The sequence below is a fragment of the Lytechinus variegatus genome, chromosome 2 (genome assembly GCF_018143015.1).
Source record: "Lytechinus variegatus isolate NC3 chromosome 2, Lvar_3.0, whole genome shotgun sequence".
NCBI lineage: Eukaryota > Metazoa > Echinodermata > Echinoidea > Temnopleuroida > Toxopneustidae > Lytechinus > Lytechinus variegatus.
The window spans coordinates 61,271,935-61,400,140 of NC_054741.1; the positions used below are offsets into that span (position 1 = coordinate 61,271,935).

Consider the following 128,206-nt stretch of genomic DNA (forward strand, 5'->3'; position numbering starts at 1 on the left):
AATTTCTTTTCACTTGTCGGAGCTCCTTGAAGTTGAAACCCTACAAACTCTAGGATGTCAGACTTAGCATATTTTCTCATGATTATATAATCTTTTACTGATTATTTTGCTCAAGTAAGCAGGACCAGGGAATGTTCAACATTTCATTTTGGAATTTGATTCATTTGTTTCACTTGGTAATTGGTAGCATTATTGTGGTGGAAGTGCCTTGTAGCATCGACTTGGTTATGAGCCATTGAATGTCAGAAGGTGCTTTAAGAGAGTCACAAACAGGACATTGATAATCTTCCTGCACTGTTAGAAAATTTATCCTTAAAATAAAAGAAGTTCCTGCAGCAGAGTCTCGAGAACACCTGTAATCTTACCAGATTGCGTAATCCTACATGAAATTGGTATTTGGTGGATGGAATCTTACAAATTTCCTTGAATAGAACATCATTTTCACCTTTTTAAACAGACCTGTTCTGTTAAATTGCAGAAAAAAAATCATGTTTTATGAATTTACAGAATGATTCTGTTACTGCTTTCTGCAAAATCTGTAAAATTTTTCTGTAAAATCACAGGATTTTTAACAGTGTGCGAGTCGCACCTTGAAAGTTTCCTGTGATTTTTCAGATGAATGTGAACATCGAGCGCATTTAGCAGCAGCATTTATGTGTATTAACTATTCAATTTGATGTGAAACCTATCAACATTTCAAATGATCAGTGGTGATGAAATTATCTCTGCATTAATTTTTGATGGCAAATAATGATGGATTTTCCAATTTGCAGTTTCATCAAGCATTTATGATTTGAAGCTTAGTCTGGATTCTGACCTTTAAAAACGACCTCTACAAACATTGAAGCAGAAATAAAAATAACTTTGATTTTTTTTCTTCTTGGGGGCTTTCATCCCACACTTCATTGGGAATCTTTTATCAGGACAAGGACAAGATCCTATGACATTTGCCACCACGTGTGGTTGTATTGAAGCTTTCCTTTTTTGACACTCCTGAACTTACTGTAGGAAAACCACTATTTGTGCAAACTCTTTGAAGAATTTATTTTTGAAAGAATTCAAGATGGTCATAGAGTATCGAAAGAAACCAGGGCCTCCTCGTCCTCATAAACGCTCTCGGGATCTGCCCAAAGTTAGGCAAGTCAAAAGACCTCTCAGTCGAGTAAGTATTTGTTTTCCTCTTTAGAAGTTAAAAGATGTTGAAGCTTAATTAACTTAATAAACTTAACTTCCAGTTATGATAATGATCATAACTTGGATTTGAACAAAGTCTTATGAAATACATTGTGATTTGTAGATACAGTGGTATTAAATGGACACAACATTTTTTTTTCAATGTATATCATTTGAGCTTCTTAGACAATTAAAAAAAACACATTTTAGGTGTTTTAAATATTCTTATAAGAAATAAAGTGAAGAGGAAATATAAAAAAAAGAGTGGTTATTTTTATTTCTTTTTAATTGCAAGGTAAGATTGAAAAGTTAAATTAGGCATTATGTTCATCGCACATATTTAATACTCTCTATTCTTTACCATTTATGTCAATTGTTTAGATTAAATTTTATTGTATACATACAAATAAAAAAAATGTACCAGTATTAAAATGAAAAATGTGCAAATTAATTCTGGTGGATAATGAATAATTGCAGAGAAATTATAAAACCAATAATTTCTGGCATTGTGACAAATTACAGGTCTATTTCCAAGACAACAATACATATATGTATGCCCAGTTTTGGTACATACAAACTCTCTCATTGTAACAAATACATTGTATAATGTCCTCTCTTCAAAGTTCTAGGCTGCATTTATTTTACACATGTTTACCATTATTGAAAGGGATGAAATTCAAAATCAGTAAAAAAAGAAAAGCGCCAAAAGTGCAATGGGGTATCATTCGAAATTTATAACCACATTATTTCACTGGTACATGTATGTAAAAAGTTGTGTCTCAAGATACATGTAGATGTATGCAGGTTTGGAACAAAAAGAGTACATTAGGATCATCCATGTCAGTATTGAAAATTGGAGGGAAATCCTATTCGTGTCCTCCCTACCAGTGGCACACTGTCAGATATAATTGCATTCTCGCTTGTTCCTATTTTTAATTTTAAAAGGTCATGCCAGTTGACAAAGTAAGGAGAAGAAGGGGAAATGAAAGATCGTAATATATTTCTAAAAATATAGGATGAGTCTTATCTCAGCGGCCTGTAAAACAAAGCTTAGCAATGATCGTAGAACATTTTTCAACGATTGTTTCCATTGACTATAATGTGCAATGATCAATCATATGGCTAATTGCTAACCTTTGTGTTACGGGACCTTGGGCTCTGTAATACAAAGCTGAGCCCTTGATCACAGCTGAAGTTACAATCCTTTACATTGATATCAACACTGAAAGAAATCAAAATGATCATTAGAAAGCAACAATAAGAAAATGAAAATTATTTGGAAAATGTAAGCCTGCATGCCTTGGCTGCAATGTTTTAATTGTTATTTTTTTTTGGTATTGGAATTTCAATGCCTTATAGACCAGCTACTGATATTTTATCAGTATTCTACGTACATCTGTATTTGTATCACTCACCTACCAGACATTTATCTAATTTACATTTCATAGGTCTCAGGCCTTCACGTTTATAATTTCGTGGAGCTCAACAAATCGCTCTCCTTATTTTTTTAAGGAGCTGAAATCAATTCATTACAATACATGTATGATAAATTGTAGATTTTTCTTAACATTGTATATATGCAATAGCTGTGTTAGCTATTGATTAATCTGTGGTGAAACTAGGCCTGGGTCACGTCAATACGTTTACAAGATGTCGTACGCGCTCCTGCTAAAAAAAAAAAAATTGAAAAAAAAATTGCTAAAATTTCACATTTTACATCTTTAAATCCATGAAATGGCCTTCTTTTTTCCGCAATTCCTTGAAATTACTTTGATTTAGTTGAAAACTATCAGAAAAATTAAGAATATTCACCACTTTCCCGACTCTGATTTGAACTTACCTCGGTAAATATTGTAGTACCACATGTAGACTTCCATGGTGTTGCCATGAAAATCTACATATGGGACTACATGGGACTGCAATATTTACCGAGATTAAGTTAAAATCAGAGTCGGGAAAGAGATGAATTTTCTTCATTTTTCTCATAGATTTCAACTAAATCAAAGTAATTTCAAGGAATTATGGAAAAAAGAAGGCTATTTCATGGATTTAAAGATGTTAAATGTGAAATTTGGGTAATTTTTTTTTTTTTAGGAGCGTGATTTTTTGCTCTCCTTATTTTTTTTAAATGAAGGTCTGAGGTTTGTACTTTAGTGTACCCATATATGTGATCATGTAGCTGTAGCCTATATTACATCTGTGTGTTAATATGTGACACTTATTAAAAGATCCCTTGACACATTTACACAAATGTTGTATGGCAGTGGCCTTATTTGATAATTCATGATATCTCATTTTATGCATTAGTATTTGTAGGTATCAATCATTTTGTAGCATTCATGATTTATGTAGTGTGAACAGGGAGCGGATGAACTGTTATTACTGTCGTACTTTGGCAAGAGGAAGCAAGTTACGAAAGTATCATTTGTTGTAAATGAGCAACGCGTGTTTGTCAATAGGCATCAGTGCATTTTAACAGCATATTTTCTTCAATATCTTTCCAGAGAATGATAATTTCTTCCCCAAATTTTGCCTGAAAGTGCAACATACAAAGGATGTTTCAGAAACAAAAATAACTCAAAATTGACTGATGTGTCACTTGCTTCCTTTTGCCAAAGGTGGGCAGTGTACATGTTAGCAGAATATTAAATGTGATTGACATTGCAGTATGCAGGCCAAGACCCAATTCACACTTGAAAATCACTTCCCTGGACCAATCTGATTTTAAACTGGTTCTGAGGTTCTTGCACATGGATGTGAGCAGCGAGTCTATTATTTGGGGGAGGGGGTGGGTAACAACCTATTTTGTTGTCCACCCCATTTGAGAAGAGTGAAATAATTTGTCGACATCCATGCTGCTATACACAAATTGTTAATATTGCTAATTGTACCATGATATTTGCTCCGGCAATGATTGCTCCGCTCTAAATTACACACACTAATCGAATGACCAACTTTAACCCTGGGTTTGAACACTACATGCATACTAGTATCCTACCCTAAACCCAACATAAAACCCTATTCCAACCCTAACCCTATTCAAAATTAAGCCCGGAGCAATTGTCACTGGAGACGAATGTTGTGTCACCTATTGCCAGTGGGCTGTATCTATATTGTTGCCAGATGACTTTTCAGTAGTCGGTATGTATGAATTTCTCTCATGACTAATAATAGTCATTATGGATCTCGACCGACCAAGGGAAACATAAAACATGGCCTTTTGTAGACAGGTGACTGCTACAGACAGGTTCTTATACAGACATTGTGCTTCTGTGGTCATTGCTAATCAGTTTCCATGGTTTCTTTATACGCAGTGCACTGTAAAAACTGTGGTGTTAAAACTGACACCAATTGGTGTTAATAGAGGACCACACCCTGAGGTGTTTAAATACACCCTAGAAATTAAACATAACACTAAAGAGTGTAAATGTAACAAGAAAAGGTGTTGTAATAACACTTATACAGGGGTGTAAAACTAACACCACCAATTTAACACCGGTGTAAAATAACTGGTGTTGTCCTCTATGTACACCGGTTAACACCAAAGTTTTTGCTGCGTGGCTACTAGAGAGGTGACTGCTAGCACAGGTTTGACTGTGCATGTACATGGACACACTATGCAAACATGGAAACTATGTTATGATGGGGGAAGATCGAAGTTACATATTTTTTTAAAGCTTACACACAGTTCCTTTTTCAATCCATCAGGTGGAAGGGTACCCCCGGGTTGTGCTTTCAATAGAACATGTTTTATAATGAGGCCTACTTTGTTCTAAGGGGGGAAGATCTATGTTACTTTTTTTTTTAGCTTTCATGTAGTTCCTTTCCCAATCCATCAAGTGTGTGCTTTCAATGGAACATGCTTTAATGAGGCCTACTTTATTATGAATGTCATTATTGGGTATGCTCCTAATCTTGACACATATACACCCATTAGTGCAGCTGCCAATATGTAAAGCAATTTAAAGTGGATTACTCTTTTAGCATGAGAGTAATGTGCCCTAAGAAATAAATTGAACCATGGTAACCCCCCTCCCCCCCCCCCGCGCCCTGAGAGAAAATGAATAATTGAATGTAAATGTTCAGGTACGTGGCCACCTATGCATTTTTTGTTGTTATTGAGATACTGGTAAGTTATGGCAAAATGTGAAGTGAAATAATCATAAACACTAAACTTTGTTTTGTTATCATTTCCCCCTTTTCATTAAAATGTTGTTTTGCTGATAAAATCAAGTTAAATTTAGTTATGAAGAGAAAACATGGAGCTCCGTAAGTAGCTCCATGGTGAAACATTGCCCTTTCATAGTCTACAATGAAATCAGTGATTTTTATGATGTCATTGCTAGTAATTAATAGAAATTTTCTTGTAAAGTTCTCTATGTCCCTATGGAGATAGGGTAGAATTCATAAGTCCTCTTTGGTATAGGGTTTATGTGAGGTATGTATCATATCTATGGGTATTTGTATTATGGAGTGGGTATAAAGTGCATACCGGTAAGTCCCTACTTTCTTACTGTATGAACTGCTGAAGGTGAACCATATTAATTCACTCATTTAGAGGTTTGTATCCCTCCAAAAATGGAAAATGTCAATGCAAATAAATTGCTACTTTCTTCTTCATCTCTGATTCATATCATCATCATTTGCACATCTGGAAACAAAATCCACTAATTTAAAATATCCGACAAGGAGGAGGAATTATGTGAGAGCTGCTCTGCTTGGAAGCTCTTTTATCCCCATGTCGCTGGAATCATTGAGAAAGACTGACGACATAGGTTGAATCTCAGTTCATTGACTAATATTTGTTGAGTGCCAAAAAGGCGCGAACCCCCCCCCCCCCCCCCCCCCGAAACCCTTGTCAAATGTTGTGAGTTCACCGCCCTTTTGTCTCCAAGCAATGAATGTCTCAGATTGGGTTATTTTTTGAGTGGAACTAACTAATTACACAGTTCGGATACTGTATCAGTCATGTACTCTTGAAGTGATGAAAAAGGCAAATTGTCGTCTTGGTGAGACCCACAGAATGATTGCATTTGGCTGTTTGAGTTTAGATTGCGAGTTGCAAGAAAGTGCGCGAGACAGAAGGTTTTTTCTCTTCAAGATGTGTAATATGAAACAAGGGGCAGAAATAAGCTGGACCAACAATAAAGGCCTACAGTTTCCACTTTGATATGACCCATAATTCACCATTTTTGAAGTAAATGTTGTCTGAGTGGACTGACCAAATTGCCCTAGAATGTACCTATCGGTCAAAACTTCTAAATATGAACAATCCATATTCAATAATTGTTTCAATTAGAAATTTGAAATAGAAAGAGAAAATTCATCTTGCCCAGTTGATAGTTGGCACGGCAGCCACTGTGCAGGACTAGATCAACTACATGTAACTCTCTCCCCTAAATCATTGAACGTCAAATATGGTAGCAGCAACTCCCATCTTTTGATGTCTTTTGGTCTGACACGGCTGGAAGAAGCTTACATATTCACTATTGGTTATCTAACCAATAAAAAACCTTATTATTTTCAACATGTTCAATGTCTGTGTACATGTAGGTACAATACCAAATTTACATTGCTGTTCTTCAACTACATCTGTACATTTTGTTCCATGCGTTGTCCGTAGCACTTCCCGACTGTTGCTGTTCTCCCTATCTTGCAATTTTACAATATTTTACTAATTTGCAATGTTCAAGAAATCTGTGGCCGCTTGTTTTGGAGGTGTTTATGGGAGATCGCTCATCACAACTCCAAAACAACAGGAAATGTGTAGCATGCTATGATAAACCAAGGTCAAAGTTAAAATTAGGGGAAAATAACAGGACTCTGTCACTTAAGCTGATAATGCCAGCTATTATTACATTGGTATGAATTTATCATTGCTATATAGGCACATCTTGTTATGGACAGGGGAGGTTATATTTGGAAGTTGCATTTGAGAGGGTGATATCTCTTTCAAATAGGCCTAGGCCTGTGGATGTTTGATACAAATGATAAATCACAATGAATTCCATGTAGCCTAATTTTTATGGTGATTTTTGATTTTTGATTTTTGAAGTTTATTTGGCATTTTTTGCATTATTTTTCAGCAATACACCTGTATGTATGAATGAACTTGCAGTGCATGTTTGCAAAAAGAAGTAGAGTTTCCAGCAGAACATTGTATGTGTAAGCCATACTAGTTTATATACATGTAGGTACATTGAAATGATAATAAACAGTACATTTTGTTTTGATTAAATAGTGCTTTTAAGAGTCCACTTTATATGTTAAAGTCTGATTATTCATTTGATAACTACTGTCATTCTGAAATCATATCATAATATTGAAATTGAATATAACTTGTCTTGTACACTGTAAATGCATTAAAAAGCCTGAAATCTAATAAGAATTAATGTTTGAACCATAGTAGTATTCCTTTGAAATATTTATTGAAGGCAACCACTATATTTTTTTCTTTATTTTGATTGAAAAAAGCTATTCATTCCTTTGGGGCATGCATGCCATCAAAAAAAGAAAAGTGACACAAAAGTTCATTCTGAGTCCATCCTCTCTTTCCAATTTGAGAGTGGTTTCTTCCAAGAGTACTCCTCGTTCCCGTTCCGTGCTTGGAGGACGTTATGCACGTCGTCCTAGGAGGAAGAACGTCACCCCTGGCCCTCTCCCAGGCTATCCTAGCCAACACCCGCAGTCTCATTTGTCAACACCCTAAAGATTTGCCTGATCACGTACAAGAACAACAAACAAAAATCACAAAGAGAATAAAGGAATCCTGCAGGAGGAAGACTCTGACGGTCATATTTTTTTCTGAAAATCTTGAAATGACTTAGGGGAACAGAAGAAATGCAAAATGTGTGAATGGTTCTTTTAGAAGGGGTTGAATTTACTCTCTTTCAAGCTTTGGACAATAGTTATATTACATTTATGCTAAGTCTGGAATAGTTTTGTAATATTTATAAATTGTAAGGAATAGTTATGAAAAATGTTACAATTGTCATGCCTTTTCTTAATTAAAACTATGTGTTGTCCATTTAGATGACAATGCCTTTATGGGAATTTTTTTTAGAGGTTTAATACTAGTCTAGATCTGAGGAAAGCAGAAAACAATACTTTTAGCTTTCATAACTCACATATGATTTTATATCGTGGCGTATGCACAAATTTTATATTGGGGAATGGGGAAATAATTTTCAAACTAATTTGCTAATACATATGTGTGTGCATTAAAAAAAAATCACAAGCAGTGTATGTTCTTTATTAGTCTGTTGATCAAGTGTTATAAGATAGCATTATATGTAGCCGGTGGATATAAAACTTCACAGGATTTTGAAGCTCATCAAAAATCATGAAATTTCTAATTGGCACTTTCTCAGTCAAAACATGGTTTTCATTCTAATACTGTGTCGACTGGGCTAGAATTTAAAATTTTCATAATTTATCTGCTGGATGCTGGACCATCCTTGATGAGTAGCACATCATTGATATGCCAATTTTTATTATATGTTGAACATCAAATCCATCAGATTATCAGTAGTATAGTATAGTATTTATTTTCCGTATAAAAAAGCAAAAAAAAGCAATATGGATGGATTGCCCATTTTCAGTTTAGTCGACATGATTTTCATTGAAGTATATCAAAACCATTATTTGACTTTATATTTAGACTTTATTATTTGTTTTAAGTTATCTGAAATTCAAAAGTAGGTCAATCTAATGTGATCCTTGTGACTCCTCAAGAAAGAAAGAAATTTCACTCTAAAAGCCTTGTAAGTTTTTTTTTCTGATGAGACAGATATGTACTGCCAAAAAAGCAAGCTATAGAAAGAATAGGCTGTCATGCATCTTCTATGGATCACCATGGCAACAGCATGCCTTTAATTCCAGTATTTCCCCTTGCCGGAGCCCTCAATAGCTTGTGACTCAGGGAGGCTTTCACGATGGATCGTACTAGGAGGTAGAGTAAGCAGTGTTCCACTGGTTGACAGAAGACCTTATGAATACATCTATATGGAGGTAGAGAGTATGCAACTAGTCTCACTTGCCAAACATCCATGATTTGCTGTTTGAAGAATCCTGTTTTATTCCTTGAGTTGTCAACATTTTTAATCCAGATGTATTTTAAAATATGGATTTACCTGTAATGCAAATCAAAATGAACAAAAATTGAGACTTTATAGGTTGCCTATTTGCATTTTCAAACAGTGAATCATTGCTTTCATTACTTTGCCAATCTAGAAAGCTCAATGATGGGTTTTATTTTAAAAAAATACTCAGGAATGGCACAGCATATGTCACTCGAAGAAGTATCATTTTGTCAATACATATTTGTCTTTCAAGTTTCTAATAACATCCCATATAATTGCTAGCATTCAAGGTTTACAAAGGTGTTGGCTACCAAAGTTAGATGCAATCAAAATCCTTTAAACTCTAAATAATAAAGGGCTCGGATTCCATTCAACTTAGGTACCCGGTACCAAACCCCATAAACTGCCATTTGGCAATGTGTGACTGGCGACTGCTAAGAATGGTTCCACAAAATTGGTCATTTTGGTTTGACTGAAACTATGACTGTTAATTGTGTAACTGCATTTTGCATGAGGTATGTAAACAATCCCCCTAAAATCAGGATTGGCATCACCAACCCTCCAGCTTTACCATCCGCATGAATTACAATCTTAATCGATTCCCTGAAAAGAACTTTTACCTATCATTCACATCTTCTATATGTGACCTTTTCAACAATATCATCCTGTTTAATTATAGTGTCCCTGCCAGTTCCCAGTATTTCTCTTAGACCGCAAGGCTCTCTCTGTAGAAAAACATGATCACCATAGATAGATCCTCCCGATAGATCTGGAGCGGCCGGTTGTCCCAGGGTTGTTTAGCTTGAGTCACGAGGATCATCCCGTTTGTCTATTTTTAATCTGCAGTATCAAATCTAAGGCTCCGTAGCCGGACTCTCACAGAGCTCTGACAGATTGGCTTCTCTTACTCTTTCCCTTTAAAGGCAAACCCGATGGCAAGGGTCACAAAAGTGGAGGAATAAAGTTTTATAAAATTACCAGGAATTCTGGAAGTCAAAATATTGTTTATGGTGGTAATATTAAATTTCGTTGGTGTCCAAAACTGCCTAAGTTTCATTCTTTAGAATATTCAATTTATCTTTAAAATATTGGAACAGTTTTGTGATAAAAGATATTGCTTCATGATGTGAATGTATGTATGAAAGGGGAATTCCACCCTGACCCTAGTAAATCCCTCCTGATGTGAAGTTAGTTTTTGAAATAAATTAAGATAAATGAGAGAAACACATCAATGAAGGCTTAATGAGATCCTTCAGGGTACATTAAACTGAATTTCTTAAATATTATACAACCTTATTAAATTATTCAATAGCGCTTAAGAAATTTATGATGTTTTTTTCAATCAATGGAATTTTTTTTCATCTTTAGAAGATGTAGACATGTTGAATCTAGGTGACCTGACCATGTCCATGGTTTTCTAAACAAGCTGCCAAGTCATAGCTTTAAAGTTGTATGTACTCTGAATATTACATGCAACTGGATCAGGTAATAGCACCCTCCGTTGTAGCGTTTTGATATTTCATAATAAATGACCTTTCAACTCTTTGCATGAGAATGTCACCATTTGACACCAAATAATACACATAATTGTTATGATGAGTTTAACACAGATTTAACAACTGTACTTCATCTCAAAAAGCTTAGAATGAAGATTGCACCCTAAATTGAATAAGTAGGCCTATAGATCACATATATTTTTTTGTCATTATTACTACCTTTATTTTTTCTGACAATAAAAATTCAAACTTTGAAAGTGAATACAGTAACTTTTAAAGAAATCAGTCAAAATGACTAGATCAGTAGTCAGCTGGGTGCAACTGATATGTCTAGTCACATTTCTGCTGAATATTCTAGTCAGAAATAACTCTGTTCCAGTAAAATATGACTAGAAAATAGATATGACTAGAATAACAGTTGCACCCAGCTGACCTGATTAACTAATCATTTTGACTAATTTGTTTTGAGAGTTTACTCTAATATGGACTTTACTTGATTCATTTCTTTTCATATGTATGCAATACTCTTTACAAGATAATGTGACCCTCTCTTCAGGCAGTCCCCTCTTGTGTGCTTCTCTAGCTTCTCTGTCCAGCTTGCAATCTGTCATGCGTAATACAGGAACTAAAAACAGATTCCTGGATCAACTTACAAAGCCGCTCTAAAGCACTATGAATGAATCAGTTAATAGAGACTGGGAATGATGACAAACTTCTTTTCTTTTTTTTTTATAGTATATTAATGGATCTCATTATTTGCACTATGTATGAACTTGCCCTGCTGAAAAGAACACATTGGCCCGTATTCTGAATTCAGGTTTAACTTTATAGACCATGGTCTAACTCTGTGCTAAAAGTATGGGAAGCCGTAAGTGTCAAATTTTTTTATTCAGTTCTATGTTTCTTATTTTTACTATGTTCTTTCCTGATTAATCAATGGTGAAGACAATCATCTATTTATGCTTCCTAGACAATTATGAATGATTTGAGAGCCAATTTTATTTTAAACTTTGGGAAAAGATCACCTTTACTACCTTTCTTCGTTTTTTGTTAAAATTACAGCCTATAAATTATTCTGCATGTATTCATACTTTAATCTTCAGTTTTAATGGGAAAAGTAGATAATTAAAGTTTTACTACATATGCACGTCTTTGTACAGCCAAAGAAAATGGGACCCATGAATCAATAATACATTATAATTGATGCCATGTAGATATTAATTCCCTTTCTTTTGTTATAATGTTCCTTCGGTGCCAATAATGATATTTTCTGCATCATGTTCATTACAGTTTGGCAACTCCACACATCCTTGTCACAGAGGCCTGTACATTCCTTCCGTTAAAGTGTGATATTTCTGTCAGAAGTTGCCAAAAATAATTTGTAAGAAGTAAGAATAAAACAGGGATCATCTTTTTATAAATCCATAGTGGAATGTACTTTGTTTTCCATCTATTTTTGGATATAGGCATAAACTTTCTGGCCTTTGAGGTTTTAAGTTTTTTTTTATAGATTAACTGGAAATCTAAGTCTCCCTTGATAGTCTGTTAAAACTAGTTCATCGAGTTGATATTGTATTGGAGGAAAACTGTGACCTACTGCATACAGGACTTTCCTTCATTATCCATCCATATATTGTTGACCTATGATTGCCAGAAGTTTCAAGTTACTGCAAGTTGTCAATTATTTCATGAGTCAGAATTTTGTGGACATACATGTAAGATGAAATGTCTTGAAAATGGACAACAATTTTGGGTGGGAATTGTAACTACTCTTTGGTGTAGAGGTGGGGAAGGGCTAGTCTGCAACACAGACTCATTTGACACTTTAACCAATAACAGGTCTTGAGTAAAGACTCAGCACCATAGGTTCTGTCCTTGGTAGAGCCTAGTCTGCAGGTGCAGACCCTGCTTTAAACTTTGATCAACAAGTGTGCCTCAAGACTAGCACATACAAAACTTGCTGTGAGAGCGCCTTCAGTACACAAGGCATGAGTAGGCTGCACATTCAGACCCTTAACTCGAGTGAAGGGTTTGCCCAGCAGACGAGTTAGAGCCAGCCACAGTACATAGTGAATCTAGTCTAATGACTTCAGACTCTGCATTATGCACTATGCAAATTGCGAAAACCAAGGGTCTGTGCCTTCAGACTGGGGGGAGGGGGGGGGGGGGGGGGTGGGGGTAGTGGTGGAGTAAATCCCTCTTTCAAACCATTGGAACTAATAGGCTTGTGTAGAAACAGAAAAATCAAAGAATAAGAATAAAGAAAGTTTGAGAAAAATCAGACAAATAGTGAGAAAGTTATGAGCATTTGAATATTGCAATCACTAATGCTATGGAGATCCTCACATTGGCAATGCGACAAGGATGTGTGATGTCACTGATGAACAACTTTCCCTTTGGTGGACTATAAAATACCCTCAAAATGTCTCTTTTTGCTTTTTGTTATGATGATACAAACTCTTTATCCATGATGTATTCTTAAAAAATATGTATTACATGCCCTCATGTAGACAGAACACATGATTTATGGATAGATGTGATAAAAGAGGCAATTCTAGTGAAATATATACTAAAGTAATGGGGAGAGTTGTTCACAAGTGACATCACACATCTTTGTCGTATTGCCAATTCGCTATCTCCATAGCATTAGTGATCGCAATATTCAAATGCTCATAACTTTCTCATTATTTGTCTGATTTTTCTCAAACTTTCGTTGATCTGTTTCTTTGATTTTTCTGTTTTCACACAAGCGATCTTGTTCCAAAAGTTTCATTCTCCTTTAACCCCCATACATAATATAGATTGGAGCTGATATATATTGTACATGTACATAACATTGGTTTTGACTTTTATCCATCAAAATATAAGTCATTGTGTAAATTCCGATTTCCATGCTCACCTGCTCAAGATGTACTGTAAAGTATGAAGTACTGATTCTGTCAAAACAAGGAGTGTAAATTACTCTATTTCTCCTTCCTAAAGATGCTCGTAATAGCAAGCAATTGTGAGTTGTGGCGCGCCATTGGGCACACCCACTCTCCCCAACCCACTCCCACCCGCGCACATGCAATGCTCATTTGTATGGCCCAAACCTCCAGATTCCCCTACTCAGTAACACTTTTGTTTTGAAATTATGCTTCCTACCTACATATATTCTAATTGTAAATACTGCCCTCAAATGCCCAACTATGGTAATCATTACAAGAATGTTGATTTTTTTTTAATAGCTTCCGTTGCGAAGGCATGCACAAAAATTATCAAACATTTTCTGGAATAAATGTGTTCTTGTTAAGTTTAAAATGGACAATTATAGATGTACATGTACCACTTAGTATCAAGTCTGTGCATTCACCTTAGATTGATGTAGGACATTTGAAGTATTTGGATGAAATCAAACAGTTTCGTGGAAATAGAATCCACTGCCGTCTGCCAGAAAGTTTATTTTCATGCAGTGAATTTATGTGGTAGTTCATGCATTGGCTTCCTTCTCGGAAGATACAGATCAAATTTCATGCAAGATCTGTAACTCATCCAAGAATAGTCCAGGACGATATACAGGATTAGAACGTGATAGGGCTAATTCTTGCCCCCATTTTTAGCTCCCTGTTGCCATAGATGCCTAAATTTAGCCCAAATATTATGAGCATGTGAACAAGTTTTAGTTATCTTTCTTTGGACTTCAAGTTGTAATCTGTGATGAGGGCTAAATTTTTGTTTTCTTCTTGAGAATGCTACATCATTGCTGATGTATTTTATGAATCTTGTTTCATATAAATGTGTGTATTCAAAATTGACAAGGATTGCAGTCCTCAAGATGCTAGAAAGAGTCTGATTTATACTTGATACTTGAAGTCTGTAACATTGTCGAATAACAGGGGTAATATTACATGACCCAGACATCTCTAATTATGTTTTTTCTTGTTTCTTCATTTTCTCTTTCTCTTTCCGTCCCCCCCCTTTTTTTACTCATCACCACCAAAGTGAAAGGGGGTTGGGCAAAGGCCCCTCCACCATTTGCTTGCATGCCACTCCTGACTTTTTAGATTTTTTCTTGCTTCTTTGTAAATTTTATCAATAGTCATCAAATTTTTATTCAATTTTTTATGCAACATCTGTGTTATGATAAACTCTTTCACTTTATCCGATACACATGAATTCAGATTTTGGAAATAATTATCTTCATATTTACCATGAAACTACCACCTCTATAAAAATACTATTTAAAATTTTATACAATATGAACCATACAGTATTTCTTTAACATTTTACACAACCGTGCTTAAGTTATGAAGAATTTTATCAAAAATTAAACTTTGTTGTTAAAGATTCTAAACACTTGTTTAAACTGATTATAAACAACTGCTGTGAGGTTCATTTGTATCAAAAATGTAACAGTGATTTTACTGAGTATGGAGTGAATGCAGGCTTTAAACCTAAGTTTTATTACCCCCAAAGAACCATTAGAAAGACCATTTTATGAAGTAAATAGCCTGGAACTCTCACTTTGTTTAGTTAGCTCAAAGTAGCATGCTTCCATGTGTTTGCCTTCTTTGATCGTGCTTTGAGATCGGATGAACCCCGTCAGATGTGGAAAGTGCAGTGCTCTGTTCGTGTGTGAATTGGAAGGGTCTAGTGGTTCCGACGCCCATCTTTCCAGCAGAAGGTTATTGGTTCTTAATCCAATGTTCAGTTGAAACCAAACTTGCATTCAATCCTTTTTTTTGCCTGTTGGAAAAATTAATGTCTATTAAAGTCAATAAAGTCCACACATGAAATATTGAATAGTATGTTGACACTTGTTGATACTGTCATTGAAACTCATTTGAATACAATCACTGTATTCTTTAAAAGGTCTGTAGGCTTTCTTTTGGTTGGGACTTGCATTCTATACATTTCAAGTTATACTCCTTAGGTCAGGTGGCTGGGCTGGAAATGGAGAAGAATCGATGTTAATGAGAATCGCTTTTAAATGCTATGATTTGACAGTGATCATGCTTGTTTTATGTTTACGTAATGATTTTTTTTCTTCTTTTTTTCCTTCATGGCAGCCACCTTCTCCCATTTCTTCTTAAAATCACAAAATCAAACTTCGATAATTCATTGCTTTACTCATTTGGTGAATATCATCAAATCTTCATTGATATTGATATCAATTTTCTGTAATTTACTGTTTTTATTAAAACAGATTTTACACCAAGGTGACCTTGAACTTTGGAGCCCTATGCCAATGAAAAGAATTGCCAAGTCTTGAAAACAAAGAATAATATCTTTGCAATCTCATTGAATTAATGAGTGCATGTGATGATGACCATGTCCATAAAAATATCAAATCTTTAGTGCGAGGCAATTATCATCAGGCCAATGAGAGAATCCCCACCCATCATGCCTTTTTCTGTCACATGCCTATGAATGATTTGTAGACGCCCTTTTTTTCTTCCCTTTGACGTCTAATCAACCAAGGTATGCTGCTCTCTAGTGTCATTGTTTGGCCAGATTTGGTTATTTATCAAGTTATGTCTTCCATTGTATTCCATCTAGTCTTGGTTTTTAGACCCAAATGATCTTTCTTATTGTTTTTTTTAATGCCTCTTTAAAATTCCACCCTCTAATTCTGTTGGATGAATTTGGAAACTTATTTAATTTCAGTATGCATGTTTTATAGCATGATATCAGTGCCTCTGACCAACCTGTTTAAGAAATGCCAAGTACAGAAGCATCAGCTTACTCTTGAATCCAATTGGTCGGCTGATGTACTACATACATAAACCAAACAATCATATTCTGTGGTTCAGAATTCGATCATCCAAAAATGGGTCTGAATTTCAAACAGGCTAGCAGACTGCTTGTCAATAGACCAGTGATTGCTTGCTCTACTGTGATCTGTGTTTTGTTATTGTAGACACTGACTGCTCGACATTATACCATCTCAGCTCAGTGCCTGCGTGGTGGTGGTTGAAGAATTCTCTGCTCACGTTTTTGGTGCACAATTATGCTGGTTGGATTGCAAGTAGAATTTACCTGAGCGGCAGCAGTGTGGTCATTTCTGTTTGGTGTGTCAGTCGTGGTCAAACCAACACCTGCATTAAGTGATCTGTATTAGTGCTCTTGGATCAATTAGTGGATATTACCAGGAATTACTTCCAATTTGTTTAATCTGATGTCCTTGCTTGAGGAGTACCTGCTATGCCATCATCTTCAGAAAACAGTTTACTTGTGAGTGAGCAAACCACTTCCTCTTTAATATGATACCATTATGATATTTTCCTTTGATGCTGTTTTATTCTTCGCCTTTCATAGTATTTTCAGATTGACATCGGTTAAATATGTAGGCTTATATTATTTTTAGCAAACGCTACAATTTCCAAAACTTACTGTTCTCTTATCAAATAAAAACCTTTACCTTGATATTTAGAAAAATATCAATTGTTTCTGGAATATTGTTTTCATCAAATAGGCCTATACACACCAAAAAGATGTCAGCCTTGTCTATTGATGATTTTATGTAGTTAATATTTTTTTTCATTCTGAAAGGTTTACATTACTTTTCTTTCTTCTAGAGAGCCTTGTGACTACCATTAATGAGCTGTTACATGTATGCACCCTATTACCATATATCTGTACACAAGATTTTATTTTCCTGTAAATTATGGGTTTTTTACAATGTGCAGAAGAAAAAAACCACCTTTATACACAGGAATTTTTATGAAACTTTTATTGCGTCTGCCTTATTTGAACAGCAGTTTAATTATTTGATAAAACGTTCCAAGAATGCTGTATTTTGATAAGCTACCATGGAAAAAAAAACACTTAGTGTGAATCTGTGCTTGTCTAGTATTCAAGGTCCCTTGTTTGTGATTTATTGCATTATTGCACACTTTGAATTTTTGAAATTGAAGTGTTAACCGTTCAGCTTTTAATAGAAGCTCTCACACCCACCCGATCACAAACATACCTGTAGATTACAAGAACTTTTTCAAGCCTCCCAAAATCCTTTATTAGTTTTGAATTCACACCTGCCTATATAAGAAGATGAAATTCTTAGAGGGTCTTCATGTACCATTCTTATAACAATGATGTAGATATTGTTCTTGCCAGCTCAAAGTTTTTGCCATTTGCTATTTGCTTTCATGTTGCAAATATTCCTGTGACTTTTTAGGTATTCTTGTAAAAGTAGGTCTACTCTTCCATCTATTTTCTTCATGGGGATACAACAAGTACAGTATATTGCTTTTGCACTAGAAGTAAAATACCTATCATTTTCAGAAAATACCAGTTATTTTTTGTGATGGGGCAGGTGTGAAAGCCTTTGTGAGTGACACCTCCTTTGTAAACAATCTTTATGTATCATCTTATCTTAACCATAATATTATGTCGCATAAACTTGTTTATACTGTACATATATATAGTGTCCAAAGGCCATTTAACGCTGTAAAATGGAGAGGTACGTGTATAATTCGGTAGATATTGATTAAATGATTTTTGAGGTAACTGCAGTGAAAAGTAGGGTATGTTGATATAGACAAGGATGTTTATAATAATGATATGAAACATTTTTATTGCTCTTGATACAAATGTTTCAAAGAACTACATCCATGTACAGATAAGGGAAATTGAGAGCAAGATAATGATGGGGAATGATGATGAATCATATCACATCGAAGAATAGTGATGATAATAGTTGGTTGTCATGATGATAATAATGATTAGTATGCTTAATAGGAATATTATTGAGTGAATAGGCCTACATGCTGAACATAATTTTTGGTAATGAAATCAAGAAAAATATTTACATTTCGTTAATTTTGCTGAAAATTTTGGTTGATTTGGGAAATTTTGTACAAAAATGTGATTTATCGATTGTAAAGATTAATTACATTCGGAAAACAGACCAAGTGTAAAATGTCTTTAAAGCACTTCACTTCTGATCGATCATGTATTCCAATGTGTTTTTGTATTTAAGTATGTTTTTCCTGTTATGATCAACTGGATATGGTTATTTATCAATCCTTTGAATCATATCACACAGTAAAATCTATTACTACTATACTAACCTGTGGAAATGAGTAAGGGTACTTTGAATCTGAATTTTACCTGTAAGCGGGTATTCATCTCATTGATTCATATTCATCATCTTCAATATTGATTCAATTAATTATATGTGCGTTTAGGGTGTGTGTGTGTGCGAGCGTGTCTCTGAGCCGTACCATCAATCACCTATAATTGAAGGGACTACGACCTGATGGGATATTAATGCTGTTTTGATTTGTTCCATTAATGCAGGCACTGCCTGTCACCGGGGACATGTAGAGAAAACGTTGCATTATCAGAAAAACAGGAGCCTAATTATGATTAATGACAATACATCAAAATTAATTGCTCTTCCAACTAGTTGCTGCAAATTTCATAACAAAGTAATAGTGCATGTAGATAGGGATGACTTTGAATTTCTACATATGCAATTAGACCTATTTTAAAGTGTTAATTCATTCATCTTAAAATAACAGTAAAATATAACGGAAGGATTGCATTATGTTTAAAATAGGTAGTGTGCATAGTCTACGTCGGTCAAAAATGGAATAAAAACTATGAATCATATAACCAGTAGAGATTATTGAATGTATTGCAAACTTTACACATATTTAGTGCATAGGCCTGGATGAATCTACTTGTGATAAAATACTTGTGATATAGTTGCTTTCAGTTGTTAACATGTTTATGTTATGAATCACTACAGCAGGAAAATATAATATCGAAAAAAATGATATATAGAAATGAAATACAAAACATTCATGAATTGTGTAATGGTTAATCAGCCCATTATGTAGACAGCATTGTGTATGATTTACATGATCAGTCAACATGCCTACAACTTAGCTCTAGTAGAAATAAAACTACACATTTGATATGGTTCTGGATGGACAATAATAATAATAGTAGATGCTTATATAGCGCATAATATTCTACAGAATCTCTATATATAATCTCTCTCCCTTTGGTGCATGTATTTGTAATAACAAAAATCCTTTTCGTAATACAGTCAAACCTGTGTTAGTGGCCACCTGCCTATAGTGACCACTAAAACTGATTCCCATGGAGGCAGATTGTGTGTATAAGACCCTGTCTATAATGGCCACCTATCTATAAAGGCCACATTTTGTGTTTCCCTTGGGTGGTCACTATAGACAGGTTTCACTGTATGTATATATAGGCCTACATGTATGTGAATTGGAGATGCAACTGTTTGTTCTTGTGTCATCACATAGAATGTAGAGCTGAAGTACATGTACATACATGATTTAAATATACATAATGAAAAATGAACAGCTGCATTGTGTTTCAGTTTCTGTTAATGTCAATCATGGTGATTGAATTTTACAATAATAAGAAGCTGTTAAATGAATTAATTATATGAGATACTAAAAGGGAGCATGGGATAGAAAAAAATAATTTCATTTATTCTATCAGTTCCTGGTAATATTAAGAGTTGTTTAAAAAATATCATTTGGTACAGGCCTACACAGTGGTAAGTCTTCATTTTGGGGAAAAAATCTGAAGTTTAAGAGAATATTAGCATAACGAATAATAGGATGATAATCTGACATTGATTGCAAGGCTAGGATATTTTTACCAGTATCTTTTCATACATGTATATTGTTATGAATATGTCTTAACAATTGAGAATGTTCTTAAAAATAATGTTATCTCTGTATTTTCCATATATATATTTCTTTTTGAAAAAAAATTGTAATTGATGTTGAAAATTTATATCTTTGAACAGTATCATAAACTTTTTATGAATTAAATAATCTTTGTTATTCAGACATGCTTGTTCACAGGATGATTGGATCATGTTAATAAAGAAGTTTTAATCCTTGAGAAGTCTGTATTGCTTGCTGTGCCTTTTGTCACACAAGTGCAATAAGGTTATTCTTTTCATGACTCTCAGCAAACAGTTTTATAGGTTTGTTGACATTTATTCATCATCACACTAGCCTTGTGTTCATGGAATAGACCAGTTCACACTGACATTTCTTGTTCCAGTTCCCACTGAATTGATTTTAGTGAACCAGTTCAGAAGATTGATTTGTTAGGATTATCATAGTCAAATCGGTCAGTGAGCTCTATCTATGACCCAATTCTCATTACTGACCTAAAACTAGTTTACAGGAAACTAGCTTAACATGTAATGAGAGCGGTCAAAGTGGTCTTGGAAGCGATCTTTCAAACCGGTTCAGAAAACCATGTAGTTTTCAAGATCGCTTTGCCTCGTTTAACTGGCTTTAGTGCAAGTGAGGACACAACCGTTCTTCGGGAAGCGATCTTCGCACATGCTGTGTGTAGAATGCCTATGCTGCGGTTTCAAATTTCGCATGAAACTGAGAACGTACCCATAGCAATAAGATTGCTCTTCGTGTGGCCGTGAAGTGGTTTTGAAAACCACTTTTCGGTGATCAAATGGGAACACTACCAAAGCGATCTTCCAAACTGGTATACTGAACCGGTTTTCAGTAAACTAGTTTTTGGGATTGTAATGAGAACGGTGTCTCTCTTGTTGCTATGGAACCATATGATCCTGGGCAGTGGGGTCATAGTCAGAGATTTGGCTTTTGCACAAAATTCTGTACATGTTTGGTATGGTTATCACAACATCCATGGATCCAGTTTTGATAATTTCCTTGAACCCTATTGTTCACATTCACTCACGAACCTGTTCATGAAGAACTCACACTTTTGAAAGGGACATAACCACTTGACAAGATCGCCTGTTTCCTGGATGATTGCTTTGCGTGTTCTCACAGTCACGATGGATAGATCTACATGTATTCCCTTTGAATATTAAGTGTTTCAGTTGAAACTGGTTCATGGAGGGAAAGTGTGAACCGGGTCTTCGATGGAATGCAGTTGTGTGGATGACCAGGAACCAAAGATGCATTTAAGCTGTTTATTTGGTTTCTTATGAATGAATGATTATGAAATTATCAAAATGGATTATTGTAACAAAGGGTAGAAGAAGAATGAAGTAGCTCGAGCACTTCAAACACACCACCCACTCTGTTTACAACCTTTGTTCTCATTTTCAATCCCAAACAAATAAATAAGTGTGATAGAAAAAATAACATTCCCTAAAAAGTATTGACAATGGAAAATCAAATAAAGGAACACCCATCCATTGAGTTTGAATAACCACTGGCACTGTATAAAATATATATTAAAATACGAACAAACATAATTACATGTCCCTAGGCTATATGGTTAAAGACATAAGATTTTGTATAGGGCCTAAATCATATTTTTACATCTTGTCTATTTCTCTTTTAAAATCATTCTCTTGTCTTTGAGCACATTTTCAATCCAGTTATCTGTTTTTACTTTTAAATGATGTACAGTGCAATGTGTACTTACAAAAGAAATGACATTGCTGGTTTAAGTGCGATAAAAAATACCTAAGAAAGGAATAGATATCTGCATAAATGTACATACATGTATCAGATATGCCATGCAGTTGTGAATCCAGGGGTAGAGGAGGTGAGAAATAGGATGTAGACCTATGTAGCAAGATGCTTTTTATAGGGCAATAGAGTTATCAATCTAGCAGAGATGGAGAAATGAAAATCATCTCAATGTATGTGGGTCATATTATACCGTGTTTACACATTGACTCGGCTCGGGTGTTGAATCCGCGAGCCGGGTTGAACACTGCGAAGAAGGGATCAGAGATCGCGTTTATACATACATATAAAAAGGCGAGTTCAACACGGCTCGCGGATCTCGAACGGAAGAAGAATTATGACGTCGCAAATTAAACCCGGGAAATTCACCGCCGGAATCGAATCTTGTCCGTGCGAACAACAATAATGCCAAAAGTGAAAGCGCGCGCAGTGACCTGGTCAAGAGAGTTCGACACGGCTTTCTGTTTACACACGAAAAAATTGCCGAGTCTGACTCGGCTCGCGGGTTGAAACCTACGATTTTGGCGGATCAAAAAAGCCGTGTTCGACACAGCTCGCGGATCACACTGATCGCGTTTACACAGCATAAAATTGCCGTGTTGAGCACGGCTCGCGTGTCGAACCCCCGAGCCGTGTCACTGTGTAAACACGGTAATAATGTATCTATAATGAGGTCATTGAGGTGACTGCTGAACCCATGTCTAGCCATAAAAGAATTGGGTGGTGTAAGCTTCATGGTTATTTACCGTACTGATACAGAGGTGGATCCCCAGGTCAGCCCCCACCATCTGACTGACCGTCATATTCAATCAAGTCTCGTTATCTCCATCTTGAGACCCGTCTAGCCCCTGGGGACGAAAGGTGACAAAAGTGCAGTCACCAGGAGGACTTACCCTGCTGTATTTAGCATCGTTTCATTAAAACTGGCTTTTGGCCTGCCTGGATTAAATTGATACCTTTTTTTCACTAGGTAGTACTGTTTCCAGTGAGTTAAAGTTGAACCATGGTTGCATTCAAGTGATTTTTAGTTGTTCATTATGATCATTATCATAATGGCCATCATTAACTTAGATGATCATAATAATCATTATTGTCATTATCACTATCTTTATCATAAATTGTCTTCATAAATCCATCATTTTCACTATGGTCATTAATTATAATCAACATTATTGCAATCGTTTATACAACAATAATTTACTGTTACTTAACATACATTGAGTTAATTTCTTTGTGGGCATTAAAACAAATTGCTTTTGCATGCCCTCCTTATTTCTATCAAGCATTTCCGAAGGTACCCTTTCTCCAGTGACAGAAAGAAACCCACTCATCAATGTCTGTCTTCCATTGGCAAAGTTTCAAGCAAGACTGCCCTTCCGTGGCTTGGAAGCATGTACAGTTTGCATATATGCAATAAAAAAAGCACCTGTTTTCAATGATACCCAATTAAATTGTGACAAAAAAAAATTACACTGGCACCAAAGGGACTCCAGAAATGTGGTTTACATAGTAGAAAAGAGGAATCTCTGTGGTGAAGGTGTGAAGGTTGTGAGACCCTGAAAGTGCAAGTGTAACCAATATGCGTGTCCTTTGGTAGACCATTCAAGGTTGGGTGCTTGCCTTTTTTTCCTTGGGGTGTTCAAACGATTTTCTCAAGCTAGAATCACGATAGTGAATCGCGAATCAAAATGCAAAGAAAGCTCTGTTCTTGTGTTGATTCTCACTTATTTCAAGCCCACCCACTGCACACTATACTGCACAGTTTGACTCCGGATGTAAAATTAAACTGTAAGTGTACAAAATGTGCATTAATACTGGAAATTGATAGGCCACTCAAGTGACTTTGTAGATTCATAATCTCTATTCCATTCAGATGCCACAGATTTGTCATTCAAAACACATCAAGGAGATATCTCCTTGAACACACATATTTCAGCATTTCATGTATTGTGTTTAAAAGTCATAATTTGTCTTTACAAGTGATGAGAATTTTCATTTATAAAGGTGAGCATGGTTTGAATTAAACATCTTTGATGTTTTTTTAAAAGATAAAAGAAATGTTGACTGAATTCAGTCCAAGGGAAAACATTTTGTTTGTGTCCTTTGGATGACTGTTCAGGGTTGATCCTTACCTTGCCTTGCTTAAAGCCTGTGTATAGCTTTGGTAAAGGGTCAATAATGTGATTGATAATCGAATATCATCTAATATGACAGTCTTACTGAAGCGTAGAGACCGTTAGATATTTTTCCAACTGCACTTCTGTGAGAAAATTTCAAATATTCAAATCTTGGACATATAGCGCCCTCTCTCAGTGATGCTTGTTTTTTTTTTTTTAAATGGGCATTCAAGCACTTATCTTGTAAATTTAGTGATTAGATATCCAAAAGTTACAGACAAAGAACATATCTTGAAAGTTTCAGCCCATTCCATGATTTGGAATAGGATTTAATTGAAAGACAAAAACACACAGATATTTTAATTTGATCGGGTGACCCGATCAAGTTCAATTTCCTTGTAAAATCGCAAAATTTATCCTGTAAAACACATTTTCATTTCATATCCTCCACATCATAACTGTTATACGGCGTATCCATTCATATTATCTAGCAATGAATTGGAATAGTGATAGGTGCATTTTTGTGGATTTACCAAAACTACACAAGCTTTGAGGCATGGTCACACTGCCCGAGCATTGTTGGAGCGGTCGTGAAGCGGAGAGAAAAAAATCATCACTGCTCGCTCCCGTTCACCATTTTCGATTTCGATTGTTTTTATTTTGTTTTCGATTTTTGTTTTTGATTTTTCCCCCGATTTTGTGAGCGAAATTCGACCCCCTCTCCCTAATGCTCCACGACCGCTCCAACAACGCGCGGGCGGTGTGACCATGCCTTTAACTATAGAGATTCATTTATTGCCTGTGTCATTTGCTTTTCAAGCTATAATGTTGCCAACACCTAAAAGACTGACCAGGCATTTCACCTTGCCCTCTTGTTCTGCATCCATCATGCATGTACCTTGGATTTAGACTGACGTCTGAATTTGCTTCCTACCCCTCTAGTTTCTTTCATTTTTCATATTTTTAAGATGATTACAATAATTATCATTGTCATCATCATCTTCATCACCATCATTACTATCATCATAATCATTATAATATTATATTAATCATCACCATCATCATCATCACCATCATCATCTTCATCACCAACATCATAATCATCAAAATCATCATATCACCATCATCGTCATAAATACTTGAACTTTACATGAACCCTAGTTCTGAAGGTCTATGACCAGGCATTTCACCTGGCCCACATGTTCAGCATCCATCAAATCCCATGTTTAGATTGATGTCCAAAGGGAAGGGGCAAAGTTTTGTCAAACTCACCTTTTTTGTGACCATTCGCATCTTATTAGTGCCTGTTTCTGAGCCATGGAGAGAATGTGCTAAATCCCATGTGTATTTACGTATCATTTGGCTAATGCGGCATTTAATAGAGATCCCATGCTGTATTTAATGATGTGAAATGTGAATGGCATGCCATTCCTACTCCTGATTTCTCACATGCACACATTCAATATGAACTGCTGTGCCCATGAATTCATACTCAAGGTCACTCTCTTCTCCAAATTTGTTTAGAACTCCTCATGAGAGGGGGTACTAGGGATGAGAGTTCTTGTTGACCATCCTGACTATTGATAAGAGAAGAATTCTCTGAGGCAGGTGAATTCCTCCTTCCCTTGGGCAACAGTCTGAACAGGGGTAACATGTATGTCTAGTTCATATTACTCACTCTCGCTCATAATTTCATTTCATACCCAGCTGGGCGGTATTTCAAGTTAACCAATTAAAGTTCATTTTGGTGAAGGATATTGGAAAAGAATGTAGGTGGCCACTGATATTTTGCTAATAAAAAAGTCATACACGAGTTGGAGGCTTGCATTGATTTTGGCTTCAGTTATCCCCAATGTTCACACTGCACCAACCATGTTTTGTATGGACATAGAACGTGAGTTGCACATCGAGATATGAAATACAATTCGACTATGTCATATTCAATTGAAGTCTGTAATTTGATTGAAACCTGAGAAAAAATTTGATATTTGAGATATATGTAAACATTTAGTGCAGATATTACCCTGAAGTGATCCTGCTAAATAAAGTTCATTGTGAGGGTATATTTTTAAGGGCAATTGATTTAATTTTTCACATATGTTTCCAATGGATTTTGGCAAGACATGAGAATATATTGTCTACTGCTTAACAACCCTGATATATAGTTTTCCAATTGATGAGGGCTTATCTCTTATTTTCGTAGTTGGACTTGTAAGTAAAGCAAATCGAAAAGGAGATAAGATTTAAGTTACTATCTTGTCACACATCGTCCAATTATTGATTTCAAAACTCAAATCACTTTATTCAACCATAGAAATATGTATATACAAATCATACAGTGTACATAATTATGCAATAAATAGTACAAAATATGGCTAGGACCATAAAAAAGCAAACTGCTTGTAGAGAATGGCCCCAAAAACAATAGCATTGACAAAATTTACAATTAGAAACACAAAACTTACAAAACACAAACAAACTTTATCAGCAGGTATAAATGCAAATACATAAACATACACACACACACACACACACACAAACCCCGGTAATTCTATAAATTTTACATTAAGTAGACCCTACACTTTTTTTAAAAACAGGATATAGTTGAGCAATCTTGTAGGAAAGTTCGGAGTTGGTTCCATTTTTTGTACCGACTAAAGCTAGTGAATTTAAAGAAGAAGAAAGTCTCTACAGTATAATATAATGGAATAACTACAGTATAATATAATGGAACAAATAGGCATATAATTTGAGCAGGTGCCGCAATGCAAGTTACATAAAAAAATTATCCAGTATGTTTGTAAATATTTGTAAAAAAAAAAGCTTCAATGCATTGAATACCCAATAATGTGTAACTAGGTGTTGCAGGACGTGAGTTTGTACACAATCATGAATGTGATCCCTACTTTAGCTATGACTTCATCTTTTGCATTTAGGGTTTGTTTTATTCCATTTCCTTATCAATATTGACATTATTCAGTGCATGTATCAAATTTGTATTTTACCACAGAGTTTATTTTCCATGACTCAGAGTTCAACAAAAAGTATTATGTTTGTATATGTATGTTTACATTCCTGGAAAGGGTTACATTTGTTGAATTAATCACATTTCATGGACTTTATATTGATTAAATGGGATATAAAAAAAACGTGCTCGATTTTGATCAATACTGCAGTAATATGTAACTGGCATTTTGCTAGGAATTTGTAGTAAAGTATAATGGGTCACTGTGATGTAGAAGAAAGTGTTGCCTCTTGAAAATGGTTCTTGAAATGCAATGACATTCACCTCCATGTAAAGTCCAGTGTGATGTTTATACTAAAAGTGGTGAATTATTAAAAAAGCTGAATCTCATGCTTTCTCTAAAGTTTAGTAGAAATACATGTATGTTAGATACGCATCTACTCTTCACCATGGTTTATGCAACAGAAGGGGGTGGGGGCCCTTTCCTTCAGAAATTTTCAAAAACCTACTTTTTACTGCATATTTAAAAAAAAAATCCAGGTACATGTTGAGTGAACACGAATCCTTCCCTCTTCTTTTTCAACTTTATAGCACCCTCAAATCGGTTTTGTGCTCTTATTTATACATATTCAAACATTTTTCGTGTGTTTTTTCTTTGGGGGGAGGGTAATCTTCAATTAAAATGCAGATTGGAAGTACAAGTAGAGCTACTTCACTTCCAGTAGTTGCAGTATCAGTCGAAAATATATCTTTCCCTCTGTATTTTGCCTACTTGAATGACTTTGCTAAGAATACTCTCAGGTAATAATAGCCTTATGACATCACCTGCATTCCTATCTCAACTTTTGTATGGGAAGCCCAAATTGACACCCCAGATGAGTGATTTTAAGCTCAACAAATATTCAGTCCTATTTTTGTAAGATGTCCAAAGATTTACTGATATCCAGTGAAACCCTAGTTTAATATAATTATATTGGAATGACATTTTTTTTTGTTATAACATCTCTACATGTATATGATAGCCACTGGCATAGAAGAGAGAGAGAGGGGGGGGGGGGGTCTTTGGGGGTCATCCCCCCAAAAAAAAATGAAAAAGAGAAAAAAAGAAAGGATAAAGGGTGAAATATGATAGTTTTCTATTATGTTGTCAGAATTTTTTATTGATTAGCAATTAATATTGGCTTATAGAATTAAAATCAATTATCACTTGCCATAATTCTAGCTGTTTATAAAGTTGTTGGTAACTTCACCAACAGCCAAACAGCTCCCTGTTCTTCTTGGTTGGAAATCAATTGAAGGGATAGTCTGGGAAAATTCTTGACAAATTACCTTGTCTGTGATATGAATATGGTTCAATTAAATCAGTGAAGGATGAGAAATGAAATGATTTTTAAAAATTATTTTGTTGTCATTATGAAATGATTTTCTCAATTGTTTTCTCTTTCTCTTCAGGACAATGATGATGAAGCTGAAGAAAGACTAAAGAGAGGATGGTAAGAACACATTACATTTTGATAAAAACTAATCCAATCCATACCAACAAGTTTTTCAAAGGCATTTCAAAGATAATGCACTGTAAAAACTGCGGTGTTAAAACTGACACCAATTGGTGTTTATAGAGGACCACACCCCGAGGTGTTGAAATTACACCCTAGAGATTAAACATAACACCAAAGAGTGTAAATGTAACAACAAAAGGTGTTTTAATAACACCTATAGGTGTAAAACTAACACTACCAATTTAACACTGGTGTAAAATAACTGGTGTGGTCCTCTATGTACACCGGTTAACACCACAGATTTTGCTGTGTACCATGGGGGTGTTCAAGTGATTTTTCGTCACTTGTTAAAGCTAAATGATAGTATTTGCAGTAAAACACAAATTTCGTGAGAAAGTCTGTAAAACCAAGGTTAAGTATGACTATATCATCGTGGATCTAGATATGGTACAGTTACATAAACTGAACTTTGTGAAATCATAATATATAGCTGAAATACGATCACACTGAAGATCACCAACACAGATAGGCACACCTGGGACATTGTATTATTATTGCTGGAATAAAGACCTGACGGAAGTGACCGAATCTGCGCTTATTTTGCTTATTTCTCAGCAATTACACAATTTCTTCCAGAATCCTTTGGCACATATTTTTTATTCATACAAACAGACACTTGGGTGGTCATTATATTAGATTCTGTAAAAAGTCATTTTGAGATCGTTACCAAAACTGGAATTTATCTTTAAAATAACATCTAAAACACAACCATGAAACACTGGAATTGGTGTTTTGGGACCTTTTTAAAAAAATGTTCAGAACCACAGTCGCTTGATAAGTACCAGATACCTTTAACACCACAAATTCACAATCCATCCAAAAGATTTTTTTTTCTTTTTAGATATGAATTGCAGACCTAATGTATACTTCCTGGGTCAAACTCACTCCTCTGTAATGCACACACAATTTAAGCATGGAGCTATTACTAGCTCTATGGTTTAAGTGGGGTTGAATACATAGAACCCCGGGGGCCACTTCCATTGACAAGTGGATACCATGCGCGACCATGGGGTCTCGAAAAGCACCCTAAACACGTATTTTCCATATTCTGAAAATGCACCCCTTAACAAGTATTGGCGACCGGCATCTCAAACCCTACCCTTAACAAGTATTGAAAACAAATCAATACTCTTGGCAAGTGATCCCTGAAATGAACCCCCAAACAAGTACAGCGATATATTGTCACATACGGGTCCGTCAGTCGTCGGTTTTACCTTTACACACCATTTGGTTTTGTACGGCCCCACCTTCCACAACTCGCGCAAATCGGACTCTAAATACGTCGTGTTGGGGCAAAAAGTACATCCTTTATCAAACATTTTAATTTTGTTTTATCATCCCCGAAAATTTGACCCTAAATACGTATTTTTCCTAGCGAAATAGATACCCTTTTTCATTATTTTGGTGTTTTTGATACCCTTATCACGTTACGAACGTAACGTGCCCTATCGTGAAAAAGACATCCTTTTTACGTGTTTTTTTGGTCGCGTATAGTATCCACTCGTCAATGTAAGTGGCCCCCTGGGACATAGAATCAGCATACATTGAAATCAATTAAATGTTTTCCCACAGTAAGTGTAACCATGATTTTTCCCATTTTTTATCCATAAACACCAAAAATGTTTATAGTTTTATTTTGGATTCATGTATGTGATTGAAAAAATCCATTGATCACACCAATAGCATACTGAAGTGAGTTCCTTTTGGAATGTAACAAACATATTGCATACTTGTATTTGACTCACCGTGCTTCTGAATGTCAATGGCCGGATCAATTTCTTATGAGCGACGGGGAATGATGTACACTCCCACACTATTTACATTTGCATAGCGATAAAACGGTTGTTCATTTGAAATTAATCTTTGCTCTTCCTGATTGAAATTGTTGCTTGTTCAGTCAGAGAGAGATAGAGAGAGAAAAAAGACTACTCTCAAGAAGTTCTTTTGCATCCTTCTGATCACAAAAATACACATGAATTACAAGAACTTGTGCAGGCCTCAAAATATATACTAGTACCTAAATGCTCATCCACCTGAAGAAGGTAAAAATTTTCACATTAATGAACCAGCGTCAAGACTGTTAAATTATTGTATAATGGATGTGGACTCTTCTTGCATCTTGTAATTTGCTTTCACACTGCAAATTTTCCTTTGACCTTATTTGCAGAATCCTTGCAAAATTCTTGTAGTTTTTAAAGTACCTATAATTTGAGGATGTGTACTTTCAGGGAAATTTGCCCATCTTGCAAGGGTTGATTTTGATAACTCAACTCTCAAATTGCGATTGATTGATTTAGATTTGTGTATTTAAGAAATAGGGAAGTGGAATCAAGTAAAATTGATTCAAAGCTGCCAAAACTCTTTGTAAGACACGGGCCCTGGTGTTTCTGTGATCAGGTGGTATGTGTGCAAGAACCCATACCCTCTGTAATATGTGTTGACTTAGTGGAAAATTTGACACTGTTCTCATTAAACTTTCTAAAACTAGTTTGCTGGTAACTGGTTCAGGAAACTTTTTTTTTACAAAGATCACTTTGCTAGCGTTCCCATTTGATCAGCCAAAAGTGGTTTTCAAAACCACTTCACATAAAGCAGTCTTGTTGCTTTTAGAAAACTCTCAGTGGGGTGACATGTTTTGTGCGAAATTTGAAACAGCAGCGTAAGCATTCCACATACAGTGTGTGGAATAGCGCACTGAAAATGTGCGAAGATTGCTTCCCGAAGAATGGTTGTGTCCTCACTTGCACTAAACCAGTTTAATGAGGCAAAGTGATCTTGAAAACTACAGGTGGTTTTCTGAACTGGTTTGGAAGATCATTTCCAAGACCACTTCGACCGGTTTCATTACATGTTAAACTAGTTTCCACTTAACTAGTTTCCAGTAAACTTCTTTTAGGGCGGGTATGAGAATGGGGTCTTTGTGTGAACAGGGTTTTGGAAAGTGCTTCCATGTGCATGATGACTATTCAATATTTGTATGAACTGGGTAAAAGACTCACAATAGGCGGTTTCAGACCGCCTCGAAGTTCGCCAGTTCCAGGTATTCTCTGATCGGGAAATTTACCCCGATCAGAAAATACCAGGTATTTTGGTAATGTGAAAGCAAACTACGCGTAATTTCCCCGAAAGAAAATACCCGCTAAATAGTAGGTACTTGGCGAAATTACGAGAACTTTCGTGGGGATTTTTCCAAGGTCGCAGGTATTTTGGCGATGTGAAAGCAAATTACGGGAACTTTTATCCCAGCGTGTCGTTGGGCGCGGCGGCGTGGGTGGCTGCTGGGCTAGTGATTTTGAATCTCCCGCCTTGCCTGCTTATCAGACCACACTGCGCATGCTCGTAACTTCGGGAACTTATCCCGAAGGATGTGTTTCGGGGCGGTGTGAATGCAGGAATAATTAACGGGTATTTTTTAGCCTTAAAAAGTTCTCGTAATTTAACGGGGATTCTTGTGATCGAGGCGGTTTGAAACCACCTATATTTGCAGTTATTTGACTAATATTTTAAGCCTTATAAAAGAATTAAATAACTGTATGAAGCCTCATGAACCATAGCAAAGTTGAATGCAAATGCGCATCTATAAAAAAATGTGGACAGAGTGGTAATGTATATATTAGTACATTGAACCGACGCTGGAACTAGATTTCGGTCTGTTGATCAGGAAATCAAATGTCAACTTATATTTCAGTTTTAGAAAACAACAGCAGGAAAAGCTTCCTCAATATTACACCATACACTGCTGTTATTGGAAAATATGAAATATACCTCTCTGGTGGAGTCTTGCAAAAAGCACCAAATAAGGAGCTTTGAGACATGTATCCTAGGCTATAGTTTAAGTGGTTTTAAATGCATGATCAAGAGAAACATCAATTAATAAAATTGTGAAAATCTACCATAGAATAGGTTAAGAATTTTTATTTGATGTCACATATGCAAGTAGATCACCCATATCACATAAAATACATTAATTTTTGCCTGCATTTTTATTCATATTTTTCTCTCAATTTTTAATATAAACTTGAGATCAGGAAGAATTTCCCCTTTAATGTTGCGGATAAACATTGTAGATTCTACATGGATGTATTAAATGCGACATAGGGTGGCTACGTCACGTCATGCACTGGATATAGCTGTTGTCAACCTGGTTTGAGCAGCATACCAGAGGTGTTTGCCATGGCAACAGAGTGTGTACATTGCTAGTGAATGATTGACGATACACCAAGTTATACCATTTTAATTAAAAGAATTAGGTTACGTGATTGTCCTCTTCATTCAAGAGTGGGCTTGTAATCTTTATATAATGGCTCTACTCCATTTAAAGGGATGGGATCTTTTTTGTTTGGAATTTGGGATTATGTATTGAGAGAGGAGAATCGGGAGGATTTAAGAGGAGAGAGAGAAACCGAATGAAAAAAAGGTGGTTTCAGACCGCCTCGAAGTTCGTCAGTTCCAGGTATTCTCTGTTCGAGAAATTTACCCCGATCAGATAATACCAGGTATTTTGGTAATGTGCACGAAAGCAAGCTACGCGTAATTTCCCCGAAAGAAAATACCCGCTAAATAGTAGGTACTTGGCGAAATTAGGAGAGCTTTCGCGGTGATTTTTCCAAGGTCGCAGGTATTTTGGCAATGTGAAAGCAATTTACTGGAGCTTTTAGCATGTCGTTGGGCGCGGGCGCCGTGGGTGGTTGCTGGGCTAGTGATTTTGAATCTCGCGCCTTGCCTGCTTATCAGACCATATACTGCGCATACTTGTAATTTCAGGATCTTATCTTGATGGGTATGTTTCGGTGCGGTGTAAATGCAGGAATGAATTAATGGGTATTTTTAGCCTAAGAAAGTTCTCGTAATTTAACGGGGATTCTTATGATCAAGGCGGTTTGAAACCACCTAGAGAGAGAAGAGAGATGTTGTATCACAAGTGTCATACATCTTCAGGATTGAAAATACAGTTTGGTGATTGTTACTAAATAAATAGCAGGAAATATACATAAATTATGGAATGCAGAGAGATAAGATGAAAGATTCATGTAAAATGACTGAAAAAAATAGCAAAAAGGATTATTCAACCATACACCTCACAGGGTTTTATATGATTATTGTAGTTTATTCATTTCAGTTTAGTCGCTTAACCTCCCTGGAAAAAAGCATAACAAAGAAGTACCATCTCTTTTGAAAATGCTTACCAACTTAGCCTTCAGTGATAAATGTGAAACACAAATTTAATCATCTTAGCCCCATACATGTGCCTTAAAGGGATGGTCCGGGCAGAAAATATTTATATCTAAATAAATATAGTAAAATTCACAGAGCAAAATGAAAATTTCATTAAAATCGGATAACAAAAATTCAGGTTATTGAATTTTAAAGTTTATCAATATTTTGTGAAAACAGGTACATGTACATGTATATGCACATCATCATGAATATTCATTAGGTGGGCTGATGATGTCACATCTTCTCTTTCCCTTTTCTTAAAATGTTATTACATGTAATCATAAATGTTTCATTTTTTCATACATGTGTAAATGATGTGTCTCCATTATGATGATATAAGATGCGACAATAAATGACTGATGCTCTGAATCAGTTGTCAATCCAATTGCTTTAGTTCATGGTAGAACATTTTTGAATAAACTTAATTTCATATAATAAAATACAAAAGAACAAGTGGGGATGTGACATCATCAGCCCTCCTAATGAATATTCATAAAGACATGTCTAGAACTGTTTCACCGGAATTATGCTAATCTTTAAAATTCAATAATTTTGTTATTTGTTTGTTATCCGATTTCGATCAAATTTTCAGCATTTTGCTTTGTAAATTTTACTCTATTTATGAAGATATAAATACCTCCAGCCTGGACCATCCCTTTAAAGAGTAGAGTCTATTACAGACAAGAGTGTGTATCATATCAGGATTATATGAAGTCACTGTGGTTTGCTCAGTAGGCCTATAAAACTATTAAATGTAGAATATGGTAGCAATGTTTATGTCTATTAGATTGTGTTGCTATGGAATTGAACATGATACTTATTTAGAGAAGGCCAACATAAAAGGATACAATGCCAGATATCATCATTTGCCATGACAAAATGTGCATACACCTCATTTTATGTCAGATTTTAGTCATCTTTATTCTCGTCAACTGCTGTACCTCATTAGAAAAGGGAATATCTGTATATAGTAGTTGCCATGGCAACTCAATTTTGCTGACAAGTGATACAGTCTGTATTGCATCATTAATAATTCAGGATTTACACTGTACTGTTAGACTCTCTCTTGATGAACTGATTGGAAACATTATGTTCACTATTCACAGACTACATTAATCTCCATATATGTTTGGTTTTTCTTTAATAATAAGAAATTATTAGTTGAATGAATTAGGAAGTAGAACAATATTACTAATATTTTCTGTAGAGTTATCTCATGGCAAGTATACTACACTTAAATCTATTCGATAAAAATTAGTTCTCCGGTATATTTATGCTATTATTGTCATTTTTTGTTCGGTTTGTAATCAGTTCTTAGGTCACGCAATCGCAACAGTACTGTAATATACCGTACATATCTTGAACATACCAAAATGTAGCTATCTATAGATTTAGAATTTTTCAAGCCCTTGTCACCATAGCCAAATATCAATATATTCGTGTTTTTATGACCAGTTTATTTATGACAAATAGCATGCACTAGACATATACAAGGTCATATAGAAAACTGATTTTGGGAGCTCAACAAATTGTTGAAATCGGTGTATCCTCCATAGTCATAGAACGCACAGTCATTTTACTTGTATGTCTAAGACACCGTTCTCACTACCGTCCTATAACTAGTTTGCTGGAAACTAGTTAAGTGGAAACTAGGAAACATGAGAACACTCAACAGTCGAAGCAGTCTTGGAAGCGATCTTTCTAACCGGTTCAGAAAACCTCCTTGTGATGTAGTTTTCAAGATCGCTTTGCGTCGTTACATTGGTTTTAAGCGTAAGTTAGGACACAACCGTTCTCCAGGAAGCGATCTTTGCTCAGTTTGTGCGTGTTACTTCACACACTGTGTGTAGGATGCCTACGCTGCAGTTTCGAATTTCGTGCGAAACGTGTCACCCCACTGAGCATTCCCATAGCTACAAGACAGCTTTGAAGTGATTTTGAAAACCACTTTCGGGTGATCAAATGGGAATGCTAGCAAAGCTATCTTTCAAATTGGATTCCTGAACCAGTTTCCAGTATAACTAGTTTTAGAAAGTCTAATAAGAATGGGGTCATATAGACACTAATACACAATGCAGGTGTCACATTAAATCTCTTCTCTCTTTTTCTTTCTCTTCCACCACAGTGAGAGCTTCTTTGCCATGAAGGGCGCCGCCATGGTTCTCCCACACTCCAAAGATTCCAAAAGGCCCATCAAGAAACACCCAGGTTCGGCCCACCCTTCCACAAGTCATCCCGCTGTCCCTGTCGACCTAGACCTCATCCCCTCCGGGCCCCCGCTGCCAGAAGCTCGTAAGATACACTCCGCCGCCGCTCAGAGTCATACTCAGAAATTATCTGGGACACATGTTTGCAGATTCATATTTTATATTTTTATCGGCCATGAGATATTTTTGGTGCTGTCTATTCATTTGCATCTTCTCTGGTTGTGATGATGGTTGATGTGTTGTTTGAATGGCTGTTTTAGTTTGGAACATTTCACATCACAATGGCTGAAAGTCATCAGGTTTTTATCTTCCTATCACCTTATACTTGCTATGTGTTTTCACTAATTTACTTTTGAATCACGGGGAAAGTGTCTTTTTTTAATCTATTTATAGGGGATATTTGTTCTGCTAAGCCTGATGATGGTAATTTATATGGGCTATTTTTTATTTCTGGGGCTAAAATAGCATTCCATATTTTTATCTTGTTTTTTGCCCATTTTGAATTATTTGGTACCACAGAGAACTTGCATATCACTCAAAAAGGAATGATTTTTACCATCTTTTCACTCTTCTCCTTTTCGCTGAGGTGCAATGGTTCTATACATTCGGTCTTGGATTTTGTTACATCTATTAATATATTTTTGTTTTTTTCTAGGATTGATAGAATAAATAAAGTCAAGTATATAATATGTCTCTTCATTTGAATGCTTTCAGGAAGGCCTAAGAAATTATTACTGATTAATATGATTTTAGGTGAAACCTGTATCGTTTTGATACTTTGTACTAATAATCTAGGGGTTGATTTTTTTTATTTACCATTATGGATTGAGAAATTAATGAATACCATTAATAAACTGTTATATTTCTTTTTATCAAATATACCTCTCGGAGATGTTAATGATAAATGGCTAAGTAAATGAGTAGGCCTAAATGAATCAATGAAATAGGAGTAGTATATAATATAAATTGATGAATGACATATTCTAAAGTTAAAGTTTAAGAAGTGTTGAATAATTGAAATTAATACTGATATTAACTTTACTTTTAGAAACAAACATTTTTAATCTTAAACTAGATGATTAATATATATAGCTCCCGTGGTCGTTTGATGAATCTGTAGGCCTACATATTGTGAAATGTTCCTCATTCAAACAGGATTGCTGTAACACAGAGTGACTAATACCATCCACCCATATTAACTGTTGCTCAACTTATATCAAACTTACAAGCATGGGGTTTTATGTTAACTTTCTAACTTTTCCCAAATTCTTCACCTGAAGTTATATCCATAATGTCTTCATCTGCATTTCTACATCGCTTGCAGATTTTACAAAGTTCGGTATTTCAATAATAATCATCATGCTATTATGTATTGATTTATTTTGTTAAATTTGATTTACATGTTACATTACAATCAAGCAACGTTTTAATCAAGCAAGTAAATCATGCATTGCTTATTGCTCTGACATTGTATCCTATCAATTGCAGTAAATTTTTATTTATTTTGGGCAATTAAGTAATACTCATATTCTACAGGATGATACAGAATGCTCATTTTGTTTCATGAGGGGATGAGTTATTTATTTCATATAGCCTTCCCCCACACACTTTTGTTTTGACCACTTTGTTATTTACGGCATACTAGTAGAAAATAATCCAGACTGACTTGTTAATTTGCCCTCATTGCAGAATATAACCTCCCACATTCTTCATAACATTATTATTGGTTATGACCCTTTTGGTGGAATCGCCTTAATCTGCCACAATTTATCGTTTTGGTTCTTCATTTTATGACTTTCTATTCACCTCCTGATATCAAAATAATATCCATGATTATTTGAGAAAAGGCCCCAAACTTAACAACTTAAATAGCCATTGAAAACAAGGGATTATTTACCCCATGTTATTAATTTCTCATCCATATGTTATGTGATATAAATTCCATCAATTACATTTTTGCTGGAAAAGTTCAAATGATTTTCCTTAACTTTCAATCAATTATCAGACGCATAAGCTTCAGTGAAAAAGTATTTGTACTTTCCAAAGAATGAAAATTTGGGTATTTTTAGGTAAATACAAAGTCACAAAGTAAGATTTTGAAACTACTTAACTCCATTCAATTTTCTTTGATGGATTTCATCAAACGTACATTGTAATGTTTCTCTCATTTCTGCTGCTATTAAAGGACAAGTCCACCCCCAGTTAAAAGATGATTTGAAGGAAAGAGGGAGGGAAAATCCAACAAGAATAACACGGAAAATTTCTTCAAAAATTGGATGTAAAATAAGAAATTAATGATATTTTAAAGTTTGGCTTAATTTCTCAAAACGATTATGTGCATATCCTTGTAACTATGCAAATGAGAGGACTGATGACATCACCCACTCACTATTTATTTTGTATTTCATTATATGGAATGTGATCTATTTTGATTTTCTCCACATTGTCATATGAAATAAAGTTTTATTCCTCCCTGAACATGTGGAATTACCATTATTTTGACATATTTTTGGTTAAGTCAAGTTGGTCATTATTGTCAAATCTGTAAAATTTTAGATATTGTATAAGTCAAACAATAAAAAAAAGAAATAGTGAGAGACATCATCAACTCTTTCATTTCCATATAATTGTTCTGTGAAAAATAAGCGAAACTTTAATGAGTCATAACCCCGGGGAGGGGGGGTGGCACTTGACCAAAAAAGTGGTAGGGGTGTGCCGCGGGTGAGACAAAAAACGGGGGCCTTGGAGTGTGCTTATTCTAAAAAGGAGGGTCCTCGGAACAGGCTGCGGAACTAGAAATGTTTGTGAAAACGGGGGTCCTTGGAACGGATCGCCAGCGTGTGAGTGCGTATGCATCCCTATGGAACGGGCATGCGCGGGTGATGCAGCTAGCCTTCGGAGCGGATTTCTTCTTTTTTTCTCAATAAGATGAAAATGCTATGCTTTGGAGCTGCTTTCTTTGTTCTTTTTCTCAATAACACAAAAATGCTATGCCTTGGAACGGAAATTTGAGTGTAAAAATGGGGGTCCCCTCTGCGGCACATACCCACTATGCATTATTTACTGAGTGCCCCCCCCCCCCCCCCCCCCCCCCCCCCGGTCATAACTTTCGTATTTCACATGACTACATCCGATTTTGATGAAATTTTCAACATTACACTTGTTTGATTTTTCTCAACTTTATGTCAAACTTTTATAATACCTTTGATATGTGTTTTAATAGAGGCTATTAAAGGGAATGGTCATATAGACTGGTATCTAGTTATTTTTAAATCCATGGACCCCACTGCTTGTAAAGTTTGATATGAGTGTAAGATGCCTATAATGATAGAGAGAAGTGAAAAAAAGCTATGATTTTGAATAAATTAACATCATAATGCTATTTGTATATTTGTTATAAACCATATATAACAAACCATTGCAAAAAAAAACTAATGACTCGGCTGCAGTGTTGTTGCCATTGAGCTTGTAGTCTCTGATCCATGCTCTTTGTATTTTATTTTCATCTCATCTCTTGCATTTACTGACATCAATTATTTTTTTTATTTTAAGGATCAATTTTATGGACTTATTTGAGTGAAAATAAAGTAATTTTCAAGTTCACTGAGGTATATTTATTTCCGTGGGAATGTATGTTGTAGTCTTACAATTCCCACGACCAAGGCAATTTGCTAGAATCCTCGGGTGAGGTATAAGTCATCAGTACTATGTCCTTTGAATAGGATGTAAAACCACTGACCTTCAGGTTGCTTTAACAAGGGCCGATACTTTCTGCAGCATGCAGTTAAAATAGTTTAGTGAAAATATTTATTAAAAAACAGTAAAATCCCAGCAGAACTTTTTAATGAAGGCACATACCGCAAATTATTAATCAAATTTTTGCAGAGGGACAGAAATATGTTTAATTTATGCCAAATGGAAAGGAAACTATCACCCTCTTGACCAATTTTGTTTGAATTGATTCTTTATGCAATATAAATGCAAGAGATGGAGAAGAAAAAGAAAAACAAAGACTGGATCTGAGGCTAATGGGAGCTGTGCTGGAGGAGGGGATTTGCTTGCCATTAACATTGATCTTCAGTAATAGCATGTGATCAGTGAAAATGGTAGCATGATAAATATGTCCGTCATAATTACATGAATACAGTATATACAGTATATGTTGTATTGTTTATCATTTATGCATGTTGAAAAAAAAAGCCAAGCAACCAGACTAAACATGTTTCTCTAAATGCGATATTATATATTTTTTTCTCGATATAGATTTATGTGGACTTTTTTCTTTGATGTGTAATCACAGCAAGGTTTCCTATAGTTGAAAATTGTCACCCCTCTTGGAAATTAATGCTCTAGACGATTATTATATAATTTGGTTTATAACATTTTTTGATGTTTGGATTAAAGATTCAAGTTTATTGGTGGTGTTTTGGGAAATGGTTTGACTTGATGTGTAAAAAAAAAGAATATATAAATTCCATGATTATGAAGATCATTTGTTTGTAACAGTAAAGTTATGATTTTTTGCTCAGAATTTATGTTTTTATCTTGTGCCCCGGGAAATGAAAGCGCACGCATGTAATTCATACTTGCATACCCAGTGCATTTGGATCCCATGCTGATGATGAAAATGATAAAATGCTGGGCATATGATTAATTGCTTTCTTCCATCGTCATCCATTGCCAAATGTACTATTATAAAAGCAAACAAAGTGATTGCTTATATGATTTGGTTTCTGTTTTTGTTCAGTAGATGACGGGCAATTTTCAATTGCAATCCATGCAGACTTCAGTTTAGAATTGCAGAGGGAAAGTTGTTTGGTCTTGTATTATATCATTTTAGAGATTAAGTTGTTTTTTATGAGCTTGTTTGTGTTATGCATGCAGCTGTCCAAAGGTTAATCACTTTCTAAAGGGCATGTTTGCTTTATTTATTTTCTGTTTGTATTCAATATTTTTTTCAAAGCCATTTAAACAATTTTTGCTGTTTCATAATTTTTTTTGCATGGCTAATGATGGTGTGAATGAGTATTTTTTTTTCATTTTTAAAAATGTAGTTTAATTATAGTTAATTTAATTTGATTTAATTTAATTTAATTCAATTTCATTGTATTTTATTTTGTCATTAATCATTATCTTATTTTCTTGGTGCTCACTGTTCATAAGGTTCACTATTCGTAGAGCACTGATGTTTGTGCAATATGCAGTCATGTCACACATTTTTAAAACAAAGTCCCTGAAAAAATTGATCCATATGAATAATGTTTGCCATTTCTTTAAGCTTTCAACATTGTTCTATTTCAATGAAATATGTAGTGCAAACTTTTGTAGTATATTTGATTTGTGACCTAAAATAATGTATTGATACAAGTTTCCACACTTTACGACAGAGCAGATTGACAGACCACCATACAGACTGATTACAGGACGGATTGACAAAAACAATGAATTTGAAAGAGAGAGAGAGTGGGGGGGGCACAAAAAGTAAGTGGGGGAGGAGAAAGAAGGGAATACATGTAGGTGCAAGAAAAATTTCATCGTCAGATTAACATTCAAAGATGATTGCAAATTTTTATTGCTTATATTCAGTTTCAAAAATAAGAATTTTGAAAAAGCCTACATATCGGATAGTGCATGATAGATATAAAAAGAGTTGATTATGGAACAAGCTCCTAAACATTTTGTCATACATTGCAGCTTCCTGTTCATTTTACAGGTGAAAAAGCAGGCCAGGGCTCGACAATAGCATTGGCCCTGGGCAACCAAAAATGAGAGTCGAACCACAGAAATTCTGTAGAAGCCCACACTTGGTGGCCCGGTTGGGCTACCAAAGTTTTGATAAATTGTTATGTTTCTATTGTTTTAGGGCCACCAAATTTGCTTTGCAAGCCACAAAAAATGAAATTGATGATTTTGGTGGACTGATCGGGCCACCAGGAAAAAGAGTAAGTGTGGAGCCTTGGAAAGAGTGAAACCTCTACGTACCACACTTGTTACATGTTCTTTATCATATACATTCGTAATTCTGAAGCTTCGTTATTCTGAAGGTTCGGATATTCCGAAGGTTCGTTATTCCGAAGGTTCGTATTTCCGAAGGTTTGTAATTTCGAAGTTTGGTTAGTCCGAAAACGAAATGAGGTTCTTAATTCCAAAGGTTCGTTAGTCCAAAAACGAAGTGAGGTTCGTAATTCTGAAGGTTTGTTAGTCCGAAAATGAAATGATTAACGAACCTTATTTTGTCTTTGGATTAACGAACCTTATTTCGTCTTTGGATTAACGAACCTTCGGAACTACGAACCTTATTTTGTTTTCGGATTAATGAACCTTATTACATTTTCGGATTATCGAACTTTCAGAATAACGGCACAAATGTTCGGATTAATGAACCCTTTTACGTTTTCGGATTAAAGAACATCCAGGTATGGGCAATTTACCTGTTTCGGAATTACGAACCTTCAGAATTACGAAGTGTAACCGTTCTTTATATATCTCTTCCTTTAATTCTCCCATTCATTCAATCAGGTCATTATATTGCTATTTTTCACACATGGAGGTGTTCCTTTTAATTGGAAAATGGCTCCATAATTATCTCCAACAATAATATATGATGATTTTTAAAGAGGTTTCAGTATTGAATATCCAGGGCTCTGTAACACAAAGATTAGCGATCAATCGCTAAATGAACTGACCAATCAAGATCGATTTTACATGCGCATTAGGTATTAAGTACTGACCAGGGACCAATCAGTGCGTTTCTTTCATATTTGCAATTCATCGCAAACCGTGTTACGGAGCCCTGGTTGTGTCATCTGTTCAGCAAATGCTTGTAACAGCTGTTAATTGATTTTCTTTCAATTAAGTGTCATTGTTCTAGATACTGTCTCTGATCTAATTGATTTTAATTGAGCTCTCACAATATGAAGGAAATTGTGCAACATTTTGGATGATTTGCTGAGGGAGTGGGGGTTGTTATTTTGGTATGTTGACTGCTTTACTGAAGCTTACAAAGTATGATTATTTTTATTTATTTTTGGTATGTGTACATGTTTTTCATAATATTCAATTACTCTAATGGATTGTATGATGTTCTTCAATAGTTGGAGAAAAAAAGCCTCAATTACCATGATGATTCTCATGTTGAAAGTTAGTTCTGAATTCTGTAATAGATTAGGAATTAAGGCACAATTATGTTGTATTTCATAAGCTTTTGGTAACTCTAAGTAGAACCAATGGGATTTCCATTCATGCGCTAATATGACTGCAATTTGCACATTTTATATGGGGAGCTTCCTCCAGAACTGACCTAAACATAAGAATCTGTTAGTGGATATGCTATCACTTTGAATTATTTTCCTTGCAAAATTGAGGTGGAATTTCTTGCATGGATATTTTCATGAAATTTAGACAATATGTGACCATGTCGACTCAGTTTAATATAAATTATCCTACAGTATCTGCTTCTCATCATAGGTGTGTTGATGCGAGGTTGATTGAAACGAGAGCAATTTGCCCAGAATACCATGTAATAATCCATGGTTTCCATGGAGATGGGATGAGATGTGAAAAGAGGAAGGAGGATGGATGTGGAAACTTCTTGGGGATCATTTCATGAAACAAGACAAAAGGTGGTTTCAGACCGCCTCAAAGTTCGTCAGTTCCAGGTATTCTCTAATCGGGAAATTTACCCCGATCAGAAAATACCAGGTATTTTGGTAATGTCAAAGCAAACTACTCGTAATTTCCCCGAAAGAAAATACCCGCTAAAGAGTAGGTACTTGGCGAAATTACGAGAACTTTCGCGGGCATTTTTCCAAGGTCGTCGGTATTTTGGCGATGTGAAAGAAATTTACGGGAACTTTTAGCGTGTCGTTGGACGCAGGAGCTGTGGGTGGTTGCTGGGCTAGTGATTTTGAATCTCGCGCCATGCCTGTTTATCAGACCATACTGCGCATGCTCGTAACTTCAGGAACTTATCCCGAAGAGTATGGTTCAGGGCGGTGTGAATGCAGGAATAAATAAATGGGTATTTTTAGCCTAAAAAAGTTCTCGTAATTTAACGGGGATTCTTGTGATCGAGGCGGTTTGAAACCACCTAGTCACTGATTTTCACTGACTATTGTTACAAGCTACTGAAATCCTTGCATCGGATTGGCTGGATCCACCAGTGAGTACATAGGTCCCATCCAGCTCCTGTATGCCTGTAAAGTCTAGAGACAATGCAAGGTTTATGAATGTAATCGGAGGCAAGATATAGAGATGGGGCTTGGGTTTATAATCAGCCACAACTGAAATAGCTCGTCTGTCACTAAAGCATTTGTCATATGCATAACTCATCCATTTTTTAATAAAGGTTCTGCAGAGAAGTGTTGACATCTTTGAACCAAACCAAGTAAAATGTTTATCTATTTAAATACACTGGGTAAGCAATCAATTATCCCTATCCTCTGTTAGAAATGCAAAATAAAAAAAAAATTAAATAAAAAGAAAAGGGTTTATTACTCTTCTCTTGTTGAGGTGATGATGAGTTAATATGGGTCTGGAGTGTTTCCTATAATTTTCATTTCCTTCACGGTGGAAGTATACAATTTTGACAATTCTGAAAAAGGGGTAAAAACCATTTAAATTAATCTAAATCTTGAGTACTTAGTTAAAAATTTAAGTATATTGTGAATGAGCAATTATGAATCAATCTGCCTCATGCATAGCCAGGCTAAGCGTGTGTTCATTGATTTTCTAAAGCTAAAATCACAATATTTGCAAGTCGAATGTAAACTCTTCAGGATAGCATTCAGTTAAATTTCATCAACACTGCTTCTCCCTGTTATGGAGTCTACCCACTAAGCATCACAGATGAGCAAGATTGACCCATTTAATAAAAGAGTTCAACTCACTTGGTATGTTTAAACATAGAGATGGTCCGTAGAAGAGATTTCTTTGTATTAATTCATTTTTAAAGACTTTAGTTCTTCTACATAATAACCATCAAAATGGCAACTTTTTGTCAGTATTTTGTGATTGCATTCTGACTTTTTTTTTACTGACAAAAATTAGCTGGATTGCAGCTGTGGTTTTAGCTTCTGAGGTAAAAGGTATTGATTGAGAAAAGCCTCTCATGTTCTACAGACAAGTGAGTGTTGTTGAGTCAACCGATCACTAAAACCCTCATCAGAGTGAGTTAAATAACAGATGATAATGTCTCTTTATCATCTAAGGAGCTCTATCACAAGTTTTCCTATCGTTATTCATTCGTTAGCACCCCCCTCGAGGTATTGATGTGGATGAGCCATGTTCCATTTTTAGCTTTCACCTGAGTAGACGACTGTAGTGCATGGGGGTTATGAAGCAAACGACCTTTTAATTTAGAGAGACCAAGTTTACTGAGGAAGAGTAAAGTTGATTAAAAATAGTACCATTGAAGAAAGAGATTGTCAATCAAATGTGTACTAATTCTTATTTTAAAATAGGAACTAATTGGCAGATGTACTTGCTGTTACTAATCAAGAATCTTAAAATAAATGATAATTTTGTTAATTCATTTTTTTACAATTAATTGATAATTTCCATTTCTCTACAGCTTTCATATATTGTTGATTAACCTCTACAAAATGAAACAGTACACCTTTCATCCTGTCATTCAAATGTGAATGAACATGGATTAATGAACATGGATAATAACAATAATGATAACCAAATTTCTAATTTGCACATGTCCACTCCAAGGAATGCTCAAGGCCCCTGACAATTCAATATAAATTCAACATAACAAACAGTAAATGGAAGAAAGAAAATTAAATGATTGTTACAGTTTTTTAATGACACCCTTTTCCCTTTCATTTTGTTATATATTATCAAATATTCAAGCTTTGTGGTCCAAGAATTCCCCCTTGTAGTGTGAAATGGTGGAACTGTGTGATAATTTGTAATTCATGGTCTTTTCATCGTCTTTTTGAATATATGATTCTTCTTCTGCCCTTTATCATGAACCTAAAAGTTTGATTTACCTTATTGGGGGGGGGGGGGGTAACGCATGTCCTTCAGGGAGTGGTATTCTGTACACAGGTATGGGCACGATTTATAAACGTTACTTGCTACCTTCTAGCTCTAATGTAATAATTTCCATAGCCTCTTTCCTTGCATTGTGTCAGGTGAAAGAATGAGGGGGACTTTCCCTTTTTCTAATCACTTGATCTTTCAATCTCTTTTCAGCAGTCTCTCTTCCTGTTGACTGAAATATTTGTCTTTGCTTTATCTTGCTTTCTGAAACACCCTCTAAGTTTTAGTCACTTTTGAGGACAAAATGTATTTCTTACTTAATTTGCAATATGATAATGCATGCCAGTATGTCCTGTGGGTGTTTGCTTTCAGCAGTCAGAAAACATGTTATTGTGTAAAAAAAAACATATTAACAAAATATAGTATATGTTTTATCAAAGTAAATTCATAGAATCATACAACCACATGTTTACATGATGGGAATGGTTTCAAATAAGACAAGAATGCGTAGCTTTGAATTGTTAAAAGAGGAAAGGCATACAAAATAACAATACAACATGATTAGAAAAAGAACAGTGCTCTGTAAGATTTAAAGATTGGACAGTAGCCTTAGTTTTATTTAAATTCTGTTTGATAAAGGGCCTTTTCACACGTGAATCTTGAATCATCATTGTAATGATGATTGCAGTTTGTCTTTAGAATCATCAGACCTTTCACACGCTCACTCCAAAACTGATTTGAATTCCCGAGCGAAGGGGGTATGTGTCCTACTCCTTGGTGACTTGTCAGTCAAAGCACTGCATCGCAAATACAAACTACAATGAGTGTATGACAATTATATTATCTACGGAAGTGCTTAAAAGGTCACGTAAGCTCCGCCCCCAAAAGATACACGCAATATTTGTACCGTAATTGGAGTGAAACTTAACTGGAATTCACCTCCGGAGTAGAATTTGAATTCATGATTGTTATTAGCGTTCCTGATTCTAATCATGTTCTAATTTGGTTTCATATGTGCTGAAAATTTGTCAGCATTATTTTTCACTGGAATCATCATTCAAATTACCCATCATTCAAATTAGGAATTTTTTTTACTGTGTGAAAGGTGGAAAGTTTCATTGGAACTTTTAACAGCTAGGGAATTTAGAATTTCTTATATCGCAGTGAGCCACATTTTTTTCACAATTTCCTGATGTTTTGAAAGAGATGTTGATTTCTCACCTTTTAAAAAGAAAATACATGTTTTGAGAGCTGTATTTCATTATATTCTACTCTAGCCTCATTTATAAATGAAACAGAAGCTCTTTAACACTCTAACATGAGCATCTCTCGAGAAATTGTGCCACTTTATTCGGAACAGGATATGGGTGAAGAGATCCTCTTCAACTTTATAATCAGAAGATTGTCGGCTTCGTTCTCTGGTGTGTTCATAAATTTGAATTTATTGGCTTGCTTTTGACCCATGAACACTTGACCATTCCACTTGAACCAATGGCCATTAGTTATTGCCTCTCAGTTCGTATGATAACATTTATAGCAGTTACACTGTGCACTGGGATGCAAGGGCTTTACATTTCAAGTGGCTCTTCAGTTTTAAAAAAAATATGTATTCTCAAACAAATAAAGAATATATTTCTTTGAATTATTGTAGATACATCTATGGGAAATATGAAATTGATTTTTATTTGCAGAGACTTGTTCTTTAGTAACAATACATGGATTTTGATAAAGTTTAGAAGATTCATAATGAAATTGAGAGAGTAATGATTTGGGGGCTGGGGTGAACAATGAAAAAGTGTGAGAAAAAGAGAGAGGGAGGAGTTGGATTCAGAGACTGACTGACAAGGATAAAGTTAAAGACATACAGAAGACAGGCAGACAAAGGGATAGAATTGGACATATGGAAATTACAAAATTGCAAGCTCTGGACATTCCACAAAGAGCAGTGGAGAGACTTTTTTTTATTTTAATATATATATATATTTTTTTTTTTTTGGGGGGGGGGCAGGGGGGGTCATGATGCACAGAAGTGACTGAGTGACGTGCCATTCCTGTACCTCATTTTGTACTCACTCACATTCGATGAAAACAGCTTTGCATCATCAATTCATACTTCAGATCGCTCTCCCCTCCAAATTTGGTTGCCCAACCCCTCTATTGTGAAGGAAGGGGGGGGGGGGGAGTTCTTCACAACTTATGAGATTTTCTGAGGCACAAGGAATCTCCCTGTTGAATAATTGTACATCAGGGGATTATATCATTTTATTCTACTTTGTACACATTGAGTATCATGACTATAAATGAGTTGTATGATTTCTTTGTTGTAGTGGTTGGTGAACTTCAGCTTCATCTACAATGTATATTCTGGATCCTGAGACCGGAGGACACCATAAAAATGGTCAGTATCATCAGTGCCCTCTAACACAAAGTGCATTTATTGATGGTCTGGTTGGGTTTTGTGATTGATTGCATTATGATGTGCAATCGGTCATAAAAATCAACTGTATATGATCAATCATTGAAGGTCTGTGAAGCCCAGGGCTCTGTCATACAAAATTTTGTAATCAAACATAATGTCCAATCAAATTCACAGTTTTATGCTCATATTGTTCATCTTCTCAGCAATGGAATAACGACAATTGTTTGAAGCTGCCAATTTATTGTTGATATTTATAATGTTATAGAGCCCAGTAGTAATTAGTGTTCATTAGTTAGCAGAACATTTTGTAAAAAGTTTATATTTGTCTAATGGACATTTAAAAAGAAGTAAAAGCCTGGTTATTAGCTTCTTTGTGTGTACATACTTTGTCAGATAATATGAAATTATGAAAGAGATATTACTGCAGTATGAAAACACTGTTGAGAGGGCCAGAGTGAGAAGCTTCTGCTTATTCCATGAACATTCGATTTGTGTTTTTGCCTCCAGACAGGAAGTTGATGAGAGTATAATCATATTGTTCAAAATTTTGCACCATTTCCTAGAATCAATGGGTAATGGAAAAGAATGCTTAAGTCTTCCTGGGATGTTGAATAATATAAATATATTCCCGGCTTGCCCCCAGTTTAGTAAAATTGCATATTTGTTCCAAAAAATTTAAATATTATAAAAAGGTTTAAAACTCCCTTTCTAAATTTCACCCCCCCCCCATATTACAGGCTGTAAGGCTGGAGTCCTCTTCAGACAACTTCATCCGTTACATGGTCCTGGTGTCCTGCTTGGACACCCATCAGAACACCGAGGAGACCATCATCCTTGGCGTGGACATCATCCAGGACAAGGCTACCATTGGATTGGTTCTACCCATCTGGGCCGATAGCATCATCCACATGGGTGGGGATGGTGGCTTCTCGGTGACGACAGGAGAGAAGATCAACGTCTTCAAGCCGGTGTCTATACAGGCCATGTGGTAAGCAGAGACCTTTGATGACCTTGTACCTTGAGGACACACATTGCTTCCAATTGTGCCTCTTGATGCTGTGTACTTTGGCCCTGTAATATAAAACTTAATGATTAAATGCAGGGCTGCATTTGAAAAACAGCTCCATAATCAATTACTAAGTTTCATGTTAATGGCCCCTGAAAGTATTTACCTCTTACCTTCTTTTTGGAAAACAGAGCCCCTTTCATGCAAGTGGAAACAGTTTCCTTCAAGCGCTCTCTTGACCAAAGCCATATGAAGAGTATTTTCCGAATCAAGTAGATTTCCCAGTAGGTACATAGTTTTCTGCCTAATAAGTGCGCAAGAGTGTGCATCTGACACTGTCTAATCAAATATTGAATAAATATGTCTCTTAAATTCTTATCTTACGTACCAATCTTGTCATGATCAGTTGCTTTTTGCCTTAGGGTGGGTGACTCTTTACAGCTTTTCTCAGGTTATATAGGGTGACAACACTGGATGGAATAATCATCTTGGAAGGGGTGCTGTTTCAAAAAGTCTTTGAAAAATTATGCATGACATTACAATGACTTGATCATTATTTTGTGCTGAATGAGATACGCCAAATCTCTTGTGTGTCTTAATCAAGTGGAAGTGAGTTCTCCATTTATACCTCTCAACGTGAGCTGATGAGAATTCGAATGATGAAGCATCCGATTTAGTACCCATGAACATTTTCCATTTTTGTTTAAGTCATGCATGTGTTAAAGATTTGTCTTTAGCACATACCCCCACACCTCCCAAATGGAGCCAACACACCGTCTCACAACCAGGATGTCGGTAGTTCAAACCCCGGCCACGTCAGACGACGTCAAAATATGGGAGTTGCTGCTACCTTATTTGGCATTTAACGATTGAAGGGATAGAGCCTCGTCAATCTGGCGCTGTACAGCAGCTGCAGGGCCCACGATCAGTTGCGCAAAGCAAATTTTTTGAGTATTTCATTTCATGTATATTTTGAAAATTGGAAATATGGATTTTCATGATCATCTTTCATCAGTATCTTGTAGAGTTCATAACAATTTAGACCTCATCTCTTGATCTCTCTTTCTCTGGCCTCGCTGCTTCGATTTTCCTCCCTCCATCCCTCCATCCTCTCTTTCTCTCTTGGTCCCCCTACTCTTCTCCCCCCTTTCACCATCTGCCCCCATCCCTCTCAGGTCTGCATTACAAGCCTTGTACAGGGCCTGTGACTTGGCTAGAGCGCACAACTACTTCATTGGAGGCCTTCATATGACGTGGATAGGCTACTACCAAAGCAGCATCTCCTCACCTTACTACTGCCTCAAGGAATGGGAGTACTTACCAGACATGATATCACCACAGAGTGATGAGATAAACTACCTCTACAACAGAGAGTGAGTCAACAGCCGCCATTTTGACTGAGTCTCATTGAAGGCATTCTTGACCCCTTTGATATAATGGTGATGATGATGATGAATAGGATTTGTAAAGTAATGTGTCTATTGGATGTGAATATTTACCAGACATGATATCACCATAGAGTAATAAGATGAACTACCTAGAACAGAGAATGATTTCTTAGACACTATGTTGTCTGTGTCACTTTGAAAGCCATACTTGATCTCTATCAGTAATTCATATCATGCAGAAATGTTGTGGTGTAGTGGTTCTGACTCTTGCCTTGCAATTATAGGGACAAATCCCACCACAGCACAAGCTCTCTTTAGCAAGAGTTCGAATCCTCTGGTTGAGTTTGCATTTATATAATTTACTCACACTTTCACAAATAAGACTGATTTTTAAATCCTTTGGATAGTGCGGTACTACTACAGAAAAACCTGTGATCAATGAACAGACATATATGCCTGTAGCATCATAGGATTAAAGTAGAGTAAAGACCTAAGTTTTAGACCTATGGCTTTAGCATTTATAATGGTTAGTGGGATTCGGTATTTACTAATGGTGTATCCTGATGAGAAATTGTTGGCTTCATGGTTGTATTAGACTGCAGTGTTTGTGAAACCTGCCACCTCCCTCCACACACACACACACTCACTTTCATTGCATATCCGTAATTGTTAACAGTCTCATTCTTTCTCTGTTTGAACTGTCTAGTGGTCGGTACTGTCCTACAGAAGATGAGCTGACCAGAAGATTTATATTCGTCAAATTAAAAGAAGTTATGATCCAATGTGACCTTGAAGCCGTTACCTCAAGAATGGTAAGAATGCAACATGATAGCTTTTAAATCCTAAATTTAGATTTTTGTTTTGTGAGATAAGGGAGGATGCAGTTGATAGCATGTTCAGAATTGAAAATTTATAAATCATAATTTCTCTCCAGAGAAAAATGCTTCTATTCTGCAGATAGTTATGTGATCAGGGACCCCAATACCCAAATTCCAAACTTCAAAGGTGGTTTTGAAAACCATCAATTGAACCTATGGTTTATGCAGATTTCATGTAGAAATTATGCTTAATTTACAGCGCTTATTGACAAATGTCCAGTGCTGATGCACGCTTTTTGCCATAATGCGCCATATTGACGCCTGTTGCCATTAGTACGCTATTTTTTCATGAGTCCACTGTTTCGAATGAGTCCACTCTTCAAAACAGTAAACTCATGAATAAAATAGCGTACTTAACCGTAGCAACAGGCATCCGTTTGGTGCACTGTTACAAAAGCGTGCATCAGTATTGGACACTTTTTATACATGAATAATCCATGGGTTCAACCAATGGTTTCTAAAACCACCTTAGAGAGTAGACAGGAATACACTTTTTAGTTAAAGATCTATCCTGAAAACAAAGAGAATATAGGCTTCAAAATTGTATGTAACTTGTTACTAATGGATGGCCCACTCAAAAATGAGAAACTAATGAAATCCATCTTGTTCATTGTTTTGGACAAGTATCAATCTAATTACCTACCTCGTTTTCAATTAATGGGGGTTCAAAGTGAAAGAAATATTCAGGTCTTCACAAAGTAGAACTAATTGCATCTGATCCCTAACAAGACAACAAAATATGTAGTATGAAAGAAATTTATCAAATATATCACTTTTCCATTTTTTCTCACACCTTCCTTCATTCACACACTTCTTTCCTTCCTTCTATAACTCATCTATTATCTTTGTGTCTTACAGGTCAGGAGTAGTCTGGAGAGAGAGATAGGCAAAGACTTAAAGGAGTACAAGCAATTCATCGATAAACAGATCCTTCTTATCTATGGCCAACTAGACTCTGCTACAAAAATATTTGATCATATATACTTGGTAAGTAGCCTTGTCGAAAAGGGGTGCTCAGGTCTGAAAAATAAATTACGTAAATAGATAAAGTACAAAACCTACAATTTCAATAAAATGTGCTGAAAAATAACAAAGTATTGTTATGTGTATGCTTTAATCCTATCTAAGCCGGGGTATTTTGGGAGTTCATATGGCCGGGGGGGGGCTCCCAGCCCCCCCCTAAGATCTCGGCCGTCGACCACGCGATCGCGCCGAAAATTGGCACACGGGTTGCCTTGGACATAATCTACAAGATTGTATAGGTATTAATTTCATGCGAATCGCTATTAAGTGATTATGCTAATTTATGCGTAATTAGTATGCGAAATCATACTTTTTCCTCTAACTCCCTAAATAAAGCTCCAAATGTACTATTTTTTGGTATAGAAACTCTTTGTGGTGTTCTTAGCAAGTATACATGAAAAAAATTGCGATATCAAATCATTTTCTTATGTATTATATTGTTTTTTGCAATTTCTTATGTATTTCTTTGGGGTTTTTTTTACCTTTTGTTTTTCATTGTTTTTTCAATGAAATTTGTTGAAGATTCTTCTGTGATCATAAAAAGCACAAAATAGATTCATTTAGACCAGCAAAACTAAAAATAATCATGCATTTATGAATTTTGGTTCATTTTGGCAAAACACAATTTGCATTGACTTTGTACACGAAATCACATTTTTGAGCAATTTTCAGTCTGACATGCACTTACATAATGTTGCGTGATTTCCGAATGTTCTCAAAAGTTGCGCAAGACTTGCAAGTAAAAAGTCAACGAGCGGCGCTGAAAATCTGCGTGGCGTACCTCCGAGGCCCCCCCGGCCTAGATAGGGTTAAGTTATTTCTTTGAAAGAAATTTGTGTGTTGTCATAAATAATGCAATGAGTAAGATTAGGATGTCACATTCCCTCATTCATTTTTATTCTTACATGTATTGTAATCGTATGGTACTTGCACTGTTTAACTATGATTTGATAAATATATCATTTCTATTTTGCTAACCATTTATATATTGAAATCAACATCATACAATACTTGTATATTTTAATAATTTCTTTTTTGTCTCAATCTTCAGGGTTCTGAGTGGAATGCCACTGATTTAGATGAATTAGAGGAACATGGGTAGGTTGTTTTCTATTGCAACTTTTTCTATTTTCCTTGTTGGGTTTTACTGATTTCAAGTCCCAAGTTTGTCACGTTATAAGTTTGCAACAGTTTGAAGAACAAATTTTGAGCAAACCTTAACATGTACAAATATTGAAATGAATATTGTACTGTGTAAATTTGATTATTGTAAAGAATTTATTGTGATTTTGAAATTTTGGTGCCACTCTTCCAACCAGTAAATATAAATATCTCTGAGTAATACTTAAAAACACATTCTTTATCCTAGCTTGAAGTAGATACTCGCAAACAAAATAACTACCTTAAGATTAAACATCTTAATCTCAGTACATTTTACTGCGTTACAGCCATTGCATGGATGTAGCGTTTGATGTAACAGTGGTATCAATTTTAAATTTCAATTTCGATTTCAGTTGAGTTTTGAACTCCAATTTCAGTTTCCTCCCAGAATGTTTTCAGCATTACAATGTGAGCCTGTTTGATGTGGATGAGAACCCCTTGAATCACTGAATGTCATCTACAATTTGAATTTGGATTTGCATTTGAATTTGCATTTGAATTTGCATTTGAATTTAAATATGAATTTGAATTTGAATATGAATTTGAATTTAAATTTGAATTTGAATTTTAATATTGAGTTTGAACTAATCAGTATCAAATGTTTGTGTATCTTTCAACAGAGTTGGTTATATCTTGAACATCACCAAAGAATGCGACAACTTCTTCCCGGAGCGTTTCCAGTATTACAATGTGCGCCTGTTTGATGACGTGGAAGAAAACCTCTTGAATCACTGGAATGCCACCTACAAATTTCTCTCTAAAGCCAAGTGAGTTTCTCTCTCACAGTTCTGGGGGCTGTTTCACAGAGCTATTTTTAGAGTTATGATTGACTTTACGAGTGAATGTCATATGCTTGTTTGCTGTATTAGCCTCTTTATCATTTTGATTGGCCTCAGTTGTAATATGTGATGTGTTTCATGAAACTTGTTACAATAACAAATGTGCAATAACAATTTTAAGCTTCTGAAATCAATTGATTTGATTTGATTGGTCATGACATGATCAAAAATCAATATTTCCTGATGAGGGTTTATCTTCCTACTTTTAATTGTGCCAAATGACACTGTCTTGATCAGAAAAGCAGTTTACAGGGGCTCTTTTCTAATTCATGAGGGTTATTATTGGCATGGGGGAGGGGTGGATCACCCTATAATCCTGTATCCTTTTTTGCCTGGTCATCATCTAATTCTGGTTGGACACATACTATTAAGTGCACAAGGAGTAACTGCAACATTGATGTTTTTGTGGTTTTCTAATTTACAGAGAGGCAGGCTCAAAAGCTTTGGTTCACTGTAAGATGGGTATCAGTCGATCTGCTTCAACGGTAAGCACCATGTTATATATACATTGCAATAGACATCTAATGACAGCACTGGAACCAGTGGGGAGGGGGCACAACCGGCCCTTGCCCCCCTTTTGAAAGGCACAATTTAAATTTGTAGTGTAGAAATGCTGTGAAAACACAAGTGTACCCTCCCCCCTTTTGAAAGTAAAGACATTTTGTCAAATTGTTCTTCATGAAAATATGACCCCCATGGAAAATCCTGGATCCGCCTATGAATGACAGGGTTCTATGTCACAAAGAATTAAAGGGAAATTTCATCCTCATGTAAAGTTGGTGTTGATAAAGCAGAAAAACAAAAGGGTAGATATCACCGTTTTATGATCATTTTTGTCTCGCCTGAACGAAGTTCGGCACAGAATTAGTAATCACCTGTTGGTCTGTTAAACATTTTTTTGTTCAACTTGCTCTCACTTCTTTATTTTTGCATCAATTGTGTTCATTCTTGATACATATGATCCTTTGGTAATACCGCATGTAAGTCTATGAGAATGATGCAGTCAAAGGTCATCTAGGGGTCAAAAGGTCAAGTTTTTGTGCTACTTGTTTTCATTTCATCTCAAAGTGACTTCAAAGGCTATTCATAATGTGCCTGTAAACATGTTGATATAGTACATATCACTGCCAAATGCTTCGCTATATGCAGAGAAGTGATTGCTGTAATGGGATGCAATCACCAGAATTATAACCAAACTGATGTGATTCTTCCAAAGATTACGTGCATGGGACGATGCCCGCATTTCTGGCAAGACAATGTCGCCAGCTATTTTTATATTTTGAAAAGGAGGTCATTGAAGAGTAATGCCTTGCAGTGGACCATTATTTTTTTATGTTCTTCATGAATATATGAAGGATGGACATTGATAGACAGCTCGTAATAGTTATTTCTATCTTTTCCACTATTTTTGTTCATCTTTGATTCGATAGGTGATAGCGTATGCCATGAAGGAGTATGGGATGACGTTGGAAGATGCTCTGGCCTTTGTCAAAGCCAAGCGACCTATTATCAGACCCAATGAAGCCTTCATGAAGCAGCTACAGGTCTATGAAGGTATCCTAGAAGCAAGGTTAGTCTCAAATAGTTTGGAACTTCTTCAGTCCTTTGGGACTACGTGCATTTCAAAGTTTGACTTGGAGTCACTTTGGCAATACAGAAACTAGCACTATTCATGAATGCACTTTCCCTCTTAAAACTACATCCCATTTTTTAGAAGACTTGGTCAAAGGAAAATTGATTGGGGGATCGACTACTTAAATTTGTAGTTACATGTTTGATTTTAATGTTTTGTCAGCTTGTAACTCACCTCACCATTCATTTACACCATAGTAACTTTTCTGTCGATAGATACTTGTTCATATATATTTTTTTTGGTCTTACTCTAGCCGTCAGAGACACAGAATGTTTCGGTGTAAATCGGAAAGTTCTCTTAGCCGTAGTGAATCCGCTGAGTGCCTGACAAGTGGCAAGCCTCAAGACTCTGGCTCTACTGAAGATCTCGCACCCCGTGGTATACCCAGAAACAAGTCCTTCTCTGTCAAAGAGAGAAAGAAAAAGATAGAGGAGCTGGACTCTCCCGAGGGGGCAGTCGGAGGAGGTCCTTCATTTTTCATTGGACCTGATCCTACTCATCTCGGAGCAGGCAAATATGTGATGGGCACCAGTGAGCCACGCTCCAAGGGTGCTGTTGGTGAGGACAACGGCGACAGCGATTGTGACGACATCCAGGTCTTGGTCCCCCGGACGGTCAGACCAAGTTCCATTGTGAAACTGCAGAAGGAAGGGGCACTAGCCTCAGGAACTGTCCCTTTTGTTGTTGCAACTGAACCCGAAGTGATGCCATTGACAGTACTTCCTTCCAACGAGCCACCAGTTAGTAGTGAGGTGGTCGACACGGTGGAAGGCTCCAGCATGGAAGATACTATGCTGAATACCAACAACAACAGCGCAAATGAACTTTCATTAGACGGATCCGAGGAGGAAACGTACCAGAAGATATGTGTGAAGTCTAAGATTACCGAGATTGAGAGTAGCGTGATGGGTGCAGTGGATTCAACAAAGGAAGGTGAGGATCTAGAGGAAAGTGATGTAGGAGCCTATAAAAGGGAGTCCATTCCTTGGAATCCTGGAACAGTACTACGGCAGAAACAGGAGTTGGAGGAGAAGATGAGGGACGGGAGTCCGACATCGTCTGTGTCAATGAAGTTTGATTGCGAGGTAGAGGAAGAAAGTGAAGAAGAGAAATCGGACATTCAAGTTGTTTCAATTGTTGATGAGCTGGCCTCATCTGCGGCAGGAAGCATGCAAGGTTGCTCTACGGCTTCACCAGAAACAAAACATGAAGTCAGAAATATAAATAGGACTGATAATGGACAGTGTGAAAAGCTACAAGATTGTAGCGTGGACAATGCAGAAAATTCCTCAGCACCTATGGATATAGCTGAAGCAACAGGCAACCATAGATCGTCTGTCTACACCACTTCTGGTGAAGAGATCCAGCTTTCGATGGGCTTGGTGGAGCGACATAAGAGAGAATTTGAGCAGAAGAAAGCAGCAGAGGTACTCCAGCAGGATACTGAGACCGATGCTGCAGTGGACAGTGCAACGGCTTCTCCCAGCCGTGATAGGAGCAGTCCTAGAGTGTGTGATTCCATGCTGGAAGAAGGAATGGAGGTTGATGAAGGAGGTTGCATCTCAACAGCCTATCCAGACGAAGGAAGTCGCTGGAAGGTTGGAGATGTCAGAAGGCACACTATGGAACTTGAAGAGAGAATGGAGCTGGGTAAGTCATTTGATAGACTGGGGGACATTTCATACAGCTTTTTGTAAGTTTCCCTTTATAAATGACTGGTGACCCTTTCTTGTGCTAAGAGATATCTTCTCACGTCTTCCAGTAATGTGTAAAATAAACCACCCTGGGCCCGTACTCATAAAACCTGAATAAGTATAATCATCTGATTACATAAACCACAGTACACAAGTAAATGGTTACTAGACTAATTTGTTAAAATTTGATTAATATGGGCCCTATTTGATACCAGTTCCAAATATGCATATATTTTTCAAGTAATGGCCGATTTTGACAACCTGAAAGCTTTCCTGACCTTGACATATGTGATGTGAATTATATTTTCCCATGACATATGTTGTGCTCAGAAGGAGGCAAGATGCAATTTGATAGATAATGAGGAAAATTCGAAAAAAATTTGTACAAAGCAAATGGAGTTTTCCACCAAATCAGCTATTTTGAAGCATATTTGCCAATTTGAGGATCCTTTCCATTGGTTTCGTCAGACATAGCATTAAGCTATGTTACCAAACTGGATTCCAAACATTTTAGCTTATTTATTATTAACAAGTTTGGGGAATTCTCTTTGCATAGGCGGATGCAGATTTGACTCTATATAACCATAGTATTCTTTGATTAGTCATCCTAATGATTTACTGGTTTTATTTCAACTCACAGCATCTTCGCCCAGTCCCACCAAGAAATCGGCATTCCGGCTTGATCGCGATGGAGATGATCAATCGGGGCTGACCAAGGAGGAGTTGAAAAATATCCAAGAGATGGACATTCCTGTGAGATCGTCTAGTCCTGTAGGTGCAGCCCTAGAGAAGAAAGGTTAGTGTCCCTTCAGGTGCTACGAGCATAAACATTTCCCCCATATTGAAGCACTTTTAAAAAGTCATAAAAAATAAGGGTGAAGGTAGAGGGACTGATGTTTTGCAACCAGTTGGTAGGAAATGTATTTGACATTTCATATCTGCCCAGAAAAGGCTATGTTAACTGGCTCATTTCGAAAAATTGATCAATGTAATAAGAAAAAAATGAAATAGATATCTTTCATCACCTAAAACAGTAAAATAGCCCTAATTTTTCCACTGATTAAATAGTTCCAAAAGCTGAGTGATTTTTCTTCACTATTTGGGAAAAGGAAGTTCAGTGCTTGCCCTTCCTAAAATCAGTGTTAGATGACAAATCATGTGCATACACTTTTGTCAATCAGCTATGTCATATCAAAATTCTTTGGAATGGGTTGGGTCAAATAAATATTGTTTGTCTGTCTGTTATGATTACGCTCAAATAATCTCTCAATAGAATTTGAATTATGTAAACATATTTGAATGTATGACATTGTTTTGACAACAATTTTCATTCAAATTTTATTTTGTATGTTTTTCCTTTGTTTTAACAGAGGAATCAGAAGGTATGATGGGCGTTGCTGAACAAGTCCATAAGTTAGAACTCAAAAGATGTCGTTCCATAGCAAAGATGTCCGATGAGAAAGTCAAAGCTCTGAGATCATCTATTGGAGTGACTGATGAGAAAAAGCCTGTCGCCAAACCTAGCTCGTCCATAGAAGCTGCATGCAAGTCAGTGGAAGACGGACCTCTAGTTGAACTGAAACCAGACATGGTTAGACTCTTTACCAGTCACTTAGGAGAAGGGGCTGCACTAGACCAAAAAGCCAAGGAAGAGAGGAAAACGCGCAAGAGTGAATCGGACAAGGAATCTACAAGCTCCTCACAATCGAAGGTCAAATCGCAGCATGGCCCCTCCCATCCGTTGAACAAGCTTGCACGAGGGGGTGCAGGAGGGCGGGGCACTAGTGGACGAGGGAAATTTTATAGTACCATGTGATATCATTGTCTTCCATCCGTTGATCAAAAGTGCTCTGTTAAAGTGTGTGTCTTACTGTGTACATGTAGCTCTTTCGTGTAGATTCCTTTTGATCAGCTTTATACTGTAAAAATCAATGTGTGAACACATTGAAGCTTTTTATTCTGGAAATGTAGCAGAAATAAGGTGGCATGAATTGGGTGGAGTCATGCACAATGTTTGTGAATGCTAGGAGATCAATTATGAATTAGTTTCTGTCTTTCTGCCATTTTCTCTTCTTTTCATACTTTTAGGATGCAAACCAAGCTTAAGATAAGCATCAATACACTCAATATTTTAAGAAACCAAGTTTTGAATTTTCGTCCATTCATCAAAGTAATAATTCGGATTTGATTTTATCATTCATGACTCCTGCAGACAGGCAGTCTCCCTTAAAAACAGATTCTCACCAATATGGTTTCACAATTGTAATAATGTTTGATTCTTTTAAAGCACATGACACAAGATTGTCCTTATCACTTAAGAGAAAATACGTTTGGCTTATTGGCTTAACAGATTGTTAGACTTAACTTTTGTGAAGCACCCTCAATTTTCCTTGGATCTCCTACGTCTCAACACAATACACCAAAGAGTACCAACATTATGCATTACCCTGTTATCAACATTGTTTCTTCATTGATCATAACATGTGATGGTGTCTTGTGAAGATCACTGTTATTTATTTAACAAGAACGTGTGATGGTGTTTTATGAAGAGAACTTCTCGTGGGAAATTTTAGAGGTTTTAGTCATACATATTGTGTATGAATCAGACCCTGGATCTTGTTGTTGTCCTCTTTTTCGTCATCTACATTTTCTTTCTCATCTTCCTCCTCTCCCTTCTTCTGTTGCTTATTCTTCACGTTGCTCTCTCCTCTTCTTTCCTTAAATTGTACTCTAACTTTTTATTCTTCTTAATCTCAACCTTTCTTTCTTCTCTTCTTCCTTTCATTCATTGTATTTAAATTTTAACTTCTTTTTTTTCTTGTCAAGGTGCTTCAAATTTATCTGAATGTCTAAATCTTCCCTCTTTTATAGCTGCTTTCTGTAACATGTAAATCCTTTTAACTGAAATTTATAGAAACTTGAATGAAATATTAGTTGTGTTAGATGTTAGTTGGCTTTCTTCAGACTTTTCTCTTGAACTCTGTCACATAGATTATGTGAAACAAAAAAAATACGCATTTTGAGAGGGTCATGTGAGAATTCTATGATAGCATAGATCTTGTAGATTTGGGATTTAATTGTTAATCTTGGAATCCATAGGCATTTAGGAGATATCCACTGCTTAGGACAAGATAATTGAAAATTAGGAAGAATGAAAATGTTTGTATTTTTTTCTATGATGTATTGGAAAGTGAGATTTTGACAAGAGATTCAGTTTGATCTAATGCAAAAAGATTTAAATGTTGAATGATTGCTTATTATGCTTTTCATGTAAGCCTGAGCTAGAGTACCATTGATATTTCATTTTCTGATTTAGCTTTTTGTTTAAGGTTCGAGTGTAAATGATGCATCTGTCCATGTCGGTGTAATGCTTTTGTCAAGTGAATTTGATATTTTCTATTATCATTTTACATTAATCAAAAGCAGGAATTAGACCCATTGACATTCATATTACTACATATTTTAATAACGTAGGGATAGAATTTTGACAAATGATAAGAATATTTATCATCTTAATCTAGTACATGTTTTGTTATTTGTGTGTTTTTAATGAATAATACATAACAATTTATAGCAATAATCTAATATTAATGACATTTACTATATTTAAAAAAAAGATGATGCATGTTCTTTATAAAACTGAATTGACCATATATATTGTAATGCAACTCATTTTAATAATCCTGATCTTCTTAAACACTTCAGATCTAGATAAAACAAGATAGTCAAGAATAAATGATGATAAGAGACCAATGTTTTTTCTAGTCTTGGACCAAAAAGCTGATGTTATACCCAATTAAGTACTTTCCATCTTCATATTTTCATGCCATGTATTAATTGAATAACTCTTGAATCTTTCTTTCATTTCTGCATCCTTTATGAACATATTTCGTAAGATGTTACTTTCAAGTGCAAACCTCTGTCCAATGAATAAGTTTATTGTCAAAATAGCTAAAAACTTGCCTCCATTTTAATTTTAAATTTTCAATATAAAATAGATCAGGTTTAATGGGAAATTTATGAAAACTTTAAGTATTAACCTATGGGGGGTATTATTACTTTTGGAAATCTGTTTTCCTATCAAAATTTGGTTTCTTGCAAGATACAAATCTAATGGACAACCCCCTTCTCTCTCTCCTCCCCCCTTTTCACTTTGCTGGTCACCCCTAGGGCAGCATTTCATGAAACAAATGGTGATTTTCATTGACTGTTGTTATAAGCTACTGAATCTTTGCATCTGATTGGCTCAGAACAAGCTAGTCAGTCAAAAGGACTTTTTCTTTCATGACACGTTCCTCAGATATGTGTCATTTTTCAATTTTCACCCTCCTTGCAATGTTTCAAAGACTGATATTCATGATACCGTTTCTATATTCATATGTTCTCTTTTCTATAAAATCTTGCCAAATATAAAACATACTTCAATTTTTGCTTCCTTATATTATATATAAACCCCCTTCTCGTAACAGTTTTTATGATTGTATTTATTAGCTATTTTATAAAAAAAGAAAAATCTTATGTTATATGTTTCATTATGAATATACACGTTTATGTCAAGATTACATATTGATATGTTCCATTTATTGGTCGTGGTTGTATATATACATCATTGAAAGACAGCCATATGCTATTGTACATAGATAGATTTTGTTTATTTTGTTACTGTATCATATATGTTGTATATATTTATAATGTCCATTATAAAATCTGTATAATTTTATCCGACTGATATTTGTTTTCTTTTTTTATTTGTATCATCATTTTGCCCCCACCCAAGACACTTGTTTTGAATTTCAATGTGATAATTAGATCATTTCACAATATAAAATATTTGTTTAAATGCAAAATGCATTTTTGTGTATTGCTGAATACGAGGGATACCATACATCAGTTAAAAATACATGGATGTATATTTAAGCATAACAAATATGTACTGGTAGTTCATGCATTCCAAACATTTGCAAGTTGGATTCTTCTTATTAAAATACATGTACTTCTTTTTCTTTTTGATGGTGATTTCTGATTGTCCAAGGTGTATTTTTAAGGAGGATGGTGATACAGGATAGGAGTTAGTGTTGCCACAGGTGTTTTTTTTTCCTGAGTGATGCGAGTAGTTGGATAAGGGTTTGGGATGCAGAAATGTTTGAGATAAGTGTTTATATTTGGCTTAACGCACAGAATATCCACAGTCCTGAGCAAATGTCATTGGAATAAATGAATCCTGAAATTAGCAGGGGACATTTAAATATCTGTCATCATTTTGGCATTGCTCTAAATATGCCTTGTAGGCTGGTGCATTTCTTTACCAAGTGACTCAAAATAATAATGATTATAGTGTCTATATCAACGATTATATCAATTATGATGACAATATCAATTTGTAGTGCATACAGATGTAAAATGAACCAAAAAAAAATCCCTTTTCAGTATAAAACTAATTCTCAAGTATGGAATGGGACAACAATTTTAGGATATAATCTTTGTATAGGTTTCCCAAATGCAGTGACTGATTTTTTTAAGATCATTCTTCAAAGGAACTTTATTAAAGGTGAAGTCCACCCCAGAAAAATGTTGATTTAAATAGAGAAAAATCAAACAAGCATAATGCTGAAAATTTCATCAAAATTGGATGTAAAATATGACAGTTTAATAGAATATTGCTTATTTTTCACAAAACAGTGATATGCACAACTCAAATGAGACAGTTATATTGTTTGAATTATACAATATTTATTTTTTTATAAATTTGACAATAAAGACCAACTTGACTGAATCATGTAGTATTAAACAATGCTCATTCCATGTGTTCAGGGAGGAATTAATTGTTGTTTCACATGACAATGTGGAGAAAAATAGAATATTCCCTATTTCATATAATAAAATACAAAAGAAATAGTGAGTGGATGACATCATCAGTCTCATTTTGATACCCACCTAAATGCGCATATAACTGTTTTGTGAAATTAAGCAAAATTTTGATATGTCATAACTTTCTTATTTTACATCCGATTTTGATGAAATTTTCAGTGTTATTCTTGTTGGATTTTTCTCTTTTTATTCAAATCAACTTTATGTTGACATGGACTTGTCCTTTAAGGAAAAATATATTATATTGGGGACCAAAGCCGATTGACAGTAACTCACTACATGATAATAAGTTTGGAATGCTTGAATGAATAGGCCAATATAATTCACAAGATTGGACCTTGATTCCAAAACTTAAATAGGCTCTTCAAATTTGATTCTGTTGAGCTATTCTTCTAACTTTATATTTCAGTCCAAGTTTTATGTCAAAATAAAAACTATGGCAGTTATGCAAGTTTTGCAGAAATATTGTATAAGGTACATTTTAAAACATATAGAATCATTTGTACTTTAGACAGAAAAAAAAGAAACATTGGGAACGATTCTTATGTAGTCCTAATAGGATAGGCACCCCTTAAATGACTCACTTCAATTTTGACCAAAATCGTATTCCATGAAATGAAAATTAAGATTTTTGTCTTGGCTCAAATTAGAGAATTCAAACTATTGTAATTGCAATTGATTTTCATGCATTGAAATGGACTTGTAAAAAAATTATCTATATGACCAAAACAAAGAGCACATTTCATGATGTAGAACTATGTATATCAATTAAAACATTATGTGAAATGTTTGGAAAAGGCCATTTCCATGACCATATATATGTTTTACATGACCTTATCTAATCCTTGGTTACATCTAAAGTTAAAGATCATAGCAATGTATAATCTTTTGACTATGCTGAAGATAGTTTCAACATTTTTAGAGAAAAAGACTATGTTTGATAAATGATTTGTAAAGATATAAATATGAAATTCCTTTCTTAAGTTACCCCCCCCCCCCTTGGAGGAAAAGTTATTGTACATTCCTGAATTGACGATAGTACAGCACCAATTATATTTATCTCTGTACGAAAAGGTATTTTTTTTGTTAGTGTGGTTGCATCTCAAATTTATTGCTATCAACAAAGCATCAGTGTTGTAGAATTGATTTATAAATTATAACACTATCTATGGAAGCATATTTTGTGTGTTTCTGTTTGTGTAAATTTGCAAAGCATCCAAAATTGTTCAATTCTTGTTCGATTTGTAATGTAAGACGTAACATGTTTATGTATTTTTGTGCTTTGGTTTTTACTGGCAAAGTGAACATAAAAATTCAATTTTATTTGCTAGAGTTATATAGCAGGATGGCTTGGTCATTGATGATAAATGGGAAAGCAGTGCAGTATAATAAATGTTGAAAAAAAAATTGCTATCATTATTTTATGAAATTGTAAATGGTAGAATCTATGGGTGGCAGTGCAGAGCGTCTTGGAGATTATAATAAAGGGTCTTGGTTTGGAGACTGGCTGTTTCTGAATCTAGTCAATCAAAAAGAAACCTAAGAGTGGTGTCATATTTGTTTATTCTTTTGTTTGATTTTGAGAAAAAATAGTTAAAGTAAAAATTAGAGATGAGGGAAAGCTGCTGGTAATGCTTTGATGAAATCATTACCAGTTAACTAAATGTTTTTAATGCAGATTTAATTTGCCCAATTGTATCAACTGTCCATAAATTCTGTGGGGTACTAATCCAGAGTTCCGGCGCTGCGTGCGCAAACCCCCATTCGCCATAAAATGTTGTCTTGACAACTAATACATTATACAAATCTATCAAGACTTACATACATCGAGACATCAAGGCCCAAATTCACAAAGGTGGTTTTTAAAACCCTCTGTTGAACCCTTGGTTTATGCAGATTTCCTGTATAAATTACGCTTAATTTAGCGCGTATCAGATTCATGCATAAAACATGCCCAATGCTGATGCGCGCTTTTGTCAGTGTGCCAAATTCATGAGTCCACTGTTTGGAGACTGGACTCGTGAAAAAAACAGTGGACTCATGAATAAAATAGCATGGATAACCACAGCAACAGGCGTCAATTTGGCACACTGTGACAAAAGTGCGCATTAGCAATGGAAATTTTTTATACATGTGCCCGATACGCACTAAATTAAGCGTAGTATATATAGGAAATCTGCATAAACCATGGACTCAACCGTGGGTTTTAAAAACCACCTTTGTGAATTTGGGCCTAAGAGTCCTGCAAAATGTCAATGGGATATACATGTATGTACAAGGGTTCTTGCTCTTTGAGTTTGTCTTTACACTCTACTGAGATAGTGATTAAAACTATTACAATTGCTTTTGCAATGTTCAGACTTTCTTCTATTTGCTTTCCTGATATTTCTTCACTTTTTTCAGGGGGGGGGGGGAGGGGAGGTCTTATAGAATAACATGCTATTAGGACTGGATTCCCTTCTAAATACCAGGTGGGTGTTTCATAAGCTGTTCGTGTTCTGACTGGTGATTCTTTCTTATGCGCTAAACCATCACCAATGAACATGTAATGGTATCATTTATCACAAGAAAGGATCACCAGTCGTTATTTAAGTTCTTAAATTTACAAACAGCTTTATGAAACAGCCCACAGATGTGAATTCATATCATCACTAACAATGCAATGGGGAGGTTATTTCACACTACATGTACCTCCAAATATTTCAATATCCATAGACACTCATTGGCTATGAATTCCCATTCAAGATGATAGTCCCTTGACTATATGAATACATGTATCAAGTGATGACAGCAATACACAAACAAGTCAAGATTTCTTTCATACAATTTTTTTATTGCACCATATTCACAAAACAGATACAAAAGAGTTACAAAAAGAGACCTTTTCAAATATCACTTCTTCGCCCATTTGGTACAATGTACATGCATTATCTTTAAAAGCATGCATCTCCTCATTAAAATATTTGCCATGTATGACAATTTCTGAAATGTTAATACTTCAATAAAAACATCCCTGTCTAAAATATGTAAACTATTTCAGGATGAGATGTAAAACATATAAGTAATGAATGATTTTTCAACAGATTATTAACAGAACATTGCTTCTGATCAATTAGATTGGACATTAAATCTGATTCTCACTTCAAAGAGGGAGTTGCAAACAATTTACTATCAATTTCAAATGAAGTCCAATTCCAAAAAAAATCAAGTGTAACAGAGTTGCAAGAAAGTTGAAAATGAAATGAATATAATTTTTGTTTTCATCAAATGACTTACCATTGATTGTGGGACTTGGAATTGAACTTAAATTTCCTACAACCCCCTAATGAAACCTTACGTGTACAGTGTAAATTAAAATGCACAAGTCTATAGGGTTGTTTCAAGAAACTTGCAATCAATCCTACATTAATGTCAGGTCCCAAAATCAATCATAAGTTGCCATTAATAGTGATATTCTACATCTTGGAATAGAAAGTGTAATCTTCCTTATCGTTTCTTTTTTAAATAGCTCCCTTTCTCATCTCCAATTCAACACAATCATGGCAGAATACAGTCAATGCATTACAAGTACGCATAAGTCTTCTTGATTTCTTCATTCATCGCTTAATGAATATCAAAGATAACTTTTTTCAGCTTTGACCATTATGGTAACGAGCACCATGGTGCTGAAGCACCGAACAAAATTTTTATATTAATAGAACAAGTTGAAAACATAATATTATAATGTCATCCCGGCAGCCTCCTCTGAACATTTTTTTATTTGAGAGAGCAAAGAATAGCACAGGCACAGTTTTTCTCCATTCACCTCAATTATAATGAACACCTAATACTGTATTCTGGAAGAAGATCAATTGTCCATGGATAATATATGACTGACATGGTATTCATATAGAAAGTGATATCAAATTCTATCATGTAAAGAATGAAATGAATTGGTCATACAAAGACATCTAAACACAAATAAGCTATTGATATATGTTTAATACAACTGTCAGGGGTGACATGTCGGAATGAGAGCATTGCTAGATTTATATCTTAAAAGGGAATTCAGCCTTGGTCATAAAATGTTGCATTGGAGTGGAGAAAAATAAATAAGTGAGAATGGTGAAAGTTTGAAAGAAATCAGACAAGCAATAAGTAAGTATGGCTGTTTTAAAGTTACGATCCCTAAGACTATGTAGATTTCAAATTGGCAACTGAGTAAGTGAATTATGACAAGAGCAAGGACAACTTTCCCATAGGCCATGTACTTAATTATCAGGGGTTTGAGGTTTTCTCCTAATTACCAATTCCCCTAGGGGAAGAAATCTAAATATAACCCAGGTAGTATATTTTGTTGTGCCCTCATAAAAGAAAAGTATAATTTAAAGTAAAACCTTTTTTAATCAAATGACATTTTGGCAATTTTATGTATTGGAGTACATGTACATGAAAATGTAGTCCTTGCCTTGCATCACTTTGCCTTGCATCACTATGACATGACATATGCAGCCAATTTGAAGTCTCCATGTGTGTAGTGATTACCAGTACTTACAACTTTTAACAAGTGGAATGCCTCTGGCCGTCTCACCTGCATCACGCAGTTCAATATAGCAGCAGTGCTGACTTTGAATACTACTCTCACTCGCACAAGATGTTCAGTGATACATGATTACTCTTATGTCCACTTTTTATGAACTAGACCAATGAACTTACAGAGATATGATGGTTATTCAACAGATACACCCAATTCGGCCAAAGTTCATTGACCTTTGACCTTGGTCATGTGACCTGAAACGCGCACAGGATGTTCAGTGATACTTGATTACTCTAATGTCCAAGTTTAACGAATTAGACCAATAAAATTTCAAAGTTATGATGGTAATTCAACAGATACCCCCGATTCGGCCAAAGTTCATTGACCCTAAATGACCTTTGACCTTGATCATGTGAGCTGAAACTCAAACAGGATGTTCAGTGATACTTGATTACTCTTATGTACAAGTTTCATGAATCAGATCCATAAACTTTCAAAGTTATGATGGTAATTCAACAGATACACCCAATTCGGCCAAAGTTCATTGACCTTTGACCTTGGTCATGTGACCTGAAACGCGCACAGGATGTTCAGTGATACTTGATTACTCTAATGTCCAAGTTTAACGAATTAGACCAATAAAATTTCAAAGTTATGATGGTAATTCAACAGATACCCCCGATTCGGCCAAAGTTCATTGACCCTAAATGACCTTTGACCTTGATCATGTGAGCTGAAACTCAAACAGGATGTTCAGTGATACTTGATTACTCTTATGTACAAGTTTCATGAATCAGATCCATAAACTTTCAAAGTTATGATGGTAATTCAACAGATACACCCAATTTGGCCAAAGTTCATTGACCTTTGACCTTGGTCATGTGACCTGAAACATGCACAGGATGTTCAGTGATACTTGATTACTCTAATGTCCAAGTTTAACGAACTAGACCAATAAACTTTCAAAGTTATGATGGTAATTCAACAGATACCCCCGATTCGGCCAAAGTTCATTGACCCTAAATGACCTTTGACCTTAATCATGAGACCTGAAACTTGCACAAAATTTTCAGTGATGCTTGATTACTATTATGTCTAAGTTTCATGAATCAGATCCATAAACTTTCAAAGTTATGATGGGAATTCAACAGATATCCCCAATTCGGCCAAAGTTCATTGACCCTAAATGACCTTTGACCTTGGTCATGTGACGTGAAACTCAGGTAGAATGTTCAGTGATACTTGATTAACCTTATGTCCAAGTTTCATGAACTAGGTCCATATATTTTCTAAGTTATGATGACATTTCAAAAACTTAACCTCAGGTTAAGATTTCGATGTTGAATCCTCCGACATGGTCTAAGTTCATTGACCCTAAATGACCTTTGACCTTGGTCATGTGACATGAAACTCTAATAGGATGTTCAGTAATACTTGATCAACCTTATGGCCAAGTTTTATTAACTAGGTCCATATACTTTCTAAGTTATGACGTCATTTCAAAAACTTAACCTCAGGTTAAGATTTGATGTTGACGCCGCCGCCGCCGTCGCCGTCGGAAAAGCGGCGCCTATAGTCTCACTTTGCTTCGCAGGTGAGACAAAAATTCACAACTTTCTTATTGTTGGTCTGATATTGTTCAAACGTTCACCTATCACCTTGTTTGATTTTTCTTTTTCCTCTAGAAACAAGTTTTTATTTGGGTTGGATTCCCCTTTAAGAAAAGCTATGACTCATTTCATGTATAACCTAACCGTGCTTATAGAAGTATAATTTTCAATAATACATTCTTCTAAATATATCATTGAGTTTTCATTTTAAGGTCAGTCTATCTTAAGTTTTAATAGCATAACAATTTGCTGACATTCAATTATGTGAGAAGCAACAGAACACCTTACAGGTTCGGCCAATTAAACTGACCCATCAAATCAAATTACAGATATTTTTTTTTACTACCAGGAGTGGTAAGAGATAATGATTTTATCATGTGAGGCAATGAGAAGAATATAGGCAACATTTAAAAGTACATAATGTCTAATTGTCATAGAATTTAAAGGTCGAGTCTACCCCAGCAAACATGTTAATTTGAATAAGCAGCGAAAAATCAAACTAGCATAACACTGAAAATTTCATCAAAATCGGATGTAAAATAAGAAAGTTATGGCATTTTAAAGTTTCGCTTATTTTTCACAAAACAGTGATATGCAAATGAGTCAGTCAATGATGTTCATCACTCACTAATTCTTTTGTCTTTTATTGTTTGAATTATACAATATTTAATTTTATACAGATTTAACCATAGGAACCGACTTGACTGAACCATATAGAATTAAACAATGCTAATTCCACATGTTCAGGGAGGAATCAATCACTGTTTCACTTGACAATGAGGAGAAAATTAGAATATTTCATATCTCATATAATAAAATACAAAAGAAATAGTGAGTGGATGACATCATCAGTCTCCTCATTTGCATACCCACCAGGATGTTCATATAACTGTTTTGTGAAATTAAGCAAAAATTTAAAATGTCATAACTTTCTACATCGGATTTTGATGAAATTTTCCGTGTTATGCTTGGATTTTTTTTTCTCTTTTTATTCAAATCAATTTTTTTGTCAGGGTGGACTTGTCCTTTAATTCTTATTATCTTGATGTAGAACACTTGTTGGCGGAATATCATCTATCGGGTCTCGAATACCTGTACCTCAAGAAAGCTGATACTAGAAGTTGGGGATACTTAAGGAGAGGGTTGATTATAAGACAGATTGCAACAAACTAGGCTGTCAATTATCAGCACTTATAAAAAGGCATCACACATAAAAAGCATGCACTCAAAAAATCTTTTTGTAAAATGGTCTGTTGAGCTGTTTACATAAAAAGTCCCATTATACACATATACATTGACACTCAGCAGCAAATTTCGATCCCATGTGTTCATGACATTGGTAGAGTACATTAAAATCAAACAACAAACAAATACACTTTCCATGATTGAATAACAACGCACGACGGCAGCATAGATACACACAATAAGGAACATTTGTCTGCATAGTATGAGCCCCGAGAATAAATAATTCAATGGCAATTAAAATGTTATTAATAAAATTTGACAGGCAAATACAGTATATAGTATTACTGGAGTGCTTCATACAAATATGTGCCTTAGCGTGGTTTGTTAATGATACATTCCATAAGAGGAGTTGGTACACCTTAAAATCTAATTATTTGGTTACATCTGGTCACTATCATATTTTATAAACTCTGTGTAATATCACTTGAGATACCTACTTATTACTGACGAGAATTAAATTGGTTCAAAGGATGGATTACATTATTATGTCTTGTGCATTTTTGTTGCTATATCAGGCAAGGCAAGAATGGACATGAATGGATACCTTCCCCGGCAAGCCTAAAACCAAGGAAAGATGGCTTGATTTTGATTATCTAGATGACAGATCTATGTACACAGATAAAAGATTACCATATAAAGGAGGATTTATGTTTAACATTTGCATAGTGAAGTGGTATTGTATCATAATGATCTTGTGTAATTGATTCAAATCAGGGGCCCGTCTTACAAAAGTTGTGAATGATCCTATCAATCGCATCTATGGAAAGCCAGCAAAGTCAGCATATAAAATGCATGTTTGCTAAAAAAAATTCTTCACATATGAATGTGTATCCATAAATTCATTGATTTCTTGATAATTTGGGGTATTTTGCAAATTTCCTGTAGAAAAAATTATGACACTGATGGATTCCATAGAGTTACAATTGATTGGATCAATCGTAACTCTTTGTAAGATGGGGCCCAGGTGTGGAATGATAGGATACAAGGGGAGATTATGGGACAGGCAATGTCATTTGTGATTGAACCTCCCAGCCCTCCTTCCCTACTTTTACGACACCCTGGAACCGCCTCTAACCAAAATGTATCTCAATTATGGAAAGCCAGTGAGGATATAATCATTAAAAATATAATTCATAAGAAGAGCTCTCCATGGATGACTGAGTCATTGATTTGATCAAACAGTGAGATGCTTTCCAGTTACTGGTATGAATATTCCCTAGGGAGTGGAGAGTGTGCATATATATATAATGTGTGTGGGCAAGGGTGCAAGAATCAGATCACATAATCTGTAAGTGTACCATGTCCTTTTCAAGTTAGTGATTGGTACCTGGACAATGCTAAGAAATATTAAAACTGGATTATCTACTGAAATGTTCTTATCTTGATCTTTGATTGAAATAATACGATGAACTTCCTTCGTTTCAACGTGGACATCAATTCTTGGATGTGATGAATAAATATCAAAATCTAAATACAAATACCATAAAACTATATAAATACTACTGTAAAATGAAACACAATGTATAAATAATTTCACTATAATTTAATCTATGGATCAGAAATTTACATATCATTACCTAATCTATGGTTAAAAAGACATGAATACAAACTAATTACCTGGATTCCACTGATGAGGATGCACTTCTTTTTGAAATATTTTTGTGTTTTCAGAAAATATAAAATTAGAAGATGCTACAACATAGAAAGGGCAGTGTTAAATTTTTTTCAGTCCAAATACATTACTTCTTGTCCAATACATTACTTCTTGTCCAATTCTAACTGTTACAAACTGTTGCATGAAATAAGTGTTGCAATTTCAAAGTATACAGAGTAAAAACAGAAAGTGGCATTGCTGAATAATAGAGAGCATAACTTTCAGGTATGCTCAAAATGCTGGCTAAACTTGCCTCTTAGTTGTGCAACCAATAAAGGATCAAATCATATCGTAAGGATATTCTCTTTAAAGAAAAACATCCCTAATCCAAATACATTTATCTATGAAATAAAAACATGCACACACAAATCATAGAACTATTCTGTAATAGCTCCATGCACAAATCAAACTGATATTTGGCAATATAAACAAGAGGATATTTTTCAAACTCATCACCATTATGAACACAAAGACATCCACAACCTCGAGAACACAAACTTAAACTAAAGCAATATGAACATTGATGACAACTCAAAATTATTGCAAAAGCAAACACAACATCAATCAAAAATTATGGAAACCCAAAGTTACATGTACATGTATACACCAGGAAAAGACCTGAAACAATTCCCAAAATACAGCAATCGACCCCCCCCCCAAAAAAAAAAAAAAGAAACTAAAACCACAGTTCTGGAGTCTTTCATCTTTTCATCAAAACCAAACTGCAAAATAAAGCTACTAGACAGAGTAGTAGTGAAGAGTCTAATTCTAACATTCTGTTCTACATTGGAGGAAGGCATGCTGATATTCAGGGGTGTATCCAGGGTCTATTAATGGGAGGGGGATAATGTTTAAAAAAAGGGTTATCTCCATGCTAAGGAGCATTTTCCCATCAATTTTTAAGATAAAAAAAATCATTCCTTATGGCCCCCTTTGCCCCCCCCCCCCCCCCCCTGATCTGCCTCTACCGATATTGTATAGAAATAATCAACACATCAACCCTGTTCTCTCCTTCTGGAAACAGATGGAATATTGTGAATTTTCTTGATTATACGCACAATATAAACTAAAGTGTAAAATGCAACCTGAAAATATTGTGGGCCGCAGGCAATAAGTTCAGAAATTACACCAAATTCAATGCCATCCAATGGACACACACATATTTTACAAATTGATCCAGATTTGAAATTTAATGATTGAGATAAATCCATTCTTGTAAAAGAATATATGTATATCAACATTTAAAGTAAAAACAAAACAGATCGAAATACGTTTCTACATGTAAAACCTGCCGTCGATACAGCATACTGGTTGGTAATTTGTACAATAATCCTAGCACAATCTAATACTTCAAATGATTATTTCATGATTTGAGTCAAAATTCATCTCAAACATTGTTTTAAATGAAGAAATATTTGGTATTATGAGGTGGAATAAGTCAGGCAACTGGAACAATGCCAATTTGTGAATCTCCACAGGAAGTTCATTGAGACTTTCCAAAGCTTCGTAACTTGTTTACTTTCTCTATCCCTGCCATCTCTTTTCATCAAACTTGGTTATCTTCTCCCTGATATTAATTTACTTTAAAAGATGATGATGAACAGCAATCGTCTAGCGCCATTTATCTGTAAGAAAATATTCAAATCATGTGACTTAATGGAATTTCATTCAAGCACCCCCCCCCCTCCTTTTCCCGCTGTTTGTTATTCCATCACCTTAACTACTTGGACTCTCGTTTAGAAGCACGGACTAGATCCACCTTATCTTCGATGATGGATAGCTGTTTGCCGAGATCGTTGAGTTCGTGCTGGACGTGGGCTATTCTCGCTTCTATCCGGTCTAGTCGGTTGCCGTCACTGGGCCCAACGAACCTCCAGAGTGCGTAAACCATGTAGAAGCCGGAAAGGAGGAAGGCGGTGAAAACGGCGTTGTTGGTGATTAAAGAGACAATGAAACCCAGAAGACCTGTATTTGAGGTGACAAGAGGATAGGTGGATTGCATGAGAAGCTGATGACAACTTATGAATCAATGACCCAACTTACTATGAAAATTAATTCTGCGATATTTTGATTGGATGCACCCATGAAGTTCTGTGATATCAGGTCAGTAGTGGAAAGTGTTTGGAGACTTTTTTGGAGACTGTAGATGCCTTGGAAGACAAATAATATGAAGGGCAGCTCAATGACTTGTTTGACAAAAAAAACAGCTACAGAAAAATGCAGAGTTATGACTTTTTTATTTTTATTTTGCGAGATAGCATAATAGCAGCTATCCAAATGTTGTGTAAAAAAATTCAATATATTCATATTTCAATGGATTGTGACGTCTTAATTTCAATGCTTTATTTTAAAGAAGCAAATATGAAAAAATGTGTCTGATTATAAAAAAATGCACAAATAAACTCATCTTCAATATTATGAGAAAATGGTACTTTATCAAAATTTTATGGGAAGCTGCTAAAAAATGATGTCATATCCAAATTTTATATATTCATTGACATCTTAAATGGATTTTCAACAAACTTTCATTAAGAATACACAGCATTTATCTACTTGCCTATTCAATGGCACGCTATATACTACCAACTATTAGCTCCAGCTGCTTAAAAGGCGGTAAGTGCTCCTCCTAAATCCAACTCCATGCCAGGTTGGGATCATTTTAAAATCACAAACAATTTCTTCAACTTACCTAGGAATACAAAAAGTTCATACATGCACCACGCTGGACCATAGAGGGCGTGAACCAAAAGTGAGGTTGCCATGACAAAGAAAGTGAAGCCTGATGAAAAGTAATGATAGCCTAGGTATCCCGTCATCACCCAGACAAAGAGGAGGACAGCATCCAGGACAGTCTTCTCCATCTTTTGTAATTCAGCTAATAAATCAGGAGCTGAGGGATAGACAAAATAAATACAGATTAGACATCGAAAATTAAAATTCATGGGAAATATTTCTACATTGCTCAAATTTCATTCCTATTTGTAGTTTAATGTCAGTCTTCTTTTCTATGGAATTAAAGTAAGCGATGATAGCGATGGTGTTGTTGATGATGATGGATGATGATTACAATGATGATGATAATAATGTTAATAATGGTGGTGATGATATTGATGCTGATGACACTGATGCTGTGATAATGATGAAACTGATGATTATGAAATGAGGGTGATGTTAATGAATATGATGATGATGATGGTATGATCAATGATGATGATGATAGTTGCGGTTGTACTCAAGTTTTTAGTTGTAGCAAGAACAAGCTATTTTCAGATTTAAATGACTTCTGTGACCTTTGAACTTTTATCTTGAAAATAATCATATTATTGTCCCATCCTATATAACTCTTTGTGGGTCTGTACTTGTACCAATTTCTTCCATACTTACTTTTAACATTAAATATCGCCAGGGTGATTTTATCTACAAATTTGACAGCATCCTGCATTAGTCTACCATCCTTGAATTTCTTGAAAGTCAATGAGGACTGACGAGAAGACTTCTGCCATGCCTGTTTGAAACAAAAAAAAATCAAAACATCAGAATGCATCATGCATGTTAACTTCAAAATATTTGAAAACCAGGAAAAAATCATAGGTCCTAGTAACTTTTAACAGCTTTAATAATATGAATAGGTAATTCAAATGCTAAGTCAATCATAACTGAAAACACGGAACGGAATGGAGAATGTGTATACAAGTAAGACTGATTGAATTCAATGACTGCGGAAATGGTAAATTGTAAGCACTTCATGTACGGTAATAAGCTCCTTATGACTAATTTGATTCATAATTATCAAGACCTCGCACTACAACTGGCTTGAATACTCCCCAGGGAGTGGAGAACATGTATACATTTTATGCAAGCAAGACTGATTGAATCCAATGACTGGGGAAATGGTAAATTGTAAGCACTTCATGTAATAAGCTCCTTATGACTAATTTGATTCATAATTTTCAAGACCTTGCATAGAACTTGCTTGAATACTCCCCAGGGGGTGGAGAATTCATATTTTGTTATGGAGGAAAGACTGATTGAATCCAATGACAGGTTTTGTGATGGCAGGTAAATACATGTGTTGAGCACCTAGGTAATAATTGGATACATTATCAAGACTTCACGTTATAACTGGATGGAATACACTAAAAAGGAGTGGAGAATGCGTATACATTTTATGTGCACATGACATGAGTAATGGTTATGAGTACTTTATGCTTCAGGCAACTTATAAAATTGGATCAAGACCTCACACGGCAACTGGCTGGAATACTTCAAAGGGAGTGGAGAATGGAATCTAATGAATGTGGCACTAATTAGAGTTTTCATGTAAGCACCTTCTAAAAAAAAAAATCAAGACCTTCCGATTGAAAGGCAAAAGTGATCATTACAATTACACCACAACGCTTCAACCTCCATGTAAGTTCCCCAACAGATGCATTCAGAGTGTACTTTTCGTACTTGATTGAAATGAATCCAACGACCGGGGTAATAATATGCTGTAACGTGCTTTGGGCCATTCTGGGAAAAGCGCCTTATAAAAATTGGCTATTATTATTATTATTCATGATCTTACCTTTTGGGCCTCTCGGACCACTTCGGCGTTGGAGACGTCCCTCCAGGACTTGTTGAAACTCTTGGAGATGGAGCCAGTGGCTTGGTAATTGTTCCACACCAAGAACAGGGTCATACCCATAAGTATGGACAGGATAAAGAGACGCCAGGTCATCGTGGAGGTCAGATGGGGTCACTAAATCCTGTGAGTGAGAGAGAAAGGGGATGGGTTGTTATTTAGGGGACATGGAGATTGAATAGTGCTTGTGGACCAACTGGAAAACTCCCATCTTCTGCAAAGACTATTAAACCAAGAAACTGCACTACCAGTAGAAGTTGCGCTTCTAGAGGATATCAAGGTTACTTTACACATTTTATTATATTCACTACTGGTAGTAAAATACGAGCTGTGATTGGCTGGATTGGTACCACGTGACCTCCCTTCAAAAAGTTATATTGTACATATGTACAATATAACTTTCGATTTTTGGATGGCAAAATCCATGATGGGGGGCTTAGATTGAGGGATCAATTTACTATAATAAATAGTGAACGTTCTATCATACAACATTACTGGACTATATGAACTCCAAATATAAAATTATCCCTCGTGCAAGCCTATTTCACCTCGGCCTTCGGCCTCGGAGAAATAAACCTGCACTCGGGATAATTTTATATTTGTCGTACGTATAATCCAGTATATTGTACAATAGATTGTACACTATTTATATAATATTCAATACAGACCCATCACCATCAGCCTGAATTTTATAATTATTTCTGATCCAGCAATTCATCACAATCAGATAATCTCAAGATTATTTGTTATATTTTCAATTATTAAAACCAATATAAAATACATTATAAATCCATTACAAAACATATCATATCATGGTTAGAACCAAAGTGAAGCAGAAGCTGGCAAAATAAAAAAGAAAGAAGTAATAGGTAAGGGAATAAATAAACACACATTTAAGAAATAACATTAAAAAATGATCTTAAATAAGAGGCAATTTGCAGGCTATTTGGGGCTCAACTCAAGTTAAATCCCAAGTCAACTTAATTTTTTCCAAAAAAATAGATGTCTTTGGTGATATCCTGCTAATTCACATGTGACATCGAATTTAGGTTTTGACTTTTCATGGTACAAATCCTTGCATGAACACTATTCACATATATTGAAGAAAAAAACAAATTAAAAGAAAATTGAAAAAAAAAATGAAATTGTGCCTGAAATACACATGCTCTGTAGCCCAAGTGGGACCCCCCCCCCACTAAGGCTGACAGGAATGGGGTTAATACTTGAATCACAATGAGAGCTTATCGCCCTATGGGATAGAATCTTGAGATTACGAAAATACAGGCTAATGGAAAACTACCCTGTATCGTACACCACACAGCGACTCTGCTTCATTGAAAGGAAGAGGTGATATCTTCCCATAACCATCACACATCCTGAAATAAAAGCTTATATTGAATGAATTTTTGACAGTGGTTAAAGGGGTACTCCAAGCTAAAAAAAATATCTACATGTACATATTACAGTAATATCAAATGATCAAAATGCTGAATTTGATAAAAGTTGAAAAAAAAATATTCTTTTTTCAATTTAACATTATTTTGTAATTAACTGCATGTCATCCTGAATATATATGCAATAAGTGGGCTGATGATTTCATGTCCCAAGTTTCTTTATTAAATGAAATCTTGACATAACACCCATTTCCCTTGCAAGAAAATTTAAGATCTACCAGTATTACGTTTGTCTGATTTTATTCTTTCTGTTTATGCCATTTTTCAGCCAAGAAAACCCCTTTAATTCATGCCTCTGCCTTTACACCTTCATTTTCAATTTGCGATTTCAATTCCGGTTTTATTCATTGGGCTTTTCAAAAATTATGTCATTGCAAAGTTTATGTGAAGACTATTCATATTCAGCTCACGGAGGCTTATATTTCCACATTCAAAAATATTTACACAATAAAATGTATTTCATCTTCATGTTAAGGTTTATTCCACACTCTTGCTCTGTACAAAAGCATTCAGTCTGTACTTCATACATATCTTCTTTTGTCTTTCTTCTTAGACCTTTAAGAGCATTGAGATTGTAGGAATACAAATAAGTATGAAATGATCAGCACAAGTTCTTTTTTTTTTAATTCATCAGTTTATGCATATGTGTGTTTTGGGGAAAAACCAAAACAAAAGATATGCGTCTTTAAAAAGTAAATGGGGAAAACAACAACAACAACAACAACAACAAATGTCATGCAGTCACTTGATGATACCTGGCACCCACAGCGGCAAAGATAAATCCAATCATTGAAATATAAACTAATGGTTTAAGCTAAGGATTCACTACTGTACTTAGCACAACCTTCTAACATTCTGATTGCACAGCTGGACCTATTGACTGACGTACATTACACATTGCATACATACCAGTGTAAATTACCACCTCATAGATTCATATTAAAGGGCCACTCAGTGTTGAAATAACCACTCAAAAGGAACATCATGCAATGACAGTTCATGTCTAATGATGGTGACACTGACAAATGATGATGATGATGATGATGATGATAGCAATAGTGATTGCAATGGTGATGATGGTAAAGTTAAAGAGGAAGTTCACCCTGACAAAAAGTTTATTGTAAAAATACCAGAAAAAATCATTAAAAATATTGCCGAAGGTTTGAGAAAAATTCATCGAGTAATTAAAAAGTTATTAGAATTTCCATTCTTTGATTTGTGACGTAATATGCGAGCAGCATCCCTACATAGCGAATGGTAAAAAATCAATGAAATGTCATTTTCTCAGAAAATTGAAAATGGTTTTCACAGTAACTTTTGTATATATAGACAAATCATTTCACACCCGATCATGAATAGAAAACAAAATTAAGTCATCAGGAACCATACAAAATTTGAAATTCATGCATTTTATATTACATAACACATGGGGCAGGTGCTCGTTTATGACGTCACAAATCCAAAACTTTGAACTCTCATAACTTTCTTACTCTTTAGCAGATTTTCCTCAAACCTTCACCAATATTTTTTACTATTTTTTCTGATATTTTTGCAACAAAGTTTTCTTCAGGGTGAACTTCCTCTTTAATGGTGGTTGTACGTGGATGTGATGGTGGTAATGATGGATGATGGCTGATCAAGATAATCGTGATGGATGTTGGTGGTGACGATGGTGATGATAATAATGATGATGTTGATTATGATGGTGGTTATGATAATGGTAGTTTTGATGATTTTCTCCCCCTTCTCATCCCTCCTCTCCTTTCCACTCACTCCTCTATTGCATTATCCTTGTATCTCCTCTTTCTCCCTCTCCCCTTTCTCTTTCTTTTCTCTTCCTTTCTTTTCTCTTCTTTTCTTTTCTTTTCTCTTCTTTTCTTTTCTCTTCTTTTCTTTTCTCTTCTTTTCTATTCTCATTTTTCTTTTATTTTATTTTCTCTTCTCTTCTCAATTTTCTCTTCTCTTCTGTTTTCTTTTCTGTTTTCTTTCCTTTTCTTTTCTATTCTATTTCTCTTGTCTTCTCCTCCTTCTTCCCCACCTGACTCTTCCCGCTTTCCACTGATTAGGATACTACTGTACATCGACAATCATACTTTTTGCAAGCAGGTTTTTCACTTAAATACAAGTGCAGTAATAAATTACTGCCATCTTAAAGTACCAGTCTTCTTTTCATTTAACTTGAAAAATCTTTGAAGTTTTTCTCCTGAGTTCAGGATAATAGGAAACATCATCCCTTCCCCCTGCACATCCATCATCCCTCATGTGGATGTCAAAGTTTCCAATAACAAAAGGGTCATTCTTGATCATGTGAGTGACCGAAATTATGACAAATCTTGACTTTAATTAGTTATCATCCCTTATGTGGATGTCAAAATTTCCAATGACAAAAGGGCAATTATTGGTCACATGTTTGACCGAAATAATATAAAATCTTGACTTTAATTACTTATTTAAATCTGAAAGTTTTAGAAATTTAGTCATTCAAATGTTATATAACTTTAACATGTTTTGTAGTCAGCTATTATTTGAAAATATCTTTCCGCTGTCTCCAATATGCAACTTTAAGGTCAGAGGTCAAAAGAAGTGGGTCACGTGTGTAACTTCACACAGAAGCATGATTTTGAAAGTTTAATTTTGTTTTGAAATTCCTTTGAATTTCAAAATGAGATTAAACTTTCAAAATAAGTTTTCAAGCGCTAAAATTTTTAGATTTATAACTAATTAAAGTCAAGATTTGTCATAATTTTAGTCACACACATGACCAAGAATGGCCCCAAAAGGAAGAACTTTTAATATGTAAAACAAGATAAATAAATGATACAATACCTTCTTCCTAAATCTGACAATTTTATCAACAAAGTTTTAAATATTCTTATTAGCTACAATCCCCTTAAGTCAGGTTTCTTATCTAAGTTATTCAAAATTGAATTAGAGCAAGTGAAAATACAAGAGATATCTCCACGTAGATTTTGGTTAATTTTCTTAAAAATTAATGAAACATCCACTAGAAACTTCATAGCTCCAAGGCTAGTAACCATGTGCAGGAAAGGTTCTTCTCTGTCTCTAAGTGCAAATAAAAGACGTTGGGCCAGATGCGTAAAAAGCAGCAATTGCTTCAAGCTTAGGCAATTGCTAGCCAAGCAAAAGATCATGACTTAGGAATTGCTTTCTTTTGTATGCATAACCCTTTGCTTGTGCTTAAACCCTTTTCTTGCCTTTAGAAAGCAATTGCTTCCGGTTTGAACAATAGCGATGTCATGCTGGTGCGAACACGACTCACAGAACAAATGCGGGAATCGATTGAAAAAGTGTGGCAGTGCAAGATACCGCTACTCCCATGTAACATCTTTTCCTTAGACGTGGTGTCAAACTATTCCTTTAACTTGTTTCTAATTAATAAATTCATATAGTTGGCATTCGATTTGCATTTAGTAGGAAGAAAACATATGGTCCATGCAGGCTACTGTACACCTGAGATTTCTTCTCACGTGTATAAAAAGGATTATAAAATGCGAACACTCTGGTTAAACAAACGCTCAAGCTGCTCTGACAGAGCTTGAAAAAAACCCAAGCAAATGTTTAAACGCACAACCAAAAGGTTGTTTTTTTTCTAGCAATAGTTTAATCATCAAGCAAATGTTAGCAGACAGTTACCAACTGCTTGAACTTACTAGCAAAACAAATTTTGCAAACTCATTTTTATGCATACGGAATCAAGCCACAGCCAAGCAAAAGCGATTGCAACTTTTCATGCATCTTACACAATCAATGAAATTAAATTTTCTTGCGATAGAAATTAGGAATTGTAATTTTTTTAGCATAATGTATAAATTAGACACTATTATGGGCTTTAGCTATGACAGGCACATTATTCACAAGCAAGTACGCAAATTAAAGGCAATGTACAGTAACGGGACTTTTGGCACTTGGGATTGTTAACTATTTTGTCAGCTGGAATGAAAATCAAAACACTGTATAATCTGATATTAAGTCATATTTCAAACACAGCTAACATTCCTATTCATGAGCAAAGTTGAATCATGGCTTTCCCTGTAACTTTTCTTGTGGCTCAGCAAGATAACAGTTTGCTAAAAATAAATTATCTCAAATCAGTATTCTGAAAATTCTCTTATGTAGGCAGGGCTCCACACATTTTTCTCCTGGTCCATCCTGCTCATGTTGGACCAGTATATACCCAGCTTTTCCACTTTTTACAGGTCTGAACATATTACTGATTCCCCCCCCCCAAAAAAAAAAAAAAAACATACAAGATTGAAGTTTATTTTGCCGTCTTTTATTGTTTTTATTCCCCTCCCCCCCCAAAAAAAAATACAAACAAAGAGAACATATGCACAACATGATTAATGAGGGCCATTTCTCAATTTTGGAGAGCCATTATTTCAAGATGCCAGATTCATTTTTATAATTCATAAAAGAGGAGAAAAAAAATCATTTGTATCAGTTTGATATATCTTACTGGTCATGTTGGACCAGTAAATCTGGCTATTTTTGAAAAGTTACTGGCCCAACAGCAATTTTCACCGGTCTGGGACTGTCAGACCGGTGCCAGTGTCGATCGCTAATGTACATTGTAGGCCTACCTCTGAAAGGACTTCCCTTATTATATTACTGACATGCCCACTATTCTATCATCAACCAATCATAAATGTTTTTATATGCTTACATCAACCATTATGTAACATGCTTACATTAACCATCACACAACATATATGAGCAGCTGCTCCATACATATAAAATGAATAAGTTTAAAGTGTTTAATGGTTCTTGATGGCTTTTTTTTTCAGGAGTGGGTGTGAAATGATGTTTGTATTGATATACTGAAGGTAAAATAAAAACTGATTTCAAAATTGGGAGTTGGGAGAAATTAATGGCCAAACACAGATTTCCAAACTTTTTTTGAGGGGTCTATAATAACCAGATAAGATAATAACTTTTTATTTGACAGATTTTCCTCAAGCCTTTGAAAACAATTTTTATTTTTTCCCCGCTAGTTTTTTAATAAACTTTTTGACAGGGTGAACTTCCCCTTGGATCAAGATGGGCAAAAAGGTAAACATGTGGAGCAGAAGGACAAGAGGAGAAGAAACCAAAAAAGGAAAAGAAGAAAAAAGGAGAAATATATGAAAAATATACATGTGGGGAATAAACTCAATAAAGAGAATATATGGCACTCTCCAACATATTGGACATATCTGCAGATTGAATTGGATTTGCATGCTGTTAACGTGCACAGGCTTTTCAGAACAAAGTCCCGCGTAGCTGAGTGAAGATGTCCGATGTTTGGAGCCAAAAGAGGTCCATTTTGGTAAGTATATTATTTACTGATTTCTGTATCAAAGGTTACTGACGCGCGCGTCCTAATATTGGGGAAGAACAATAGGAAACAAGATGGCGGCGTAAACATCGGTGAGTCTCTCCTGTCTTTTCATAAAATTTTTCTCATTTTTTTATGAATCCTTGTTTAGAAATGAAATCGATAGCGTAGAAATTTCAGAAATGAAGTTATATCCCATTTAAAGGATTTAGGGCTCAATCTTTTTGTTTTAGAAGTAGAAATCTCGGGGGCGACAGTTTGAGGTTTTTTAGCAGTATGTGTAGATGAATGCAATAGAATCCCTGGCTTTGTTGAGAGTAAGCCCGGGGGGGGGGGATACTCGACAAAAAAAGTGGCAGGCATGTGCCGCAGCCGAGACAAAAAACGGGGGCTCCGGAGTAAGCTTATTGTAAAAGGGAGGGTCTTCGGAACAGGCTTCGAAACTACAAATGTTTGAGAAAACCGAGGTTCTTGAAACGGTTTGCCTGCGTGTGAGTGCAGTATGCATTCCTATGCAGGTAGCCCGGCGGCGCTGGGTGCGCTCTGGCATAGGTGACGGTCGGACAGCACTCTGCGGCCGCTTTCCACCAAAGCTCATTGAAGCGGATGAATGCAGCCGGAATGGTTATGCAAACTTTTGGAGCGGATTTCTTTTTTCTTGATAAGAAGAAAATGCTATGCTTTGGAGCGGCTTTCTTTGTTCTTTTTCCAAATATATTTAAAAATGCTATGCCTTGGAAAGGAGATTTGAGCGTAAAATTAGGGGTCCCCTCGGCCCTCCACAGCACATACCCACCACGCAATCTATACTGAGTGCCCCCCCCCCCCCCGGAGTAAGCATTGGTTAGTAAATGTTTACTCTCTCAAAGCATTCTGGCGACATTTAATATTATTCTGTTCATGTTATTTCAATTCTATTTTTCTGACATATTTCAATTTCAAATCAAGAAATTCAACATATGTACCACATATGCATGATTTTTCATTGATTCAATGATTGTATTTTTGTTTTGGTCCAATTATGCATAAGTGTCTGATATATTCGCTCTTTATTCTCGACCCTATACGTTAATTAGCATGATTAGAGAAGCTAGATAGAGACCACTCCTAGTACCAATGAGGTCCATACATGTTAATGTTTGGACCTCATAGGCGACATTACCCAAAAATATGGGTTAGACAATGCTGTTCTGATTTCCAACCCAAGACTTTGGTAAATGTACGCCTTAATACAAATTGGAGTTAAGTGATATGACTTTCATTTGGTGGGGAGACATTAAAAGTATTAATTAAGTAGTTCAAATTAAAATAGATTATCATTAAACTTACATTTCAGGCCCTTTTTGTTGATTTTCGGTGAGCGTTCCAGACAGCTGCGACGAGTGATCAACTCCGAAGTGATACGCGAACTGGTCAGCTGATCGGTCAGGTGATCGGTAGATTATCTTTTTGTCAGACGTTCATAATTTATGTAAAGCGTATCAATCTTCAGTATCTTGATTCCAAAGTATCAGTATTGCAGATAAATGTCATTATTGATTGGAATCAGTGGCGGATCGGGGGGGTAGGGGTGGGGGTGAGCATTTCTGGCGGATCGGGGGGTGGGGTGGGGGTGAGCATTTCTGCCCGATCCCCCTATTGAGATTTGTAGTAAATATTTTGGAATTAAATACGTTGTTCATACTAGTTATGCGACCCCTCCCTTATGATGATCACAGCATTATTTGTAATGGGGATATTTCGTTCATAATTATTCTTGTCTCTTCTTTCTCTTTTTTAGCCTTTTTTTGCTTGTTAAAACCTTTTTTCCTTTTTTTTTTGGGGGGGGGGCTCGCCAAATTTTACGTGGGTCAAAATTACCTTCATTTTTTTAGTGACAATCTTTTTTTCATTTGTCCAGTTCTACGCGAGACAAAATTACCTTCGATCATTATTATAGTTAAAAACTTTTTTTTATTTTTTATTTATTTTTTTTTTTGGGGGGGAGGTTGCCAAATATCACGCGAACGTTTTTCAGCTTTTACTGTTTTATTTGACTTATAATCAAATATTAAATGGGGCTTACCACAGTTTTTTTTTAAGTCAATTCATAAGAATATTCCTCCTCGGATTTGAGCTTTCTTTCATGAAATATCAATTTTTTTCATGATTACCAAAAATACTTAAAATTTTTTATCGGTGTATGCCTATAAAGCTTTAGCTCATGCGTTGCGCCTGCCATATTTTAATGCTGATCAACTTTATGCTTTTAATGAATTCCTAAAAACAATAAATTCTCAGATCATCAATTTTGTCGCAATCGAATAATTCGATTGCGTCTCTCTATCAGTTTTGAATATTCATAAAAAATATCAGCTCGTGCTTTTTGCTCATAATATTTTGATTAGTAAATTCTTCTCTTATATAATCGAGTCGGATAGATAGATAGATAACTAGAGAGAGAGAGTTGGGGGGGGGGGTCCCTCAGCTACTTGTCCTCGCTTATTTGTTATTATTTGTTATTATGCTCATGTTGTGAGAGCTTTGTGTTTTCACATTTTTTTCTTTTTCAACCTTTTTATTGTCTCGGAGCTTCCCTCTATTTCTTTACACTATATAATGTAGTCCTTTTTACCTCATTGTTTCAATCATTGGCGGCGGAAGCCCCAAATTTTAGGAGGGGACAACCTAAAAAATTTTGACAAGCAAAAAAAAAAGGCTCTCAACCCAAACATTTTAGGGGGGACGTAGGAAAATAAATTGACAAGCAAAAAAAAAAAAAGGTCAACAACAAATTTAGGGGGGAACGTCCCCGCTTCCGCCGCCTATGGTTTCAATTCTTTTTTTGTTCTCATTTCAATGAAAACATCATTATTAAACTGACGTAGAAGACTTTATTACGAAATTTTGACATTGTTTTGTTTCATTTGTTTGGCTTTCTTCTCCTCATCTTCTTTTTCTTCTTACTTTTTCCCTTTCCTTATTTTCTCTTCAGTATTTCATTCAGGTATCCGCCAATTTATACAACACCAAGCATATAGAGGCGGATAATCAGTGAGGGAGCATGACGGTGTGCCGCTCTAAAAAAAAAGGAGGAATATTGGAAGAAAAAAAGAAGAAGAAGGGATGGGGAAAAAATAAAGAAAAAAAAAAGATGATGATGGCAATGACGATGATGAAAATTATCTTGGTGATGATGATGGTTGTGGTGACGGTTGTGGTGACGGTTGTGGTGATGATGATGGTGATGCTAATGATAGTGGTGATGATGATGATGACGAGATGTAATTTTGTTATTTTGTCTTTGAAAAAATTAAGTAGTGCAAAGTTGAATTCATTTAAAGTTTATTATGAAAATAGCAGAAAAAAAATTGGTATGCATTCGAGGAAAATCCATCCCCCACCAATCTTTTTCAAAGGTAAGATTTTTTTTTTGCCCGGGGGGGGCCACTTCCATTCACGAGTGGATACCATGCGCGACCATGGGGTCTCGAAAAGCACCCTAAACACGTAATTTCCATATTCTGAAAATGCACCCCTTAACAAGTATTGGCGTGTGAAACCCTACCCTTAACAAGTATTGGAAACAAAACGATACTCTTGGCAAATATTCCCTGAAATGAACCCCTAAACAAGTACAGGAATGTTTTATTGTTACGGGTCCTTCGGTCGTCGGCTTTACCTTATTTGGTTTAGTACGACCCCACCTTCTACACCTCGCGCAAATCGGACTCTAAACACGAAGTGTTGGAGCAAAAAGGACATCCTTTATAAAACATTTTGATTTTGTTTTATCATCCCCGCAAATTAGACCCTAAACACGACGGTTTTCCTAGCGAATTAATAGATACCCTTTTTTCGTTATTTTTGTGTTTTTGACACCCTTATCACGTTACGTAGGTAACGTGCCCTATCGTGAAAAGGACATCCTTTTTACGTTTTTTTTTGGTCGCGCATGGTATCCACTCGTCAATGTAAGTGGCCCCCCCCCCGGGTTTTTTTGTGACGGCGTAGGCCTTTGCAAGCAGCTATTATTATGGTAAAAAAGTAAATGAAATGTCAAGAAATACATGATAATGATTTTTATGGTACATTTTAGTAGGCCTATATCAATTCATACTTGTTATCAAAAAGAAAAAAGTGGGTCGTTACGGACCATTAAAAATGGGAAATTTGGGCATTTTATATTTACACTACAGGGAAAAAGAAACTTGGCATTCGGGATCGTGAAACACGCTAGCAAATGTGCGGGATGGTCTAACGGGATTTGAACGGATTTGTAGCGGGAAACTCAAAAGTGAGACGCAAATTCTAGCGTGCTCGATCGTGATTTTATCGTGCGCGGTCGTGATTTTCATCCCCGCTTCTAACGTGATTTCCATGCTTCCACCGAGATCCCGTTGGTTTGACGCGCGTTTTTGCGCGATAGATGTATGCGCAAGCTAGTTTCAGGACATGCGCGCGCACCTTTTAAAAGGCGAGACAACAACAGGAAATGATTTTAAAGGGAATGATCACCCTTGCGCGAAACTGAACAAAAAGGATTGAAGTGGAAATGTAACTGTATTGACGACTTTCATTGCTAATTCATTTTTACTCTGACATGAATATTGCGTGTTCACAGATCATTCATTGAATATCCGAATGTGTTTTTTTTTTTGTAAAGAGGAAACCCTTCTTATTCATGATTATAAGGCGGGACATGTTTTAAGATTGTCTTGAGGCTTTCACAATTTCAGATAATGTCCATTTACATTTTGAACAGAATTTATGTTCTCCGATAAGAAATATTAAAGACGCATTTTCGGAATAATAGAGACATCCCGGTGTGACAAAAATGGGTATAAAATGATAATCTATAAAATGGTTGAAGTTCCTTAACATATTTGTAAAGAGTTATGAAATGGAAATCATCTGATTGAGATATTTCAAGTCCGGTGTCGGCCCTGATGGTGTTGAAATTTTGATTGCTTTCCCTAACTCTAAAACTTATTCAAGTTTGCATAACTGATTCAGATCACATTATTGTCATCTCAACAACTAGTGATTGACTTTTCGGGACCATCTTCATTTTATGTTTGGCGTTATAATCGTGTAAAAATTGACCATACACCAACACCAAAAAGGTCAACACCGAACTTGAAATCACCCATTTACGACTTGAAATTAATGATGATCTAAAAATAATTGTAAGTTCTTAACAAATTCGTAAAGAGTTTTGAGGTTAAAATATAATCATATCGATATGATTCATGATGTAAAATCACTCAAATTTACTTCCGAAATATATGAGTTTCGCTTCGATCTTGGAGCACATACCCTGATAAAAAGGTACAAAATATAATCTATAAATTGTTGATGGTTCTTTATTCGTAAGAGTTATGACGTAATCATGTCAGCTATGATTTATGACATGAAATTATACTCAGCATTTGAAAGATAGGAGTTGCGCTTGGATATTGGAGCTCCTTGGTCTGATTAAAGCGTATGAAAATGATTGATAATCTATTAATTTTGTTGAAGGTTCTTGACATAATTATTCGTAAAAAGTTTTAAGGAAGAAAGTAATCATATCCATGACTTTGTAATCTATGACGTAAAATAATTTTTCTTAGCTTTCGAAAGCTACGAGTTTCGCTTGGATATTGGAGCATCTTATAGCCAGATCAAATTATATGAAAATGATAATGTAAAATTGTTGAAGGTTCTTAACATATTCGTAAAGAATTTGGAGTTAAAAAATCATTATTAGCTTTTGAAAGATACGAGTTTCGCTTGGATATTGGAGAGCCCTGGCTTGATAAAAAGTATGAATAATCTAGAAATATTGTTGGTTTTCAACATATGGATTCGTAAAATGTATTGAAGTATAAATCATATCATATCGATATGATTTATAACGTAAAATCGGATACTTCACTTTTGAAATAATACGAGATTCGATTGGATCTTGGAGCACACGGCATGGTAAAGAGGTATAAGAAATAATAATCTAAGAATTGTTGAAGGTTCGTATTCGTAAAGAGTTGTGAGGTAAAAATATCACAAAAATATGTTATACGACGTGAAATCATCCCTAACATTTGAAAGATACGAGTTGTACTTGCCTTTTCTAAAATATTTTCTTTTCAAATGAGTTTCGTTACGACTTGAGATCTTGAAGAAGGCACCAAAACAAAATTGTTCGGAAACAAACGCATTTACCATGTTTACGGCAATAAAAGAGACGTTCATTTTGATTGCACAGAGCGAAATATTTTCTTCCTCTTCTCTTCCTCCTCTTTTGTAGTTTATTCCTTTTTTTATTTTCCTTATAATTTTCTTCGACTTCTTAGCCATGTCCTGAACCTGGTCCTTTCTTATTTCCCTTCCTTTTGGACAATTCCAAAAAATTATCAACCTTTTTGTACGTCCGATTCCCTTTTTTCTCAAGTTTTACTTCATTTTCATAAACTGACCACACTGCAAAAACTGCGGTGTTTATTGAACAACAGTCTGGAATATATGACCACACGAAAGAAGTGTTGAAACAACACCGGCTTTAATTCAAATCGATGATTTATTAATAATTGGTGTTGTATAAACGCATATTTGGAATTAGTCCAAAACCAAACCAATGTTTTTTTAACACCTCTCTAGTGTGGTCATATAGATTCCAGACTGGTGTTGAATTAACACCGCAGTTTTTGCAGTGCACAGACTGTCAAAAGTAAAAGAAATCAGGGACAGAAAATTTCATGAATGTCCCGGTCGGACGGATAAGGAATATGGAGTTGTCCTTTTTGTCATCTTCTCCGTGTCCTGCACACGATTCTGCATTTTATTTCCCATTATCCCCAATATTCTTCTCTCTCAGCATTCGATCCGCAGTTGTTAGAAAAATATACAAAACTTTATAACAAGTTGTACACATTATATTCCACTCACTATACATTAGTTGGGTGGATGAAAGATTTATTCGCACAAAATATGATAATGCTTTGAAGGGCGGTTGGGGTCTATGCCGCAATGCCAATGGATATGACTTAACACTCATCATATCAAATACATAAATATTTTTAAAATCAATCAGACTTCCACCCCCGAAAAAATACACCAAAATACAGATAGGCCTATTACAATTTTTTTACGATATGACACCAGCTTTGGAATATCGCACCCCTCTTTCCATAAAGATGTTTGGCCTCTTGAAAATAAAATCTACTGATAGTGTGCTTCATTATGTTGTGAAAATTTGGAAATATAGGAAAATTACTTATCACGTTATTTTAAACAATTTATTATTTTCAGCAAATGAAGGCTTTGACAATTTGTTTTGAACATTTCCATTTACTATTCAAATCCTCTTAGGAATTAAGGTACAATGTCTGTCTTGATGAATAGAAAAATGATGGAAAATAAAACTACTCGTTCTTTGAATGAACCATGGATACAAGTGATTAAAAAAACAGAATTGATGAACAGAAAATGATGTCAGGCAAATCTACATCTTCTTTGAATGAAAGGCGTAGCTGAAAAAAACAAACATAGAATTGATGAACAGAAAATGCGAATCCATCCCTCCTTCAGATAAACAAAGTAACTGATTAAATATAAAAAAAGAGTTGCTGATGAACAGAAAAATGATGGAAAGCGAATCTATTCGTTCTTTGACGTATAACTGATGAAAAAACAATTGATGAAGAGAAAAATGATGGAAAGGGGATCTATTGGTTCTTGGAATGAACGATGTAACTGATAAAATAAAAATACAGAATTGTTGAACAGAAAAATGATGGAAAGCGTTTCTATGAATAAAAGACGTAATTGATGAAACAATTAAAAAACATAATTTTGGGGACTAAAAAAATGATGGAAAGGGAATAGATTTGTTCTTGCAATGAACGATGTAACTGATAAAATAAAAATACAGAATTGAACAGAAAAATGATTGAGAGTGAATCTTCTTTGATTAAAAGTCGATAGTGATGAAAATAAACACATGCAGAATTGATAAACAAAAAATGATGGTTAGCCAATATAGTCATCTCTGTTCAATTCTTAATAGATTTCGTATCTCAAAGGTTGTGTTTTTTATTTAAGTTATTCTATAACTATATGATTAATTCCGTTACAATAACTTGATTCTAAATCTCTAATTCATAACTCCATAGATAAAAACTCAAAACTGAATAATACTCGTCCTTTGAATGAACGTCGTAACCGATTAAATGGAAAAAAAGCATGAACAGAAAAATGATGGCAAGCAAATCTACTCGCTCTTTAAATGAACGACGTAACTGATAAAATAAGAAATACAGAATTTATGAACAGAAAATGGCGGAAAGCGGATCTTTTAACAAAAGACGTAAGTGATGAAATAAAAAAAACAGAATTGATGAACAGAAAATGATTGTGAGCAAATCTTCTCGTCCTGTAAATGAACGACGTATTACGGATTAAAAAAACAACGAACAATGATGGAAAGCAAATCTTCCTCGAATAAAAGACGTAAAAGTGATGAAATAAAAAAAAAACATAATTGACGAACAGAAAATTATGGGAGACGAATCTCACTTGTCCTTTAGATGAACGACGTATTACAGACGTAACTGATAAAATAAAAAAATACAGAATTAATGAACAGAAAATAATGGAATTATGGAAAGTGAATCTTCTTTGATTTAAAGTCGTAAGTGATGAAAATAACACAGAATTGATTAACAAAAACATGATGGTTAGCAAATATAGTCATCTCTGTTCCATTCTTAATATGGATTTCGTATCTCAAAGGTTGTTTTTTATTTAAGTATAACTATATGTTTAATTCCGTTACAATAACTTGATTCTAAATCTCTATTTCATAACTCCATAAATAAAACTCAAAACTGAATAATACTCGTCCTTTAAATGAACGTTGTAACCGATGAAACGAAAAAAAAAAGAGAATGAACAGAAAAATGACGGCAAGCAAATCTACTCGCTCTTTAAATGAACGACGTAACTGATAAAATAAGAAATACAGAATTTATGAACAGAAAATGGCGGAAAGCGAATCTTTTAACAAAAGACGTGATGAAATAAAAAAAAACAGAATTGATGAACAGAAAATGATGGTTAGTAAATCTTCTCGTCCTTTAAATGAACGACGTATTACGGATTAAAAAAAAACATTGAACAGAAAATGATGGAAAGCAAATCTTCCTCGAATAAAAGACATAAGTGATGAAATTAAAAAAAATACACATAACTGACGAACAGAAAATTATGGGAGACGAATCTCACTTGTCCTTTAGATGAACGACGTATGCAGACGTAACTGATAAAATAATAATAAAAAAAAATTAATGAACAGAAAATAATGGAATTATGGAAAGTAAATTTTCTTTGATGAAAAGTCATAAGTGATGAAAATAACAACAAAGAATTGATGAACAAAAAAAATGATGGTTAGCAAATATAGTCATCTCTGTTCCATTCTTAATATGGATTTCGTATCTCAAGGTTGTGTTTTTATTCAAATTTCTATAACTACGATTAATTCTGTTACAATCTCTATTTCATAACTCCATAATAAAACTCAAAAGTGAATTATACTCGTCCTTGAATGAAAGTCGTGACCGATTAAATGGGAAAAAAGAATGAACAGAAAAACGATGGTAAGCAAATCTACTCGTTCTTTAAATGAACGACTAACTGATAAAATAAGAAATACAGAATTTATGAACAGGAAATGGCGGAAAGCGTGATGATGAAATAAAAAAAAACACAGAATTGATGAACACAAAATGATGGTTAGCAAATCTACTCGTCCTTTAAATGAACGAATTATTACTGATTAAAAACAACAACAATGAACAGTAAATGATGGAAAGCGAATCTTTTATAAAAGACATGATGAAATAAAAAAAAAACGTAATGAACAGAAAATGATGAAAATACTCGTTGTTTGAATGAAATACGTACCTGATTAAAGTTTTATAAAATTACAGAAAAGATAAAAATGAAAGATAAAAAAGGATTATATAATCGTCCTTTAAACGGAAGAAGTCATTGGTAACAAACACTGGAAAATAAATCATGGAGCTAGCACCGTAAATAAACATTGGAAAGAGAATCTACTCGTCCTTTAAGCCAAAGACGTAACTATAACTATAACTGGGTCACTCGGTCAAGAGCTGCGCACATGGATTTCTATCGGGGGACGCGTTTGATGCGCGCGCTAGCAGTGGCCCGCTGTCTATCGGGAATTAAGGATTTTCTATCGGGTTGATAGCGTGTTGAAATATCGATCTTGCGGGTTGAAAATCCCGTTATCCATTTTGAAGTGTCCTAAAAATAACGGGATTGCATCGTGATTGCTTCGAGATTGCATCGTGTTTTGATCAAAAAGTGCCTAACGGGAAAATGCGCATCCCGCAAAATCATGCCAAGTTTCTTTTTCCCTGTAGTGTAGGATAGAGCAACTGCTCGTTATAGATGTCACAATAAATCAAGCATTCTAAATTCTATCAACTCCATTTTTTGTCAAATAACACCTTTATCGATATTTAGAAATGATTTTTTTCATATAATTTCATCATCTTTTTATCAGGGTGAAATTCCCCTTTAATTTACAAAACAGATTCGCAAACAATATCAAGAGTAGTGGGAGGCAAGGGTGGAAATCTAAGGTAGGGGACCAGGGGCTGGAAAACAGGCAAAAAAAAAACAAAAACAAACTAACAAAAAAAAACAAAAAGGAAGGTTTATCACCCCCAAAAGAAGGTCGTCTCGTCCAAAATACATGTTTTACTTCGATTTAAATGATGTAGGCCTATTTCTTTCCATCATATATAAAAGAACAAAAATAGTAGGGGGACATTTGATAATGTGCCCCTACTATTTTGGGTTAGGGGGAAGTGTCCCCCTGGGATTTGCGCCCATGTGGGTGGGGGGTGTTGCACCTCCTTTCGGAATCATTATGGAACAGTGTGAATAGTCGCTGTGATTTCGATCTCATACCTATAAAAAAAATAGAACAGAAGAACGCCTTGACCACAGGCCAAAATGCCTAACAATTTTTCCGCGGCATTAGCGACTCTCGTAAGGGGCGCTCCATTTATAAATAAAGTTGCATGTGTAGCTGTCTATGGCAACAGAATCTATCGCAGAATTGAAGCCAGAAGCGTGGGAATTTTCAAGAAAATTCAAGAAAAGAACCGGTGAGTACCGATTTAACAGTACTAATCTAATTAGTTACATGTATTGAATTATAAGAATATTCAATTTTTCGTGAAACAAAGCTTAGTTCTAAGCTAGGGCGGCCCAAATGCGCGTGAGTGGAGTCCCAGTTTCTTAACACGGGTAAGTATTGCGTTGTCGCCTAGAGTGATAGAGACTCTAGTTCAAAAATATCAAGACGCACTTATCTATATCTAATCCAACATAAAACTACACACGTGGGTCCGAGTGCCCAAAATCATATAGACAAATAAATGAAAATTCAATCACATTTCATCATCCAGACATCAAAATTTCGATAAATATCTTACCTAGATACTTGTTAGCACACTTGACTTGTACAAAAGTGATATTCTTCTTCAAATCTGGACTCGGTCGTGGTTACGGGGACCGGCACTTAGCGTTGCCTTTGCAGGGGATGGATCATAGACCAAGCTGCGACGATCGATGACCTAATGACGCGCGAGGTCAATTCGGGAAATTCCCAATAAAAAGGGGCGTTCCCCCTTTTTACAGTTCAGTCCATGACTATGGGCTAATATTCGACATATGGGACACGAGAAGATCAGAGAGGTGACTAATTTCACGATACCCTCTTCTATCAATAATCTGCTTTCAACCATGACTTCAAATTTGCACCCCCCCCCCTAAACACTGACATGCACTTTTAAACACAATGGTTTGAATAAAAATTATTTTTTTTTTTAAATCATAAAAAGTGGTTTACACTCTAAAAACATCGGGTAAAATGGTCCATGAGCGGGTACCGGTATGTGCAGCCAACGTTGGTCAGTTTTATTTACTGATGAAGGGGTCACGGAACGGTTTTCAAAGAGGGGGGGGGGTGATGACCATGGAAAAAAATCACAGTCCTATGCTGGTCATTTTTACGTTTTTTGTAAACGGTTTTGGTAAAGGGGGGGGGCTGAAGCCCCTCCCTAGCCCCCCCCCCCCCCGGCCCCCCTCCCCGCTTCCGCGCCCTTCTCAATTTTGACCAAATTGACCCTCGTACTGGTTAAAAAAATTACCCAATATTTTTTACAGTGTAGATCTAGTAGCACAGCTCCGTCCATGCAGGCCACGGAAAACTTCCTTTTATTTCCGTGATGCAGGCCCCGCACCCAGGCCCCAGCCTGTGCCCCAAGGGTCCAAGCAGCCAGGCAAGCTAGGCACGCACAGCTAGCTTAGTCTGCTATGCAGACTCTGAATGGCTCATGAGGTGGGATCTGCTTCTGGTTTGCGAAGCAAACCAGCCTGAAAGGGCGAGCGTAGTGAGCCAGCCTCAGTAGACCTAGTCTGCTATGCAGACTCGTTGAATCAGCTAAGGTACAAACACTGCAGATGTCGGTCTACATTTGTAGACTACAGCTAGCTAGCCCCAGCTAGCTAGCATGCTAGCAAGCCTCGCCTCTATCTTACGGGGCAGATTTGCGCATGCGCACGCATTAAGGTACAAAATGTGCAATATGCATATGTGACATGTGAAAGTGTGCCACGAAAAGTCGAAATTTATATTCACAATTTGACCATATAGAAACCGGTAGTGGTACACCGTTGATGCAATGTCGAGTTTCGTGTCAGGCAAGGGGGGTAAGTGAGTAGAGTAGGAATATGATGAAGAGAAATTGAATTGAGTCGTGAACTCGCATGGCGGTGGTGCGTTTTCGCACCCATCGTGCCCGCGGAGTAGATCGTAAGGTAACTTTCCCTGACTCTTCGCCTACTGCTCGGGCGTGTGGGCAGTGGAAAAAGCTCGATTTCGTCGGGTGGTGCGAAAGCGCACTAGCACTGCACATACGCCGAAGTCATTGAAATGTCAGTTTTTAGTTGACATCTACATGTAAGCTCACCTTTAGAATACACATGAGAAGAGGGTGGGCGCTAATGTAGTTTCGCCCTTGCTGACTTTTGAGCAAATACGGGCGAAGTTCGTGCAGGCTCCACTCGACTTCACGTATTAGCAGCTACCTTTGATAGTACCAGTACTGCTTCACAACGCTCCACCTTCGGGTAGGTGGAGCGTAGTATAGCGGTAGTGAAGTGGTGCCTGCATGACCTTCGCCCGAGGGAATTTCCCCCAGACATGCCAGATCAAAAGGCAGAAATTGTTCGCAAACAAATGTTTCAATTTCAATGAATGAAAGTTAATGAACTTTGGCCATGTTGGGGTTATTTGATTTTGAGGAATTGTCATCATATTTATAAGTTTATGGATCCAGTTCATGAAACTTGGAGTTGGACATAACGGCAAACCATGATGTATCCCTGAATATCTTGTGCAAGTTTCAGGTCACGTCACATGACCAAGGCAAAGTCAAAGCCGAGGTCACTTTAGTAGTAGTACTAGTAGTACAAGGGTCAACAAACTTGAGTAATGTTGGGGGTATTTGAGGAATTGTCATTCGCTGCTGCTCATGTCTTTATGCAAATTGCTATAAAAGGTAATACATTGAGGAGCAGCATATCAAAACGCATATTGTACACAGCACAGAAATTTGGTGAATGTGAATGCTGCTCGCTGGCACGCTGCACAGATCTAGATCGGTTGATCGTTAGGCTAGGGCCCCTCGCCGCACTGCTGCTATGCAGTTCACAGGTATTCGTTATTAATTCAATGTTCTGCTAGGCTTAATAAACCGTACAATTGCTCCAATTACTGTGGATAAATACTTCTAACTTTACAGGTAAGCTTTACACTTGTGACTTGGGCTTGACCCCGTTTTATTTCATGTACATGTTGATGTGGGTGCATGCATGTCGACATGTCAGAAACATTGAAAATCCTTGGTATGTCGACATCACTGTTGATGTGAGGCCTATCGACAACAGCACTAAATTTTACTTGATTAGGCTTACCCATTTGGTCATGCACAGCCATTAAGTCAAATTATAGTGATGTTTCCTTTAACTGTCTATATTTTGTTGTTTTTCTTTCCAGCTAGTGAGAGTGGTTCTTCCACCAGTCCATCATTGAGCTTTCAGGTGGTCATTAGTGGGATTAAGAAGATGTATCCCGCAGTGAGGAATATTTCCACAGCCGAGGTGGAGGAACTCTTGAGATCCGAAGAGGCTAAGTCAGGACTTGTAGTCGTGGTGAGTCCTTCCTCTTAGATCTAGACCATTACTCCATTTCTTCATCTAAAGATGTTCTTTTCTAGGAACCAAAATGTTGAAATGGTTTGTAAATCTGATTGATAATTGAGCAGATGTGAGCAGTGAGCTTGTAGTATAAATGAGACACCTCATATTTTCCGTAGTGATTTAACAAAGTGGGAATTTAGTAATGTCTATAACCAATGGCAGTTTTGGGCAAATTATAAATTTTAGATTTATAACAATAATAATGATCTACAAATAAACTTAATTATTATTGGGATACTCTATAATACATTTTCCATGTATTACTGTATGTGAGACCTACATGAAATTTTCTGTCTCTGATTTCTGTTGTTGTTTTTTTTTTTGACAGTCTGTAATACTCTCAAATTATCATGACTTGGTCAGTTTATGAACTTAAAAAATGGGGGTCGGATGTACAAAAAGGTTTAGATTATTTTTCAGATTTGCCCTATTGATAATTAATTTTGATGCAAGGACATTTCCAGTAATTTGTAAAGTCTATGTGTAACTTTACGAACAGCAACATGAAACAGCTCCCTGTTCATGAATTGTTACAGGATGCAAGACCTGAAGCAGAATACAATGTTAGTCACATCCCTTCAGCTGTGAGGATTGATCCAGGAAACCAGAACATGAATGATGTCAAGAAGATCATTCAAGATCAACTCATCAAAGGTGAGGCATTATGTCTGATTGAATTTATTTTGCATTCAATTACGCGATTCAAATTGATAAAGTGTGACAGATGAAATGCCTAAACACATTTTATACAGTATATATTGACACTTTTAAAAAAATAAAGATTTACTCTTATACCCCCTTCCATTAAAAAAAAATATTATTTGTAAATATAGGATGCACTCATTGTGAGCAGGCTGCTTGATATCAATACCAGCCTCAAAGTAAATAAGCATCATAGAAATGAGAAATAAATGTGAAGAAGAAAGGTCACATGTGTGTATTGCAAGTGTAGTAATGGAGTGGTTAATGCAATTTTGCATTACTGGTACATTCTTGAAAAAAAAGAAACTTGGTTAAGTTATAGTATAATGAATAAAATTAAAATATGTTATTTGCTTTCATTATTCCATTTATGATTGTAATGATTGTAATTGCTTGTAGTAAATAATTTTTTTTGTTACTTTTTCATTTTAAATTTTTCAAGATGATCCAGCTACATGTACTCTTGATAGCAAACCCATCCAAGTTGTCATGTACTGTTCTGTTGGCTATCGATCATCAGCATTGGCAAACAGACTGAGGCAAGCACTCAAAGCTGAGAAGGACAAGACAGGTAGTTTGATATACTACTAACCCATTCAAGGAAATATTGATATTTAATAGCTTCAAATTGGTACCATTAATTTGTATTTATTATTCCTGCATGAAAAAAAATCATTACGAATGTATCTAACATAGTTTTCTGCAACTTAAATACGAAAGCAAAGTCCTGGATATTTTATTGTTATAGATGTTACAAAACTTGTTTTTGTCTCACCTTCATAGCAGAGTGAGACTATAGGCGCCGCTTTTGCGACGGCGGCAGCGGCGTCAACATCAAATCTTAACCTGAGGTTAAGTTTTTGAAATGACATCATAACTTAGAAAGTATATGGACCTAGTTCATGAAACTTGGCCATAAGGTTAATCAAGTATTACTGAACATCCTATTAGAGTTTCATGTCACATGACCAAGGTCAAAGGTCATTTAGGGTCAATGAACTTAGACCATGTTGGGGGAATCAACATCAAAATCTTAACCTGAGGTTAAGTTTTTGAAATGTCATCATAACTTAGAAAATATATGGACCTAGTTCATTAGACTTGGACATAAGGTTAATCAAGTATCACCAAACATCCTGCATGAGTTTCACGTCACATGACCAAGGTCAAAGGTCATTTAGGGTCAATGAACTTTGGCCGATTTGGGGGTATCTGTTGAATTACAATCAAAACTTAAAAAGTTTTTGGATCTGATTCATGAAACTTGGACATAATAGTAATCAAGTATCACTGAACATCCTGTGCAAGTTTCAGGTCACATGATCAAGGTCAAAGGTCATTTAGGGTCAATGAACTTTGGCCGAATTGGGGGTATTTGTTGAATTACCATCATAACTTTAAAAGTATGTTGGTCTAGTTCATAAAACTTGGACATAAGAGTAATCAAGTATCACTGAACATCCTGTGCGCATTTTATGTCACATGACCAAGGTCAAAGGTCAATGAACTTTGGCCATAATGGGGGTATCTGTTGAATTACCATCATAACTTTGCAAGTTTATTGATCTGACTTTTGAAACTTGGACATAAGAGTAATCAAGTATCACTGAATATCCTGTGCAAGTTTCAGGTCACATGATCAAGGTCAAAGGTCATGTGAGGTCAATGAACTTTGACCACATTGGGGGTATTTGTTGAATTACCATCCTATCTCTGTAAAGTGTATTGGTCTAGTTCATAAAACGTGGAAATAAGAGTAACCAAGTATCACTGAACATCTTGTGCGAGTTATAGTAGTTTTCAAAGTCAGCACTGCTGCTATGTTGATTCGCGTGATGCAGGTGAGACGGCCAGAGGCATTCCACTTGTTATACTCAAATCATCCCTGGCCACTAGGCACAAATACAGCGCACATTCCAACCAACCATGTTCTTATGCCAGTAAAATGTTACAGAAACTGTGCAAGGATGTGAAGCCTCACGCCAAATGACAGTGAAGACAATGTCCTGTATCAAACAAAGTAGAATATGCTGAGACGATAAGCAACCTTGTTACAGATATATTACGCCCATGTAAATGCTCAATCCACCTTATACTAACAGTACCAGACACTCCTTTCTATCTTCCCTTATGTTTTCAATATGCAGATACTGCTACAAATCATCAAATTTCACAGCCAGCGGAACCCTGTAAAGAGAAATGTCCAAGGATCAGAGTCTTCAATATGGAGGGCTGTCTATTCAAGTGGGCCAATGAGGGCCGTCAGATGGTGGATGGGCGGGGCAACATAACAGAGTTCGTTCACCCCTACAGTATCATGTGGGGTCAGCTGATCAGTAAGGATATTAGGAGGTGGGAGGGGCCTCGTATGTAAATTGAGGTCAGTGTATTGTCATTGAATGGATTTTAAGTGGATGTGGCCTGACATGTGAACTCAGGTCAGAGTGTTTACTGGAATTTTGCAATTTTGTGTATGATTATTTTCAAACAACCTAAAAATGCTGCATAAGATTTTAAGAATGTAAGACATTTATTGATAATGCCTTCATGAATGCACCACAATCTCTTCTTTGATTTTGAACCAATTTAGGTGTCAAAATTAAGGAGAAAAGCCTACAGCTCTATATGATGATGGCAATGAGATATTGTTATTAGGATAGCTGTCAATTGCAATTTAACTTCAGCTACATAACAATATTAACTATACTGGGGGGAAAAAATTACAGAATCCCAGTTTTATTTTATTTTTTATGGGACGCTACATGTATTTATGGTCAAATTTGGATAATGTCATTTTTATTATCTGAAAAAATGTAGAGCATATATGTTGAAGCTTGCAAAATGTAATATGATATTCAGAACTGAAATAGAAGTGTTGAGGATTACTCCGGAATAATGTTATCAAAATGCTTGCATGCGCTATTGCAGGGTTGCACTAAACCTTTATATGAAAGGTACAGGTTTTGCAAAAGAATAACCAAATCAAGTTTCAGAGTGTAACCATTGATATCGTGCAGTCAGTCCGCATTGTATACATAATTTCACTTTATTAAAGCATACATCAACATCTGCATATTGGTAGAGCACTCATCATACAGAAAACTTTGAGATGGGGATTAGGGCCTCGAAAGAATGTTGGAAGCATCCGGGAATAGTTAATCAGGGATAGATACAGCTAACACAGCTTATTCTGGATTTCTACCTCTGAACATTGATATGACTGAACTGTCAAAGGTCATGAGAGGATCGGGTCAACTCTCTACCAACTGTAGAGGAGGAGCAACGGGAACGGCAGCCGAGCCGCCTAGTTGGTGTGTCTTTTGCAAGAATAATGTGGAAAGCAAGATGGTCTACACCAGCCACAAGTTGAAGTCCGAAGATGGCATCACTATGTTTCCGATCCTTCGAGCATACACCTGTCCACTCTATTTTTTTTGTATACAAAGATTAAACATAAGCTGGCATAACACTCTCTTAAGATCAGTTCGGCTTAGCGTGGCAAAATGCGTACCACTACAATTCTCCCCCTACTAAAACAATCTTTCTCCTAGAGATCATAAAAATAATAAAACTTGAAATAATATCCGATTACTGAATTTCTAACCATTAAATAAGCAACAATACTTTTGTTGCTTTGAATTGCTTTTATTCATCAACTTTTGCCACCAAGAGTCAAATTGATTTTGTTATTTAACAAAAGAATTTCAGTTTCATATTGTCAGCAATTGCTTTACATTGTAAACAATGTTTTGAAGAAATCATTTGTGGACAAACTTTATGATAAATAACTCATCCATCAGAGTAAAAATATCAAGTTCAAGTTTATTTCATTTCTCAACTCAGTGATACAACATAGGAATTAATTACACTACTTCCATTGCATTTATTGGAGCTGGAAATTCCTAGCCTTCCCATTTAATGGGAAAGAAAGTGTAGTCCTTTCATTTTCTCTGCTCCCACAAATAGAGGAGTAAAATCACTCACCAGGGAACACTAAGGTTACTCCAAATAACCTATATTAACATTCATGAAACATTTACAAATTTGCAAAAGAATTACACGTACACGTAAACCAGTCCATCACAAATCTTGTACCACAAACACGTGTAAATCATTCCATCTCAAATCATGTATGATCAAAGCCTTTTTATCAATTATCATAATCCTCAAGTGACAAGTGCACATCTTTTAAAGGTGAAAAAAAAGCAGAACATGAACAAGATTAACTCAATAGTCTTTCACTTCCTTTGTGAATTCCACCATTTTGTCTAATGTTTAAATTGCCTTCTTTTCCTTCCAGTCTACCAAGTCAACCTTTGTAGATGGTGAGGTGTTCTACAGTGTGGTCCTTGGGTACAAGTCTAAGACCACCTGAGATCATTGTAATACATTATCCACTCTGCATCCATAACATACCTGTACATACTGTTCCATGTGTGGGGATCATTCCATCAACCTATTATCCACACCTAAAACAACACACGTAAGAACGTGGCCGGCGCATTGCACAAGCCAAATCCCATACGGACGAAATCGTACAATCCATGTTTTGTGATGAAGGCTGTAATGTTTTGTCTCGATCTGATTCAGTTACCTTGATTTGCCAATAGGCTACGTTGGCATCAAGTTTGGAATACCACTTGTTGCCCGCTAAAGCATCAAGACATTCTTCAATACATGGTAATGGATTGACATCTTTCTTGGTGACATTGTTTAACTTGTGCTAATCAATGCACCATTGGACTCCTCTGTCTTTTTTTCTCACTAACACAGGAGACGATGCCAATTCAGACATAGACGGCAGGATAACTCCGGCGGCAAGCATCTTGTGGAGATGTGCCCGCTCTTCCTGAATGAAGTTCAGGAGGGTCCACCTCATCTTTTGTTTTATGGGTCTTGCATTGCCTGTGTCTATGCTATGAGTTACCTTGTCAAAACCACCGAGGTCAAGCTCATCTTTTGGCGAAAAATGATTGATATTTAAGTAGCAGCCCTCTCAACTCCTGTTCCTCTGGGTCAGCCCTTCAATAGAAGGGCTCCAAATAACTGGAAGGTGAGAAGGTAGGTTCAAGTCAGGAGTTTTCGCAGTGTCTTCAATAAATAAATGTGCAATATTTTAAGGAGTGATAGGGGAGTCTACATTTTCAATTACTGTTTACAGTTGGCCAGATTATTGTTAGCAAATGCACTACTTTACCTTTTTGAGGTATGCCTTTGTCCAACTGCTGCTCACCAAGACGTTGCTCCATACGTCACAGGAATTGAGATGGCTTCCTGTCGCCCAGTTCCTCCTTTGTAAGAAGTATCTGGACCCTACGTACCTACGTTGCTCAGACGCACCAGTGCACAAAATTAACTTCTCTTTTAGCATCCATATTGGTCCCTCTCATGTCTGTTTTTTAATGAATCAAGTGTAAGGAGCCAGACTGTCTTTCCTACATTACACATTGCCAATGTTGGCAATTAAGTGTCATTGGCAATATAAGAGTAGACACAATGTGAACTCATGTTTAATTTTTCTCCAATATCTAAATACAAAGAGTATTCAGTAAACATTGCAATTTTATTTACAACTGCAGAAAACCCCTGATCTTGTGACATTCAATCCATGCCAACATAGTGGTCAGCAGAAGTTAACTCTTTCGAGTAAAAAGTGATTCTTTCACCACAGTTGTAATTTACCAAGTACATTAATCAAGGACAAATGCATGATGTTGTCCATTGAAATGAGTTTGCACACCATTTTTGTTAGTTCCTATGGGAGGGTGGTTCTTAAAAAGCAATGTTGGGTTTTGTTGAATAAAAAGTGTTATTAGTTTCCTGGAATGAATTCAATCAGATGGTTGTGGAAACTTTCCAGGAATGTTGATCCTCGGGCACATCTGTAAGTTAGAAGTACAATGTTGCCCTTCTTCCCGGTGCCATTCTGGATGTACAACTGCACAACGGGAGGGTTTGGATGCAGGCCATATGTTTTTAGTCTGACGCATTATTCAAAACGGCTAAAAGGCATAAATGATTTGTGTTAAACATACCTTCTTCTGACTTCTGACTGAACAGAGATATTCGCCGCTTGCTTCCTCCAGAACTGGGCAGCATAGGAGACATGCAAGTACTCGCATCAGCTAACATGATCGGCTGAGGGTCTTTGACTTCATGTTCCGTGCTCGTACTTGCCTTCTTGCTGCGTAGGAACGCAACTGTCATTTTGGTAGAATGCACTGTTTTGGTATCAGAACTTCTGCATGATGCCACTATTAGAGTCAATGTTGTTGGTGTTGATTCTGCTGGAGGAAGGGACTTCTTGACGAACCAGTCATCAGGGAATGACTGAACAGCTTGGTGTAGTCTGGGGACAGCATTTGGGATAAGACGTGGCGGAAGCTTTCTATAACCGTACTTATATTGCATGACTTGCGACTGGTCATACTGTTCCCTCTCAAAGTGCCCACTGCAGACATGTACATGGACCCTTTTGTTCGCATGGAATCCTTTCAGCCTCAGCTGGATAAAATTGACCCATACTCGTTTGATGGATCCCTGTTTTGGCATTTCATGGATAGCAAAGCCATCGTACATAGTGTTACTGCATCCATAAAGCACACATCTATTTCCTCCTACATGCTTCACCTTCTTGCTGGGTACATCTTCTGACCCTCCAGTATCGTCTGCTCCTTTGTCCTTGACGAACCAGTCATCAGGGAATGACTGAACAGCTTGGTGTAGTCTGGGGACAGCATTTGGGATAAGACGTGGCGGAAGCTTTCTATAACCGTACTTATATTGCATGACTTGCGACTGGTCATACTGTTCCCTCTCAAAGTGCCCACTGCAGACATGTACATGGACCCTTTTGTTTGCATGGAATCCTTTCAGCCTCAGCTGGATAAAATTGACCCATACTCGTTTGATGGATCCCTGTTTTGGCATTTCATGGATAGCAAAGCCATCGTACATAGTGTTACTGCATCCATAAAGCACACATCTATTTCCTCCTACATGCTTCACCTTCTTGCTGGGTACATCTTCTGACCCTCCAGTATCGTCTGCTCCTTTGTCCTTGACGAACCAGTCATCAGGGAATGACTGAACAGCTTGGTGTAGTCTGGGGACAGCATTTGGGATAAGACGTGGCGGAAGCTTTCTATAACCGTACTTATATTGCATGACTTGCGACTGGTCATACTGTTCCCTCTCAAAGTGCCCACTGCAGACATGTACATGGACCCTTTTGTTCGCATGGAATCCTTTCAGCCTCAGCTGGATAAAATTGACCCATACTCGTCTGATGGATCCCTGTTTTGGCATTTCATGGATAGCAAAGCCATCGTACATAGTGTTACTGCATCCATAAAGCACACATCTATTTCCTCCTACATGCTTCACCTTCTTGCTGGGTACATCTTCTGACCCTCCAGTATCGTCTGCTCCTTTGTCCTGCTTTGATATGATGATGATATTGATAGCTGTGGTCTATGAGAAAAAAAACATGGATTTTACTCTAAAAAAACTGGGGGGGCGCTATTTCAGCCCCCTAGAAATTTTTTGGCAATAAATCCACCATACAAAACTTTTGACTGCGTCGCTCATTGTCTTTATGCTTTCAAGTCGAGTGCAACTTATGAGACGAAAACTGCAATTCCCTGGTATGCAGTTCCAAAATTATCCAACATTTGGTAAGTGCATGCAGGCAAAAAATTCCTTAAAAACATGAATTAAATCAAATGTAATAGGTGGTTATAGCCAAAATCATCTTGTTTATGGTCAAAATAAAATCCCTGACAATGTCCATAAAAAAGTGAAAAAAATAAAAAACAAATACATAAGAAATTCAGAAAGCAAGAAAATACGTGTGTAAAGCAAAAATGCACTTTAAATTAAAGGCATAAATTAGAATTGGCATAATTAGCAATGAGATTTTTCACAGAATGTGACCTTACAGTATTGTAAATTATGCCATGATTAATACGAGGGCAAATTTTTGTTGCAATCGCGCAATTGACAGCCGAGATCACAAAAGGGGGCTGAATCAGCACCCCCCCCTTCGTATGCATTAAAAAAACTTGGTCTATTTAGGGTTAAGGGGGGACTCTTGTACCTGCAAAAAGTCAGCATTTGCGTATGCTTTACGTATTTCCCTAAGAATTATCTTTGTCACTCTCAAGGGGGAGCACAGGCCAGATGTGCCTGTACCTGGATCTGCCATTGTGTGTTTAGGGGTATTTATTCATATGGATATGAATGTGGTTCCTTACTTCACCTACATGACTTTGTACTGTAACTCTTTCTAGAACATTGCCAGCAAATAATTCCTATTAAGAGCCCATTTTTTTTTTTTTCCAATCATATAATGGCCCATAAAGTTGTGAAGTCCAATGCTGTCGATGATGGTGTGTCTCACGTCCTTGGTAGCAGTAGCTCTCATCATATTTTTGAATTATTATTATGAAATGTGATTAAAAATGAGAAAAGTGGTTCTGTTTGGCTCGCTCTCTAAGATCGAATTGATGTGTGTTTTTTGTGGGGAAGGGGATACCCCGCCCTCTCTGGCTATGTAATGATGCAATCTATCCGCATATTACGGTTCAAGTCTCAAAAACACGTTGATCTGTCATCGTCTGTGGGATTACCCAGTGAGGTGAGGGACTGAGTTCATGAGGCCTTTTATCTTTTAATGGAACAATGAGTAGGCCCAGATACAGAATACTAACCCTCATCCTATTTGGACGAGCCCCATCCTCAGTGTGTAAAGCATTTGTCGTTGCTCGTCCCTGACACTGCTTCCTCCAATATATGGAAATACAACTCAATGATATCAAGAATCAAAGACAAAATATTCATCGGAATGATCGAACTAAAGACCTTAGCTTAGCCAGGCCTAACACGTTAACATAGCAAGCAAGGAGCAGCAAGGTACAACGTCTTCGCTTCCAGCGGCCCGCCCTTTCCCCGATTCATAGTCGGTGCTACCCGGCCACTCCTGATACAGCAGCCAGAAGCAGAGAGGTCAGAGCAAGGCAATGCCACTGATTTTGATTTGTTTCAGGCCAAAGTCACCATTAATTTCATGATTTTATAATTCATGTCAAAGTGAATTGTTAAATTACTTACTTATGCTACGAAATTTTGTTATATATTAATAAATAAACTAGAACTACACAATGCAAAATTTTACTCGTGAATTGCAACTGAATAAATCTCTCCTACACAATAGATGCCTTCATCCTCAAGCTCTCTGCATTTGGCTTCTGCCCGATATGACGAAGTCCATTTTTCTACTACTTTGGGTAGCAGCTCATTTCTAAGGCACTGCGGCATTGCTGGTCCTTGGTCAGTCATAGTGGTGCTGAAGAAACATGTCAATGAATTTTAGACTTCTTTTTCGGTATTACTACTGTCATCCAGGGCACTGGCCAGCTCTTTAATCCTCTCAAAGGCTGCCATCATACTATCAGTGTCACTCTTGGCCATTTGTGTAAGCCCAACGGTTCGAGAGGTCCCGTCCGGTAAGATTACCTGAAAATCCTGATATTTCTTGTGATGTTTAGTCGTTCCATCTCCATGGAGGCAGTTGCCAAGGGCTTGATCTGGTTCATTCTTGGTCAATGCTGTTGCAACTTCAATATCTGCGAGAGAGCGTGATTCAACCGCTATTTGTGAAACAGTTGCAATGCCTGGGAGGGGATGTACCTCCCATTTACCAATTTTCTTTAGCACAGTCCTTATTACCTTTGAAACCTTTGCCATAGAATCATTGTATGACAGCAGTTCCATTATTGTTTGCCGTACTTCATCTGTTTATTTTCCATCTCGGAAAGTGCATATATCATCATCTTCTAATAGGGAGATATGATATGTCAGTTCTTTGTTTTTCTGTGCAAGCACGTTGATTTGCTTTTCGAGATACCGAATTCCTTGGTAAGTGCATGCAGACTAAAAATTCCTCAAAAACATGATTTTGTGTACAAATCAAATGCAATATCAGTGTTTATAGCCAAAATTCATAAATGTATTATTATTTTTCTATCTTTATTTTTCCTTTTATTGCAACTTATTTAATCTTGTTAATGGTCAAAATAAAATTCCTGACAATTTCCATGAAAAAAAAATTAAAAAATAAATACAAAACTTGACCAGAAATTATTGCTAAATGACTTAGTGTTACTGGTGTGTAATGCATTCATATTTCCTCGTAGAATATTGTCATAGACCCTACTTAGCTTAGGCCGTAAGTAAAAAAAAAATTAGACCCCAAAAATGGAGTTTGCCAGTCTATTTGCATGCTTGAGCCCTGAGGATGAAATCGTTATGCTTTTCAAGAGGAAACCTTTTATAGCATTCCAGAATATCGATTTGAAGAGCCTAGTTCCAAAAGGCGCTAAATCCACTTCGGGTCATTTTTTAATTATTTTCCAGGAATGTTGATCCTCAGGCACATCTGTAAGTTAAAAGTACAATGTTGCCCTTCTTCCTGGTGCCATTCTGGATGTACAACTGCTCACCGTGAGGGTCTTGGATGCAGGCCACATGTTTACGTTGTTTTTCCCAGATGATGGCCATGGCATCTACCTCCAGTCCAGGAACACCTATGGTGTCTGTGGCATCCTTGAAACAATCGAGGAGTCGCTCGATGGGTGGAACCAATCAATAGCAGTGATGATTAGTTCACATCTGGCTAATTTTTCTTTCTTAACAAGCTTTCAACAGGTTGCGTTTTCCTTGTTTTGAGGATTCTCTTTGTGCAAACCTTCCCCCCTGTCTCCTTCCAGGTCACGTTGAGTTTTGTTAACTTTTGCAAAACCTTTCCTCACCAAATCAGCATATATTTTTAAAGAATTTTTTAAAAAGATGTTATTTACTATATTTTTATAATTTTGTTTATTTATTTTTATTATAATTTTTTTTTTGTTTTGGGGGGGGTACCTTATGAGACCCTGGACCTAACTGCAGATTTGCTCTATTATTCCTTACATGTACTCTGCAAACTGACTGCATGCTATCACATTCATTATCAGATATCAACATTTCACGAGTATTTCTTTAATAGCTCCCAAGTAAAGTATATACTTCCATGTCTGTACCGAGTGTCAATATGAACGAAGGAATTCACGCACTGGAGTAACGAGTCAAAAATTTCGAGGGGGGGGGGGCAGACATGGTGTAGGGTAGGTAACAAAATATTACTGAAAAGATATTTTTCATGTTACATTTAACATAGTAATACTAATTCAAACATTCACCCTTTTCCCTATAATTTTCTTTCTAATTCTACTTTTGAGTGCGTACAGGTAATGATTATGTTTAATCATGTTATTGACAGGGACCATTATATTCATAGTTTGTACGTGCATTAGTTTTGTTGTAGCACCTGTAAATTTATATAAACTATTTTTATTATTATCATTATTAGTATTATCATAATTTTTATTGTTACTTTTATTGTTATTAATCTTATTATTATTTTCATTATTATCATCATTATCATTGAAGGTAAATATTTTTTTTTCTTTTTTGATCACCCTATCATTTATGTTCCTGTTGCAAGAAAATAATGTGACTGAATGCTGCATGGGGTTGATAATGTTGTAGGGAGTTGCATGGACCTTCTTTCTTTTCCTTTCTCTTTTTTAATTTCCTTTTTCCGTCTTCTACTCATTCCTCCTTCTGATTAATTATGTGAATAGAAATAAGGCTTTATACTCACAATGCTGTGTACACAAATCCTCTTGTGTGGCCTTTCGCGTGCATCTGTTGTCCTTCTTGGTCCATTCGGAACAACGCTTCCCGTCTCTGGGATGAGGAGTTAGGTTTATTCTGCGTCTCATCAGGCGTCTAATCCTACAAATTAAGAGAAAGTAAATAATGATAATGAATTAATATTGTAGAATATATTGTTAATGTCTCGTCTTTCCCACTGTCGTATGATCCTTTAAGAAAGCCATGATTGGCCCTTCGTAACTGATCGCGTTTTTTTCAGCTATTCAAACATTTTCTATACGATAAAATAAGATTATCGCGACTGATCTTATGAACTGATAGTGATACGATCTGATAATATGAGCTGATACGATCTGATATGACTTGATACGATTAAAAAGACGGTTAAGTTGCACACTACTTTTTAACTAAAACTTATTTTAGATTTTTCTTGTGAAATCAATAGAAATTTATGTTGCAATGAATTTCCATGCAACTCTTGATTCGTTCCTATTTTGATTCATTGATGGTAGTCATATCGTACTTTGGTACAGAACTATTTTTTTTTACATCACGGCAAGGAATCCGAGCAGGGAATACCTATCTCCTGATTATCCAAGCGTAAACACTTACCGCTTAAAATTATTTCAAATAATTTGGGAGAAGAAATTATTTTAGGGTTTTAACTTTTTGTCCAAGACGATATTTCGATTTGTATTGTCAATTGAAAAGCCCGGATTGAAAAGTGAGTTTTTCCCCGTCTTACTGTATAGATTTTCATAGCTCTATAAGCTAAATCAAAGAAAAGTTGAAATTACCATTATATGAAAAAAAACAAAGAAAAATCACTTCTTTTTCAAAATGGGTTATCCATTTCAGTATGTTTGCAAAGGGGTTAGATCCACAAATGTTATTTCTGGGGGAAAATACAAAACGACAGGCAGACTTCCTTTATACCCCATCTTATGTTCACATGGTAGGGTATATCATGACAATTTGCATAAGAATATTGCAATATGGGAGAATGGTCTAAGATGGATCTAACCCCTTTTGCAAGCGAACTCTTTTGAAGAGCTCATTTGCAAATCCATTTTTCATAAATTTTTTTCTATTCATTGTATAGATTTTTAGTCGCTCTGATGATAAAAAAGAAAGCTGAAATTCCCATTAAAACGTGGATAAAAAAGGCAAAGAAAAATGACCTTTTGAATAAAAAAAATAATAATGATTGAATCCTTTTCAGTTTGTTTGCAAAAGGGGCTAGATCCACAATTTTATCTTTTTAAATAAAATATCTAAAAAATATCTCTGCATTAATTTTACTTGCGTTGCAATGAAAGTCATCGGAGAAGCAAGTTGTCGAGTATGAGGAGGATACATATCTTACTACACAGATAATGCGAGTGCCGAGAGCGAGCTGAAATTTTTTTATATTCTGACGTAAATGCTTGATATTCTATAAGCATTTTTGATACCAATGATTAAGATGGGTATCTAAAAGAACAATAGATGCGAGCGCGAAACGCGAGCTGAAAAAAAATTACAATTAATGGACGTTTTTAATAAAGAACAAATTATATATCCAACAAAAGATTATTGCAAATCGAAGCGGAATTCTTTAGCGGTTTAGAACTGAAAACAGGACATTCTATTCAACTATTTAATCATGAAAAGAATAGGTTTTGCTGCAGAAATTATTATTTCAATCTGAAAAGCGGACATTTTGAGCTCGATTTTAAATAAAATACGAGTTGTGAATTTAAATCTCGCTTGCTGATTTCTTTGTAACTTAACAATCTTATTTTATTTTGTACACATGCCGAATTATTGAGGGAACGATGTTTGCCCCCTCCCATATTTTAAGGGGGGCAGGGGGCACTCTGCTCGTGTTTTTTTGCTTGTCATATTTTTTGGCGGGCGGTGTTGCCCCCTGTGGAAAATCCTAGGTACGCCACTGCTCGGCATCCCAGGATCGACGCCTCTAGCCGGATGAGGAATATTTAGAAGAGACAAAATGACTGCTTTTACTTCATGTCCATCACTCATATGTTGATAAGCTGTAAACTAATAACGTGTATGCTCCTTTTTGTATTTGTATTGTTTATATTGTGATTTGTAATTCAAAATCATGAAAACCTCACAAAATCTTTTTAAAAAATGAAGTAAGGTAAGTTACATGATAAAAGCCTAGAGAAGCATCAAATCAGTGTTAAGTGCTTGGGCCTCATGGATTATTACTTAATTATGAAGGGAGAATAAGAAAGAAGAGAGGGAGAGAGAAATGGGTAACCCAAGAGAGAGAAAGAAAAAGAAGGAAATTATGAAGCATGAACAAAAGCGGGACGTATCACGCTCAATCAAAATGTTGAATACAGTACTCGAACTGCTTATCTCATTTACCAGGCAATACGAATAGCATGCTTATATCTTTAGTTTCATAAATAAGGACATGAAAATAAATAGTTACATCTTCTTGGCTTCGTCCATCAGGACCTCGAAAAGAAATGTTTGAATTTTATAATTGACCGAAAAGCTAAAAAGGGGGCATTTTAAGGACTACTTTCAGAAATACGCAAATCAACACGTGAATAATGCTATAGCAAAGCGCGTGATGAAATCAGTGGAAAAATTGAAGTACTGGATGTTATGAAATCGTGATCGCGCAAATCACAAGCCGCAATAATATTAACCTGCAAAAAAAAGCAGCTCATATGGATCCCCTTAAAAATAAATGATTCAAGAGTGAACATGTTTGGCATATACCAGCTTGCAAACTGAACAGTAATTTTACGCACATTTAATCCTTAATTGAAAACAAATCATGGTTGTGGATACCAACCAGTGATGTAAGATATAGTAGAGGGGTCAGAGTCGGGTCCTGGTGGTCATTATTTCGACTTAATTATCGTAATTAATGGAGGGAGTTTAACGACCAGGCAAGATTTTTTTTCACCTTTAACGGTGAGACTTGTCACTATAAAATACACACGAAGAAAATGAGAGGGATTGTGGCTGAATTTTCGACGGGCTTTTCTATTTTGGATATCAACCTATAGAGACGTGAACTGTTTTTTGTATCTCTAAAGGAATATTAAAAAATGCCTAATTAGCATGCATCATGGCGCACGAAACAAAGTTTGTATAGTTGCATAATTTAGGATATGCAATGCCTGCTTTTTACCAGAAGTCGAATCGTGAGTGGAATCTCGTTTAAAAGTGAGATTATTCTGCCCAAACGCAAAATGAAATAGATTTCCTAAGCGCGATTAATCGATATTCGAATATCACTTTTCTATTGTGTGTAAACCTCCCGGGGGGGGCACTTACATTGACGAGTGGATACCATGCGCGACCAAAAAAACACGTAAAAAGGATGTCCTTTTCACGATAGGGCACGTTACGTACATGTACGTAACGTGAAAAGGGTGTCAAAAACACAAAAATAATGAAAAAAGGGTATCTATTTCGCTAAGAAAATTACGTGTTTAGGGTCGAATTTGCGGGGATGATAAAACAAAATTGAAATGTTTTATAAAGGATGTCCTTTTTGCCCTAACACTGCGTGTTTAGAGTCCTATTTGCGCGAGGTGTTGAAGGTGGGGTCGTTCTAAACCAAATAAGGTAAAGCCGACAACCAAAGTACCCGTAACAATAAAACATTCCTGTACTTGTTTAGGGGTTCATTTCAGGGAATATTTGCGGAGAGTATCGTTTTGTTTCTAATACTTGTTAAGGGTAGGGTTTCACACGCCAATACTTGTTAAGGGGTGCATTTTCAGAATATGGAAATTACGTGTTTAGGGTGCTTTTCGAGAACCCATGGTCGCGCATGGTATCCACTCGTGATAGACTGTGGGATGGTCGCTAAAATTGTGACTTTCCGTGGGGCAGCAAATACAACCACGGTTCTTGGACATGATAATATGTAAAATATTATGAGTGAATACATGCACAATGTTGCCATCGGTAAATTTTGCTCCTGACCTCAAAATTAAAATAGTAATATGCGAAATCGTACCATTGATTCGACTGGAAATTCCGCCATTCACCCCGTGTGTTAAGGACTTCCGTGAACGCGCGCGAGCGTGCACAATGCATGTAACCTCGTTCACGTTTATTTTTTTATTCATTGTACATGATATACGTTATAATACAGAATGTACGATGGCGGATAAGATGTCGTCGTCTTCGTCGTGTTTTGACAGCGAAAATGACGATTTATCACTAGCAAATATATGGAACATGCACGTCTTACCCAAGGAAAGAGGGCCAGTAAATTCCTTTCAAGTAAAGAGCTAGAACAAATTTAAGCCTTTGCTGCATTCGTTGATGTAGACTACCTGGGACTTCAGAATAAAAATAGCTATTCGTGCAGCAGAGAAGTTTGCGATTGACTTGCATGCAGCCCGGCCCCGGGAGACCAGCCCGACCAGCAAGATCCGAATGGATCAAAATAAATATAGATGTACCGCGTTTACATCTTGCCCAGAGCCAGGTCAAACATCGTTCGTATCACCAGCATTCAGCAATCAAGCGATCGAAGGTAATTTGTTTTCACTTTGTGCTCTTGCATTTCACTCTCTGCAAAAGTGAAGCAGTGCAAACTTTGATGATTTTTGTAGACTACATCTAGATTTCTTAATTTGAGTCGATGAATAATGTGACTCATGACTTACTTCGTCTTCTATTCATACGCTTGCAAATGTGGCGGTGAAGTAAGTCATGACATGAGTCACATTATGTATCGATTCAATTCTATTCAATTCTACTTCTAGTTCTAGACCTATACAAAAATCATCAAAGCTTGTACTGCTTCACTTTTGCAGAGAATGAAATGCAAAAGCACAAAGTGAAACAATTTTGGCATGGACAAAGATCGCTATAACAAGGTTCACCATCTCAAAATCATCCTCTGTATCTTTTTCACCTTCGATAGCTTGATTGCTGGAATGCTGGTGATACGAACGATGTTTGACCTGGCTCTGAGCAAGATGTAACGCGTTACATCTATAACGTTAGTTTGATCCATTCGGATCTTGCTGCAATGCTGGTCGGGCTGGGCAGGAGCGTAACAGGGGTCGGTGGCCAGGAGGGGCAAGAGCAAAAAAATCTCCGGTCTTATCAGGGGCAGATCCAGGATTTTCCAAAAGGGGGCAAATTTTTCAGAGGAAAGTTTCTACCAGCCCCCCCCCCAAAAAAAAGTTTTTCAACCAATTGACAAGCAAAAAATAAATAAAAATAAAGGTTTTCACCCACAAATGAAGTATATTTCGTACACGAAAAAAAGGGTCTTCAATTTCAAAAGAGGGGGCACACCTTTGTTTTAATGGCATATTTACATTACAAATTTTAGTATTTTGCTTCTCAAAGGGGGGGGGGCAGGCAATGGCGTCATGAGGTAACATTTTGAGGGGCGATATGGTGTATCGGGTAAAAAAAAACAATGCGAGTGAGCAAAAAATTTTGCATTTTTATTACAAAAATCAAATTTTAGATTTTGACATAATGTTAAAGAAGAACATATTTTTCACCCTTCTCTCTTTCCTTTTCCTTTTTTTTTCATGGTCTGTACGCCACGGTAAACAAGATTTTGTTTATGATTTTCAAAAAATAAAATCACCTTTTCATGACAATCTATCTGTTCTTTCTTTCCTTTTCCAGTTCCTCTTTTTTTCCCCTTTCCCTTTCATTCTCCCCCTTTTCTTTTTTTCCCCTTTCCCTTTCATTCTCCCCCTTTTCTTTTTTCCGGTGAACTCCGCCAGGGGGATAGCTTGCCCCCCCTGCACTGTTAAGCCACTGCTCCCTGGGCCGGGCTGCATGTAAGTCAATCGTAAACTTCTCTGCTGCAAGAATAGCTATTTTTATTCTGAAGTCCCAGGTAGTCTACATCAATGAATGCAGCAAAGGCTTAAATTTGTTCTAGCTCTTTACTTAAAAGGAATTTACTGGCCCTCTTAGCTCTTTCCTTGAGTAAGACGTGCATGTAGCATATATTTGCTAGTGATAAATCGTCATTTTCGCTGTCAAAACACGACGAAGACGACAACATCTTATCCGCCATCGTATATTCTGTATATAACGTATATCATGTACAGCGACTAAAAAAAAATAAACGCGAACGAGGTTACATTCATTGTGCACGCTTGCACGCGTTCGCGGAGCATACACGTTATTAGTTTCCAGTCGAGTCAATGGTACGATTTTGCATATTATTATTTTAATTTTGAGGTCAGGAGCAGAATTTACCAATGGCAACATTGTGCATGTATTCACTCATAATATTTTACATATTATCATGTCCAAGAACCGTGGTTGTATTTGCCACCCCACGGAAATGAAAAACTAGAGACATTTTCCTTGTCCATCCCACAGTCTATGAATGGAAGTGGCCCCCCCGGGCTCTCAACACGTAGGTAATTAATAACAATAACACTTTTTACTCTTACAATGACGAGTGGATACCATGCGCAACCCAAAAAACACGTAAAAATGATGTCCTTTTCACGATAGGGCACGTTACGTCAAAAACACAAAAATAATAAAAAAGGGTATCTATTTCGCTAAGAAAATTACGTGTTTAGGGTAGAATTTGCGGGGATGATAAAACAAAATTAAAATGTTTTATAAAGGATGTCCTTTTTACCCTAAACACGTAATTTTCTTAGCGAAATAGATACCCTTTTTTCATTATTTTTGTGTTTTTGACGTAACGTGCCCTATCGTGAAAAGGACATCCTTTTTACGTGTTTTTTGGGTTGGGTAGGGGGTGGATCTAATAAAGAAATGTTGGGTTTTCTTGAGTAAAAAGTGTTATTAATTACCTGAAATGAATTTGATGAGATGGTTGTGGAAACTTTCCAGGAATGTTGATCCTCAGGCACATCTGTAAGTTTGAAGTTCTATGTTGCCCTTCTTCCTGGTGTCATTTTGGATGTACAACTGCTCACCGTGAAGGTCTTGGATGCAGGCCACATGTTTACGTTGTTTTTCCCAGATGATGGCCGTGGCATCTACCTCCAGTCTAGGAAAACCCATGGTGTCTGTGACATCCTTGAAACAATCAAGGAGTTGCTCGATGGGTGGAATCAATCAATAGCAGTGATGAGTAGTTCACATCTGGCTAATTTGTCTTAAGAAGCTTTCTAAAACTCATCTTGCCTTTGCTGTTTCTTGAATTCTTCACTTTCTTGGAAGACTGAAACTTGAGTTGATTCCTAATATTTGCCAAATCAAAATAAGTAATAATATTGGTAGAATTGATTAACTCTCATGCAGTTTTTTTCTCTAGTTTTTCTTAGTACCCCCCCCCAAAAAAAAATCTAATATATATGGGCTACATTCATTAGACCTGTTAATTGTTGAGTCATTAATGATCTGTCTTATCTCTTAAAGTAGACACCCGAAGAATCAAAAGTATTTTATAATGCCTTTTTGTGGTCATCATTGTAAAGGGGAAGTATTACTAATCAGATATATAACTTCACTTTTCAAAATAGTGATTAGAGTTTGCAGAAATCAGCTCTCAAAAATGATTTATTTTCATGCCATATTTCTGCCTTCCACCGGTCCTCTTGCGAGCTCCAGCTGAGTGACGTCACACAATGAGCGGTGAGCAGCTGAGCTGACAGCAGCCCATTGAAGACGATCTTTCTAATCAGCGTTTTTGCTCTTAGAATTGTTTATTCCTCACAAGATCGGTCTTGTTATATAGATAAAAGTTTGAATTTACTGAACAGTGAAATAAAGTGCACATTTAACATATTTTGGTAACCGATATTTAGCTTAGAAAAAATGATTTTTTTTAAGAAATATATTTGAATAAACAAAGCGTATTTTCACTTAGAAATCACACTTGCGACAAATTAATATTATAATCAATATAAAGCATAGACATTCTTCTTAACGACTGAAAAAAAAATTATGAAATTTCATTATGTAACAAAGTCAGGAACCACAAAATAATACGGCAATATCCATCGCGAAATGATTGAAATTGCAGTTGAATTGCCGTAACATGATTAGCCCACAGCGGCGAGCGGACTTTGTTTCATATATCTTAAAAGCCTACGACATGGAAGGAAATGGTCTGTGGCCAAATGTGTTGGCCATTGTTTTGTCGTGTGCGAGGACCCTGGTTCAAAACTCGGATTCATTTGGATATTTTTTTTTATTCCTTCTCGTCCCTACCCAGCTTTTTTTCTTTTTTTTCTTGTGAAATCCTATTCAGACCTGTATTTATCAAATCTTACTTAATTGCTGCTTTTGATTTTCAAGTTCTTGATTAGATTCTACTCTTATTTGGGATGGGAGGGGTAGAGGATGAGTTAAAAGTCAAGTCCACATCAACTAAAAATTATTTGAATAGAGTAATTTCCCTTGTTTTTACTCAAAACAGTCACAAAACAATGATATGCAAATTAGTGTTGTCACTCACATCACATTTTTCTAATTTTTTGTGGCATTTTGTTTTTTAATTCTTTGCAGATTTGATAGGAAACTCTTCATCCGATCACAATAGGTTACATTTACGGAACTGTAACTCTAAATGTTATTTGGAGGAATTAAAATCCCTCCGAAAATTTTTCAGAAAATAATAAAAAAATTAAATATTTAATCTACATGTCATGTAAATATATCAAACAACAAAATACAAAAGAACTTAGTGCGTGTGACATAATCGGTTAGTGTAATTTGCACATCGACACAGATGAGCATATCGTCGTTTTATAAATTAGGCAAAATTTCTCAATGTTAAAATAGTAATTATATAAATTTGAATCAAAGTTTTTATGAAATTACCTGCAATATCTTATTTTTGTTTAAATTCAAATTAATTTTTGATTGTGTGGACTTCTCCTTTACTCTTAATGTAGGGAATGCATAGCAATATTTATCCAGAAACAAAATTGTCTTAGAATATGCAAATCTGTAATCGGGCACATGTTCACTTTTCTTTCATCCAGGCCACTTCCTCACACCCACCAGGCTTACAGTCTTATAACAAAAATGATGAACCATCACACAACAGCACACAACATTCACAGTGCTTCACAATAAATATTTCACTTCTGTTCATACATGTACATGCAATAAATATTGTGGAAAAGAAATAAAAGGCGTACCCATATTCAAATACCGTTTAAAAGGACAAATATATTATACCTTTCGAGAAAAATCAGCACGTTAGATATCTGATAACAAAACATAATTATGGGGCACTGCAAGAAACTTATGTTCCATTGCAAATCAAGCGTAAGTCTTAAATTCAAATTCAAGCGTAATAAGGTCGCGTTGCAATAGCAATTCAACTACATGTTTGTCTTTAATCAAAGGACTTACCCTTGATTTGGGACGTGTGATTGATTAGAAAATTTCTCGCAAAATGCCCTAGTAACATTAAAATTGTTCTTTCGTTTTAAGTTGTGTGTCCTTATTTTCGACAAGCTGTATTCCTGTCCAAGTCAAATTTTTTAGTTCTCTCCAAAACTGTGCTCAAAATTGTTTCCAAGATCGATAAAGATAAATTTTCTGTTGCATCATTATCAGTCCAAAACTTGCACCGTAGCTCCTTGAAAGAGTGAAGAAAAAATGGCTATATCCAAATCATAGTAAGAGGACATGATGGAATCTCCCAGATTGAAGTAGCGAGCAGAGACCAGAAGTCACCAGAGTCAGCAAGTGTGCAGATCTGTGTGTAGAAGAGTGAGAGAAAAAAAAGAAGAAATAATTTAAATAATCAAATCAAAGTATGAATTTCATTATCTTGATGATTGATGACGTGCGGTGGCATGTAATTCCCGGTCAACAACAAATAATAGTAGGTTTAGACACCTGAAAAATTCCACTCAGAACACTGGTGCTCTACCTCAAGTGATGTTTGTGTAGGCCCCACTCTGCTTCACTACCGCTACACTACCATACATGTATGCCACACCTACCCGGGTAGGTGTGTAGCATAGTGTAGGCTGTAGCGGTAGTGAAGTGGAGACTACGCGAACATCACTTGAGGTACGGTACTCTGTGTCATTACAAAGAGTGCAGTTAAGATTTTATCTTTAACAATAAATTCATTATTTTTACTGATTCGAAATAATAGCAATGAAAGTCTTTTCAAGTTAACATCAACGAGCCATCACAGACACATGATGCAATTCCAGAATTTCCAGATTTCTTAGATTCGACATCATTATAAACAAACGTAAGTCGCAGCTTATCGTAAATGCCAAATCAAAATCAATGTACGTCATTGGAATCACAACACTTCAAGCTTTCAGAAAATACTACTTTTGCATGCCTTTTCATAATTTTGAATTATGATTTCTTTGAGTTTTTAAAAAGAATTATGGCCTTTTTAAAAAAAATGAATTGTTTTATTTGGAATGGATTTTATGAGAATTAAAAATGAAATTTAACTGCCAAGTTTGGTATCAGTCGAAAGCTCACAATCTCCTGAACTGAGATGGCTTCCTGTTGCACTTATCTTCCTCTGTGAGAAGTATCTGGATCCTATGTTGCTCAGACGCACGAACGCGCAAATTAACTTCTCTTTTAGTGTCACATATTGGTTCCTCTCGGGTGGACATATCAATATATCTTGTGTAACTTCCTGTGGAAGTACTGCAATGACATGCTTATTTGGTTGCTTAGGCAAATTGAGCCTCGGCCTGTGCAAACCGCATGTCATATTTGAAATGATTAAAATACTACAAAAATAGGAAGTGGATGATATCATCATTTTCCTCTATTCCATTCAGAGAAGTCTCGTGTATAACTGCTTTGCGAAATTTATCATAATAATGAAATTTTATAACTTTATCATTCTACATCTAATTTTGATGGAATTGTCAATATGTTGGTTGAATGTTTGAGGTATTGCCTCCCATTTGCACCAAGTGTTGGACGTAAAGTTTCATTAGATCTGCCAACTTGAATGCAGTACAGCTAACATCTATGCGCTTCTTTTTCATGGTGGCCATCGGTCTCAATCCGTGCCATCCGCCTGTTGCACACCTTCGTGAATACTGGTGGAAGCTGCTGGAACGTGTCAATCCTCTGATCTTGAATGAGGGCAGTGGCAACTTCGGTACAAAGAGGTTAGGGTCTTGCATAGTTGTCATAGTCTTGTAATGGTCTTGGTCCTGGTCTTGATCCAGGTCTGATTCCTTGTCTTGATCCTGGCGAGTGTTTCATGAAGGAAATAGTGATTTTTTTTTTATTAATTTGTTTTGAGATAACCAGATGCAAGGATTTCAGAGGATTGTAACAATAGTCAGTGAAAAATCAATGAGTACTTGTTTCATGAAATGATCCCCTGGACTAACCTCCACACAGAATTTAGTGCCGCCTCGGAGGATGGCCATTGCACCCCGCAGGGCCTGCGTGAATAGGTGACGGCGTTGGTTGATGTCCTTGAATGGGTAGATAGGGGCGGTGATAGCAGAGGCCACGAAGAGTCCACGGACCTTGGCGGCGTGCCGGAGATGAGGTGGCCCGGTGTGCATCAAGGCAGGGTAGTAGCCTCTTATGGTATTACTCTGTACACCAGTCTCCGTCTTGGTCTGCATCATAGGAAAAGGAGAACAGAAAAGAATGAATCACGAATCATATCATCCACTCAGATTTTTTTTCTTACACTAATATTAGTATTAGGAGGGAGCCTTCTGCAGCCGATTAAAAGCTTCCGGTAAGCCCCAGGCTGTCCCCAAGTGGCTGCTAAACTTGGCCTTCACTGGCCAGCCTCCTCCGCATCAATCCGTTGAGGCTAATTCTAGCGCCTGGATGGGGCAGGTAATTTTTGGAAACCCCTTGCCATGGTGTCTTGTGAAACTGAAGAAAATGATTTTGCCTGATGTCCATTATGGATTTCTAGATAGTGGCTGTCCCACTGGGAACTATAGAATCCTCATATACAGATATATTGCTTCTGTAACTTGCTGTCACCGCTCAATGGTATCCTTCTTGACAGGCATAGCACAGAATATTTTTTGTCTCAAAGAATGATTTGATTTGTTTACATCCTGTGGATTCATCCAGTCCAGCTTTGTTTTTGCCTTTGACTCTGAAGATCATATGGTGTTTCTTCGTGATCATATCACGTGGACCGGGTCAGCACAACCTTTCAATTGCCAGGAGCTGGCCTTCAACAGGTTGCGTTTTCCTTGTTTTGAGGATTCTCTTTGTGCAAACCTTCCCCCCTGTCTCCTCCTTCCAGGTCACGTTGAGTTTTGTTAACTTTTGCAAAACCTTTCCTCACCAAATCAGCATATATTTTTAAAGAATTTTTTAAAAAGATGTTATTTACTATATTTTAAAAATTTTGTTTATTTATTTTTATTATAATTTTTTTTTTTGGGGGGGGTGGGGGGGGTACCTTATGAGACCCTGGACCTAAAAGTGCAGATTTGCTCTATTATTCCTTACATGTACTCTGCGAACTGACTGCATGCTATCACATTCATTATCAGATATCAACATTTCACGAGTATTTCTTTAATAGCTCCCAAGTAAAGTATATACTTTGGAAGAATCATGATTATGCAATTTAATTTAGAAGTATAAGCTTTGACTCGGGCAACCATTTAGTTCATGGAAGGTTGATTTATGCAAGTTTACTTGTATTGTGCAAATTTGCACATGGTTCACCTGCATCTGTTTTTACTCAAGAAAACCCTGTTCTCAAACAGATCAAGTAATTTTGATTGAATGCCGAAAAGTGACTTTTTTAATGTAATGTTGACAAAGTAAATGATAATTCCTTTGTTCGTAGATACACAATTTTCCTTTCAATATGAAACTTGTAAATGAACCACCTTGTTTATATTTTAGAGCCATAGGCCCGTATTCTGAAATTAGGTTTAATTTAAACTCTGGTTTAAAGTTGGGGTTAACTATGGGTAGCCAATAGTGGCATAAATCTTAATGTATAATTAATAAATTTTTAGCACGGAGTTAGTCCATGGTCTTAGTTAACCCGACTTCAGAATACGAGCCATGGTGTTCAGTGATGTTTGCATATCGAAACCCAAGTATCTTTGGAATATAGTCATACTTTTTATGCTACATTCACATTTCCCCCTATGGCGGCCATACGGCGAGTCAAAAACAGCAGTTTTATTCATTTTCATTCAAACCACCTACATGTACATGTATGTAGCTGGTAGGAAAAAATGTTAATAACGGCTTATTTTGACTCGCCGTACGGCAAATGTGACTGAGGTATAAGTTACTTCAATATGTTATATAATTATTAATTGGAATTGGATAATATTCTCACAAACATTCATGATAGATGGGTTGACTTTTTATTGATTGCCTCGTGTATATTTGTTTGATGCATTTCATGTCTTACCATATACCTCATTATGCTGCATAGCAAACTATATGTGAATAAGCATAGATGGGTGGCGCCCTAACATTCTGATCAGTCACAATGGCTCTCCCCTCCAACCCTTTGTCTGATTGAATCCACAGTATTTTGGCACCACTGCAGTGAAATATATATCATATATGGAGTTGTGGACTAATATCTATCATGTCAATGTTGCTTGAAATACGATGCAGTACTACAATACAATATATGTAATTTGATGCAAGATATTTTATGATTGACTGTTCTCTAGCTGTATGTTTTATTAATTTTTTTCAATTGTGTTATAAATGAAAAGGTATTTGGTCATATGATATCTGAGTGATGAGGCTTAATAAAATCAACAAAACACGAGTTTGGATCAAATATGTATAGTTATGATGCATAAATATATACTCACAGCTTTTTTTTTTACATCATTTGTGCACATGCAATTTCTGTTCAGATAATTTCTATAATTTCCAAGTAATTTTTTGTTTTTTAGTTCTTAGTTAAAAAATTTCATGGCTGTAATGTCACTTCATAAAATAATTTTCCCATTTCATGATGACCGAAGAATATTCAAGAGAATATTTAGATATATAGAGAAATGACATACTAATGTTTTTATTTTTGTAATTGAAATTATTTCAAATTTGTCTGTAGTCATGTGTCTAAATTTGATCTTTAATATATGCAAAATGTAACATAAAGTACAGTGGGATATTTATAGAAATAAGGAAAGTATATTAATATATTTATTTTTGTAATTGAAATTAATTGAAATGTGTATGTATTTATAATTTGTCTCTTTGATCATACCAAACAGTGAGAGGAAGGGGAGGAGAGTGTGTGTCCAAGAAAGAGAGAAAGCGGAAGAGTGATAAAAAAGAGAGGCCACATGTAGTGGTAAATTGCCAATTAATCCACTCACAACATGGTCTACTTTCATTTATTCTAATGCCATTCCATCCATCAACATTTCATCTAACAACCATTTTGTCCTATGATCACTGTGTCTAATCACCATTTCGTTTATGACCATTTTGTCTCATAACCAGTTGGTCTAATATCAATTTCATTCATTTTGCACAATTAACACTTGAATAGTCTAATTAGACCAAATGGTATATGGACTAAATAGTTATTGGACCAACTGGTTATGAGACGAAATGGTGAGTGGATGAATTGGCAATTAGACCACGTGGATAGTGGACGAACTGATGGTAGGCCAAATGATGGTAGGCGAGTTGGCAATTGGACGAATTGGCATTAGACTAATTGGAGATGAACCAGCCATGGTGTGTGTGAGAAAAGGGTATGTATTCTTGGAGAAGATAGGGCGGGGAGGGGGAGAGGAAGGGTATGGGAGTGTGTAAGAGGAGTGGGGGAGGGGGAGAGGAAACAGTGTGTGTGTACTTTGTATTTTTTTTTGTATTTACCTGCATTTTATGTAATTCATTTGAATGAAATCCTAATAAAAACATGTTGAAAAAAAGTGTCTACAAGAAGATAGAGCGGGGAGGGGTAGAGGAAGGGTATGGGAGTGTGTAAGAGGAGTGGGGGAGGAAATGTGGGTGTCTACAAGAAGATAGAGCGGGGAGGGGTAGAGGAAGGGTATGGGAGTGTGTAAAAGGGGAGGGGGAGAGGAAACAGTGTGGGTGTCTATGAGAAGATAGAGCGGGGAGGGGTAGAGGAAGGGAATGGGAGTGTGGAGGGGAAGAGGAAACAGTGTGGGTGTCTAGGAGAAGATAGAGCGGGGAGGGGTAGAGGAAGGGAATGGGAGTGTGGAGGGGGAGAGGAAACAGTGTGGGTGTCTAGAAGATGGTGCAGGGAGGGGGAGAGGAAGGGTATATGTGTGTGTTAAGAGGAGTCGGGGAGGGGGACAAAAAGGGTATGGGTCCAAGTAGAGAGAGCAAGGGATGAGGAAAGGGTCTTGGTATCTAGCAGGAGAGAGCATAAGGGTATGGGTGCAAGTCCTTCGAATAGGATATTAAGTAGATGCCCCATGTCGAGGAGAATCGCCACTTTTGCATGTGAATGCACTATTTGTATCAGAGTAGGGGGAAATCCCGGTGTAGTGGTCAACCTGCTATCCCCCCCCCCCCCAATCAGTTACATCGGGAGGAGAGACTTGCGGGTCATAGTGATTCAAATTGCTTTTTGCCTCCAAGGCACAGGTGACACCAAAAATAATTTTTTATTCAAATGATAACTTTAGCAGAGGACAAGGAAAATGATGTGTGTGGACAAAGAAAAGAAAGAAAAGGAGTATTAACTGGGAGACAAAAAGAAAACAAAATATATTACTTTCAACTTTAGTTCAAATAAATTTCATTTATTTCATGTGAAAACTTCATATTTACAGACAAAACGAGAACAACCAAACCTTTGGAAAATTACTTCGCATAATACACAAAACTGAAATGACATGCAATAAAAATGATAAACATTAAGCAATGCTGCATAATCATTTAATACTTATGATTCAAGACCTAAATCAAAATTACTTCACAAGTCATGATAAAACAATCTGATTGAATACTTATGCATTAAAAAGTCTGGATTACATCCTTGTATACATGATAAACAAGAAAAGATTCCCAAATTTAATCTTTTAATGAGAAAATACTTGACCACTAACAATAAAACAAAAATCACTTGAACGTACAAATTTTCAATTATGTGATTTAAACAATACCCTATATGTGGTCTCTCTCTGACATTGGACAACCAGATACCACTGTTTTTTTTAAAAAAGCAGGTAATCTACTTTCAATGCACATTCAAAAGGTAAATTGAGTACTTTAAAAAATGCATAATTTCATGTTCTTTATTAAAATTTGCGATATTTTGAAAGCAGAGGTGATCTTTATATCATCAGAACAGATTATAAAACAATAACATTTCATGGTTTTGTTACAAGTATGTCTTACTGTATTTCATTTATTAAAATGATCAGTTTGTCCTATGTGTACAAGAATTTCCATATTCAGAAGAATAAATATTCAAGTAATATACTGTATTTTACTAAGAATAATGGTGTTCAGTGATACACGGCCCTAGAAACCTAATGTTAGTATCCTCCAAATGCTAATAAATGTAATTTCAAGTGATTAGGATTTTAATGCCACTGATTTCATTGTTCTCACATTAAAACACACACAAATCAGGATTCCTTTTTTTGATACACCATGTATATTTATTATATGTCCAAACAGGGTCACTGGTTACTTCCAGATAAAATCTGTTTTTTTAGCAATCAGGTAACATGACCAACTACTTGATCACTGACCAAATAAAATTAATAAAGTTTGGACCATTTCAAAATAACAATGCATAGTATTATTTTCAAAAGAGAGCTAAATGCCCTACATTAAAGATGAAAGCATGCATTATTCAGGGATTTTATCACACCTCTATCAAAATGTGCTCCAAGTGAGGCAGACTTCTCCTCTTGCCTGTGATCTAGGCAGAGGCTGTGAATTTTGTCTTCGCCTTTACGAGTCTGATGCTGTTGCGCAAACTGTCGGCAATA

The 128,206-nt window shown here is 36.0% G+C and overlaps 4 protein-coding genes across 6 annotated transcripts; 2 read left to right on the forward strand and 2 right to left on the reverse strand.

Moving 5' to 3' along the window:
- The first annotated feature begins 595 nt into the window (after positions 1-595).
- LOC121408541 lies at positions 596-63,606 on the forward strand. 3 transcript variants are annotated; one of them, XM_041600033.1, is made up of 15 exons: positions 596-1,162; positions 28,735-28,775; positions 36,184-36,350; positions 48,583-48,653; positions 49,412-49,662; positions 50,856-51,053; positions 51,775-51,880; positions 52,805-52,933; positions 54,021-54,067; positions 54,751-54,897; positions 55,394-55,454; positions 56,400-56,539; positions 56,856-58,252; positions 58,937-59,092; positions 59,667-63,606. In XM_041600033.1, exons 1-15 carry the CDS (start codon positions 1,064-1,066, stop codon positions 60,110-60,112), a joined length of 3,456 nt encoding a protein of 1,151 aa, XP_041455967.1. In that variant the 5' UTR covers positions 596-1,063; the 3' UTR covers positions 60,113-63,606. The 3 variants fall into 3 exon arrangements, with proteins under 3 accessions (XP_041455967.1, XP_041455969.1, XP_041455968.1); XM_041600035.1 differs by having other exon boundaries at positions 597-1,162; positions 36,184-36,266; XM_041600034.1 differs by lacking the exon at positions 596-1,162 and adding an exon at positions 16,614-16,963.
- Positions 63,607-73,856: 10,250 nt separating this feature from the next.
- LOC121408542 lies at positions 73,857-96,179 on the reverse strand. The gene is made up of 5 exons (XM_041600037.1): positions 96,095-96,179; positions 77,757-77,937; positions 76,574-76,694; positions 75,879-76,079; positions 73,857-75,154 (listed from the first exon to the last, which is right to left on the reverse strand). The coding sequence occupies exons 2-5, from the start codon at positions 77,907-77,909 to the stop codon at positions 74,910-74,912; spliced, it is 720 nt and encodes a 239-aa protein (XP_041455971.1). The 5' UTR covers positions 77,910-77,937; positions 96,095-96,179; the 3' UTR covers positions 73,857-74,909.
- A 1,035-nt stretch (positions 96,180-97,214) lies between these two features.
- LOC121409552 lies at positions 97,215-103,086 on the forward strand. The gene is made up of 5 exons (XM_041601464.1): positions 97,215-97,373; positions 98,722-98,876; positions 99,461-99,578; positions 100,069-100,197; positions 101,774-103,086. Exons 1-5 carry the CDS (start codon positions 97,346-97,348, stop codon positions 101,998-102,000), a joined length of 657 nt encoding a protein of 218 aa, XP_041457398.1. The 5' UTR covers positions 97,215-97,345; the 3' UTR covers positions 102,001-103,086.
- Positions 103,087-105,587: 2,501 nt separating this feature from the next.
- On the reverse strand, positions 105,588-107,674 carry LOC121408543. The gene has a single exon (XM_041600038.1). It carries the CDS (start codon positions 106,959-106,961, stop codon positions 105,603-105,605), a length of 1,359 nt encoding a protein of 452 aa, XP_041455972.1. The 5' UTR covers positions 106,962-107,674; the 3' UTR covers positions 105,588-105,602.
- Between the last annotated feature and the right edge of the window lie 20,532 nt (positions 107,675-128,206).

Bases quoted from the DNA above. Each gene is read 5' to 3' on its own strand.
- LOC121408541 (XM_041600033.1), top strand. From the start codon at position 1,064: ATGGTCATAGAGTATCGAAAGAAACCAGGGCCTCCTCGTCCTCATAAA. The intron at 28,776-36,183 runs GTAAGAACACAT...CTTCCACCACAG, and splicing joins GAAAGACTAAAGAGAGGATG to TGAGAGCTTCTTTGCCATGA. The intron at 55,455-56,399 runs GTAAGCACCATG...TTGATTCGATAG, and splicing joins TCAGTCGATCTGCTTCAACG to GTGATAGCGTATGCCATGAA.
- LOC121408542 (XM_041600037.1), bottom strand. From the start codon at position 77,909: ATGACCTGGCGTCTCTTTATCCTGTCCATACTTATGGGTATGACCCTG. The intron at 76,080-76,573 runs GTAAGTATGGAA...TCTATCCCTCAG, and splicing joins GGCGATATTTAATGTTAAAA to CTCCTGATTTATTAGCTGAA. The intron at 75,155-75,878 runs GTAAGTTGAAGA...CCTCAAATACAG, and splicing joins TGAACTTTTTGTATTCCTAG to GTCTTCTGGGTTTCATTGTC.
- LOC121409552 (XM_041601464.1), top strand. From the start codon at position 97,346: ATGTCGAGTTTCGTGTCAGGCAAGGGGG. The intron at 97,374-98,721 runs GTAAGTGAGTAG...TTTTCTTTCCAG, and splicing joins TTTCGTGTCAGGCAAGGGGG to CTAGTGAGAGTGGTTCTTCC. The intron at 99,579-100,068 runs GTGAGGCATTAT...AAATTTTTCAAG, and splicing joins TCAAGATCAACTCATCAAAG to ATGATCCAGCTACATGTACT.
- LOC121408543 (XM_041600038.1), bottom strand. From the start codon at position 106,961: ATGTACGATGGCTTTGCTATCCATGAAATGCCAAAACAGGGATCCATC.